At 41.7% G+C, this 144,179-nt stretch overlaps 1 long non-coding RNA gene across 1 annotated transcript; it reads right to left on the bottom strand.

Annotated features, from left to right (window-relative positions):
- Positions 1-74,409: 74,409 nt before the first annotated feature.
- Positions 74,410-138,777, bottom strand: LOC127033783 (uncharacterized). Its single transcript, XR_007769210.1, has 8 exons — positions 138,385-138,777; positions 110,963-111,093; positions 98,012-98,093; positions 91,332-91,486; positions 86,690-89,700; positions 76,768-76,841; positions 75,362-75,537; positions 74,410-74,834 (listed from the first exon to the last, which is right to left on the bottom strand). It is a non-coding gene; the product is annotated as an uncharacterized LOC127033783 (long non-coding RNA).
- Between the last annotated feature and the right edge of the window lie 5,402 nt (positions 138,778-144,179).

The following is a 144,179-nucleotide window of genomic DNA, read 5'->3' as shown; positions in this document are numbered from 1 at the left end:
AAGGAGTTTTCATTTTTCATGAGTCCAAAAGGGAATTCGGATAAGAACCAGTGGTTCAATAGAGAAAAAAGACGGGGGAAGAGATATTCAGCCAGAGGGGATGGCATGGTGGTCTAAGCACCAGGTTTAAAATACCAAGCCTTCTTGAAACTACAGGTCATTAAGCTCGCTCAGGGCTAACTGAGGCTCTTTGTCCTCCTGCGGCACATGAAATAAAATGGGTCCCATACTATTTAGTACATGTAGCTCCTTCATGTGAGACCTTAGAACATGTGTTCCTATCTGCTCTGTATGAACTGTTAATGTCCTCCGCAGGCAGGGATTCAGCCTTGGTGTCCTTGAGCAAAATTTTCTCTCCTTTCCACTGCTACAAATTGGTTAGTTACGACCTTCCAGCCCCAGACGTGGCTGCATTTCAATGCTGTTGTATGTATGTATGTAGCTAGTGAAGCACTTTGGAATCCTTCCCCAAGAAAGATGTTAAATCAACACAAAGTATGAATGTTACATTTAAACACATCTCAGCTGACACTGGTGATCAGGACTGCACTCTGAGAGTGCGCTACAGGGGAGAAAGAATATTAGGCCAGATTGAAGTCACTGTAGCTATACCAATTCGCACCAGCAGAGAATGTGGCCTATTATTTTGTATTCTTACTCCCTTTATTAAGTAATGGTGCAAAAAAGGAAATGGGAGAGAGAATTTTAATTGGAAGAAAGAAAAATGTGCAGTTTTCATTGACAGTGTCACAATCCAGCTGACAGCCCAATCCAGAGAGGTGCTGAACATCACCACCGATCTTAAGGGAAACTAAAGTGCTCCACAATCAGGGAGCATTTGGGATGATTTTGTTTTACTTGTAAGACAGGCTGTGTCAAGTTTATTTATGAATATGAACAAAGTATCTTGCAATCACCATGAAAAAGGGTGCAAATCATGGCACAGGACAACGACCATAAAAGGGCGATTTTTGGAAACTGTAGCTTTAAGAATTAACTAGTATTAACACACACCTTAGTGGTCAGCGAGAAGGATGATTTCATGCTTATAACTCAATGTTTCATTGTGCTGCGTGTGTCGCTGTGTGAAATTGGCCAAATCATGCCACTTCTTCCTATCTCAGTTTCCCCATGCATAGAATAGATACAGTAATGCTTATCCACATTCTTAGAGTGCCTAGAGATCCTTGGGTTAAAGGTGATATATGTGCACAGAGTTCTTATTGTTCTCATTTGATGCCCTTGTGGAGAACAGCACGGGTGGAGTCGGGTGAAAGTTTCTCTTCGTCACTGGCAGTTCAATCTCTTCTTAAAAAAACTTAGTTGTTTTTTTTCTTACTCACTTGCTGACTCTCCACTCCAAACACAACAAGGTATATTCACGGTTGCAAATCACTTTAACTGAGCTCCACCAGACAGCTCAAGAGCTTAGAGGGTGGCTGTTTTCCTTCTTGCTCAACAGACAGCTTTGCCCAAGGTCTCTTAGCTCTAACTATATCAATCATGGATCACGGTCGATACAATATGGCTACAGAGCAAGGAATCTATTCTATTCTGGGATGCGTAGGACAAGCAAGAAACAAGGTGCTGCAGTGTCATTGGCTTCACACTGCAGCAGTCTAGCCCACACCTGCAATTCTGCCCACAGTTCAGGTGCCCTCATTTAAAACGAGATTGAGAAGACTGGAAAAGTTCAAAGAAGGGCCACTGTTGCAAAAGAGGGATTGGAGAGGAAAGGTTGAGGTTTGAAGTCATCTCAAAGACAGCATGTTAGCAGGGATATGCTACCTAGAGCTATGTGAATTTCATTGGCTTCAGTTTGTAGGGGGTTCATCTGAGAAATCTGTCCTTATCGTTGTTTGACTATAAATACTAGCTTAACTGAACCCTGAAACCAGGGGTGCTGGAACAATTTTTCATAGTGAGGCTGTTGAGAGCCATTGAGCCAAACTGTATGTAATGGAAACCACTTCAAACCAGGGGTGCAGCAGCTCCCCCAGTGCCCCCAGTTCCATCACCTATGCCTCAAACTCAATGTGAAAGTAAACTGTGCCTCATTTCAGATGAACTCATCTGAAAATCTGTTCCAGCAAAGCTGTGCCCATTTATACTTCAGACAAGCACCAGAAAACTCTCACATTTCACATGGCTTTAGGCCCCCCAAAGCATAAATCATCCTTGGTTACTCAAAACTTGCCCCAAGCTCTGACAATCTCAGCCAAATTTTAGGTGAATCTGACCTGCTTGGAATCTATAATTAAACCCCAAGTTGGCTGACTCTCTTGTGATTTGAGTTTTCATAACAAAAAATTCAAACCTCTCTCAGATACCATGGTGATAGTACCATACATACAACCTGGGGTCTAAGAAAAAGCCTATTGAATTCAATGGAAGGACTCCCATCTAAAGCTGCTTGAAACGTTTTTGAAAATTTGAAATTTCAATGGAAATCTTTCATGAACATATTCCAGCATTTTTCAACGAGCTCTATTTCTACTGGAGGGGAGACGGGAGGAGCAGGAGAGAGAAACTCTGCAAAACTAGAGATGGGTCCGAGCTACAGATTCAAGTCCAAATTTCTCCAAACTTCAGATGTGTCTGGAGTGTGATGTGGCAGTAACATAAGTAAGCGAAGAGCTAAATAATACAGGATGCTAGTAATAAAACACAGAGAAAAGGTCTTAAAGTGAAATTATACTTAGCAAAGTGACTATGTAAAAGCCTTATCTCTTTATAGACAAACAAAAGAGTTTTATCACCGCTGCTGGCTTTTTTACACATCAGTTTTCAGCTCTGGACAGGTGAGATGGATTCTATTCTGCCTCGTGCAGCATTAAAATTCTCATCTTTCAAATGGAGGAAGGTTTATCAGCTGTATAGGTGGAAGAGGCACAAAGAATATTGCTGAATGTTCAAGACCCAGGTTGAATTTGTATCACTTAGACACAGAAAACATCACCTTTAGCCTTTTTCTAATTTGCTATGTTAACTAGAGAAGCCATCAAAATAATAGACAGAGTAGAACAAAAGGACAAATTCAAACAGATTATGAGCTCTCCAGGCTGAGACTCTTTTTTGTGACTTTTCTGCACAGTGCCTAGCAGAATGCGACCCTGATCTGTAACTGGGATTCTTGCATGCTACCACAATAATTAAATAATAAATAATAATGATAATAATAATAATAATAAGAAGAAGAAATTAATCAATCTTGGAACTTAAAAAGAAAACCTTTTTCTCCTTACAACTAAGGTAATCAGAAAATTGAAAAGTTTTGCTTAAAGAGGTGCAGTAGTTAGGGCAAAGCCTGTACAGGCATTGAAGTTCAAATTGTGTAAGTATACACCCAGATTCTCAGCTGGTGCAAATCAGTGTAGCTCTAGTGCTATCACTAGAATTACGCCAGTTTATACAGGGTGAGAATCTGTCCTTGATGTTTACTGCTTATTGTAGAGGATTGGACTACTGAAGCTGTCCCAATTAAACCTCATCATCTATGGATACTGCGATTGCTACAAGAAAGTATCCCTTTAGGGGTCTTTTATTACAAACAAACAAGTTAATTTCTGTGAACAGCATGATTAACTTTTTTCTGCCCTTGAAAAGTAAAACATTTAAGAGAAATGATTTTGCCATTACTATTTTATCAAAGCTGTAAAATGAGCACTCCTTGTGATTAATAGTAGTACTGGAGAGACCTGTATTTCAATAGGCAAGGAAGCACTAGGATCATATTGAAAAAATGGAATGGGATCTAATGATTTCAGTAAAGAGTGAGCTGTCTGGAATTCAGGGATCTATTCTTAACTCTTATTAATTTACTGTGGATCCTTGGGCAAGTCTCTTAGCCTATCTGTGCCTCAGTTTATCCATATGTAAAATGGATATAATATCTATCTCACATGGGGAGGAGGCTGTGCCTTCGAGGCTTAGTTAATGTTTGAGATCCTCAGATTACAGGGGCTAGAGAAGCACAAAGTATTATCATATTTATATATTTTTCAAAGCCCACCCCTAGCACTTCTCATAAGCCATGACAACTTTAAAAAGGAATATAAGATAAAACAGAAGTTATTTTTCAGGTTCTCAGCACTCCAATTACTCCCTTCAGCTTCAGTAATAAAGGGCACTGACTGTCTTTCATCATATGTATGTACAGCATCAAGCACTCTAGGCAATATCATAAGATAAATAATAGGGCCAAGGTCTAGAAATGGGCCTGAACTAGATTCCCCATCAACCTGGGGGAATTCAGATCAAGGTCTGAACTTTTGTGGTTAGGTCCAATTACATACACCCTAACCAATCATGCTACGTTCCAAGAAACCGGATGTGAAAGTAAACCTCAATATATGAAAGCTCAATGAGTTGTTTTCAGTCATTTCACTGATGCTGAGAGTTTATTTTAAAAAAATGAAAATCAACATGTCAAGAGGCACATGTTAAAGGGCATGAAGGTTAGAACATAAATAAGATGCTCCAATGTTTGAGGACTTAAATTTGGCCGGTTAGACACTTCTCTAGGAGTCTCTCCATGCCAGAAATAGCAGCAGGACATGAATAGTGCAGCCAATCTCCCTGTTCCTGGTGCCAGTCTATAGTTCTGCATGACTGTACTATTGTAGTGCCGACTGTATTACACCCAAAGCTTAAATTAAGTCATTTTAAAATACAATGTAACAACAGAACATTTTTATGGGATTGAATCAGGAATACAAATCAAGCAATCCACTTCAATTAACTTATATAAAAAGTAAATAAATGGTCATTTACTTTGGAAATTATTCTTTAAAAGTGTAATAATATCCATTGTAACTGGATTTTGCTTTGTGTAACAGTAACTTTTAATTATAGATATTGCCTCATTTGTGTTTGTTCATCTTTATCTCAGCATTTTCATACTATAAAATATCTCACAAATACACCTCCACCCCGATATAATGCAACCCGATATAACGTGATTTGGACATAACGCGGTAAAGCAGCACTCCAAGGGGGCAGGGCTGCGCGCTCCGGCGGATCAAAGCAAGTTCGATATAACACGGTTTCACCTATAACTTGGTAAGATTTTTTGGCTCCAGAGGACAGTGTTGTATCAGGGGAAAGGTGTACTAAAACATTTATCCTCAAAACATTCTTAGTTCAGATGTATAATCTCTGTTTTGTAGATGGAGAATGGAGGCAGAGAAAACTAAGTCCCTGTCCTCTGCTTCAACCACCAAACCTGCTTTCGTCATATTGACCAGACCCGCAGAAGAGCTCTGTGTAGCTCAAAAGCTTGTCTCTTTCTCCAACAGAAGTTAGTCCAATAAAAAATATTACCTCACCCACCTTGACTCAGAAATATCTAAGATAGACAGAAGTTGGGCCTAATCTTGCTCCAAACCAAATTAGCGGTAAAACTAGATTGGGCCCTGTGTTTTAGTTCTGTGACATGAACAAGGGTTTCTGCCGCTGAAGATTAGTTTGAAACCATTAAACACATTTCACCTGTGGCCTTGGAGAAATCTGAACTCAAATCTCCCAGTGCTGAAAAATAAGGGCAATAACCCACCGTACCAATTGCAGAAGCACCTTGTCCAAACACCTTATTGCTGAAAATAATAATCAAAGCTTCAATGTTGCAACTAGATCTGCTCTGATGGACTCTTGTGTCCACACTGAGCCTCAGTGACTTCAGTGGACTGACAGATCTACCCTTATGGAACCAACTGCAGGATCAGGGCCCAAAGCATCATCATTTGACTGCATTGCTGCTTAATTGCAATGTAAAATTATTTGCCCTTCATGCGTGGTAACAACTGCAACAGATAATCATTCTAGCAAGGAAATCTGTTCTCCAAGCAATTTCCACTTTCTTCACAGACTTGCTCTATTGCTGTGCAAGCCATCTTTGATTAACACTGTGCCCTCATGGGAAAGCCACTGCATAGCTATTGATTGTATTTCTCACCTTCTCTCCGCTCAAATACCAATTCAAGTCCCTTAAAGTATCATAGGGAATGGGTCCTTTTGTAAGAAGACTGTGTTTTTCTTTGCTATTTTATAATAGGAAGATACATTAACATTGCATTTGCTCCTCTAAGAGGTGGGATGTCTGAAATAAAGATGCATGCTATAATTGTATGCACTTGGAATTGGAGCTGTCTACCCCCATTAACTATCCACATTTGCTTCAGAACTTGGCCAGCCACCAAAAAACCTGCCGAGAGTGTCTTGGAAGCCTTTTCCCAACTGTTCCAGGAAAATATGGAATATTCAAAGAATGTTAGGGCCTCCAAGCTTAGTTCGTCACCATGCTTCCTGTCCACGCGAGTCCATGACAAATTGATCTAACACCTTGGTAGAGATTTAAAAATATAAAACATTTTGACTTCTTCACACTAGGGTTTTGGAGGCCAAATCTATGTTAAGAATGAGGTCTTTCACAATGAGTAGGTTGCAAAGGCGTGCTGTCACTGTTTTACAAACTCAGCTGAGTTGTGCAAGTAAACTGTCTCTCTTGAGCACATTTTTAAAGCTCTCCAACATACCCAACTGCGGGAGAGTTTAAAGCCCTCCTTTGTTCCTCAGAAATATTCTCCTTCCTGCTGCTTCCAATAGTAGTAAGGCAAGAAAGCTAACCGGTTTTAAGAGTTTTATCATCATAATGATAATAATTATGTCATAGTAAGTTTATCAAAGGGATTCTATGATGCGGTTGTTTGCAATAACAAGGAGGGGCCTTCTCCTCTTATGTTCTAAGTCTCTATCATCCATGCAAGAGAGAGGGCATATTTTGAAATGTCATATCTGAAAATGCTGTTCTTTCCCTCCCCAGTAATCCCTACAGGTCTCAGGCACTAACTAATTCATCAGAGCACCTAAACACTTGCTCAAGTTCCATTGACTTGCAGTTAAGCAAGTGTATAAAGTGCTTTGCTGAATCAATGCCTCTACCAGTAACATGATCCTACTCCTAAGAGGAAGAAATTGATTTATTTAAAATAAAATAATTTTTTTTAAAAATAGGTGGGGGGAGGTCCTTTGCAACCCAGGACAGAATGAATATTGTGGCATGCCATCCCTCTTGTAGGCTAGGTCTATGATTGAAACGCGACTGCATGTGCTATTGTAGCACTTCAGTATAGCCGCTCACTCGCTATAGTTAACCCAGCTCCCTGAGAAGTGGTAGCTAGGTCGTCGGAAGAATTAGTCTGTCAGCCTAGTGCTGTCTACACCTGGGGTTAGGTTGGCTTAATGACATTGATCAGGGTATGGATTTTTCACACCCCAGAGCAACATAGCAGGGTTTCCTTAACTTTAGAGAATAGGCCTGGCCTCGGTCTAAAATGCATTGTAATGAGCTGGCAAATATGTGCTTACACTTGCATTACAATGAGCTGGGAGGTGTGTGTTTCTGTGTGTGTGTAGACAACGGCCCTCTACAGGACAAAAATCAGAACTATATGGCATAGGCCTTGCAGTGTTAACAGCTCAAGGCCATTTTGCCTTTGCTCAAGAGGTAATGGGGTCTGTTACACTGACACTGCTCAATAAATAATGAATTAGCAGTCTTGCTATAACATTATTGATGTATTAAGTAACAGTAACGTACAGTACATCCTATGTTGTTGGATTTCTTATTAAACAGCCACATGATAAATGAGGAAAAATGCAGGATTCAAATAACGTTTGGCCCTTATTGGATAATACAATAGGCTTGTTTTTTGTATTGCAAGAGATATTGCTAACAGACACCAAGTTCCAAAATCAACTTCGGTGCTGGTTTCTGTATTACAGAGAGCAATCATTTCTTTCCTCCTTCCTTCCAACCTTCTCCTCTTCCTTCCACTTCTTCTTTTCATTTCTTTTTCAATTTTGCTCTTAAATGGTACCAGCTTCTCTTATGACAGGACAGGCAATGCCAAAGGGAAGCTGTGGCATTAGACAAACCGCAATAACCATTTATTGCAAACCGTCCTCTTATGCCACAAATGTTATTCTGTGTCACAGAAGATGAAAGAATAACCAAAACGAAAGGAAACCAAACTTAAAAAAAAAATCAAATAACTAGTTATAAAGAGAGAGCCAAATTCAGTCAAGTCCACTGAAGTCAGATGCCATGCGTGGGCCTGATTGAAAACCCTCTGAAGTCAACGGATACCAGACGCTGAATCCAGCCCAAAAGACTGCTGAGAGGGCAGAATCAGGCCCTAATGCCTTCACACCATTTCTCTGTGTTTCATAAGTTCCTCACAATATTGGGGTTTCAAGAAATGTTTTTAATGAGGTGATAAAAGGTCACAGCATGGGGTCAAGTTGCAGCCCTGCAAGCCAATTTATCTGGCTTCTAGTCCTGGTCCTTCCAATGAGACGCTGCAAGGCTATGGATAAGTAACTTCACCTCTCTGCTTTAGCACCTTATCTATAAGGTGACCATAATTAATTGCCCCACCTCACATTAACAGCTATAAAAAACTTTAAAATCTTTGGATGGAAAGTACTATATGGATATTTACGACCACTAATACATCATGTTGTTCCATTAGGAAAGCCCTTTTCAATGCAGTATTAAACTACAGAGGGCTTCTGATTAATCTCTCCTTATTCGTCATCATTTTTATTAAAGGGTTAACGATACGCTTGGTCTTTCAGAGGACAAAGAGATACAGGAAGCTTGCGAATGCCAGACTGGATCAGATCTTAGGCCCAGGCCCATCTATTCCAGCAGCTCACCTCCAACAGTGGCCAGTAATAGATACTTAAGAGGAAAGCATAAGAACTCTGCAGTAGGCAGATGTTGGATAATCTGCCTCTCTACATTAGGTCTCATTCTAGTCTCTATTAGCTAGAGACAGGCTAAAGCCCTGAAGCATGAGGTTTTACTTCTCTTCCAAAAGTTTTGCTGGCATTAACAATTATAATTCTGGATATTCTTCATATCCATATAAAGGTCCAACACTCTTTGAATCTGTATGTTCTTGGCCTAAACAACTTCCAGTGGCAGTGAGTGCCACAGCATTTTGAAAAAGTTTTTCCTTCATCAGTTTTAAATGTGCAGCCCCATTTAATTTTGCTGCATGTCCCTTCGTTCTTGTGTTATGAGACTGGGAGAACAGAAGTTCCCAATCCACGTCCTCATTATTTCACAGACCTTAGTATGGCCATTATTATTTGTGTCGTAAGAACATAAGAATGGCCAAACTGGGTCAGACCAGTAGTCCTTCTATCTCAGTATCCTGTCTTCCAGCCATGGCCGGTGCCAGATGCTTCACAAGGAATGAACAGAACCAGGCAATTTATCAAGTGATCCAGCCCATCATCCTTCCCCAGCTTCTGGCAGTCAGAGGTTTAAGGACACCTAGGGCACAGGGTTGCATCCCCGACCATCTTGGCTAATAGCCATTGATGGACCTATCCTCCATGAATTTACCTAGTTCTTTTTTGAACCCAGTTATACTTTTGGCCTTCACAACATACCCAGCAATGAGTTCCACAGGCTGACTGTGCACTGTGTGAAGAGGTACTTCCTTATGTTTGTTTTAAACTTGTTACTATTAACTTCATTGGGTGACCACTGGTTATTGAGTTATCTGAATGGATATAACACTTCCTTATGCACTTTCTCCTCACCATTCATGTTTTTATAGACTCTCTATATTTCCCTCAGTCATCTCATTTCTAAACTGAACAGTCCCAGTCTTTTAAATCTCTCTTCATACGGAAACTGTTTCGTATCCCTAATAATTTTTGTCGGCATTCTCTGTACTTTTCATATTCTAATATATCCTTTTTGAGATGGAGCAACCAAAATGCCACTCAATATTCAAGATGTGGGCATACCATGGATTTGTATAGTGGCATTTTGATGTTTTCCATCTTGTTATCCATCCCTTCCCTAAAGGTTCCTAACATTCTGTTAGCTTTTCTGACTGCCACTGCACATTGAGCAGATGTTTTCAGAAAACTATCCACAATGACTCCAAGATCTCAGTCTTGAGTGGTAACAGCTAATTAAATCCCATCATTTTCTAGGTATGATTGGGATTATGTTTTCCAATGTGCATTACTTTGCATTTTTCAACACTGAATTTCATTTGCCATTTTTGTTGCCCAGACACTCAGGTTTGTGAGATCCCTTTGCAACTTTTTGCAGTCAGCTTTGGACTTAACTACCGTATCTTCAGTCATTTTGTATCATCTGCAAACTTTGCCACCTCACTTGTTACCTCTTTTTCCAGATCATTTATGCGAATGTTGGACAACACAGCTCCCCGTACAGATCCTTGGGGTACCTCTCTCTCCACTGTAAACACTGACCACTTATTCTTACCCTTTGTTTCCTATCTTTAGCCAGTTACTGATCCATGAGAGGACGCTCCCATTTTTTCCTATGACTTCTTACTCTGCTTAAGAGCCTTTGGTGAGGGACTTTGTCAAAGACTTTCTGAAAGTCCAAGTACACTATATCCAATGGATCACCCTCATCGACTTGTTTGTTGATTCCCTCAAAGAATTCTAATAGATTGGTGAGGCATGATTTCCCTTTACAAAAGCTGTGTTGACTCTTCCCCAACAAATCATGTTTATATATGTGTCTGATAATTCTGCTCTTTACTATACTTTCAACCAATTTGCCTAGTACTGAAGTTAGGTTTACCAGTCTCTTTTTTAGTTTAAACAACCCCAATCTTTTCAATCTCAGAGTTTTCCTGTGCTTTTGGATCCTTCATGTTGCCCTTCCCCGAACATCCTCTAATTCTGCAGTACAGCTCCTACCGCAAATAGCTCACAGTCTACGGTCCCCATAGTGCAATGAGCTCTCTTCAGGCTTAGAGCCAGTGGTTTCCCTACTCAGAGGGCATTGCAGAATCAGGGCTTAAAAGCATTAAAGACATAGTGAGCCTCTGCCTTTTGCAAACAATTTAATCTTCTTGTTTGCTGAAGGGTGTGTGCATTTTGGATACATCAGCCACATGTGTAAAACTGGCCCATTCACAAAAATGCTCTGATACTACTATTGTTAGACATGACATTTATATGTCACTGTTAATTATAAATGAGTTGATCCTGACATTTCACTAATATGTTCTGAAAGCAATAATGAAACCCTGTAAGAGGTAGATGTCACACCTGTAACAAAGACAAACTTTAGAGAATCACTGTCTTGTCAACAGACCATGGGAAAGGGCAGAACCAAGAGAGGCAGGAGGGTGAGTCACTCTCTCAAATGGCAGGCTAGATTATTCCTCTGTTAGGAAAAGCTGCAAACGGAACAGGAAATTCTGTACCACATCATTTTGTCGGGAGCAAGCATTTGTGCCCATGTGGAATGGGCCCTTCATTTGGCCCCCTAACCCAAAAATCTGCCAGAAGCTAGAATCAGGATGGAGGCCCTTTGTTTCGACTCTGCTGCCCAGCCCTGTGCTGCTGCCTCTCCTAAATACTGAGGGAAGCTTTATCTCCTCTCACTGCCTATGCTAAGCAGCACTTCCCCACAGGTAGGTGGCATTCTCTACAGCTGGTGCAAGGAGAGCTCCCCCTCCTGTTTCAATCTAAGAGAGCGACTGCTCTGGATCTTTCCTGAGAGCAGGGTGTTAGCCTGTCTGCAGCACAGCTGGTACTGGCTTGGTCTGCTTTTTAACTTTACAGTGGATCCCCCCACCCTGTTCCCTAGGGGCAGGGGGAAAGCACACAGCTCATCAGAGAATCAAATTTCAAACTTGTGTCCATATTTGCACCAGAAACTTGATTCAAAATGTTATGCTCATTCAAGTAGGGGCCAGAGACATGATCACTGCGCAAAGAAAAAGGCAAAATTAATCATGTGTCATGAATCATTTTGCCCCTGGGCAATGCATACTCTACTTAAAATATATAAAATCTGTTTATAAGCAATCTGGGGGCAGTCCCGGGCTTCTGGCAAGTTGCCGGGCTGCCAGCACTGCTGTGTGAAATGCAATGGGTTTGGTTACTGGGGGTACGTGAGAGTTTCTTCTGCGGCTTCCACACACGTGGATGGGTTTGCCTCTGGCTCACGCCTGAATGAACCCAGAAACCTCACCACAAAACTCCTAGTGCTGAGTTTCACCTGGTTTCATGTCAAACCACCAGGCTTTGACTGGTTTAAAGATGAAACCCTAAAAGGCCATGCAGGAGGGAGTGTGAAGATGGTCTTATGGTTAAAGCAGCAGACCAAGAGTCAGGCCAACTGGGTTCAGTTCTGAGCCCTGCTGCTCAGTCACTTTATGACCTCAGAGCTGTCATTTAACCCCTCTCTTGGTTTGGATTCTGAGCTGATTTGCACCAGTGTCATTCCACTGCCTTCAGTTTCCACCAGTGCAAACAAGGTCAATACCTGTGTCTAACTGGTGAGGACAAATCTATCTTGTATGTGTTATACTTTTCCAACACACAAACACACACACACACACCCCACACCCCACAGTCTTATTCTCAACACAGCTTGAGTAGCTTTCAAGCAGGAACGTGTTAGAATTCGTATTATATTGTGCAGTATCCTACCATCATCATAATTTTGTTCACAAGGTTGCTGTTCTTGGAATTCCAGTTATGACATGAATTCTCTACATTTTATACAGATTTATAAATGGCATCAATAGAACACTTAGGGCCCTATTCATTAAACAATGAGTCATTCTGGCATTCCATGCTGACAAAACTTTTATGTACAAATTGTGCTCTACTTGATGTATCTGATTCAGCAATAGTTTAGACCGGCCGTGCAGATGGATGAAAATCATTTTTTTTTTAGGTTTCAGAGTAGCAGCCGTGTTAGTCTGTATCCGCAAAAAGAACAGGAGTACTTGTGGCATGTTAGAGACTAACAAATTTATTTGAGCATAAGCTTTCGTGGGCTACAGCCCACTTCATCGAATGCATAGAATGGAACATTCAGTAAGAAGATATTTATACATACAGAGAACGTGAAAAGGTGGAAGTACTCATACCAACTGTAAGAGGCTAATTAATTAAGAGAAGAAAATCTCCCCTGCTGATAATGGCTTCTCTTAATTAATTAGCCTCTTACAGTTGGTATGAGTACTTCCACCTTTTCATGTTCTCTGTATGTATAAATATCTTCTTACTGAATGTTCCATTCTGTGCATCCGATGAAGTGAGCTGTAGCCCACGAAAGCTTATGCTCAAATAAATTTGTTAGTCTCTAAGGTGCCACAAGTACTCCTATTTCTTTTTTTAAATCCCCATTTACGGACTGGAGTGAAGAAATGAGTTTCATGGGTGTCAGTCCACTTCTGAGGGAACAAGTGTCCACAGCATAAGAAACCACCCCTTTTGCTGGCATAGAGACCAAGGACTTAATGAACAATGGAGACTGGAGTTCCCTCTCACCCTTACAGGTGAGCCCTCTAACATCAGGGTTGAGGTACCTTGATGGAGCTGTCTGAAGGAAGCTTGCCCTGCTGCAACCTGAGGGGAAGGATGGGGGTGAGGGTGAGGGAAGTGCCTATTTTGAGGATAGACAGAGCTCTTCATTTTTCAGGGCTGTTAATCTGGCACCTTTCACCAGCACTACATTCACACGAAAAATGTAGAAGAAAAAGGAAATAATAAGCAATGCACGATCTCAAAAACCTTCTTGTTGACTGCCAACTGGAGACAACAAGGGTCACTAGTGGAGAACTCCAGACTTTGGCCCTGTCTCTTTCACCACCGCTTAAAGAATTAGCCAAGAGGAGCTGCTGAAGAAGCACGAGGCTAACGAATTAAAGAGGCTGAGCAATACCACAGTCTGAATCTCCAAAATACATTCTAGATAGTCTGGACCTTAACCTGGAGAGATTTGTTTTGAAAAGAGGAATGGGGCCAATTACGTAGAAAAGAGGGCTGAAAACAAAAGAAATGAACCATTACAGATGCATTCTGCAAATCTATGGGAAAAGCCCTTTTTACACATGGTGATTACAAAAAGTGATCCTGAAACTGCATCATCATTGGATATTTGCAGCTTTCCTCCTCTTATTATCGGTAGATGTATCAATGGCTATTCGTGACCTTTATCAACAGTAGTAAGTCATGGCAAGTTTGGAACTCACACTGATACATGTTCCTGTGCATAGAAACACTACTAAGAGCTACCTATTTCAATAAATGCACAGTGTTACTGTACTCATTGTCCGTAAGAGACACACAAGGACTCTGTTGTTCACCAAGAACCTACTGTCTCATTTTCACCTGCCACCAGTGCAAATTTCTGCAATTTGCTTGAGACTCCAGCTTTAAAGGGATAAAACTGGGCTTAAAATTTAGGTGGTATTATTTTGTAGCAGATTTTTTTTAATTCAAAAATAAAAGCGTTTGTTAAACAAATGCAGATATTCTCCTGCAATGCACTGAGTTACTGCAATCAAACACAACAGGAAAATGAATTAGAAATTGAGTATAAGCAGAATTGAAACTTTCTCATTTGATCACTGTTCAAGCTGAGAGAGAAATTAATCTTCCCATTAAAAGGGCCACTCAGAACTAGCCACCTTCCTTCTGTTTCTTCCTCATTTAACTTAGAGCTCATGGGGTTGAGAGGTACAGAATTGCTGTTCCAATACCCAGTGCAAGAGGTCCACAGTTGTAACACTGCCATATTCTTCTGGAAGTCTATCTAAATGACATATGATGGAAGCCATCTGATGGAAAACTAATCACATATAGGGCATATGGAAGACATGTGACATATGGAAGACATACGATAGAAGGGCATATGAGGACATATGATGAAAACCTAATTAATTGACAATACGGTACTTTAATCCAGGAGAGAGCTGGAATGCTATTTTCTTTAATAACAAAATGAGCATCTTGGATTATGATAGTTGTCAATTCCACAGCAGAAATGACCATTTAATTTGTTTTTGTTCTTTGCGGCAAGATAGGTTCACTGACTTAGATATCTGGTTGGTACATAATAGTAACACCTTATTGTCCAAAAATTCAGAAGTTTAAGCAGCAAATAAATGTATAGGCTTAATTTATCTACTGCTTTAGTGGGTGTAAATCACCACCACCACCACGTAAGTGAGTGAAGAATTCTGATTTGGTAGCATTTTACATCCATTTGCACAGGTATAAGCGATGACCTGAAATGCAAGACGGTGGAGAATTGAACACTGTGGAACAGATCTGCAACTGGCGAGTGCAGCATGTTAACTGATACCTGCTCAGGATCTGGACTTCAATCTCTAAAAAAGGAGCAGGAAAAACCTTTCACAAAATGTTGTGTAAAACATTTGAAGTTGCCAACTTGCTACATTTGTCTATTGCACATGCCCTTATAAAATACACATCCAGTATTGTTCTAGGGAATTGTGGAATAATACAACATAGTAATCATATCTATATCTCTTCTGAAAACACTAATCCACACCTTTAACTGCATGCTTTATAATACACTCAAGAAAGTGGCAGTCTTTCCCCACATTCTGCAAACATTCAACAGCAGAGTTGTGTGGAGGTCTCATATGACCCAAACTCCATTATTTTACAAAATATATTTCTGCACAGTTATTCATATCTTGAGAAATACCATCCTAAATAATTTAACTAACTTACAGTTGTCAAACCAGGTGCATTTTGCTCGATTTTCATGCATTTGTCAATTTACACAATCCTTTGCAAAATTCAGTCATTAACAATGGGAGTCCCAGTCATTAGTGTGAATTTGGAAGCTTCTGCCATAATTTGCCATTTTGGCAAATACTTCTTCTGGCCCTGGGTTAAGCATTAGTATAACCAACCCCACCAGGGTCATCACTGGGGTTTGAACTCTGGACCTTAAGAGCTAAGCACCTAAGCCTGTGCTGCTTGAACAAAGAGACTCAGGGTCAGATTGAGGCAATGGGGTCAGGTGCTAAGACATTCTGAAAATTCCACAACTTTAGACACCTACATACCTTAACAAATCTGGCCCTTGGTCTAATGCCTGAAGGAGCTGCAGATTCTGAAACCTCCTCCGAGGTCCCAGCCACTAGAGAGGGACAAAGACTGACACTTGCTTAGTACAGGTTACATTAGCACTGGCATTCTCCGCATGCACCCATTCTCTATATAGTCTCTCTTTTGGATTTCAGAATATGCAGACTGTGGCCACGTCCACACTACAGAGTAAAATCGAAATTAATAAAATCGATTTTATAAAACAGATTTTATAAAATCGATTTTACGCGTCCACACTAGGGCACATTACTTCGGTGGTTTGCGTCCATGGTCCCAGGCTACCATCGATTTCCGGAGCGGTGCACTCTGGGTAGCTCAGTAAAAGAATGGGACCAATAACTTCGATTTCTGTCCACACTAACCCTAAATCGATTTAGTAATATCGATTTTAGGGTTACTCCTTTCGTTTAGCTGGAGTACAGAAATCGATTTTAAGACCCCTTAAAATCGATTTTAAGTGCCTTGTAGTGTGGACGGGTACAGCTTTAAATCGATTTAACGCTGTTTAAATCGATTTAACGCTGTAGTGTGGACCTGGCCTCAGAGAAAAGGAGGAAGTGCATCATTTGCCTGGGAAGTGGCTGGAGGCGTTGTGCCCTTGAAAAATGTAACACGTCCCTACACACCTGGAAAAAGCTCAGGGATTGGCACCCCGAGCTATGAGGTTTGTAGCTGGGGCACCTCCCTTGTGCAGCTGTTCTAACATGTTGGGGGTGGCGGGCACAGTCCTACGCTGACATGCCCTATTGGGAGCCACAGGCACTCTTTGGCTACCCTTCTCCTCCTCCCTGGCAATGGATGCCAGTTATAACTAGTTCCTGTACAAGTATGCTGGCTGCACCTTTTCACTCCTCTAATGCACTGTCACAAAGTGAGGCAGAATTTAGTTCTTTGGGCATTGTACAGAATAACTAACTGACCTGTAATCACAGGCTAACTTAAAGAGCAGCTCCACCTCAAGGGCTGATAAAGTATGCGACGCTTTTCATGTTCTTTGGAGACTTCTGATTGCTGACCATAAAGGCAATACCACTGACATGTTGTTATGGTGCTTTTCACACGTTACACTTTCAGCAGATCAAATGCTAGCAAGGGGAAACAAGTGTTACCAGTCCGCTGAGTTTGATAAATACTCATTGATACGATGGGGAAAAAGAAAGGGTGAGAGAATGAACATTTGGAAGTTCCATATGAGTGAAACAGCTTCTCCAGCCGACTCTTACCTGCTCCTTCATGTTCCATGTGTCCAGAGAAAACAGTGTTGAGGAATTACGGTCTCTCACCACGCCGTTTTGTGCAAGACCCAAGGAAAGCTAGGAGGTTGTACAGTTATCTCCCTTGGTGTAATTCTAAACTATACAACCTACTACCTCAACCTGGATGCATGCAGTCAAAAATGCTGAAAAACCACCCACCAAGTCACAGCCAACACAATGCCAGGGTTTCTCCAGAAAAATCTAACAGCTCTCATCATCTCATCTGCTAATTTAGCAGTATTAAATGCTCTGCTGGTTAGAAGATACCCAAACAAATATTGCTTTCCACGCCACCATAGATTAAGAGATGAGATTTCATAGATCAAGATTATGACTGCTGTGTGTAGATAAGATCCCTTGTCACTTTTTCATAAGACAAGAGAGGGTTTGTTCTTGATCAAAATTTCCCTTCCCATCTACCCTACAGGTGTCTGCATTTCAGAGTAGAAATTCTGTGTGCACCGACTATAAAGCAATTTTTGGATCCCATGGGACGACAGGTATCATATAAATACTTTCACCATCAGACCAGCACGAGTAAGATACTTCCTTCTTATTGGGAACATATTAAACTTCTACTAGATCATAGTCAAAAGGGCAGGATGTTATCATTATGACTCACTCCTATCAACCACCAAGTTTTTGCTTAAGGCAGTTCTGCATCTATTTATTACAGCTTGCAAACAAGGATTAGCTCCATCCTAAGAAAAAAATATGCTAGTCAAGACTTGGGACTGATTCAGAGCCTGGATTCTGTCTGTCTCAGGTGAATGACTCCTCAGACATAACTGCACAGCATTGGTAGGGGTCTAAGAGTGAATCAGATGCTTTGAATCCTGAGTTGTGCATAATAACTAGCATCTTGGTTACACATATTTTGTCTTAGGACAACAGAAAGTGATGGTACTGACTTATGCAAAAAGTTAGTATCCTACCCTGACATCTGAGCATATTAGCAAAACAGACTCTAGAGAGAAGACATTTTCCCCCAGTATGCACCTGGTAATGTATGTTTGAAAACTGTTTGATCTATAAACATTTAAACCTACAGGATGTTGTCAACGTTACTCAAGTTTCCACTGAGTCCACATTTCAGAAGTCACTTCTAGTCAATATCCAATCTGGGCTAAAACCTAATGAATAGTATGGCCAAATGGAAACATGTCAATCACATTTCAACCTTATCACTTACAACAGCGAGTAAATGTTAGAGCTGGGGGTAGAACTCTGAAGCTCACGGTTTTCTACATTCAGACCACTGAACCTCATAACAGTGTACAAGGTACTATTGGGTCTGTTTTTGTGCCAAAAGCAACCCAACTCTTTATAGGTGACAGCAATACTCTCATTCTTGACCATTGGACTTCATATCTAGGGTCAGATCCTCAGTGGGTGCAACTGATAGAGCAACGCTGAAGTCAATGGAGCTGCGCTGATCCACAGCAGTGGAGGAGCTAGGATTTCATTGAATTTCCAGGGAGCACCTGCTTTGCTGGGCCGGGGGTTCTAAACAGCCAAGTACGTACCCAGGGTTATAGGCGGGCATGTACAGCCTGCTCTGAAGCCCATGCTGCCATGGCTTCGCTACTACTGGTACATAGGCTAACTGGAGTAAAGCTAGTTGGGTACCTCTACCTGTGCTGCAATCACACCTCCAACTGCAGTGTAGATATAAGAATTGAGCTCATCTGATCACTGAAAGTTTGTAAGGAAACAATACCCACGGGAGCTAAGTTTTCAGTCAAAACTAACCACAGCACAGCATAGGTACTTAATAATGAATACTTGCAACTAATTGCTCCTGGGCTTGCTACATACCAAGAATTATGAGTAGAAATTATTCCAGGTTGGATTCTGCCCACTATATCCAACCTGATTAGTGCTGGATTTACCACATGAGTATTCCCAGCGAAATCAACGGGAGTAGAGGTGGCAGAATCAGGTCCTCAGTGAATATTTTTGAAATGCATATGTTTGGGGAACTGATCCTAAACAGAAAGGATGGCTACATTTCAATTGCAGACTGATCCATTTATAAGCAGTCCTGCTAAATTGCTATATTTTTTATTGCCAAACCTGACTGCTTTTAAAAAAAAATGGAAATAAGGACGTCTCCATTTTTGAGGTTTTAAAGTTTCATTTTGAATATGTGGCACACCTCAACTTCTGTCACTCTCCCTTCCAGGGCTCTCTCCCCTACCTGCACCCCTGTCCTCCTCCAAACCATTGTGCAATCCCTTAAACCTGTGGCAGGTACCTCATGCTGATGCTGAGCACCCAGCTCCTTCTGCTGAAGCACTGTAGTTCTAAGAACACTCTTCCCCTTCCCTGCTGCTAGAGAAGAGTTCAGCTCTGCTTAAGAGAAATGCTTCCACCTCCAGCCTGACTCTCAGTCTTTATTCAGGAGATCAGTGGAAGTGTTGACTGAGCAAGGACTGCTGGATCCAGCCATCACCATCAGAGCATCAAGAAAATATTCTGGCCTGAATTCGCAGTGATGCTAAGGTGCCTTTATACCACTCGGACAGTGTAAAAAGGCCTTAAAGTGGGCATTTGTCATCTACACCCACTTTAAAGCTCCTTCACAGAGCAGTGTAAAGGGGTCTTAGTGTCAATAAGAATCAAGCCCTCTAACATCAAGGGAGCCTCCATCCCAGTGCTTGATACTTAGCTCACTCCCAGTGAATTTTTAGAAATTCCAGATCCCCGCAGGACAGGTTATTCTAATCTTCTTCCCCATCATAGAATCATAGTACTGGAAAGGACCTCAAGGGGTCATCTAGTCCAGTTCCCTGCACCCATGGCAGGACTAATTACCTAGACCATTCCTGACAGGTGTTTGTCTCTGTGGGCCTCGCACCTGAGAAACACAGATATTTGGTTTCCACCCAATTCTAGATTAACCTAGGACAAGTACAGGTGAATTTGTATCCCATAGGCAAATTCAATACCATGCAGAAAGATGGTCCCCATGCACAGAATTGCTGTGGTCATCCCAAAACAGTTAAAGTCCTCGGCTGTTGCTGACTTCACATTTCATTTTGGCCTTATCTTTCTGCACCCTGCCATGCCTGGGTATTTGACAATTAACCATTCCCCATGACATTCCTTGATTTTGGGGAGTAAGACTCACAGAACTTGTGTCTTTTAATGCACTTTTTTTCGCTTGTGTGAATGTCCTTGTTTGTTTTACAGTAATTTTAGTCAATTATGTATTTACCCAATTAGTGCAATTATAGCTAATTTGGTAATTAGGGTAAACATGTGCTGTCCTGTAATGACAAGGTTCACTTATGATATGTACTGATGTCATAAAAATCCTTATTAAATACAATGGTTGAGAGAAGAGCTCTGTGTGGGAAGCGAAGAGCTCCTATAAAAGTTTATGCACCTTTGGGGAGTTTAAAGTTTGCTTTAAAAAAAAATAAAAAAGGATCCTAGAATTAACTTTATATGATTGTTGACAAACAAGATCTCAGAAACAACTAGATCAGCTTTCATGAAAAATTATTTTAAAGCAATGTTATAGTCAGAAGCATCTGTTTAAAAAATGGCACCTTCAATAGATTACAGTACAGGAACTCTTCCTATCTCAGATTTTGAGAAAATCTAGGTCTAGATCTGACTTTGATGCCTGGCTCCCAGTTCTACAATGAGATGAATCAAAACTCTAGACAGAAATTCCTGAGAATTTTGGGAAGTTTAGCTCTGGTTTGGAACTCTGTGGCTTGGGTTCACTTGTTGAAACTATGAAAATGCTAGATCTTTCCCCTCCATTTACAAATGCATAAACTGTCCTATTTCCTCCAAAAATATAAAAAAAATTAAATTGTGATTTCGTTTCTCTGACACTACCTTACAAGCAGGAAGCGGACCCACTTCTGAGCCATCATGGACACATTTCCAACTTCATCTATATATGAAAATTCAATTTTGTAACATATCTTCAATGCAAAAATAGCTGCTTTGTCAAATTCACAGAAAAGCAGGGTTTCTGGAGAGTAAAAACACTTAAATGGTAAAACTAGTAATGGGAAATATTGCCGAAAGAATTGTACTAGTTCCCTGCGGCTTGAATCCATTTCCCATGCGTCTACAGATAATTTGTGCTGACTAAACTGACATAAGCAACATGTTATTCACATTAGTAATGCAGGGTCAATACAACTCCAGGAGAGGGAGCTGGATTCTATTCTGTCTCATGCATCATCAGCAAAATCATCAGCTTAGTTTTGATTGCAGAATATTTATTGCTGGGGATGAGATAAAGAAGAAGAAAGGGCCCAACTTGATTTTCAGATCCCAAGCAGACCTTGTGGCTTTGGCTGTTAAGGAGGGGAAAAAGTCTTTTGAACTGAGAAAATTTGCTTAAGTCACTGAAAAAAAAAAGGATCGAAGCCCACAAATGATATTGTTCCAGTCTGAGGTCTGCGACCTTGTTTCTCAAGTTTCAGAGTGGTTTTTTTTTTTTTTACAGCTGACTTTTGAAAACCTCAGACACAAGAGAATTTACAATGGAAATGCTGACAAGATTGTCAGCGGTCTGGTCAGCCAGCAGTAAGTAGTCTTCCAGTTTTGTTTGATGAAACATTGTCACTACGCTGATGTAATGAGCAAACCTCAAGAGCGTCAGCGGTTCACTCAGTTTGGATGAACCTGAAAGTTTGGATGATGCGACAAACTATACTAGAACATCATGAGCTGCCAATATTAGCCTGGAAATCTCATCTGAGTTCATCTGGGACTCACAAGAGCAGAGCTACCCAAAAATATTTTTTAAAAATGTTATTCAATTTTTTTCTTTTGTGGTTTGAAAAAGTGTTTTAGCTTCAGGTTGAATTTTTAGCAAAGGTTCCAGCTGATCATTTGACTGGAACCAGTTCTCTGATTTGCTCAATATTATGTTTTAGCATCTGGTAGCATTTTAAATTCTGTGGACTGTGTGGGTCCAACAGAGCAGAAATTAGTTCCTCAGAGAAGGAACGCTGAATCTCAATACTGGGATTCTGCATCAAAACCTGGTGCCAATGCTAGAATGGCACCATGAGACCACATCTTGCCATAACAAGATATCACCCAGTGGCAGCTGTTCCCCAAGCGTGCATCATCTTCTTCTTCTCTAGCTCACTGCAGTCCACATACAACTCTCTCTATACACATCATGGGGACTTCCCAGATCAAGAACAAGATATGGCCCTACATGTTCAACTATCACTGGTCCGACAGCTAGTCTCAAACTTGCCTTTTATTTACCAGCTGTAATTATTCGCCCATTTTACAGATGGGGAACAGAGGCAAGAGAGATTAAGTGACTTAAGGTCAAACAGGAAGACTACGATGGAGGTAGGAACCCAAACAGATTTCCTGAGTTCCAATCCAATGTCTTAACCCCACACCTATTTTTCTCTTCTTGGTAAAAATATTTCTTGCTATCAGACTTAAAATAACCAAGCCTCAGGCCAAATACTGCAATAGATAGGGATTTGTATTTTCAAAGTTTAAACACATTCAATTTTTTTGAAGTAGGTATCTGAATCTGTTTCAAATGCCAATTCAGGTAATTACATTCTGCCTCCCTAAATTCCCACTTGGAGTTGCAACTGGGTAAAGTATTCTGCATCTCTTGTCCTAAATGACTGTGCAGTTTTACTCCATGCTGATAAACACCTTCTGTGTCCTACCACAGAGACAACAGTGTTTCAGAGGGGGATGAAGTGATTCCTGGATCTCTGTGCATACTTGTGTTGATTTGAAAAGGACGTTAGGGTCTTTTTCAATGAAAGGTGCAATGTACAGTTACTAGAAATTGTTTTGCTATTATATTTGATGGGGGAAAAGGTGTGACTTGACCTAACCTGCAGCCAGAATGAGATGCCAGGTTCTGGACAGTTTTTGTTTTGTACCTTTAAACAAGAACAACTACTTCTAGACACAACAGTAACTATGCTGAAGTGAAATGCAATTCTATTAATCACCATAGCCAATGAAGACATACTTAGATACTGCTTAGACACCTTTCTATAAACCACAAGGTGCTGCAGGAAGAGGGTATTTTTTCATCTCTGAGTAGGAACTAAAACCAGTGATCCAATATGGTGTTAAGGGAAGAGGCACTGTGTTACTGACGTGATCATCTTTTGGATAAGATACCCTGGCCTTTTCCTGTCATTAAGGAGCCCATGGTACTCTGACAGTATTTCCAAGCAGGGTAACTACAATATATCTCCCCAGATTCCACCTCCAATTGCAATCTGTACTTTCTGCCTTAAACTGTTACGTAGTAGGTCTGTATGCTATGGCTCAGCAGCAGATGAAGTGAACTTTGTGTAGCTGGTAAGGCACCGGCATGAAAGCTAATGTAGACCTGTAAGATCCTTATCAACAAAGCTGGGAAATTTCATTAATACACTGTTGCTCCTTCCCCAGAAGGTGGGGGCTGGGCTTTCTGCAGACTGCCATTGCTCATTACATCCTACAGGAAAGATGCATTTCAAGGTTTCTCATGCAGTTAAATTAATCTCCAGAACTTAATAAAGTAGAGGGAAATACAACCAATGTGAAAGAAAGACAATGTTAATGTAGAAAACACAATACAGCTGCCCTTCTAAAGGCTGAGTTGAAAAACCAGGGGGCGGGCTGGGGTGGGGGGAGAGGTTCAGAGGCTACAGGTGAGAAGAGAGAGCAGGAGATGCAAAAACAAACAAATGGAGAACACTCAGTGGAGCTGCATGAAATACTTAGTAAAGGTGAGAGAGACGGACGGAGATGTGGTCTAGTGGCCAGAATGCAGGATTTGGGGCCAGGAACTTCTAGGTACTAATCTTGGTTCTGGCTTTCCAGCCTTATCAACACCAAGCAAGCAATTTCAGCAGAACCGGTGCTGAAACTGGTTTAAGTGCAAGGACAAAAGCTATGTTCAGAGTTGTTTCGGAAGTGGAGACCGAGCTTGCTCTGAGCAAGTCATCTTCACAACACTCAGAAAAGGAGTCAGCTGTGCCTACCCTTACACTTAAATCATTGTCAGCACCAGCGCAACTGCACCCATCGCTGTACAGACTGTGCTAGCATAGACACGGCTTCTCTGTAACCTTGAGCAATTGATACTTAGGGCTCAGTCTTGAGAGGTTCTGAGCACTCTCGACTCCTACTGAGAGCACTCGGCAACTCACAGGAGGCGTTTGATGCCTGGAGAAATCAGGACCAGCATCTCTCTGGGTATAATTAGACTTATCCACCTCACTGGCCTGCGGTGACAATGAGCATGCTTTCTTCCAATTATATTTTTATATTCAGTCTTTAAATAAAACTGCAACCCTGTAACTGCAATAAAGGAAAACAGCCAAGTGTGAGGAAAGTCTTGTAGTTACCTGAAGTGGTGATTCATCCCTATTTGGAAAGTGCTTTGCAGGGAAGCAGCACTAAGGATTATGGGGCCAGGTTTTCATAAGAATTCAGACCCAAACGTACAACGGCACAGCACCTTACAACGAGGGCCAGGTTTCCCAAAGAGGTCAGCTCAAATGTGCATACTGTTGAATACTGATGCCGCTTTATTTAGGTGCCCGAGTAATAGCAGAAGCTTTTTGAAAATCAAGCTCATAATTAACAGTGCAGGCCAATGTGTACTATATATGGCATGTGGAACTCACAAATGGGGAATGAAAAACTGAGTATAATACTACTTAGCTTTTATATTGGGCCTTTCATGTGCACATCCCAAAGCACTATGCAAAGGAGGGTCCTGTTATTGTTATTACTCAAACTGAAGAGCAGGGAGGGAAAGTGACTTGCCCAAGGTCACAAAGAAGGTCAGTGGCAGAGTCAGGAACAAAACTTAGGACTTCTGGATCCAGGTCCACAACCCCCTTAGTCAGATGCCTTGCTTAGCCCCAGAATATCATGTGATGTTGTTCCGCATACACACACAGCAGAACCGTGCCATGTTCTCAGCCCCCATTAGTGAAAATACATTTTACAAGGTTCCTTTCTAGACACCTGTTCAGTTTTAGATTATGCTGCCCACAAAATGGTGATGTTTATAAACAGATTTCAGTAAAGTAAATAAATTAAAAAGCACAAACATATTGGGAAAATCGGGGGGGGGAGGCGGGATTTCCCCTTGGTATGTGTATTTATTTTTTAAACCCAAAATATTTTTTAAAATAAAACCTGTAAATCCAACTGCAGCAACTCATATATCAGACAGAACCACATAGCTCCCATGCTACAGGGTTTCTGGCACCTTTAAAGTAATGGGCACCAAAAATGCCAGCTTTGAGCAACTGTAGAAATTCTTCAGTAGTAAACCCAGGGAGTATTTGGTAAATTCTACCAGAGGGTAATGTCCACAAATGGTATATGCCAGCAAATCTGGATAAGAAACGGAATTCCATAGACTGAAATATCTGGGAGAGCTAGGATGAGTTTTCATCCAAGTCCCTTCTCTTTCAAGGTCAGACTAGCTGATCTAAGGGTGCCTTAACAGCTAGGAATTCAAAGTCCTCTTTTGAATCTGAAACACTATCCATCTCTTCAGTCTCCATAGGAGGAACACAGCCCATTGTGACAACATCAGACACAGTCTAATCCTGCTCCCATTAAAGCCAATAGCAAACCTCCCACTAACTCCAGGATTTAGGTGAGATACTTGCTCATGACTTGGGAGGCCTCTTATAACTGTTCTTCAACACGGCCTTCAAGCTGCGGCCAACCTGAAAGGAATGTATCAAAAATCTCTCTGAAGAGCCAACGAAGTATAACTTGCCACTACATATCACAAAAGATCCTTAGTCAACATGATTCCTGAAAGCAACAGATCAGAACAATGGCTTTTAGCTATCAGGTTGCACTGTCCAGAGGGAGTGACTGTGCACCTGAAACATAACTACATCGTATGATCCGTACACTCCCTATGCAGAAGTCCGTGTAGTAACTACTCATATATGGCAGATACATGTTTTATACTCTAAGATTCCAAGCAGGGGTAGGTGGAAGGCTGATATCCAAATACACAGTCACATTATAAATAAACATTCTGCAAATTTGTATGTTTTAAATATAAAGCTGATTTCTAGTAACAGGGACGCAGAAAGGCATTTGGATCATAAAAATATATATATATATTTGCTATTATTTTGCACTCATACAATACAAAACAGGCAATCTAAAATGGGGGAAAAATCAGTCTTGCACTGGAGCAATGTGGTAAATACAGCCAAATTCATACAAAAGTGGAAGTTAAAAAGGAAATCCAGGCCAACTCATTAATTCAATTTTCACTGAAAGCTAACAGAAGAAGCCAGTAAGTTTTTATTCTGAGTCTACACAGTTTCTAAATATTAATGTGTAAAATATGTATACGACTCTGTTTTTAAATGTTCCCCATTAAAAAAAATAATTGTTTACTTTCATGACTTAAAACATTACAGCTTTTTATATTAAATTATATTGCTATTTCCATATTTTTTTCTTCTGTTAGCGATTTTGTGCAATTTGCTATATTCCCCCTAAGAACTAAAGAAATAGATAATACATCCAAACTGAAGTAAAACAAAGTGGAGAGGGAAAAGGATTTCAAAATAAGCTAATTTTATACTGAGAATAATACAGAGGTGTAACTCTAGACTACATCCAATGACTTCAGTGGAATCACTCCAGATTTACACTGGCTTTCGGATGAGCAGAATCTGCATTTCAGAGTAGCTTGCCAATCTATACAGCCAAAAACTACTGAACTTTATTGCTCCATACACAACTCTTATGTCTTTTTTCAAGGAGGATACAATTTCAACAATGTAAGAATGAATCCATCTTATTTTAAAAATGAAATAAGTTTTTGTTTTCTGCTTTCCCAGACCGGATTGGAAATACAAACAAACCAAAAAATATCCAGACCTCACACATAATGCACCTGAGATTTAATTTCTTCAGCCTGATGTCAAATAACTCTCTGTATCCCATTTTATTCAGGCACGAATGAGCCATTAGTTTTGTACAACCATGAGTACATGTTAATAATAACCAACGCTGAAAACTGATATGATAATTGCAGAACAAGATCTGCAACTCTAATTTTATATTTCCTAAAAGGAGGGAGCAGGGCTAGAGGGAGACGTTAGTAGCAACGTTAGACATTCTCAGTTTAAAAGCATAAACACAACCATATCCAGGTTTTGTGCATTTGCCATGCAGACACATACCTATAGATACAAGCTTGTGTGGAATATGACCACAAGTTCGGATCTACGGGTTTGTGGCAACGGGCATTGATCTCTTCCTTTTTTTTTTTTTAACTTTTAAAAAAACATTTCTGCAAATGAAATTGCAAAACTGTTAGTAAATAGCAGTGTTCATAATATTTAACACATTAAAGACACTAACTTACAGGAATAACTATTTCTTTATAGTACTGAAACACTACTTGTGTGACTACAGTTTCTTTCCCCACCCCTTTTAGAGCAACAAAATACATTATAAATATGGCTTGAGCCAAAAAAGTAACACTCCATATTTCCTTCAGAGAAGCACTTTGCTACACAAGATTATTGATGATGTGATGCTAAATGACCAATCATAAACATTACTGGTATGTTGATAACAGTATGGTAAACCAACCTACCACAAAGACTTTTTGCTTGTGTTAGAGAGATACAGGTGCGCTCCAAAATGGATCAGCGAGAGTTTACGTGTGTGAGTCTGTCTGCATGTGTGTGTATAAAAAAAAATTACATTTTAATAGGATCTTCCTAGTTTTCATTCTGGCAGCCTTCCTAAACACATGGAAAAAACAACTATGCAAAAGAAAAATATGGGTTGCATTAACTTTCAGAGAAGTAATTGTTGGTCTAGATTTTTTTATTAGAGAACAATTAAAATTTCAACTGTAGCAAATATATTTTCCTTCCACTAAGCAATGTAATAACTTTCCCCAACCCCCTAAAAAATCTGCCAAATACCAGCTAAATGTCTTAAAACAGATAGAGACAAAAAAACATGTGAATGTTTTCTTATTTTGGATAAGATTTGACTTCATCTAGGAGAAAATTTTTGTCATTGCAACAAAAAATTATCCATGCAGTTCCAAAGTTTTCGCTCCTATGTAATTAATTTTCACTTGAAGTCAATGACATTACACTGAATTTGTGCAATTGGTGGAAATGAGAGAAGAATTGGGCCCTCAGTTACTTGTAACTTATGAATATTAAATCTACTGAGATATATTTGCTTGCCTTCCTCCTCCCACTCCTCCCCCCAAAGTCATACAAACTTCCCTTTTCTATCTCCTCTTATACTTCAGACAACAGATAGGAATTTGCAAAATTGAGTATTATTCTTTCTGATATGATACCGTCAAGTCATGTATAGTAATAGTGCTATTGGCATAATTTTAAGTGCTTGCTTCTGTTCTCGTATAGGTTCTGAAAATAAAAAAAAAATTTAATCTCTCCAGTCTGGGAAACAGACACAATTAAATGAATGACAGCTTTCCTTCATGGGTATTGGTTCATCTTGAATCTCTACTCATCCTCCATCCAGAAGCCTAAATACTTACTAAGCCCAAAATCTGCAAACCAGGTTGCTTAAAGTTAGGCTCCTACATCAATACTTAGGCATCTACTTAAAAGTGGCCAGGTGTTCAAAGTTCTCAGTACCCACAAATCCCACTGAAAGCAGGTGTCTAGCATCTTTCAAAATCACGGCAACTATTATGGAGGAGCCCCCTGCATGAAAAGTTATGACCCACCAATGTGTGCAGTGACCCACCAAAGGGGACAGTACATACATTTTATTGAGCTTTGACCAGAGATTATAAATAATTATATTTTTATATAAGGGAATTGCAAATTCAGTATGGCAGTCCTTACCTTACTATGCAAACACCCCCAAAGTGATATATTTTAAGGGAATCTAGGTTAAAATACAGAGTGCCTTCTAAGAGTCTTTCCCTATAAGCATGTAATTAGAAGGCATTAATACAACTCTTGCTCCTGACCTGAGGACCTCATATGACTGCTAAGAATTTTGCTTTATATTTGCATGTCCCTCCAAGGATGCAATGCAGTAGCCCATAATGAACAGTACTCTCTCTGTACCAGAATTCATCTTGGTTCATCTATCCTGTGCATGGTAGGAATTTAAAAACCTTGCTGAAAGGGTATGTAATGTATGGCAGTACATAAATATTTACTAAGATCCTTGTTTCTAAAACTTCCCTCCTTGAAAGCTAATATTCTCATCTCCCAATCACTTCTATAATCACTAGCATCCTGACTGGGACTGGGTGGCCTAGATGTACCTCTTGTGATTGACGTGAGCCCTCAATTCTCACTGGTTTCAATGGCACACAGCAGACCATGGCCCTATGGGCAAGATTTCCATCAAAGTTCCGCTCTTATTTGGGCCCTGAAATAATTGGCCCAATTTCCCCAGAGCTCAGCACCCAGTCGTATTGGGAGCTGCGGGGTGCTAAGCCTTGTTGAAAAGCTGACCCTTTATTTAGATGGCTAAATGACCTCACATTTACAGCTATAATGCCTTTATAAAGCAAAAAAGCAAAAGGGATGGGAAGGCGAGCATTTTCAGGGTAAGAATTAATTTTCATAGTTATATGTGTTAAATGTTATAGCAGGTCTTTCTAGAAATTGATCTATATATGTCAAACTGGCACAGTTAACATTTGAGAGGATTCCCACTTTAAATCTTATGGACCTGCATCTGTACTCCTTTGAGACTAGAGGAAGGGAGCTTGGTAGATACACACATTTCATTTTGTGGCATCTATATGCTGTAAGTAACAAAGTGTCCAGGTCCAAGCTATCAATTCCTAGTGTTTGTAAAAAACAAACCAAAAAACCCCAACCCCATAACAACAACATACTTTAAAATGTCCAATGAAGTGAACTTGTGAAAGAAGAAGCAAATAAAAGCAAACAAGATACAAAGCAAAACAGTCTTCTGAACTGGACTACTGGTTGTTTTTTTAAATCTGATTGTACGTCCAACGAGTGCATTCGAGGTGCCAGAGAAAAGACTATAGGTTACACACAAAGGTGAGGTTTGAAAAATTTCCCCTTGTAGATTAATTATGCAGCTGTTAATACCTTGCGAAAACCTCATGAAGAGATAAACAGTGGCAGAAAATCCATGATAGACAAATGAATCAATTGTCTTTGTGATACATTTGCATGTAACTTTAGCTTATAAATAATGAACTTCACCTAGTCTATTAGGGATTTTGCTATTTATCCCAGGACATTTTTTTATTTTGATTAGCATGTAAGATCGAAATGATCATAATATCAACAAACATTAGGTTCCAGAAACTAGAGATGACTAAACTAAAAAAGAGATGCCCCTGTCTAGCATTAACCCTTTGGAAGGCTGGCATTTTCCAGTCTTTCAGCCAGAGCAATATATAGAGGAATATATACAAATGTATGTATGTATGTCTCCAAAAGCATAACATTGGTTTGAGTCTGCATGTGGTTTTCAAGCAAACCACACTGCACAAATGCATTTTCCAAGAAAATTGTTGATCAATGTGGAACGTATTGTGTGCCTGTGTAAAAGCTGTTTGCAGCCATTTCATATTTCAATCAAAAAAATGAGAGAAACCAGAAACAGAAGTCCTAAACAATTCTTCCCCCTCCCTTCCTATTTTAACTATTGAATTTTTAGACCTTTTAAAAAAATCATTGTTTTATTTTTATATAATTTCTATCAATCTATTAATAGTTTGATATACTTCAAATGAAAAAAATATACAGTTATATGGAAAACAGAGTAACTTACAAATCTGACAGAAACGACTTTACCTTAGCAGTGGCACTTCACGGGAATACTTATTGCACATGAGCTGCCATCTTGCTAGGCCCAACTCTTCAACAAACGTATCCTAGAAAACAAAAAAAAACATTTACAGGTATTTCGGTGGCCCTTTAAACAGTCTGATTCTGTCTTTGTACACTGAGCTCTGTAGTTCTAGTAGCACAGAACCTGAGAGAAAGAGATGAGATCTGAAAACGTAAGACGGGTTGTTCAAAATAAAAGGTGATGTCGATGTTATGCCTTTGCTCTATTCGACCTCAGCATAAAGAGTTAAATATATGGAAATAAAACACATTTCTTGCAGCACATAAAACAAAGACGTTGGATAATTCTAATACTCCAAAGCAATGAATAAAAAGAAGCAAACACAGAGATCGTGATTGCAAGTACATTCCTGGGTAGTTAGTTATATGCATCAACGTCTTAAACAGATTAGTTATCATGTACAGATCCACATACGATTCAAATTTGGTAAATCAAATTCAAATAAGAGGATCATTACCTGCATCTGAGTAGACTCATCAAGCAACCATTTTAACTTTTTTGACTCTCTAACACTGTTTCAAGAAATCATTATTTCTCTCTGCCGATGGGATTGGTAAAAGAAGAGAAACCCCTGATTGCGGTGGTATCGTGGATGCCAGTCTTTTTGCACCACAGCACGATTCTTGGCTGCCATTCCAAGCTGCTTTCCCTTGCCAAGTTTTAAGATGCTGCTTTTTGCCTTTCATTTTATTGTTCCTTTCCCAATGTTAAAGACTGACTTAAACCAATGCACAGCTGCTAACAGGGGGAAAAAAAGTATTTGAATTTTGCACAAGAACACAGCTGGGGAAGGAGCACGCTGTGATGTAACCAAAATGACACCCACAGAAATATTGCCGATACTTTGGGGGGGCTCCTTCCTCTTCACACCCTGGTGTTCTCCTACAAAACAGCTGGAAATACTAGTTAAAGAACAAGAGACAATAAAATGTCCAGGTTTGTGATCCACCCTTGTCATGTAATGGCTGGGGGGAGGGGAGAAGGGATGCCACTTGTATTTTTTGTCCATTTTTTCGCTTGGCCTCATTCTTTCTTCCTCTTTAAGATTCATTCAAGTTTGTATTTTTTTAAGCCTAACAAAAGAAGGTTCCCCGTCCCCACCCTTCCGTTGCTTTTCCCTGATAGGAGTTTGTCCCTGTCCAAGCATCATGGCCCCCCCCTTTTTTTTTTTGTAATGCCACCGTGAACAGACTCAGCATCACAGCGTGGAAGCCACCATCAAAATTCAATGCAGGGCTGCAAATTCGTTCACCGAACGCATTTGTTTACTCTGAGCAAAATTACCCTATTTTTATGGTAGGTTGTGTAAACCAAAGTTGGAAGCAAACAAAATAATCCTCCCGCAGTCTTTTTTTTTCTAATTTATTTTACTTAACATAGCAACAAAAATAAGAACTTATATTTATGATAAAATACACTACATTAACCAAAAATTTGCTATTCATTCTTTTGAAGCTTTAAATAGCCATGAAAGAAATGGCTCAATGGAATATGCTGAATATATAGTAATCTAGTTATTGAATGGTATAACCCTTCCTGTCTGTGTGGGTATATGCATACATACACACATATACAGTAAAAATATAAATAAATCTGGGTATAGACAGATATATTGGAGAAATATATCATAAGTATATATAAAATAGTTCTGTATATACAGATATTGCTCACCATCAAATAATCTTTCAGGTATCTCTTGAGTTACAGACGTATCTACACATAGATGCATGTATACAGTATGTCTATAGCAAGCGATAGATAGATACAGGCGGATATTTTACATAGTACTTGGGAGGCAGATAGTTTATATTGTTTGAAAGCTAGATCATGCAAAAATTGACTATTTCCAAATATAAAAGTAGAATGCAGAAAAAATACTCTGCCATAAGTAACAGTTGTTGGATGGTCTGAGGTGTAAGGGTGATTATTTACAGAAGTGCTAAGTGCAGCATGTACAAATGCCAAATGAAGAAATAAATATACACATTTTTTTAAAGAAAAAAAATGACTGACAACTTAAAATTCCTATCAAAAGCAACAGAGTTAAACAGAAGCAGGGAAGATTAATAGGGGGGAAAGAAAATGGAAGCTTTGTTCCAAAGTGGAAGCATAAGATGCGAAATTTCAAAATCAGATGGCTTGGTCGGTGATTTCTTTCATTTAAATGAATTGATCTCTTGCTAAACTGCTGCTCTGGTGCCAAGAAACCTTTAACTCTTTCGGCTCAAAGCCCCTCATGTTTTCTCTTGAGCTTGCCACTTTTCGATTAGAAAGCGGAAAATAAAAAGAAGGGGGAATAAAAAAAAAAGCATAAAAACCAGGGGGATTAAATCCACGAGCACATGCAGCACACAAAAGAGCGATAATATGGAGAGCATCCATGTTTCGTTAGAACTTCTACTGTATAAACAATGTGATTCTTGTTCTTACAATGTTGCTAAAACTTGGAAAGGCGACAAAAAGGCCTTCAACCTTCACAATTATACTTACAGAGAGAACTTAGTGGCAAACCCATCAGAAACGGGGTTTGCAGCAGGAGAAAAAAGAAAAAAAACCACGACAGAATCCTGACCTAGTCCGTTGTAAACATTCACTTACCGAGAATGCCTTAAGCATTTTCCAACAGAACCCCCTTTTCTATACATGTTCACCTACGTGGAGAAAAAAAAAAGAAGCTGTTTTGGTCAAATTTGGGTGAGAGTTTCTAGTGCTTTTCCATTTTGTTTTGGGTTTGTTTTTCCCACTAAAAAACAAATATAAAATAAAATACAAAATAAAATATACTTGTTATAATTGAAGCTAATTCCGGGGAGAAAATATATATGTGCAGAAAAAATATATACATATATTTCCCTCCCACTTTCCAAACTCCGCTGCAGTTCCTCCTAAACTGCTGCTTGCTCCAATCTGGTGCCTGCTTAACAACGGAATGACAGGCAACATCTGTTTGTATAGAAGCCAAGATCAAGGCTTCAAAAATTTTCTGGCTTGGTTTCCTTTTTTTTCCCCTCTATGGAAAGCTTCTCTTAAAAAAAAAGCGCACAGCAAGATTTTGAAAGCAGCTCAAGTGAGGCAGCAACTATTTTCCCTTGAGTTATTTCAAGGTATAGCATTTCTAGGGTAATTCATTCACCCCCACCTCCCCGAGTCTTGTCTCTTCCTCATGCTATTAACATAGTAACACACAACTTAAAAAAAATTCAACATACCTTGATCACTAAAAGGCCACTCCCTCCTATGGGGGGATTTATTCTTCAGTAGTCAACTAAAAAAATTTATTGGGGGCAGGGGAGGGGAAGAATTGGAGAGTTGAGAAGACAATTTTGTCACAATTTTCTTTTGTTTTACAAACCCTGGTCTGAAATACATAGATAAATAAATCAAATCAAACCCAAATAAGTTTTAGTGCCGGGCTACTGCCAATTCTGTGGCAAATCGGGAGAAAGCACAATAATTCCACATGCTGAGATGTGAACAACTGGAAAGAGACCAACTCTCCAGAAGTCACAATGAAAACTATCAAGGCACCCACTCCTCCCCTTCTCCCCCCTCCCAGCACCTTCTCCTCAAAAAAAAAAAAAAACAACCCCACCCTCACCCCCACCAACAACAAAACTCATGCCACCAATTTAAACGATTAATTTAACAAAAGGAAAAGGGAAAGGAAAAAATGAGGCTATTTAAAAACTGGAGGAACGTTTTATTCATCGGTGAATTGGGGCACACACACAACATTAAAAAAAATTCAGACAAGTTGCTAAGGAGACTTGTGTAAACTCAGAACACAGGCACATTTCTTGGCCTTTTCCCCCTGTATTCCATCTTGTATTCTGATCACGCACCACTGCGACACCACTGCACCAATCCACTGCATTAATCTTAGCCTTAAACAGGCTGACTGGCAGAGCAAACCATGTGTATATATCATCTTTCAAACTTAACAAGTTAAAGGGAGAGAAGGTGGCGGTGGGTGGGGAGGGGTGGGGGGGCGGGACATTTCATTCTGAATATAAAAATACAGGATTTGAGCATAGTAAGGGAATTTTAAAGAGGCAGTGTTATATGGGCGTATGTAGAAAGCTGCAAGCCTCCCTTAGCTTTCGTGTGTGTGTGTGTGTGTCTCTGTCTCTCTCTCTCCCATTCCTTATAACAAAATCCCACATCCCTTGGCAGATGTCTGAGGCATCTGAATCCCTGCCAGATCTAACAATGTCGGACCCAGTCTATGCCACCAGACGACCTGCACCACGAAGAAGTTCATTCTCCCAGCATTGTGGGGTCATACAGACATAATAAACAACCATTTTTCTTCTCTAATGTGCAGATTCATAAACTGCATTTTTAATAAAATGCATCTTTTATCCTTCTTTTTCAAAAAAAAAAGAAGAGCGAAAACAGTGTTCATAAATAAATGAATAAACGGGGACATTCAGGAATGGGGCACTGAAGGTGACTTTTCTCCTGCCACACAATCCCTTCTCCTACCACCCCTCCACCTCCTCCCTCCCCCCAGTCACAGACCTTAAACAGTAGCCGGCATGTGTTGACATTAGGTTTGGGTGAAATTAACATTTTCTTTCAGTTCCATGCATGCAGCCAATACTTTTATTATTATTATTTAAAAGATATTACCTTATCCACCTTGTCTCTCTAATATCCTGGGACCGACACAGCTACAACTACACTCCGTTTCAATTTAGACCTATTTATTTTATTTGACAACACATTAACTTCAATTTTGATATGAAAGGTTTCAAGAACTGTCCTATTTCATGTAGAAAATGGTGTTTCAACAATTTCAAACCTCCTCCCCCACAATTTTTTTCAAAATAGGAAATTGGTTGAAACCAGCCTTTTCCTGCAAATAGTTTTGGTTTTGACAAATGGACAACTTCCAACAAAAAGTATTTCGTCAAAAAAATCCCATCCAGCTCTACTTTGGACGCAGGACTTTGGATATGGGACTTTTCACAGATAGGCGCTCACTTGCTGAAATGATCACTATGGCACTCTTAAAACCACGAAAACCTAAGAGGTAAAACATGAGTACATTTTGGAATAAACTTCTTACAGACAAAGAATTACCATGATCCTATTGTAATACTTTTACCTGTGTTTGGATCACATGCTTGCAGTGTGCTGAGGATGGCTTAGAGGTCAATGGTTCAGCATTGAAAAAAAAAAGTCTTCCTGCAGGGTGGATTCAGCCCTTCATTATCCTAAGGCAGAAACACAGACTCCCAAGCAGATCACTCTGTGTCTGTGTGACAGAGATGGTGATAAAGCCAAGAACTCTAAGAACAAATGCATTTTCCTTTAGGGTTCCCAAGCTGTGACAAGGGATATGTGCTCCCAAGGAGGTACTCCAATGAGTGGATAGGTCAGAAGATGAGTATCAAGAGAGTTGGCTTCCTAGTTCTGCTATGAAATGGCCATTTGATCTTGGTTACCTGTTTCACCTCTTTGGATACGTCTATACTGAAATTAAAGACCTGTGGTACGGCCATGGCGGTCCAGGTCAGCTGGCTTGGGCTGCGGGAATAAAAATTGCTGTGTGGACATTTGGATTCATGCTGGTGCCTAGGCTCTGGGACCCTCCCCATCATGGGATCCCAGGGCCTGGGCTCCAGCTCAAGCCTGAACATCCACACAGCAACTTTACAGCCCCACAACTCAATCCCCATGAGCCTGAACCCTCTGACCTGAGCAGGCGTGGGTGTTTAAATTACTGGATAGATGTATCCTCTGTGCCTCCTTTTCCCCACCCATAAAACAGGGATAATATTACTTACTTACCTTGGTAAAGTGCAATGAGCTCTATGCATAAGAATTGCTACCTATTATTATGGAGGGTGAAACAGACTATCTACTCTCAGTCTGACTGCAGGGGCATACACAAAGGCTTCACTGCTTGTGAGCTCTGGCCGAGGATTGAGTTCCCCACTTCTCTCTCTCTCTTATACCTGGGCTTTATCTGCAGGCTCAGAAATTGCCCCCCTTGACACTAACAAATTGGATCTCTCCTTTTAATTTAAACTGGATCTGAGACAGCAATGGGTGAACATCAAAAGGTTTGGAGGTTTGGCTTCCTTTGCCTAAAACATCTAAACAGCTTCACTGACCTTGTGAGATCAGGAGAATCTGGTCCCAGCATTTGATATTTCTGTTTCCTATTTTAATTGAAACCAGGAAGTCTAGAAGTTGGATGATTTTTTTAAAAAAATTACTGAACTTCAAAAATATCTGAGTCCAATCTAATTCAAGTAACAAACACACGTTCAAGGCAGGAGTTATTTCCTTCAAACCAGATTTCTCCACCTTAACTGTTAGGGTTATATTAAATTATCATGTACATTTCCTACTTTTGAAATGTGATGAACTGACCACTAGGGAGAAGTAGGTCTTCAGTTTACCCAAAGAAAGAAACAACCTGGGCGGTAGTCTGTATCACTCTGCTAATGCATCTCAACCTGAATCACAAAGGACCTTAGGAAAAGACGGCAGTTAAGTATTGGCCTCAGTGCCAATAAGGGACCCAGTGGTGAAGGTGGTTTCTATAACGTGTTGGACACTTGTCTACGAGAACAGGTACACGGGGATCATCATTCTGCCACTCATGCACTGTAACACTAAAAGCCTGGAACTAGTAATGCCTTTCAGTCACTCTCTTGCAAGATGTCCAGTGCCAACCCCTTGTTCTGAAGACCCCAAAACCACCTCCTCCCTCCACAGGTTAGTGAATGCAGCAAAGGTGTAATTCAGAGTCTGTGGAGTTCAATGTGATTTGGATCAGGCCCAGAAGCAGGCACTGTCTGCATATTGACAGAATATTTTAACCCCTGAATCTCTTTAGTGACCTCAGTGTTTAGTTTCCTTGGTTAACGGCATGATCTTCACCCAATTCACAAGATGATTTACTAGCAACAGTATTTCAACAGTGCCTAGAGGCCTAAATGACATCAGAGACCCATCACAGTAGGCACTTAAACACAGACACATTGAATTCTGGGTCTATTTTGTTTTATTTTCCAAAGGTTCTAGTGACTTTTAATCCACGGTATGTTTGAACAAAGACAATGTTTTCATTTTGGTTGTGAGCTAAGCGAGACCTTTTAAAAGCGACTCTTTCATTCTCAGGGCCTCAAAACATCTGTTTCTACCCAGCTAGAGGAAAGCAGATGTTTAAGACTTCCTTTTATAGGACCTAGTGAGAGGTATATCATTATTTTAATGTTATTCTTTGCAGTCACACATACATTTTATCATCATTACATGTATTGTTAGCAACATGTTTGAACTGTGTAATTTGAAGACGAGGGGATAAAACCCTCGCAGGGGGTCTGAGGGTAACCTCCTCTTGGGCAAAGTTTTTGGATACTACCTGCCATTCAGTGCAAGCTGGTGCATTCCAACAGCAGAAACAGAGAGACATTTATTAGTCATGGATAAAAGCCATCCAGCAGCAAAGCTGGTTTGCAATGGGGGAGGATGAACCCCCATTAGAGGCAGGGAAATACCCCTCGCATTCCCAGAATAGTATTTAAGGGCTGATTGTCTAGAAAAGCTGTAAAATGTGGTCCCCCTGCCCCCACCAGAAATAACATATAATCAATTAACTGTGTTTTAAAATGGAGTAGGAAGCAAGGAAACTTTGAATGATTCCACACAAGCTGGCATCCAAGTACTGGTGTCTGTGACTATCAAGGTTTAGCACATGCTCTCTTAATGGGATGCAGTAATATTGTGTATGAAGTTACCTGGCATCACAATTAGAACAGTCTGACAACAGGGGAGGCTCTGACTGGCACAAGGATTTGTGTAAGTGACGTAGATGGAACCTAAGTCACTTTCTCCGAGTGCACCTCCTGTTTTGCTGTTTCTCTACAGTAACACATTCCTTTGCTGCTGCTAACCCATCAGAGTAGTTAAATTTTTTGTTCCTACTGTGTCCATCACCGAAGTACCTAAATGAGGACCCAGCAAATAAGAGCTGCATCAATCTAAGTGATCAGGCATGCTAGGCAAAATACACCTCCAATGTTGCTTGATGTAGTAAGTACATCCTAAGGTTCCACTATAAGGGGACACGCATGTCATGCTGCTACCACAGAACAGCAGGTGCACTGGGATACCAGGAGTGAAGCAGCTAATCTGGGTCTAGTTGAGACAGACATAATTATTGTATGATTTTAAGTCCAGTTTCAGGGCAGACGACTGGATGACTCGGAGGACTGGCCATGGGATAGGCAAGCTTTCATCTCCTGATGAGCAGTAGTCATACTCCAGACACCACAGACTAGATTGTAATGATATTCTGTCCTGAGTAAGGAGTGATTCATAGGTGTGCTGCCCCAGAAGCAGACCAAAGTATGAACTGGTAGGCTTCTCTAAATTATGCTGAGCCAAGGGCTGCATTGGGATTGGGGTTGGGATGGAGAAAAGTGGAAGAACTAGAACAATGGATGTGCACGGGGTGGGCTTGTGGTATCCTATCTGCCCTGGCTTTGTACATATAATTCCATCCAAGGAGTTGCAGTCTCTCCCCAACAGACTTGAGTAAAATCAATTACCTTTCCTGCCTAACGCGGAGCTGTAATTAGGAGTAATGAGATTAAAGGAGGGAGAGGAAATTTTAGGCTAAATATCAAGAAAAAGCTTCCAGAACAATCATGCACTGACCAGGACTGGATAGGAAATAACAGGTCTTTGCCATGTTTAATTGCTATGATCCCAACTCTATACACTAATCATAGCTGCTTATTTAATACACTAGCTCTTACATGAAAGATCAATGCAAGGACAGCTACACCAGTGCCATAAGCTGTATAGCGCACGATAGTCCAAATCAACGTCAATGGGACTTCAGGGAACAACCTGAAAGACACAGGGGAGCATGAAGGGGTTTGTTGGACAGTGCCCTTCATTACGGGACCTAATTCTACAAGGTGCCAGGTGCTTCTGAAAGATGCCGAGCACTTTGGGATCCCACTAAAGTCCACAGGAGTGGAGGGCGCTCAGCCCATTAATGAGCACACGTACAGTTACAGGCAAGTTCCAGGGCCCCACCCAATCTTTAGACCTAGAGTTGCCACTGCTGCAATGTGCCTTGCGGGGAGAATATATGTACACACCTCCACGCTGGGTAATGCAAAAAGAATGTGAAGTTCATTCTTCTGGCCATCCATTCATTGCAACCACACAAAAGAGTAATAAACCTCTATGAATGTGATTTTATATATCTGTATCTATAGATAGACAGACAGACAGACATCTGACTGGATTCAAAAATTAGATTTAAATACCGTAGAAAAGTCACATTTAATAAAATATCATTAGGTTCCTGTTACTGAATCTATAAAAATTACCTACAATTAGTACAACTGGCTCTGTATATTATTCTGTATAAAATGACCTAAAACTAGTACAAATGGTGCTACAGATGTACAAGTAGCCTGTAAAATTGGCCTCCAGTAGTTGATTTTTTCCCCCAGTGCCAGCAAATAATTTAAGACACATAATAAATATTGCATCCTTTTTATTTGTCTCGTGGTTTTCAGAGCCTTTAGGCATCATGTTTCCAAGCTGTTTTCCATGTCCATAAGGGCTAGAAACTTTATATTTTTTTTAATTTGAAAGCTGAGATTCTTGCATAACAACATGATTCCAGGAGATGAAGCTTTAAATACTGTCAGACTTACGATAAATTCATGAGAGGTGACAACTCTGTGTTTTACAAATGGAAGTACAGAAAGAACAAACAACTTTTAGATGGTCCCCCAAAAAGTGTGCAACACAGCAAGAAATTTATTCCAGGTTTCCTAACTCCATAATGCTTTAATCATAAGTTCATTCTTCAGATCTAGGATACAGATAAAAGCTTCTACTCTTATGAAAAGTGCCCTGGAACCTCGTTTTGTAACAAAGATGATCTGAAATCACAGAGTTTGGATCTGGATTCAGATCTGATCATCCAATAGTTAAGGAAGATTTAGGACCTGTGTTTTACCAGGGCTATCATATCTAGTTTTTAAGGTCTCATCTCAAAGTCCCACACACCATAAACTGCATGGCACCCAGTGTATCTGCCTCAGGTGTATGAAGGGCTAAGTCAGTCTGCTGAGATTTGAACCTGGAGGCATAGGTGTTCCAAGCATGATCTTTATTTAAAAAAACCAAATCAAAACAAAAAAACATTTCCGCCCCCACTTATAACTACCTATGCATAGGTGCAGACTTGACTATGAAGACCTTTGCCCTAATAGTTTAAGAAAACTCCTTTTAAAAAAAAAGTTTGCATGATTTCTACATTTCTTGGAAAGAAAGGCAAGATTCCATATCAGCTTTAAAATGAAGAAGAAAAAGTGCTCTACTGACTTGAAGGTTTCTTTTGGTAGGTATAATCATCATAACCACCCCATTCTTTTCCACCCTGAAAGTAAAGTTAAAAGGAATGCATTGATTTTGATAGTGAGAGCGATGGCTGGGGGATAGAGGCAGGCGCCTACATGTTCAATACCAAAGCAAGGAGCATAGAAGCCAAGCGGATGCGTTTCTAAAAGCTACAACTATGTTTAGGAGAGGAAAAATATCTCAGGGTCATTTCTAGGCCTGCTCTCGGGATTGGAATAGGAGAGAGACTGAAGGTACCAAGGGTGAAATAAATGGGGTAAACAGGGCTCAAGATAAAGAACTACTTAAAGAAAGAACGAAATCTCCTTTTCTTCAGTGCTGCAGCAAGAGAAATTGCTTCACTGCTTAGCTTTTGGCTTCATGTCCCCTTAGAACAGAGCACAGCGAGCGCCTCGTCTCATCTTTCAAAATCTAGGTCACTTCAATTTGTGTCTGTGCTTCCAAAGATACTTTTGCAACTAGTCTCATTTACAGAGATGCCTCAGCCAGAGATGTTGGCTTAGGACTTCAGACTCCTGCAATGACCCCAGCTAGCCCCTCTGTTCTTTTCAGCATATAGACTCACTGCCGACCAACAACTAAAGCCAATGAGGACATATAGGAGGATGGCATTTGCCTCACTGAGGTGGGTAATGAGCTATATGATTGTAAAGGGTTGCTCAGTCAGGACATGGATGCTCTGGCAGCTCACCTTCGTCAGTGGAGACTTAGTTAAGTGAGCGTAAGACGTGGCTACACCTTTCTGTCTGAAAAGTTACCTGGCCACTCAGCATCTTACAGTCTGTGTGGAGGATCATCCATTCCCTTTCCAGCCGTCACCTATTTAGGACTCAAACGGGACCATAGTCTAACATACTGGTCCCATTTAGAATACGTAAAGAAGATCACCTCCTGCACTGCCTTGATCCAGAATCTAGCATGGACCTCTTGGGGAGCATAGGCCAATGTCCTATGAATCTCAGACCTGGTGACTGCATTCGCTCCAGCGGAATACCGTGCAGCATGCCGGGGCAGAAGTTGACATACATGTCTCACTGATTCCGAGATGAACATGGCTACCCAAATCATTAGTGGTTGCCTTAATCACCATGATTAACATCTAATTTACATGTGTTGGCTTATTTAGTTCCCTCAAAACTTTGATGAGATGCCTGAAAACTGCACAGGGGGCTATGATGGAAGAAAACAGCCTGCTGCGCATAGGGATGACAATGGTGCCAACAGGCACAAATAAGCAACACACCCTTCCCACAGGAAGCCCTGCCTGTCTCCACAAGAAAAGACGTACACCTGCAGCCTCTGCTTACTTGCCACCACTGACTGTGACATCCTTTTAAAGCATCCATTCATGCATTCATGTCTAGTGCTGCCAATCCAGTGCTAATTTTGGATGAACAATGGCATATCAAGGCAGACAGCTATGACCTGGCCGAGTAGCAGTAATTTTGGAATAGAAGTACAGGCATGCTAAGGAACTTAAACCCTAATTTACACCTACCTGTCCGCAATCTGGGTTGCAGATCCTGGACTAGGCTTAACAGGCTGCTTACTGGAATGGCCAGAGCGAGTGCCAAAATGCAGAAATTTGGTTTAGCCTGAACTTCAGTGTCACAGCAGCAATGCAGACAACCAAACATGCCGTGGAGGAGTGCACAGTTAGAAGATTGAAGGGCAGACTGCAACACTTCGCTACCCTCAACGATGCAGCAGCTAGATGGCTCAACAATCTACATATCAACCTGAGATGCATATGAAAGAAGAACTGCTCTTGTGAACCAGTGTTGGTGGAAACGGACTCAGAAATAGCTTTGCCAATGTGCACACTTTGGGTAGGCAGAGCCTATTTAAGGGGGTGATTTTCTGAGCTTCTTGCAATGTGGCCCCTGCTGACTCACAGGAGGAAAGGGGTGGCTCTTCTTCTGGTGAATCATTCTAAGGAGAAGAGCCTTTGAGCCCCTATTCAGAAGCCAGGAACATTCATTTCTTCTTCTGATGGACAAAGCAGCAGGAGAACACTACACCAACTTTTACTAACCTACTACCTGCGCAGCTCCTGCCATGGCTACTGGAGAGGCCTCACTGCTAAACCTGCCTCATTCCACAGAAAACAGAGACGGAACTCACCGAGGAACTGGTTCTGATCTTACACAGATTTTACACTAGGGTATCTCCACTGACTTCAAAGGAATTACTCCTGATCAACACCCTGTAAGTGAGATTAGAACCAGAACCTCACAGCAGACGCATTAGGTTATATTGTTCATCTCTCTGCAAGTGAGGGATTGTCCCCTGTAAAACCTCAATAAATGCTCACTGTGGAGTGTGTCTTGCACCTTCCTCTGAAGCAGATGGTACAGGCCACCGTTGGAAACAAGTTACTGGGGTAGGTGGATCTCACTCATCTGATCTATTATGGCAGTTCTTATTACTGAAAACTGGAAGGAAGAGCAGGCGTTGGCCTGTAACGGGAAATAAAGAAGCATGTGATGCTTAAATAAGGAACAATTTGGTCACTGCAGTCTCCCTTATTTTAAATGAAGCAGATGTGAGTTACATTTGCTTTGCATTTGTAATTAGCAGGCAGAACAGATGGCAAAGGCGTCGTTTAAAGGGACACGTCCAATAAAATAACCAATGCCAATGCAGTGTTTCACTAGGAGCAAGGGATACTTTTCTCTCCTTTGCATTGAAATGCATCAGAAAGAAACAAGATTAGCAAATGTTCATGTCAAGAAAGGGATTCACCACAACAGCAATCCATGGTATTTTGGAGTGTTTATTACTAAATGGGTGGGGAGGTGGGAGGAAGAAGACAATGGCAAATTGATTGCTTGGAGGAACACAAATTGCAGATGATACTGGTAATATGTTGCCAACATTATAACCAGGGACTCTCAGAAATATATAACCATCTCCTCTTTAGCTTGTGATAAACAGTCTTGTGATGAGGCACCAGGCTGGGACTCAGGAGATCTGCGTAAAATTCATATATACCTGGGTGCATGAGAGATGTCATTGATCTAAGTACTCATAGCCCCTCAGCTCATGGTATCTGTGGCCTCACAAATGTTAATGAATATATCCTCACAACACCTTTGTATCAGCCCCACTTCACAAATGGGGAAACTGGGGCACAAAGTGATTAAGTGACTTGACCAAGGCCATACAGGGAGTTCACAGGAGAACCAGGAATTGAACCTTCATTGCCTGAGGCCCAGCCCAGGAATCTATTCATGGAATCTGTTCATGGCATTTTCCCATTCAAAGCACCAATGCTTTCTCATCAGCACAGCCAAGGAGGGAGGCAACACTGCTTGCCAAACAGTCACATTAAGTGCCACTTGCTGGAAGCAGTGATACTTTGTTCCTGAACAGTTTGTTAATAGTGCAATACAGCCTTCTGCTTGTGTGCTCTGCAATGCAAGGTGTCTGAAAACCTTATTGGAGGGTCAGGATGGGATTGTTAGGGAATTCTTTTTGACAGTACCTGACGTGCTTGGTAACGCAAAACTAATTTGGCTCCTAATCTTCAGATGCTCTCACATCCACAAAAGCTCCAATAGTCTAATCAAGGAACATATCCCTACCTGCTGGGAAGGGAAAGAGTAATACTGATATGGTTTTGTTATTTTTAGTTCTTGCGAGTTGCTCCGCTGTTATGGTGATGGGCAGCAGAGAATGATCTTAACTCACAGTACAATCTAGTACAACTGCCCTATGAGTCCCAGAAACAAAGAATCTCTGGTATAGATGACGGAGCAGTGACTAACATCATTTCAAAACTTCCTTCAGTTTATCGGGTGAGTTTAATGAGTTGGCTAATGACAGTCCTTCCCGTGACATCAGTGAGAGAACCAATATTTTAGGGGATGAGGATGAGTCTGACCATAAGGCTCCTGATTTTTTTCTGGCCACATACGTGCTCAATTATTATGCACTTGCATCTAGCACAGCAGTGACTGTTTATACGTGTCCTACTCTGGCATATCAGTCTTCAGAAGGATGTATCCAAAGTATGCCAGTATACCACACCAGCCATTTAACACTCCATAAAAAATAATCTTAGATACTTGGTGTTTTCATTGGGTCCAGCAATCAAATCACTAAACATATAAACTTTGAGATGAGCCCAAAGCCGAAGTCTGAACTCTAACTCCCTAGTCGTCAGGGAGAAGCGGTTTCAAATATTAGAACTAAATGGTCCAGAGTGTAATATTGAATGTGGACGCATGCAAATTTTGTGTATGCTTCACAACCTAGACCCTGATCCCGAAGTTATGATAAGGGCCTTTCTCTGCAGACCCTCCCAACTAGACATCCTCAGATATTGGGGAGTTTGAAATCCAGACCAGAATGTTGTACCTTAGACCCCTCTCTAATAAAAACATGTTAACCATTACAATCTTGAGCTGCTCACAAATAGCCTTAGTGGCATATGCTTTGTTGCTCTCCACAACAGTGTTTCTCAATGACCGGTCCGTGGACCAACGCCAGTCCATGGCAGCCTCCTTGCCAGTCCCTGAGATCTCCCTGACACAGTTTAGGAAGACAGCAAGCCAATCCCTGGTATGAAAAAGGTTGTGAAATGCTGCTTTAGAGAAGGAGTATAGGTTCTCACCTAGACTGATCTCAGTATGACCCAAAACTTTCTGCCCTCTTTGTGAGGTTTTTAAGAACAAGGTAGACAAACACCTGGCATGAATGATCTAGGTATATCTGGTCCTGTGCAGGGGGCTGGACTAGATGCTCTCTGAAGGTCCCTTCAAACTGTACATTTCTATGATTCTACACCATCCATGTGAATGAAGAGAGTTCACTTAGTGAACAAATACATTATGCCCAGACCCCACTCATCTCCCAGGTGATTGCTGGTTACTCACTAACCCTGTCCATATTTCTTCCCAGGCCTTTCCCCTCAATTTTTAACTCTTTGTTTGCCCCAAGACACCACAGGGGCATAGTTTAAGACACCATGACTATACAGGCTCAGATGACTGGTATTGCTGTGGATGCCTTTAAAAAAAAGGAGTGTGTGGAGTAAATCCAAAGCATCATAATAGAGATTTCTATTCCCCCTGCCACAGCAAATGTAGCACATCAACTCTCTTAGGCAGCCGTCGTGCGAAATGTCCCACAGGAATCCATATCACATGGATTTACACAGGAGAAGTTTCATTTGGTCTTGTGGCTCCTAACCCCTAGGAGATTCATGGCATCAGGACTCTGTATGGGTTATAGTGATAGCTCTGCATGTATTTATCTTTTGTCTATATGTCTCATAGACTCAGAAACTTTAAAGTCAGAAGGGACCATCATGGTCATCTAGTCTGACCTCCTGCCCATTGCAGACCACAGGGCCGCCCAGCCGGGGGGGGGGGGGGGGGGCAAATGAGGATCCTTCACTTGCTCCGGGGGCCCCAGAAAACTCTCGCAGGGCCCGGGCCCCCGGAGCTTCTTCTGCTCTGGGTCGTCATCGGCACTTCGGTGGCAGGGGGTCCTTCCCTCCGGGGCGGAAGGACCCCCTGCCACCAAATTACCTCCAAAGACCCGGCACTTCGGCGGCGGGTCCCGCTTTGGTGGTAATTTGGCGGCAGGGGGTCCCCGCCACCGGTCTCCAGGGCACTTCGGCGGCGGGTCCTGGAGCGGAAGGACTCCCCGTCGCCGAATTACCGCCGAAACGAGGGCCCCCCACTGCCGAAGACCTCAGGCCCCCTGAATTCTCTGGGCAGCCCTGGCAGGCCATAGACCCTCACCCACCCACTCTTGTACCAGACCCCTAACCTCTGGCTGAGTTACTGAACTCCTCAAATTATGATTTAAAGATTTCGAGTTACAGAGAATCCACCCTTTAAATTAGTTTAAACTGCAAGTGACCCATGCCCAATGCTGCAGAGGAAGGCGAAAAAACACCAGGGCCTCGGCCAATCTGTTTTTCATGGGCATTTTTGTTGTCTCAGGAAACCTATTTCAGAACAAAACTCTAAGAGATTTAATTCCTCACTTTTTACACTGGTGAATTCCAATGATTCAGTGGATTTATCCCTGATTATTACCATTTACAGCAGCTGAGGATCTGGCCCCTGACCTGTGTGAAAGTTATGATCAAGATGCCGGTCTGTGGCCTTCGCCAAACTTTACTATCCCTCACACTTAAAGTAAAACAGGTCTTCATCTTTAAAAAGTCCCATTGTATGTTTTCCTGTTTAAAACAAAACAAAACAATAATATTGGTGTAGAAAAGGGGTAAAAATTCCAGCAAATAAGGCCCTAGATTACAAATAATTCCACAATACTGTAATATATGATTCAAAACACATTAAACTCTGAGTGCCACAGAGATAGCGTAGTTACGGTATTTCATGGATGAGAGCACATAATACAAAGCAGCTATGTTTCTGCAAGATATGTCTAGTTCATCACCATAAGCGCAGCTGGTTCTAACTTTTCGGACACCTTGTTCATATTTCCTCTGTATAGTAGAGTTTTAATTTTGCATCCCCTCTTTCCTGCATAATCTGAGAATTTACAAGCAATGAATATTATCAGAGAAGAGCATGCACCCGGGAACCATCAGTTTGGCTGAGAGTCAGCTTTGTTACAGTTTCAGTCACGAATTGCTCATGCTCGGTCACGGATCTTCATGACCCTGCTGTCTGCTGAGTCTTACAGTCAGGGACTGAACGACAATAATCAAAGGCTGGGATTCTTCAGCGGGTGCAATCAGGGGACATGGGACAAAGGTGGCTTTACGCCCTCCCAGTTTTGGGCTGCCTGCAAGGGCTGGCGCAGCCACCAGCATCATTTAGAACAGCCAGCAGCTGCTCTAAATTATGGTGCAGCTCCACAATTGCCCATGGGCTGCTTTGCAGCTGCCAAGAATCTCCATAGCAGTGTAAGTTATAGGGATTCTGCAGCTGCTGCATACAGCCCCCTTTTCCATTTCGGGGCTTGCAAAGGAGCCTTTGTAGGACAGCCTCTGGGTAAGTCTACCCTGCAATCAGAGGTGTGACTGCAGCATGTGCAGACACACTCAAGCTACCTTTGATCTAGCTAGCTAAAGTAACAATAGCAGCGAAGCTGTGGTAGCACAGGCTGTTCAACTCCACCCAGGACCAAGCTGCTAGCCCAAGCTGCCATGGGTGTGGTCACGGCTTCATCGCTATTGGCATTCAAATTAGGGAGATCAAAGCTAGCTCAGGTATGTCTAGATGTGCTGCAGTCACACCTCTGATTGCAGCGTCCCACATCCAATGACTGTGCCATGGAATTTGTCACGCAGCACCTAAGGAGATTCTGTGGCCCCTGTACACTGTGGCTCTGTATAAAAGTCATGGCATAGAAGTGAGAATCTCTCCCTTAGTGCTTCTAGAAAGAAAGGAAGAAAGGAAACTTAATCACAAAAACACTGTGTGTGTCTGTCTGTCCGTCCATCCCACCCAGGTACATAAACACCGCCAAATGACCCAGCAGCTCTTTCTCCTTTCCAAATTCTATGCTACACTAACAGCAATGTGAGGCCCCCACATCTAGTCAGCAGCCTCAAACATATGTGGCCTGATGTTTTAAGCCCTTTCAACATCCCTAAAGACAACGATGGCTGCAAGTCCTGTAAAAATCAGGCCACTTTCAGTTGAGTGCAGACTGACCTAGGGTTCAAAATGCTCAACCACGGAGCCTTCCACCAGTGCCTATTGAAATCAGCAGGGGTATTGCCAGACTTCAACAGCACATGTTACACACACACCCACACACACACACCCCCATACGTTATAGACAGACTGTCTTATATTATTTACATATGTGGTATTCAGTAGGTATATATCTATTTAATATTTATATTGCAGTAGCACTCAGACACTTCAGTTAGAAATGGTCTATACCAGGGGTCGGCAACCTTTCAGAAGTGCTGTGCTGAGTCTTCATTTATTCACTTTAATTTAAGGTTTCACATTCCAGTAATACATTTTAACATTTTCAGAAGCTCTCTTTCTATATGTCTATAATATATAACTAAACTATTGTTGTATGTAAAGTAAATAAGGTTTTTAAAATGTTTAAGAAGCTTCATTTAAAATTAAATTAAAATGCAGAGCCTCTTGGACCGGTGGCCAGGACCCTGGCAGCGTGAGCGACACTGAAAATCAGAGTACCAGAGGTTGCCTACCCCTGGTCTACACATATCATATCATATATATATATATAACATATATAATATATAATATAGTAGAGCTGATTCTTAAAAACTTTAGATATGGATTTATTGTGACTGAAGGTAAAACCTTGATGTAGGAAGCTGATACAAGTTCTATGCATTACTTGTGCAGAGTAAAGTGGTGTACATGTGCTTCGGGGGCTTTAGGCACAGTGTGAATTTCAAAAGAAGGCCCATTTTCTGCCCTCACATCTTTGGAACCCGACTGGAATCTATGAATTTTAGCCCAAGAGTGAGATTTTCAAAGGTGCGAAAACTATGTTAGGTGCCCAATTCCCACTGAAAGTCTATTCACCAAGTAATATAGACTTCATCATCTGGAAATCTGCCATGCTATTCAACCTGAATTTCTCTCTCTCCATTTCACTCCAGTATTTCTAGTTGTATCTATGCCCTTACATCATACTCATCCTTGCAAGGTCTGAGTGCCAAGGCACTGGTACATCCTAAGTAATAATTCTTCTTCATTGGGAGTCAATCCTGAAATCCATACGCAGACACAAGACAAAGGCCGAGATCCTCAAAGGTATTTAAGTCCCATTGATTTTAGCAGAAGTCAGGAGCCTAAATACCTTTGAGGATCCTGGCTCAAACTCTCATTGAAGTGATACAAACAGGGTAATACATCCTTCAAACATCTAGGTAGTTATTAGATGTCCTAACCTACTAGATGACCTAACATTGCAGTCATCAGAAAGCATCCTATTGACTTAAATGGAAGTTGAACTGGGCCCTTAATTGAATGGGCCTTCAGAGCAAAAACGAACTTTGGCCTACATTTCCACAAGCAACTTGCGAGTGCCCAATCTAAGATACTTTTGAAGGGCTTGATTTTCAGAGAAGGAACCTACCAGAAAACATACAGCTAAAATGAGAAGTGGGAGGGGTCAAAAGGAAGTGAACAATAGTTCTGGAAACGGATGACAAAATCCAAATGTTCTGCCTCGCTGCTGCTAAATTAGGCCTGGTGTTATCCTAGCAAAGACAGAACAAGGGAGGGGTTCTTCTGACTATACAGACATGCTTCTTCATTGCGCAGTGTACAAGATAAGGTGTTCTACTCACCCTAAACACCTGAGTGGAAAAAAGAAATCCTCTCTATTTCTTGATCTCTTCAAATACAGTCCTGTAAAAGAAAGACAGCCATTAGTCTATGGAGTGTATGACAGCCCATAACAACACCGCTTTGCCTCATTCTAGCTCTGGGCTTCTCATCTTGGAGGTCACAAACAGGCATCATGGGGTCACGATCAATCTGTTCTTCTCATGTTTATAAACGTGGAGGGTAGAATTCTGGTGAGCTCCCAGCCATAGGGGAGGGTAACTCTGGAAGATCCTGGTACGGAAAAGGGGGTGGTGGTATGGAAAAGGTTGAGAACTCCCGGTCAAAATGAGCTGTGCTAATAATGGATCTTTTGGGTCAGTGGCAATTCTGAATTTTTTTCAAATTGTTTTGGGTTGAAATGAAAATGAAATTTTTCAGAATTTTTGGTCAATCAAAAGTTTAAAACAAGCCTTTTGAATTGAACAAAACGTTTTGTTCTGATTTCAAGCCTTTTATAACTTCTTAATTTTTTAAAACTAAAATGAAAGGAAAATAAATGAGATTAAACAAAAAGTCATATTGAACTCTCCAAAAATTTGATTCATTTCAAAAACATCATTTTCTTCTTTTTAGATTTTTGTTTTGAATCCCAAGATTCCTTGAAACTGACATGAATTTGCAAAGCTTTTGAAGCTTCATTTTTCATTGGAAGGTTCCAATGAAAAATTTGCCCAGATCTAATCTCAGACTGCCCCTACAAAAAAGGAATTAATGCAAGAATCTTAAATCGTATGGACTTTTCACCATTTATTTTGTCTGTTTTCTTTGGGTGACATTCATCCCTGTTCAGAGGGCCAGCACAAGGTCTATGGGCCACTTAAGTTCTACTTAAGCTCCATCTCGAGGACTTAAGCGGAGCGGAGGCATTATGCTGACCGCTCAATGCAGGGCAGGGCCTCCCAGAGGATTTAGGGGGCCTGGGGTCTTCGGTGGCAGGTGTCAGGGTGGAAGGACCCTCTGCCGCAGATCTTCGGGACACTTCAGCGGCAGGTCCTGGAGTGGAAGGACCCTCCTCCGCCGAAGTCCCGGAGCAGAAGAAGCTCCGGGGGCCCAGGCCCCGCGATAGTTTTCCGGGGCCCTCAGAGCAAGTGAAGGACCCCGCTCCAGGGGCCCCGAAAAACTCTCGTGGGGGCCCCTGTGGGGCCGGGGGCCTTGGGCAAATTGCCCCACTTGCCCCCCCCGGGCGACCCTGATGCAGGGCTGAACTGCACTCTTTTGTGGATTTCAGTGAGTATGAACAACAGAAAGCTACTCGCTTTCATATCTGTTACACAATCACTTACAGGTTTCCTTGCATGAGCACAAAGCAACTCGTCCATCTATAACACACTGCAATGTGGGGGGAGGGAGAGGGACACACACCACAGTGGAATATTAAAGCCTAACCCAAAAAACTGTTTTCACTGAAATTGCATTTATTTTATTCCCCCAAGCACAGATTTCTATTAGCATTAGAGAATGAAAACGCTTGGGCAGGATTCATTACTGTAATCCTCTTCTCCTTTTTACTGCTCTAGCTTTATTATTATTATTATTATTACAACTAAATGACCCTGGGAGCTAGAAACTCCAAGTTATACCGGCTGGTCCCAAGCTCATCAAAGTCAACAGGAGCTTTTCCAGCTTTGCCACAGGTTTCCTATCTGACCTTGGGCAAATCATTTAGGATGTAACTACACAGGGGAAAAAAAACCCACAGAAGTGAGTCTCAGAGCCTGGTTCAACTGATTTGGGCTCACAGGGCTCACTCTGCAGGGCTACACGTAGTCTTGTAGACATCTGGGTTCTGGCTGGAGGCCTGGCTCTAAGACCCTGCCCCTTGCCGTGTTTCAGAGCCTGCGCTCCAGCTTGAATGTCTACACTGCTATTTTGAGCTCTGCAGCTGAACCTCACAAGCCCAGGCAGTTGACCGGGATCTGAGACTCAGTGCCCTGGGTCTTATTTACTGCGTCAATGTATCCTAAGCCTCTCTATGCCTCATTTCCCCCTCTGTAAAATGGGACAACATCACTTCCCTACCTTTAGGATAACGATATTTCCTCTCCTCACCCACGGGGCTCGCCCCAGCCGCTCACCAGAGGCCTGCCCCCTCTGACTGTCACCGGTCACTCAAACCCTCCCAACCCCCAACCTGAGGCTGTCGCCGGAATCCTGCCTGCCCCCGCTCGCCCCTCCCCACGCACTGGAACATTTCCTCCCTCCCTCCCTCCAGGCCAATCTCCCCCTGCATAGGATTGGCATCTCCACTGCCTCCCCTTGCACATTCCTCCATACTGCACCCCACTTTTTTTACAAAAGTGGGCATTTGTCCCGTTTGCTCCTGCCAACTTGATCAGCTGGCAAGAGCAAAGGGGACAAAGGCCCTTTTTTGCCAAAAAAAAAAAAAAAGAAGTCAGGATGGCTGGGATAGGGCTTAAAAAAGGGACTGGGCAAAACAGGATGTATGGTCACCCTACCTACCTTCCCCAGGGTGTTGTAGCGATAAATACACCAAAGATTGCGAGGGTCCAGCTACTATGCTGCATATGATGTAAGTACCTAAGACACATAAATAGACTTTGATGGTCTTTGGCTCAGACACGTAATTTCAGCTCTTGTCTCACTGGGCAAGTCCTTTCACCTCCCGTGCCAAAGTGTACTTGTTTCTGAGATGGAGGTAATGATATGTCCCCCTGCATCACAAGGGATTGGTGAAAAGAGTTAATGCTTTGTAAAGTACTTGGGAGAAGAAAAGGGCTAAATATTATTTCTGGTCCTTTTGTCCCAAAGCCCAAAGAAAAGCAGCAAGAAAGCGGAAAGAAAATGGTTATCCACATTTTTTTTTCAAAACTACCAAAGAAGCAGCTCAGCTCGAATTCAGTTCAAGCTTTAGCAACCGCTTGTGACTGTTTATTGGGTTTAAGTTCCTGCACCCGTTCCTGCCTGGAACAGAAAGCACAAGCAGATTGTGATCATGTAACAGAGAGGAACATTCTCCTCTCAGCTCAGGAATCATTTGGGGATAAGGGGTGGGCCAAAGAGAGCTTTAAACCACTTTCATGACTCCCTACATTGGCACGTTCTAACTTATATTCAGCTGCAACAGCTCCCTAAGGGCCATTTTGGCATTCAAGAATATCCAAGCCACTGTGGAACACAGGATATGGCCCAGACCTTGCCAGCATGTTCCCAACCTCCCTTTCCAAGTAGCATGGAAACCAATTCATCTAGCAGCTCCATCCCATCTCAGTCCTAATATGCCACCTCCTCCCCCCGACATTATGAAATTCTGGAGTTTGGCATGTCGAGAACTAACACACAAATCCCACCACAACCTGATTTCAGTTGCATCAAATTTGCTTCAGAGGCTGTGATTTGTCTTCCAAGTTCTCCAGCCGCAGTGACTCACACGTCCACCATAAGGAAAGGGAAAACGTTTCTGGATCTTTAGAGAAACAAAAGCTGCGATTTAAAAAAAAAAAATTAAACATTCTTACATTTGTTAATTTCCATTTCAAGAATGAAGTCAGATTTTTACCTCGGTGGATATTTGATGAGTGATGCGTTATATTTTGAGTTGATCCACAAGCCAAAACATGTTCCCATTCATTCATAACACTGAGCTGTTCTGCGTTAAACAGACGATTATCATGAATGAAGTGGGTGTAACTTCCTTGAAATCCTCCAAAGACCTGTCAAAGCAGAGCTACTGCTGCTCAGTTTTCTCCTCAAAGTACAGAGATCACTGGTGTAATTGTTTCACATTGATCTTGAAATATGCTTTTTTGGTGCAAAGAATTAGGCAGGATCCTTTTTTTCAAGGCAGGAAGGGCGGGGACAACTGCGTAGGGATAAGAAAGAGAAGTGGCTCTACGTTTCAATCACCAAATTTAGAATTTTTTTTTTAATCTAAATTGAGCTTCATCCAGATTACTGTGGCAGACAAAAACCAAAGCCCCTGTCTGCATTGCAAGGACACTGAAGATCTCCCAGCACTTTTTGTATGATTAGAGGTTTAATCCCATAGACAGGAAAAAATGGTCTTATGGTTAAGATAATAGGTTGTGATAAAAATATATGGGTTTGAACCCAGCTCTAAAACAGACTCAGTGTGTGACCTTGGACAGGTCACTGGGGCTGAGATTTTCTGAAGAAATCTAGGCATCCAATCTCTCTCAATTTCAGCCAACTCTCTTAGGTTCCTTTGAAGAACCCACTCTCAATATCTCTGGGCCTCAGTTCCCCATACATAAAATTGGGATAATGGTATGTCCCCTTTTTCCCACCCTTTTGTCTGTCTTGTCTATCTAGGGGGAGTTCTCAAAGGCTCGGATGGGAGGCAGGCACCCAATTTTCATTTCTTTTCAATGGGAACCTGGCACCTATCTGCCCTTTGTGACTTAGAAATTCTTCCCTTTAGACTATGTTTTTTGGTGCAGGGACTGTCCCTAGCTATGTATATGTACATTGCCTGGTGCAATAGCGGCCCAGTCCCAGCTGTTCCAGATGCTTATGCCATACAAATAATTAACAATGGCACTGCCCTAAATCTTCCTTCCTCATGTCCTCTAAAGCTGCATTATTAATAATAATTATTATTTTAACAAAAAAATATGTTCCTGTGAGAAAGATCATGAACATTTTGGGAGCCCTCAGATTGACAGATGACAACTAGATGCAGGGTATTAATAAATAAAAATACAACCAAAACCTCTAAGAATTTGTTTAGAGGAAGAACCTTACGGGACTGGACACTCATCTTAGGAGCAACAGTCACTGCACCTCATCAGCTGTTGGTCTCTTTACAAACTTCTCTGAAAACCATGAAGCCAGTTCCTCAGCTGGGGTAAAACAACATTGCTCCATTGATCTGAAAGGATGTACATTAGTTTACACCAGCTGAGGATCTGGCCCATACATTTGATTCCTTACCTAAAACTTTTAACCCTTAGAACCTTAGGAACAAATATAGGGATCTCAATAAATTGCACTGAGGACTAATGGACCCCCACCTGTGAGCTCTGGGGAAAGTAAAGAGAGGCAACATTTTTCAAATTTTGATTTTTTGACTCAAGATTTTTCTGTTTAAAAGTCAGATCTTAATAAAAAGAATTGAAAAATGCCTGTGACAATTTTTGCACACAAGTTTTAAACAAATTCCCAACAGCTGTACAGCTGAAACATTTTGATTTGGAAAAAAAAATGTATACAAAATTTGGAAACATAGAAAAAACAGTAGAAAAAATGTTGGCTTTTTTGTTAGTCTGTTTAATTGTTTTTTTCAACCAACTCAAGGAAAATCACGATTCATTCCCCACCTACGCTCTTCCCTCCCCCCACAAAAATTTCATTTCTCACTCAAAATCTTTTACTTTGCATCTTTCTCACAGTCTCTCCTAAACAGAATACAAATCCACCAATATTCAAATCGGATTTAGGAATGGGTTTTAAGCAGAAACACAGAGTTCTCTTGTACTTAGGACTCAGGTGAAATAAATTAAACATACTACACAGGAAGTACATTAGGGGCCTGATCCCAAGAGGTGCTCAGGAATTCATAGGATTGGGTCCTACATGGAGGCAGGTAGCATTTCCATTCTTCTTTCTATTACAGGCATGAGCATTCATTCCTCTATTTATCTTTGGCTGGCATTCCCTATTAGCTTAAGAAATGTTTCTGTGGTTGCATTGCTGTGAAATGTATCAATGTTTATGAGTCATCCAGTAAAGGACACACTTGTAAACTGACCCACCATTGAAAAAAAACTCCTCTCTTTCTTCATTGGTTTGAGAGGAGATGAGGCAAAGGTTCCTCTTCTCTGATTCATTTCCTAAGGAAATATATACCATATAGAGTAATGGAGTGATTAATACAAAATCCATGCTTGACACATACCAGAAGAGGGATTTAAACTTTTAAATCCAGCACCTAATTACTTGCTTAGAGTAACCACTTGTGGCCAAAAAATGTGGGGATTTATTTATGTAGTGGGGAGTTTTTTTGGTGGAGGAAGAGTGATTGAAGGCAATGGCAGACACAATAATGTACAAGAGATAAATGTAAATAGGGTTTGGACCCAGTCTTCACTGAAATCAGTGGGAAGCTTTCCGCTGACACCAAAAGAATCGGACCTGCAAAACGCAAGACATCATTTCTGGGGTTTTCAAAGGTGCCTGAGAGCAAGAGAGTTGTCCAACTCCCTTAGAAATTCGGGGGGAGTTATCAGTCTACCTAGATTTCTTAGGTACTTATGTGATCCTATCATTGCCATATCTGAGCGCCTCACAATCTTTAATGTGTTTATCCTCAACACCCCTATGAGGCAGGGCAGTGCTATTAGCTCTATTTTAAAGATGATGATCTGAGACTCACAGATACTAAGTCACTTGCACAAGGTCATGCAGCAAGTCTGGCAGAATGGGGGCTGAACTGTGGCCTCCCAAGTCCAGCGTCCTAATCACTGGACCATTCTTCCTCTTAACAAAATAACTCACTCTAACACCACTGGCCCTTTTGAAAGCCCAGACATTGTTTTACCCAACTTCAATTTGCCAGGCAAAGTGCCATAAAGTGAGCTACAAAGACATTATAAAGTGTTTGTTCTGAATGTTTAACTATCTGATGACTTTAATATTGTGACAGGACTCACACATGCAGTATAGTTCAGCTCAAGATCTGAATTGGAACTTTCCCAATGTTTGGAAAGGTTTTTGCATCTGGGATTGTGAATTAAGGCCCATATCTGCTTTTGCAGTATATAGTGTTAACAACAGAAATGGGGAGAGAAACTAGCTGGCCCCTTCCCTGTATTTCTCCTCTCTCCACATTCACTCTTCTCTCCTGTTGTCCTATGAGCAGCTGATGGTTGAAGGGCAGGATTTTTTTCCCAACATCACTAGGAAATCATCTCTTCTCCCTATCCCTGACTTCCTCCTCTTCTTGCTCCTTAAACCCTTCTGTTCATTTGCATACTATAATCCTATTGGAGGAATTGAACCAGCTGAGCAGACCTCTGGCCCCATCTAACTAAGTATCCTGAATCCTACCCAAAGCACATCAGACTAGCTGGTTCATTTAACCTGACATCTTGTTACCAGTGAGACTTTCAAGTGCATTTTGTAACCGTTATGTGTCTAGCACCGATAATAGCAAAGCTGTTGTTTAGCCAAGGTAAAGTGACCTGCATTTACTCAGATGACTCAATTGCCTTGAGGGAATAATTGGATTTGAGATAAGTGCAAATTTGCTTGGAAGGTTTCCCTTTGGCTGTGCTGATGCTTACTTTTCTGAGCTAAATTCTTGATCAGTTTGTGTCCTTTCAGTGCAATCTGTTCAGCCGTTTGATTTATTACCTGAAATTGAACAGCACATGCTCCCATGCAACCTCAAGGATTCCAGACACACTGAACTGAAGCCATACATACGTTGTACTGAGTGGAGAGACATTTAATTAATATATTTCCTGAATTGCAATAAATCGCTGGTTGATTATCATGATATTGCTAAACACCTGCTTTGAGCTGTTTGTTAGGGTACTAAAAAGAGTATTAATTAAGTTGGATTTTAGACGCAGGCTCTCACTTTGTACCCGGCAAACAACTGTGGGAAGGCAAACAACTGCAGGAGAAATTTAGGGCCTAGTTTGTGACATCAGTCACAGCCGTGAAAAAGGGATGTGTGTAAATGGTACCACCCCAGGAGCAGCGTAGGCTGTGACTCAGACACATGTCTCTGAGTCATGATGCTTTCCTGCTTCCTCCTTGCTCCCGGGGGTGGAGGTAGGAATTTGCTGCTGACCTCTACCAGCAGTAAATTACAACATCTTTTGCATCAGCTCTGCTGTGCAGGCCAGTGTGTGTGTGTGTGTGTGTGTGTGTGTGTGTGTGTGTGTGTGTGTGTGTGTGTGTGTGTGTGTGTGTGTGTGTGTGTGTGTGTGTGTGTGTGTCCGAGGGAAGGAGTAAGTGAGTGCATAGCCCTGCTTACCTTTGCACACTCAGAACCAATGTCCGGGAAGGCTGCATAGAAATGTAAGGTCCGTACTCCCTCATACTCCATTCACAGGCATGTAGTCCAATCACAGTCTAGCCTTGTGTCCTTCAGGTCTCTAACCACTTGGCTGCACCTGTAAATCATGTAGTCAGGAAGCGGAGGGTCTGGTTCTCCTCTTTTACACTCGATATACACTGGTGTGACTCCATTGATTTCCGTGAGTCTTTTCTGATTTATACGGGCACAAGCAAGAGCAGAACAGGCCCTAAATGGCATCAACTGTGCCTGCCACTTTGCAGGTGAAAAAATCAGAGAGAGGCCCTTTTGGAAATCCAGCCCATAAAGTTTAACCAGGTATTTTCTTCTTTATATTATAGAAAAGTTGAGTGTAACCTAAGGACTTTGCTATCACAGGACATGAAAAAAAAAATCACCAACAACACTGAGTGGAAAGACTTTTCAAAGCTTAAAGATCAACCAAGACATGTTCATAAGGAAATGAGTCAAAGGTGGTTTAACAGGGTGGAAATGTACTATCCTAGTGGAGATCCCCTTCCCGAGCAGTTCTGAGCTATTAGCCAGTGAAAGACGAGGACAGTTCTTGGCGTAAGAAAGAGAATGAGGGAGAGGAAGGAAGGGATGATGATTCAGAGAGAAAGTGTGTGTGAGAAATAATCAGCCTAATAGGAGTATCATGGATCCTACTCCAGTGCCCACTCAATCAGGGTGCTTCCAATGGCTTCTACAGACACTGGGTTGGGCACACATACAATAGTGTCTTACACCCTGAAGCAGCACAAAGCACTTTGCCAAATGATCCTATCATACATCACAGAAAGTAGGCTAGTGTGTTTAGTGCACAGTGACTAGTGATGCTACACAATGTAAGGATTTGTGTACAAAAAAGTGCTGTATCGCTTTAGTGGTGTAGTCCCCCGAGGGTGGACAAATAATACCAGTGTAAATCTACTTACACCAGTATGGGAAGCAGAATAAGGCACCTTTATACCAGTATAACTGCCCCCACACACAGGCTTGTATCCCTAACTGACACCGTGACACTGGTACAAAAACCGTGTTTTGGCCACAATTTCAGATTGGAACTGAAGAATGTCATGCCTAACAGAAATTACCGGGGGCAATATATAGTTAACACAACTGGAATGTATCCAGGACACCGGGCTTAACTCCCACTGCAGTTTTTTCATGAGTGGAAAATTTTAAAAGAACACAAGTGGTCAGCAGCTCTGTTTGACATCTCATCTAAAGACGACAGCTCTGATAGCAGGATGGTTGCTTATATCACAGTGGGGCTTTAGCAACTTGATTACAATCTATAAGTATCTACCTGGGGTACAGAAATTTAATAGCAGAGGGCTCTTTAATTGAGCAGACAAAGGTATCCCAAGATACAATGGCTGGAAGTTGAAGCTAGACAAATTCAGACTAGAAATAAGGTGCAAAATTTTGACAGGCGGGTAATTAACCTTCGAAAAAACTCACCAAGGGCTGTGGTTGATTCTCCGTCAGTGGAAATCTTTAAATCAAGACTGGATGTTTTTCTAAACCATCTGCTCTACTTCAAACAGGAATTAACTCAGGGAAGTCCTATAGCCTGTTTTATGCAGGAGGTCAGACTAGATGCTCACAAAGGTCCCTTCTGGTTTATAATCTTTGAAAATCACCTACTGAATTCCCGGCAACACTTCCTACAGTACTGACCATGGCTGTTCCTAGTAAGTCTGCTTTCCAAAGGATGACCTAGCCTGACCCTTGTGAAGAGTGAAGGGATCAAATGAGAAGATCGCAGTACTTGTTTAGCAAAATGAGAAATCCAAACAATGGACGTCTCAGCAACTAACTCAGTCTGTTAGTCTATAAGGTGCCACAGGATTCTTTGCTGCTTTCAGCAACGTTTCCTATCGAAGATCCAGATTTCAGTTAGCCAACAGCTGTCTTTGTGACGTCAAAAGGACCCCACCCCCCATTTAGATGGAGGCTATATATGGTATCTACCATTTCCATACTCGTTACTGTTATTTGACATGAGTATTTATTCCTGTTGCGATGTTTTCTCCTCTCATTATGATCGTCCCAAATGAGCTAATCCACTAACCCTACCCACTTGAGTGCCCTCTTATTAAACAGGCAGTGAGGATACAATTCACCCCGTGCACAGAGCCAGCTCAAGGACTATGCACCATTTAAATGCCGCTTCACACCACAAAACAGGGCTTGAGTGGAGCACAGACTTTGCACAGAGGTGAATCATGCTTGCTAAACTCTGATGTTTACTTAAATATTTACTTATTTATTAAGTAAGTTTGGGGCTCCCTTAACAACTTGAAACAAGAATTAATTTGGAAATGATGTGCTGTACTTAGAGATGGGTCAGGGCAGAAACTTATTTTGGATAAAAGATCATTTATATATATATATATATATATATTTTTTTTACAATTTTTTTTTGCCACATTTCACCTGCTCTAATACTGAGGACACCCAAATTTCAAGTAAGTTTCACTTTGAGGTACATGCACCACAACTGTTCAGGCCATAGTCACAGTTAGGGACAACAGATGTAGCATTCAGTGCATAACTGAGGATCTGATCCTAGGTCTGTAAGGAATCAGTGCCTGAGGCTCCCGCAACGGCCAGAAATTGTTTTGGTGAGATACTCCCAGATGACACTAGTAAATACACTATGCCCATGCTGCAGAGGGAGGCAAAAAAAGACCCCAAGGTCCCTGACAATCTGAGCTGGGGGAATATTCTTTGCTGACTCTGAAAACAGCAACCAGTATGACCCCTGAGTACATGAACCAGACCCACCAACCAAGCATCTGAGAAACAGAATTCTCTGTACAGCCTCCAAGCACACCAGCATCCCCTGTCCAGTGTCCCATCTCCAGCCATGGCCATCTCTGATGCTTCAGAGGACAGAGAAAATAAAACACATCCAGCAACATGGAGGGGAAAAGTTTCCTTTCTAACCACCCCACCCCCACAGGCAACTGTCTGAAGCCCTGAAGCTTGAGATTTAGGAACATACGATGTAGGACTGGAAGGGACAAGTTGCCCACTGTTGTGCCTAAAATATCCATGGAGAAGCTAAATAATTTATATCATGTTATGGTACATAGAAAAAGGAGAGCTATGCAAAAGAAATTAGTTCATGGTTAGACACATTCATTATCTAGCTGTTATCCAAAGCAAGTGATACTCAATATATAGCCATTTGGCTATATGAATCTCAAGGCCAGATTCTCAGCCGGTGTAAACTGGCAAAATTACACTGATTGACACCAGCTAAGAATTTCTATATCAGTTTAGAGTTGAGCAAAGAATGCACAGAAGTTTCTCATAATTCTTTCAAACTTTTAAATAAATTCACTGTAGCCATGTTATTTCTAACTTTGTTGGATAAACTGTTCACTGGGAACCATTCATCAGCCAGCTCTGTCCACCCGCACAGGACTATATGGGCCAAATTAATCCTTCATGTAATTGACTTCAATGGAGTTACATCAAAGACGTGTTGATCACATAGGCACACGTGGCCAGGTCAACCAGTATTTGCCAAACAACATGTCACATTGCTTACATGATCAAGTACAAAAATCTTCCCTCTGATCCTAAGGCACATGCACATGGTGGCAGTGTTAAGGATCACACACAAACTTTATGTATTTATTTATTTGTATTACCATAGAGCTGAGGAACCCCACGGAGCAGAACTCCATTGTGCTAAGTGTCCTGCAAACAGAGAACAAAAAGATGATCCTTTCCTCAAGGAAGCTCACAATCTAACTATAAGACAACCGAGAAGACAAAATAGATATAGACAGATGGAAGAGTACAAGCGAACAATGAGACAGTATTGGTCTGCATGGTAAGTAGTGGCCTCTTACCAGCAGACATGATGACCCTTAATAGTTAAAATCATAGCCCTCCTGTTTTACTAACATCTGGGGTTTTTTGCACTGATTGGTACTCGTGCCACAGGGCATGAAAGTGAGAGCGCTTTAAGATTAAGAATTGCTCATACTCATAGTGGATGAATCATATAACACCACAGCAGCATCCTGTGTAATTGACTGGAGCCTCTGTTTCTGGCAGCGCATCCTTGTTTTGTCTCATGAGTAAATGTCATTTGTGTTTTACTATATATAACTGAAAACAAACAAAACTACACAACATTACACTCTTCTGCAGTAATGACCCAAAATCCTATGTGCCCAACTGTACCTTCAGTAGCATGGTGACAATGATGGGGTCTGTAGATAAAGACGGGACGGATGCCTTTGGTACTCACCCTGTAAACACACGAGCAACTCTACATAATCTCACTTATTACCGAACTCAGTGGGACTATTAACATACGTATGTGGATTGCAGGATTGGGGCCTTTATCTCTGCAAGACAGTGTGATGTGGGAAAAAGGGCACTGGATTGCAAGTCAGACGAATTGATTGCTAATCCCTGCTGGATAACCTTGGGCAAGTCACTTCACTTCTCTGTGCCTCTTTTCCCTCCTTTATCTGTTTAGACTGTAAATTCTTTGGGACAGGAGTGTCTTTTACTATGCGTTTTTACAGCACCCAGCACAATGGAGTGCCGGTTTTGGTTGGGACCACTAAACGATCCCACTGACTTCTTCAAAGGAGAGAATTCAAATTTGAGGTACAAATTGTCTTTCTGTTCATGTTTGTAGGAGTCTTGATCTATGACTAGGTCTTCTATGTGCAATCAAAATAAAATAATAAACAACAACAACATTAATACAGATGCAAAGTATTACTACACTTTACTGGATAACTATTGTAGTATTTTTCATTTGTATTGGAAAACCTTATTATCAGCAGTTTTAACCACTGTGTGAAAATGAAGGATTGTTTCAGATTTTCACATCAGCCTAGGGGATTTAGCCACACAGCTTCCATTAAACTTAAAATATACCCTAGACTGCTTTAAGATTTCAGCCCATGAATTTTAAGAAAGCCCATTTTAGATTAACATAGGGTTGGGCCAAAACTATGGAATATGAATCTCTTCCAGTTTCAGTGGTAATTGGAGGAAAGAAAAGGAAAAAAGAAAATAAATAAACGAACACAGGACCAGATTCTACTCTTAATTAAATCAGGAATAATTCCACTGATTTCATCCACACTGACTTAATTGACAACAGGGTCACACCTTAGTCTATATTCCGTACATAAAGCCTACTTATGCTGGATCGGATTTTAAGGAGTCTCTCTCTCCTTAATACAGAGACCTTCCATTAGAAAAACATTATTTTCTTCAACAACAACAAAAAAAGATGATTGATCCCTCACTAATTTTTGGAAACCCACAAAATGTTTGAGATGTTCACAACGTACTAAACCCTGCGGGTGGAAGCTTCACATTTCCAGCCCATCAACCGGGGCCTGATTCTGCTCTCACGCGAGTGTAAATCAAGAGGGATTCCTCTAGAGACAGAGGACTAGATTGTGGCTGAGGTCTGCTTGGCACCGCTGAATCCACTGTGGCCCTATATCAGGTCTATGAAGTTCAACTCTGTAACCAGGGAAAGATCTTCAGCTGGTGTCAATCAGCACAGCTCCGCTGACTTCAGTTCACAGCTGCTGAGGATTCGGCCCCTCAATATTATGGGTGCTTAGCTTAACCAGACCTCTAAGCTGGTGAACCCTCATAATTTTTACCCATGTATCTCATGAATGGCCTTTGCTTTAATAATATCAATCACATTTATGCACAAAGATTCCTCTCATTTTTCTAACTGCTCAGTCCTTTGAGAAAGATGAATTTTAATGGCTTGGATCATTAACCTAAAGGTTTATCTAGAGTGGGAGCAATGGAACAATTTGTTAATCATTATTATTTATAATTATTTAATGTCAGGAAGAAAAATATCACCTTAAATGTCATCATGATGCCTTTTAATTGCCACGAATGAGATTCAGAATAATCATTGCTCCATTAATGTATACAAGTCTAATTTTAAATACTGTAAGATGCTGGATAGTTATCTAGAAAATGGAAAGTATTTGTGTTCATTACTAGATATGGGGCTGAGAGGACAGAAAAATCGGTCAATGGTTTATTAAAAATGAGTTGTTTTCTAAATTCACTACCTTCACAACAGGACTAATACACAATGGAGGTAGCAAGTAGCAGTCACAGACCATACACTGACCCAGGTAAGCAAAGGGGCTGGTTTCCCATGACTCCTTGTAACTCCTTTTGGATCAATGTACGTTTATGTCTATGGATGTTGACAACAGGTATTGGCATAGCTATGGAAGGGGAATGAGTAGTTGGGGGAAAATCTGTAGATGTCTGTGTATGGAGTGGTTGTGCATAAATATGTGTATATATGGAGAGGACATGTGTTTTTGTATAGCGTGATTTGTGTGCAGGTGTGCTCATTCATGAGGACGATGTGTCTGGAAGGTATACGTAGGCATGTGTGTTGTATTAAGGGTATGTGCGTTTATGGGAGATTTGTGTGCCTGTGTAAGACAGTATGTGTGTGTGGTGGCATTTTAGGGGAATGAGCTGCGAATAAGTGTGTACATGATTTTGGTGTGGTTGGCATGTGTTCTTGGAAAGGGGAAGTATGAGTATGTCCAGGGAAGTTCTGTGTTCATGCATGTATGCCCAGGCCCCAGTTTAACTCTTATGTACCCAGAATGACTTACTGCCAAATCCAAGTAGAACTTGAAATTTTTTTCCACTTGATGCAGACACTCAAAATTTCCTCAAACAAAGAAACAAATAAAAAGCCCAACACGTCTCATATTTTCAAATATTGTCAAGAGGCAGGACAAATCCCATAGGAGGAAACCTATTATCTGAAGCCAACACAGGGTTTTATTGTACTTCTGATACAGCGCATCATCTGGTTTGTGCTGTATCCTATCGAGACAAAGCAGAATCATATCCAACAAACTGGACCAACTCAGACAGACAGCAGGAACCAAAAAACAAGAAGCAGATTGCATAAATAGGTGGAAGACAAGGCAAGAATGCAGGGATGCTGTGGGAGCTTTAGAAATGTCTACATACTGCTGACTATTGGATTACGCAGCCCCAACGGACAGATAAACCACCCACTGCTTGAGATCAATTACTTTGTAACCATAATCAAAACTCCCAAAGTTGGAATTTGAATATGGATTTGAACTTCCTCAACTTCCTCAAAGTTCAAGGATGTTTGGATCTGGAATTCTGGTTGGCCTATTATTGAGTAGGGGCAGCTGGGGAACTTGGCAATCAGACTAGACTAGTGATTAGAGCAGGGAACTGGGAATCAAGATCTAAGCTCTTGTCCCAGCCTATTGCATTGCTTTGGATTGGTCACTTTTTCTCTCTGAGCCTCAGCTGCTCATTCTATAAATATGGGTTAATCACACCTTTCTGTTGAGATCCTCCTGTGAGACGTGCAAGGTGTTATGAACAACAGACCAAGAAAACATCCCTATGGAAGAAGAAAAAAGAGCCTTGATCAATCATGTCTACAGAACTGAGTTTTCAAACACAAGCAATGACACAGGATGCCGAAATATCACACCAAGGTGCTCAAACTGGTCATGAGGCATGCAGGTATCCATGCAACGTAGGAATGGTGAGGACAGCAAAGTACAATTTGTCTATTTGAAAATTTGCCCTATGGACTATAAAGATCATATAAGACATACTTACATACTACAGTGATGGACACTACAGAAGTTCTTAGACAGAGAGAGAGAGAGAGAGAGACATATGGTTTTGTATCTTATATAGTTATAAGCATAACTGCTGTGTTATATTTAAGAACATTCTGTAGGTGTTTGTATGAGAAAGGGAGGGGAACAAATTCCATTTGCTTCATTCATATTTCAAAATCCATTCATACGAGTACAAATTATTATTTAAAAAAAAAATTTAAAATGAGTCTCTGAGATTCCTTTGATCTCTGGGCAAAGATTCAGGCCTGTTGCAAGTTTGTCCCAAACTGTTTGTCCAACCTTCTTAATTCTTCCCCTCTCAATCCTCCAGTTAATTCCTGCCCTGCGCTTCTATGGTCTATGTTGGATTCCAGTTTGAAGCTTTAAGTTAAAAGCTTATTCAGGGTCCAACCTATCAGCCTGTAGCTAAGCAAGCCTCTGAAAAACAGGTTCTGCCAGGGATCTTATTGCAACAGGATTTGGTTAGTGCAGTTTTCCCTCGATCAGCCCCCCTGCTCCGCTTCAGTAGGGAATAAATGTTGTGGTAAGGTTAAGCAGGGCTGTGCCTTAGGAATGGATCAGGCAAATAAGGACTTACCCAAGAAATGGAGCTCAGGAAGGAATGCCACTTGAACGGTATTCATCTGTACTAGTGCTCTGCTGCTTCCTGAAGGAAAACATGGACTGCGAGCCTCAAGGAAGCCTCTACATAATAACTCGAGATGAGTCAAACCTATAACAGCAGCTCCAAATCCTCCCTACCAGACTTTGGGTTAGGAGTCAAACTTCTTGACTCGGCCTCATTTTTACTATGGCCTTGACCAGGGAACTCTAAGTCTGAATGTCCCTGATCTTTGGGCAACTTAAGGACTGAACTTCACCTACCTGGCTCATGTCTAAGAACAACCTTCTTAGCATTTATAGCTTCAAGGGGCTCTATAGGAATGGAGTCATCAATTAACCCAACAACATCTCTAAATGGGAGGTATTCTTACCCCACTTCACAGATGGGAAATATGAAGCTTCCGATCAGTTGCCTGAAGTGTCACAGTGAATCAGGGGCAGAGCTGGGATTAGAACTCTAGGGGCCCATTCTCGGCCCACATTGATTCTTCAGCAGAATATGCAGTAGTCCCCACTGTTCCTGCCCTCCAGTCCTCCATGGGCCCTGGCTGGTATATCTATATATTCGCTGATACCCCGGCCCCAATCCTGCCCCCTTGATTCCACCTCCAAAGAGACTCCCTGTGGAGCTAGGCTCTTCCAGAGGCAAAGGGTGCAGCCCTTTCTGCACTAACTCCCAAAATACTACTTGCACCGTGCAGCAGAACCACACTAACTAAGAAGCAGCACTGGCCCTTTGCAGCTGTAGAAAAGGGAACAAAATTTGGCTCTTAATGATCGAAGTAGGAGGGGAGAAGTTGGGGGAGTGGCCCAAATCAATATGCACAGTATCATTCATGTAACAAAACAAAAAGGAAACAACAGCTCAAAACACTAGGCACTGTAAATCAATTTATGCCCCAATTACAGCCGGGCCACCCGCTGACTTCAAGGGCAGCCGGAAAGTACCAGAATCATATCTTGTGTATTTCTCCTTCTCTCACATCCCACTTCCCATCACTGTCATGCTTCCTGGGCCTTTAAATCTAACTCAGATTGTAGCCTCGTTTATTCCAGTGCATTTTCATGGTCTTCAATCAGTGCAACCGAGGCCAGACTTTAGTGCCTAACATGTCCACATCAGTAGGCTGTAGGGTTGCTCTGAACTTTAGTGTCTCTTGTGTCTGAAAACACCAGCTTCCTTTCTGGTGAGAAAGTTCCCACAATAGTGGTTTCATATAGAGACAGAGCTCCCCCTTAAGTTTTAAAAAAAGAACCTTTAAAAGGCCTGTGTTGCATCTGTCCTTCACTAAAGAGAAGCTCCTATTTTCAAGGGAATTCCAAAAGGTACCACCGCATTTTGCCCTTCTCTCCATTATTATTTCTTTGCTTTCCACAGCCCTTTGTGTTTTTTTAAGCTGCACTAGATCATAGCCTCCCTGTTTCCCGTCAGATACATGTCGCCATGTCCTGCTGCTGCTATCAGAGCAGGGACTTGACCAATATGAGTGCCTCAGTCTAGGGGAAACATTTGCATTTTCATTGGCACAGGTACAGCATTCAGAATGCTTTCAGGCCAGGCCAATTAAAACAAGCTGAAAACTGCTGAGCGAAGCAGTTTCAGCTGGGATCTGCTTACATTCCCTCTCTGAAAAAAGCAGGGGGCCCACTTTCTGCAGCTCTCTCCTTCTTGCACAGTGTGGGCTTTTTTCCCTCCTCTTCTTTTTTCTTTTTAAGGTGGAATATATAATGCCGTTTACACAAAGGCCAAAAGAGAGGGAGGGCAGGACATCTGAATCTATCTTTATTTTAAGCGAGTGCTTGGTCTGTAATATCAGGCAGGAGGAGGAGAAAGGAGCTGGTAACTCTCTCTAGATTGAAATTTTCACCTCTACTGAATTCCTTGTATGATTTTTAAGGGACTGAGTCACATAACTGGCAATCAGTTTGAGACTAAGGGCATGCCACTACCACACTGAATACCCAGTGCCCCTGGGGGCAGCAATACAACCATACTACCCAAGTTTTCCTTTCTATATCCACTTTCAAAGGCATATTGAAAGGATAAAAGACACCAATTTTTACACAAAAAACACATTTTCCCTTGCCTGTGCTGCCAGTACCACATTAGATTATGCTAATAATCTTTAAAGGCCACAAGGATACAGGCCAAAAAAAGGGGCAGTGGATTGCTGAGCTAGCATCCCAGGAAAGGAAATGTAGCTCCGGCAGTATTCTGTCGAGGTTCTTACATTGTGCTCATCACTATAGTACAGGGGTAGGCAACCTGTGGCATGGGTGCCGAAGGCGGCACGAAAGCTGAATTTCAGTGGCACTCGCACTGCCTGGGTCCTGGCCACTGGCGAGGGGGGCTCTGCATTTTATTTAATTTTAAATGAAGCTTCTTAAACATTTTAAAAACCTTATTTACTTTACATACAACAATAGTTTAGTTATATATTATAGACTTCTAGAAAGAGACCTTCTAAAAATGTTAAAATGTATTACTGGCTCACGAAACCTTAAATTAGAGTGAGTGAATGAAGACTCAGCACATCGCTTCTGAAAGGTTGCCGACGCCTGCTACAGTATCTGAGCACCTCCTTACTGCAGGGGGTAGAAACGTGCTGCTGCACTATGAGCGTTGCATATTATGACATCCCTGCATTGGCTCATCTATTCTTGTCAGTGCATAATGGGGAAATAACCAACCCTCCACCAATCCTCCATCCACCTGCTTGGTATGCATGGGGCGGGGGAATAGCTGGTGTGCTATGTCCACTTACTCCTGAATGCCTGGACACAAGGTCAAAACAGACTGTTTGCTCGAACACAGTTACTTGGGCACACAGCCCAAGAAACAATCAAACTCTAAGTACAAATACAGTGCAACAAGCCACAGCATATGGATTCTGATCTGCCTTCCGAACATCTCAAAGCGTGAGTGTGTTTTGGATGCTGGTTCCACTGATCATAAATGTATAGGCCATATGCAAAATATGAATATGGAGCTAGTTTAGGATTTCAAACATGCACAAAATCTAGGAGAGTTTGGCTTGGGCTGGCTCTATTAAAAATGATTACTACTATTATTATATTACTTAGATTGTAAGCACCTTGGGGCGAGGACTGTGTTGTTCCTCTGCATTTGTACAGCGCCGAGCACAGTGGCATCCTGATATATGACTGGAGCTGCTAGATGATACCACAGTATAAATAAATAATAATGATGATGAAGCATTGACAAGTCACTTGCCCAATCATCACAAAAATTTTAATGAAAGGAAAAACGCAGTAGAAAGAAAATAGGTGACCACTGGAATATAAAACAAAGGGTTTGAGGCAGCATAAATATCCAGTTTCTGAGAGCATCCCTGAGACAAGATGATTCTGTTGTGTTTTGCTTGTTGGGTTAGCTCCTTTTTTATTTGCCTTTAGAGTTTCACCCTAGGAAGGAGCTGGCCCGAGGCAGAAGCAAACTAGGATATCAAAACTGTTTTCTATCAAAATCTACTTTTTCAAAGGCTGATGAGATGCCTTACTGGCTGACTCCCTGTGACTCAACGTGACCTGCTGCTCACGAGTGGGACAGCCAGTCAGAAGGGCCAGGCATTGATCTGAATGGGAAAAAACAAAAAGATCAAATCGAAATCTAAAAGAGCTGAAACATGCAACCAGGGTCTTGGATTCAAAGTCCTACCTGGTCTGAGAATATAGGACTACTGATTTTAAAATACTGAAGCAGACCCCCAACACTAATAATAATAAATAATAAATCTTACATTTATGTGGTGCCTTTTATCTGGAAGGATCCCAAAATGCTTGAAAAAGACATCTATCTATCTATCCATCCATCCATCACTCCTAATTCTCTTGCATTACTATTCCCTTTCTCTTCCACCCTCTGTCAGCTTTGCACATCTTCTCATGTAATGTCCATCCTAGAACAATCTCCCCTTATATATCCACCGAGAACAACCTCACAGCTTCCGGAAACCATTCCTATCCTCTTCTCCTCACCTATATGCTTTTCACACACTCTCTCTCCTGAACTAGACTTTCAAGGAAAAGCCAGGTATTGCAGCAAAGGATGTTGATGACTCAGTGGGGCTCTGAATCAGCACAGAACAGAGTCCCAGAAACAACATAAATGCAGGTTGTTTCAGTTTAGAGAATTGTTAAGCCATTTTCAAGGGATGGCGAAGAGGGAGAGTTACAAAAAAGTCACAACAAAAGATCAGAAACTTAAGAAGTGCCTGGCTGTTGTAAAACTGCTGTGACTACTCAATTTTGATACAAGATTGCCACTCCTTTTGGATATTTGTTTTGAGGGAACACTTGGTCATTTGCTAAGGGCATCAGCAAGCTGATGATGACCAGTGCTTGTGATTTACCATCACATCATGGGACCTTCTGTCTTCTGACCCTGAAAGATATATGGACCAGAGCAGACGAGGAGAGGGGATCTGGCAATATTACCATGGCTGTGTCCTCAGCAACTTCTGAGTTGTGAATGAACCATTCACACCTTTTTCCTCCCTCTTTGCCTTCTATCTGAGCCTGGCTTAGTCAACCAGGACAGATTAGAAGTATAAAGACTTGACTCCCACAGATGGGCAAGAAGATAAAAACAACGCAGCCCAACATTTTCCAGAGTCAGGGAAGGAAAAGCCAGCCTTCTAAAAGTGTCTAACGGCACCAAGTGCTGTGCTTGTGGCACTCCAGGAATGGAACTGCATGTATCAGAGGTAGAAGTCACACTTTTCCATATGATACTATTTGTGTGTGTGTGTGTGTGTGTCTCTCTCTCTCTCTCTCTCTCTCTCACGCACACACACAAACACACAATCAGTCAAAGTGGCTGTTGAGTTTGGGTGCCTTGGTCTTTAGAAGCCCAACTTGTGACACACTGGGCTTGATTTTTCAGAGCAACTGCATGTCCCTTTCACACTCACTGACATCCACAGCTCTCATTCAAAACCAGGGGCTACATTTGAAAGTGCTTGGCAGGTGGAATGCTATATATAACCTATTCAGAGATATATAGTGCCTGTCTCTCTGTGTATAGTTGTGTATATATAAAATCCCCTCACCCACCATTGAAATGCAAGCATTTCAAGGATGGAAAATGAGAGTTGTTAAACAATCCATGTCAAGACTACACAAAGCAGTTCAATACAAGAAATGAAGACTATTGTAACCACTTGAAACTACAGGAGAATTTGTATGAATTTAGAAACTAATGACCCGATGTGAAAAATGCCCAGGCACCACTTATGCAAGTCTTAAAATACCAGCACATACTTGTGGAAGGAAGATTTGTCCAGCTGTGAGTATGCCAACCAGCCCTCAAGCGTCCTGTGGTTCTGTCATTTCAAGACGTATCATTTTTTTCTTCAATGATATACAGAACATTATGGCATTCACCAAGGGTAACTAGTGCAGTAGCAAAGTGCCCGTCCCTTCTGTGGACCTCCAAATGACACTGTATGTAGAGGTTCCAAATGACCCTGTATGTAGAGGTATGGAAAAGCATTCCACATTCTTTTGGCCCATCTTTAGTTACCTGATAAGAAATAAAGTTGACATAACAATATAAACAGTCAAGTCAAGATAGCCAGCGGGACATGGTAGCAAGGGAGAGGTGTCATATATTTATCTCAGGTTCTTCTGAGCCAGTTCCAGCAGCTGGACGCAGAGCACACAAACTATTCAAGGCAGTACATGACCTGAAACAAAGCAGATGCATTTTGGAGTTTGCAAGATCCTCAGCACATAAAGATGCAAATCCCTGCTCTGTAGCTAGCACCCCTCTTCTTGGTAGCATCAGGAAACCCTCTGTGGCCTTAGTGCCAGTGTTATTAATTTTTGTATGGAGGCTGGTATAGAGGATGTTGTACTCAGTTCTTGCAAATTCAATAGAGATGAAGAACTGACATGAGAATCAGAGGCAGCCCCAATCTTTAAGTCCTTCTGCTAATCTTTTTCAGGGTAAATTACTGAGCAGAGTAGAAAAGAATGAGGCAATGAAGGTTGGCACTAGACCTGCCATTAGCTTTAATCCAACCTGAAAAGATTGAGGTTCAAAGACTGGATCCAGCAATCACATTTCAGAGACAGCAACCCAGGATGGAACTTTAGATGCCCTAGTGAGAGATTATCTAGTGAACCAGGAAAAAGATCTAGGGTTGATTTGGACAAAATGGCTTTGTCTCTGGAAACCAAAAAGGAAACTTAAGATGCTTCAATCACCGCAAAATCCATCACAGATTTGAAATGAAATTGAGATCTGTCCCAAGAGCATAGAAAGATGGTATTTTAGGTAGGAATACAATCATGGCACCTGGTTTTATGGACTGGAGAGTCTTTGGATAGGGAACAGATATGATTCAACAAGAACAATGGAGGTCCAGACACATGGGTTGGCGTTAGAGAGTCTACCAGCTGTCTGCTCAGTTTCAAATCTATACTCTTGGATGGAAAGCAAGGGAAGTGTTAGAGGTTTGTGAGCTCCATGTTGTGAGCCAGTTCCAGCAGGTGGAGCTACACAGCAGGAACAATCCTCCAGAGTGGTGCATTCTGACATAAGCCAGACGAGTCTCCCTTGCCTCTGACTTTGTCTGATTTCTGGCACAAGGACGACAGCAAATGAGACCAAATTTCAGAACAAACAACAAAAACTGTAAGTGTGGCAGAAGTAGATTAAGAACAGTGACACAAGCAAAGCTGAAACAATGAAACTCAGGAGCACAGCAGAAAACAGCACATTGGTTCCTGGGAAGACACTTGCCGGCCTTTGACAGAGGCAGGCAGAAAAGGCTACATCTGAAAGACAATAGGGCTGATCTGCAGTGGGTGTAAACCAGCACTGTTCTGTTGTCTTCACTGCAGCTCCACTGAGTCACAGCAGCTGGGGACGGGGTGACCAGATGTCCTGATATTATAGGGACAATCCTGATTTTGGGGTCTTTTTCTTATATAGGCTCCTATTACCCCCCACCCCCATCCCGGTTTTTCACATTTGCTGTCTGGTCACCCTAGCTGAGGATCTGGCCCTTTAATTTATAAACTCCATTCCAGCACTTAGGGCTCAATCCTGCAGATGGATATAGAGCAGTGGTTCTTAACCTGGGGTGCACTCACCCCCTGGGGGTGCGAGATGCCCTTTCGGGGGGGCGGGGGAGACATGCCAGGTTTATTTAGAAGGTAAATCATCGAAAACACACATTAAGCACAGGCATGTAAGTACAACTACTTTGTTTCATCAAACCTATGTATTTATTAACATTATACATTTTTTAATAATTATGGTAATATATAAACAAACAATATATCTAGGTTTAAAGAACTGACCTACTTCAATGATTTTTGATAAGGGGCGCAAGAATGTATTTTGAGAACCAAAGGGGTGCAGGCTGCAGTAAAGGTTAAGAACGACTGGTATAGAGCATTGCACATATACCATGTGATAAGCAGAGCTGAGGGCAGGGGAATCCAGCCTAGCATTAATGCAAGTGCTGCCTAGGAGCAGAAGTAAATCCTAAGAGAAGAACATACAAGGTTACTACTCCACCCTCCTTCAAATTTCTCCTTAGATCCTCCCCATCTGTTGTGATGCCTACAACACTCTTGACAGGTTAGGCAGCTGGTATGCTGTGACTGCTGCTTGCTGTGGTGATCTTAACTGTTTCATTGTCTCCTTGTCCTCCCTTCCACCTGCTGTGGCTTGGATTGTAAACTCCTTGGGGCAAGGACCATCATATTGTTAGGTGTATGTACCATACCCTGCACAATACAGCCCAGGCTGACCAACCTTATCTCACTGTTTCCTTGCACTCTCCTGTCTGTCTCCATCAGTCATCTCTTGTCTTATACTTACATTGTAAGGTCTTTGGGTTAGGGGCCAGCTATTTGTTCTTTGTTTGTGCAGTGCCTAGCATAATGGGATCCTAGTCTATGGTCGGGGAACAGATCGGCTACTGAAATACAAACACTAAATAACAACAACAAATAATAATTTGGGCCTCTAGTTGCTACCCCTATACAACTAATAATACTAACACCATCACCAAACATAGTGAATATCACAGTTAAGCCTATGTCTTCACCCATTCCACATCCCCCTTTTAACCATTCTCTGCACAGTAGCAAGGTAGGGGGTGGGCACACAGGGGTCCTGAGACACACCATTGTTCCATATAGAAGGCTATTTCTAGTACTTAAAGGGACCTGCATCCATGCCTACTCTCCACACATATTCTTCCTCACCTTGATGCCCAAATTGCGAGGCCAGAATGTAGGACTAAAAGAACAAGGTCTCTCATCAGATTTTTGGCATCTCCTCTCCTAGAACAGCTACTTCTGTGGTACTCTGGAGCTTCCCGTTGGTCACTGGAAATTGAATTCATTTATATGGCAGGGTTCTTGTCTCAGAAGCAGTATGCCTGCAAATGGCAATGAACAAATTATTTTGGTAATGCCGTTTGCAATTTTCTAGATGTTGAAATGAAGCACAAAGAGCAAACAATCTATGATAAGTGTTGGGGGGGGATGTGCACTCCAACTCACAGACCAGTCCTAACTATATTGCAAGATCTTTGACCGCTGATCAGAGCCTTAGGTTCTTAAATGGTAGGGAGAAATGGTGTTTCTAATTCACAAGCTTATGCCAAATTCTGTGGCCCTTACACAGTTTTTATTCAATCCTTACACAGACTTCAAATGGATTAAGGTCTGCAGCATTTGGGCCAGTCCGAAACACTATACGTAGAGATCATGTTTATTTCTATGCAACAGGGTTCATGGCATATCGTGATTGTACATTTATGTACAGTTAGGATACTTAAAGTGTATACACATAGGAATGAGAAAGAAAATGGGAAATTCCATACAACATTCACATTATAAAGCTGTATGTTTATTAAGAATTTCTGGTTACAAAATAAGCCACAAACGTAAAGTGCATGAGGTTTATACTGGCACCTTATCACCTCAGCAGCTGTACGTACATAACCCACATTGAAGTCAATTAAAGGAATGATCAAAGCCACAGAATCCTCAGATTAAAGCTCTGCCTGATTACTAGAACTGTATGGAACTTGTTAACTGTGAAGATGTTTGTGTGAATATTTTCTTCAGCTCTGCTCTGCCTGGGGCTTGTGAGCCCTGAGTTGGGGGCTGTGCTTTGAGTCAACCCTCATATTCAAAGGGGCAGATCCTTAGCGTCTGTAAATGGACATAGTCAAAAGAGACACAGATTTACACCAGTTAAAGATCTGACCTCACTTGAAACTCTGGCAAAAACAAAAAAAAGTTTCATCTCCTTTCACATCAACATCGTGCAAAACTAAACTGCCCATGGCTCACACATGAAACCAAAATATACCATGAAGTTTCCACACTCAGAGGAAGACATTTTACATTTTTGGTTTCACATCAGCTTCAATTTAAATGCACATTTTCAAACATTGAACCAAGTACCAGTACAGTACAATTCATTTTAAATTCAAATGACATTTGGTAAATTATCTAGGAAAAATGTTCATTACCTATTAAATATATATTTAGGGCCAGATTCAGTTCCTGCTGAAGTTAACAGCAAAATTCTCTGTGGCTTCAGCAGGAGCAGAACTGAACCCTCAAATGTGGCAACATGATGCATGGTAAATACTCACCTCTGAATCTAACTTTGTCTCTATGATTCTTCTCACCTGGTGGAAGTCCAGTCAACCCAGTTGCCAAGGGAGATCTAAGAGAAATAAAAAATACTCAGTGGTTATTGCTTTCCTCTTCTAAGCAGGCAAAAATACAAGAAAATTACTTGGATAGAAAAGAACCTGAACCAAACCTTGGATGCCTTCCTGGATCTACGATTAGTGACTGGGACCTACTGTATTAAATCTAAAACTAAATCTATTTTGGATACACTCATAACCATCGTGTCTGGGTCCCTATCTATACAATGGGCTGAACAAAATCCTTGAACGTGGTTTTGGATGCAAACTTAGGGGGTCAGGCCCATCTCTTCTTTTAAACTTCTGCATCCATTTCTCAGGAGCTGCAATTTCACTTACATCCATATACATAACATCTTAGATTTGTTGCTTCATAACATGAGCTTTCCAAAGCAGCACCATTTCCAAAGCAGTCAGGACGGGCATGACATTTCAGTACAGACATGGTACCTCCTTCCTCCCGCTGACTTGCCATCAGCATTACAATGTCTAGACAAAGCATAGGGACTGGCACCACAGATCTGGCCCTGAAGTGAATGATGATGGGAGGCTGCAGAACAGCAACTGGGCTGCCTTGTCTTCATAGCTTCTATTTCCTTTGAGTGCAAATTTTGGCTGAGCGGGACTGATTAAAATGAGACAATCCTCTGAGATTTCTCATCAGCTCTGGAGAAGAGAAGCCCATTAATATGGTGATACCCTGTAAAAGGGCAAGACTCCAAATGTTATTCTGGCATAGAGATATCCAGCAGGCTAGAATCTGAAATCCAGAGCGACTCCATTAATTCCAAGGGAGTTACTCTGGATTTACACTGGTATAACAGTGATCAGAATCAGACCTGCAGCCTTTAAGGAGAGCTGTGGCGTGGGGTTCAGATGGTTTGCGTTCTAATTCAGAGGGTACGCTGGAGGGGTCAAATGACTTTTCAAACCTTTGATTACTCACCTATGTGTTCACTTCAGGAGACACAAAAGTACAAAACCTCAGCATGGAATAACTCTTCTGATTTTCTTTTTTTTCCTCTCTCTGGACAATTTTATCATTTTGGTATTTGGCCAACAAGTCTGTCCTTGTTAACTTGGGCCGGCTGTGAAACACCTGCATCCCACTGTCACTGGGTGGATAAAATCTACCATTTGTATATGGAGTACTTACCTCTTACTCTTTTGTTTTAGCCTATTAAAAGGAGAGTCTTGTTTAAAAAAAAAAAGATCATCACCTAAACAACAGAGACACAATTTAACATCACCAGAACTATTCGACTGGAATCAGTTCGAGATAATAGGCCAGATCCTCAGCTAGTGGAAATCAGCATCATCCATTGGAGTTAATGGGGCCATATCCTCAGCTATTATAAATTGATGCAACTCCAAGTGATATATATACCAATTTTTGCCTACTGAGGATCTGGCTCATTCGATGTGACCAGCCCTAGCTGCATCCCTATGGGGTCCTTCCGTTTGTTTTTTCATTTTCTTTTACTATGAATATAACTAACAGAAATTATGAAGAAACTTTCCCTCTGGGCACATTACAATTATAACTGCCTGTTCCAGGGTTCTTACATTTTGCTCTGAAGGATCAGGTACTGATCACTGGTGGAGACAGGATACTTAAGTACAGAAACCCCTCTGCTGATCCAGTATGGAAATCCCTAGGCTCCTAGGTTCGTGACGTCAATGAAATATCTTGAATTTTCAGCCCTGGAGAGGAAAGCCTTCTCTGTGGTCCAGATATGGCACTGGCAGCAGCAGTGAAAGTATCTTTCACACCACCTGGCCAATAAGGCTCAATCCTGACCTAATGGGACCTCTCCTAAGGCCCACCCAATTGTACTGCCATTGTGTTTAATGCACTTCTGTATACAGGGCCTATGCTCCTCTTCAATCCCACTTACGCCCTCTGCACAGGGGTAGTTTCCACCCACTGAGAGTTTTGCTACTGACTTCTGTGGGAGCAAGATCAGCCTATAGAGTCAACAGAGTAATTCAATGCTCATGTCTCATTTGGTTTCTTGGCCTCTCTGCTGAGACTGTCACAGCTAGGGCACCAATAGGCAAGATGGTGGTGAGGGGTTGTGTTTTAATCAAACCTTCTTCTTTAGCTGTGAGACAGATGAGATGTTTACCCCAGCAGCCAATGTTACTTCTGCATGAAGTGGAATGTAGCTAAATAGTTTTAAAAAAGCCTGTTTCCACTAGAGACTCCGCCACATAGTCACTCTGCTGTCCCGAAGCTTGAAAATGGAAACCTGCTGCTGAACACAGGTTTGACTATTTGCATTTTTAATCATCTAAGAGTTTAATTAGTATCATGGCCTTAATCAGGAGCTGCAAATACAGCTGAAGTCATCAGAGCTTAATTAGTCTGAAAAAAGTTTGGTGCAGTCTGAAAACGTCTCCACTGACATGAAGATAAGAAGCCTCTAGGGTTTCTAGAGAGGAGACGAAGACTTCGATACAGTGGAGAAAGATTACAGGAGTGTTATTTTCTAGTTTTAAGAATGACCAGCAGTGGAGAAATATTAACTGACAGATTTTCTTTAAGGTCGACATTGGATCAAACAGAAAGTGTGATCTAGGGGTTAAAGCAGGCGACTTGGAATCAGGAGACATGCGTACTAGTCCTAACGTTGCCACAGATTCTCCGTGACACCATGGACACGTCACTTCAGCTTCTTTACCGTCCACTGGATGTCCAGCATGAGACATCTAGGAAATGATTATCAGAAGTGTGGAGACCTCTAGCTCCAACTGAAGTCAATGGGAAAAGCAGGGGTAAGAACCACTGAAAAATTAATTTCTCAAATTGGATACCCAAAATTAGTAGAAACTAAAAAATGTTGGATTTAACCTCTCTGTGCTTCAATTACCACATCAGTAAAATGGGATTAACCTACCTCACAAGGACGTCATGAGGCTTAACCTTTATAAAGCGCTTTGAGACCCTCAGATGAAGTTTGGAATCACTCTAGAACCAAACTGGAACTAAACTTTTTTGAGGTTCTGAAATGTTTTCATAGTTCTCTATCCCTCTCAACAGTTTAACGTAAATTTGTTCTGGATCTGCCCCAAACTGGATGACTTTGCTTCCTAGGGGTCCATGTGAACCTTGACTTGAAATTTGAATCTCTCTGGATTAGCACACCTTGAAGATCTCTTTGAAAGAACCTAAAATCTCAAAACAAAACTCAGTCAAAACCAGTTAGCTTCCCCTGGTTCCTCTATTACAGTGGTTCTCAATAAGGGGCCCCAGGCCCCTGGGAGGGCTGCGCGCAGGTTTCTGGGGATTCGCCAAGCAAGGTGGGCATTAGACTTGCTGGGGCCCGGGACAGAAAGCTGAAGCCCCACCACACAGGATTGAAGCTTAGGGCCCCAAGCCCTAGGCTGAAGACGAAGCCTGAGCAACTTAGTTTTGCAGGGGCTCCTGTAGCATGGGGCTCCAGGCAATTTCCCAGCTTGCTGCTCCCTAATGCCAGCCCTGGCTTTTCTATGTAGAAAACCACCTGTTGTGGCACAGATGGACCATGGAGTTTTTATGGCATGTTGGGGGGGCTCAGAAAGAAAAAGGTTGAGAATTCCTGTTCTATTAATTCTTCCGTTTTTCTTTGAATAGGGGACCAGATCAGTGCTTAATTTGTAATGAAAAAGCTGCCGGGGCTCAAGCAATTTGTTTACATTCATAACTGACATGGCAAGCCCTGGCACAAATGAAGCACTGGGCCAGATTCACGCCAAAGATTTATACAATTTAGAGAAGCTTTCGATGAATTGGGGGCTCCATTTCCAGGCTGTGAATGCATTTCCACTGTAAAGGAATCATACCACTGCCAGGAAGGGCACCAAGTATCCTAATTTTGTCACTGGTCTGCACATGAACCTCCCAGTGAAGTCAATGGTAGTTCCACACAAAGAGGGCTTTGTAACATGCTAGCTTTGTGTGCATGAGCAAGCAATGTCCCACTCTAACAGCTAGGCCACAGAGAGATTATGAAACCTGCCCCTGCTATTGGCTAAAGCTGGCCTTCTCCAGCTCAAGTATAAGAATCCTACTTTTACGAAGCCAAAGGATGATGGTTCTTCTAATCCTACTATCCTTGCAGAATGGGGAATACAGAGATAGTTGTGCCTGCTGTTTGCACCACATGGATTTATTGCAGCTTGCAGATTTGGGCTGATGGACTGACAGTCCTGGAAAACAGCCCTTGGTTTACTCATAGAACAGATGGATAGTGGGCTGTGGTTGTGGATGAATGATATGAGCCTGGACAGAGTGGTTTCACTTTCACAATATCAGGCCTCCACTCTGAGGGTCAAAGGAAAGCTTCCTGGGAAAACTCTGGAGGAGTTAGAATAATTTTAGCTCTTGTCATACGCACTGTGTTTCAGTCTATTTCTTTACAGAAAGTATTTTAGAAGAGGTCCTCCATGTAGCAGCTGAGTGCTGTCCTTACAATGGCAGGAAAGGCTGAGAATAGATTCCAGACAACTGGTGAGCTGTGTGCATCATGCCTGCTCTGTTTTAGCAGCCACAAGTGGCAACCCTTCTTGGAATACATGAGCTGACAAGTGGTTTCAACTGAAAGTGATCTCTACATGTCTGACTGGTCAAAGGTTTCAGTGAGCAGTAACACAAATAGCTATAAATCCATGTCACAATACCTGCTTGGACTACAAAGTAGTTGAGGCTGTGATTTTCAAAAGAACCCATAGCAAGCAGTAAGACGCCCAGATCCTATTAAAATTCAATGGGAGTTGAGCACCTAATTCTTTTAAAATACCCAGAGTGGAAACCAGTCAAGTTTAGCTACTGACCCACTGGGTGACGTTAAGTTACTAAACTGTTACATGACTTCTTGTTCATGTGTTTTTGGGGAAAGGCCTCTCTACTTCTCTGTATTTGTACAGTGCTTTGCACAACAGGGCCCTGTTCTTGGATGGTCCCCAGGCACAACCATATTAAATGTTCTAAATAATAGTAATTGAACACAAATGGCCAAATTCACCCCAATGTTATGATTGACTTTAGTGAAATTAAACCAGGGATTGAATTTGGCCCCACATCAATCAAATGGACCTGCACATACATTTCTGTGGACGTAGGTAACAGGTCAGATACATATTGGGCACGATTCTCTTTTCACTTATGCTGATGCATACCAGGAGTAATTTCATTGAAATTAATAGACTTTGGTGTAAGTATGATTAGAATCATGTAATTCCACCATGATTTATTTGTAGTAGCAGCAACCAGAAACATTCTCCCCACTGCCAGACCTGTTCCTTGCCTCCAAGTGTTAAATGACATCTCCATCAGGCAATGTATCCCCTCAACACACCTTTTTTTTTTTGGTGGGGAAGAGGGAAGATAGCTGCATTTTCATTCAATAAATATATTACAACACACTATTTATCTCTCCCTGCAGCTTCCGGGCCTTTGTGTAACCTTCCATCTCACTGACCCCTCAGGAATTTCACAGTGAAATTAGTGAAACCTACTGCAAGGTGATAGCAAGCAGAGAGATTGTAGGATTCCATTTAGTGGGAAGTGAGGAATTCAATCAGTTATGTATATAGGAACACAGGAACAGCCTGACTGGACCAAACTGACAGTCCAGTCTGTCTCTGACAGCACAGGATCTGTTGCTTCAGAGGAAGGAGCAAGAAACTCCATAGTGGAAAATTATGGGTTAATTTTCCCATTAGAAAAGTTTCTTCCTAACCCCAGGCTGTTATTGTTTGGCTTATGCCCTGAAGCATTAAAGTGGACATCCCACATAATTATAGAGTTCCAATCCTCCTTTGATTCCTGCTATCCTCTTGGTCTCAATAGCATCTCACAGCAATGAGTTCCACAGGTTAATTATGTATTGAATGAAAAAGTATTTTCTTTCTTAAATGTGCTCTCTTTTAAAACCTGCCACATGGTCTTTGTACGTGTTAAGCTTGTGCACATCATCTCTTTTTTCACGGTGAGGTGGTGGTCAGTTGGTGAGAAGAGGACAGATGACACATGAGTTAACACATAACAATGGAATGCAAGTGAGTCTCTGCTATTTTTAATTAAGGAGCGATGACAGCTGACTAAATTCCCTGACTCTGCAGTTAAAGGCTCCCTGACCTAGACATTATTGGACACGCTCCTAAGACAAGGCCAATATATATTGGTCCGGGCGGTGCTTCTATTATCGTACCCGCCGTCTCAACAGATGCAGGACTAACAAAATCTATGCCTATTATCAGCATGAAAATAGTGAGATAAAAGTGTGAATGCTTATGAGCTGAACATGGCAGCAGGTGAGAAGAGGACAATGAAGGTCATCTCCAGAGAGGACTCAAAATGCCTAAGTTTGGTTTCCAATAAACGTTCAGCTAATCTCCAGTGTCAATTTTTTTTTAAATTGCCCTTTGCATTTTCACTTGATTTAGTCAAAAAAAAAGCCCACTGCTAACACCTCATTATTATCTCAGGGTAGTGCCCAGCAGCCATGCGTCCGATCAGGACCCCATTGTGCTAGGGGCTGTATGTACATGTCACAATAACAACAGCCCCTGCCTTAAGTATAAGGCAGGCAAAAGACTGAAGAGAAAATAGGTGTGAGGAGTTGAAGTGAGTTGTCTAAGATCACACAGGTTAGTGGTCGTGTTGAGATTAGAACTCTTTTCTCCTTATTCCCAGGCCAGTGACCTAGCAACCAGACCCGGCTGGCTCCCCAAATTGTGTACGTGTAGTACAGGAAACTGAAGATTTCACCTATCCAGCAATAAAGGAATGTCCTTACTGTGGGATCTCAATGTTATTCAGTGGCATTCACCTGGCAGAGAAGATATCTTTCATTTTAGGATCTCAACACATTTTGCGAACATTAAACTCTAAGACTAGGACATAAGCACCAGCCATGGTGCAGGCTGGTGTGGATTGTGTTAGTGGCAGGATAGATCCAGATGGAGTCTGGAGAAAATGAGACCTGGAAAGGTGAAGTGATTTGCCCACCTTTCCACAGCAAGTCCTTGGCAGAGCTGCACATACTAACCCGGGTTTCCAGCTCTAACCACAAGAACTGGCTGTCTCCCTTAGAATGTAATATTGTACCATAAAAATCAAATCAAACTGGAGGTGACAGTTTTGCACTGTTTCATCTGCTTTGGAAATGCATCCACAGTAAGATACTGGAAACCCCAAAAGACAAAAAAAAAACACCTTCATTTTTAGCCGGAGATGCCCACACAGAGGGATTTCAAAACGAAGGAAATTTCGATAATGGTGTATTATTTTACCTGGAGATCAATACTGGGTTTTAATAAGATTGGTCAGGAAAACAGAAACCCTTTCATTCTTTCTAAAGGACCATGGAGTGATCAGGTAAACAGGCAAACACTGAACCAAACTAGTTATGTTCAAATAGGGCTGTAGTGAAAAAAAAGCATCAAGGAATATAATCAGGAACTTTCCATTGTGGCTGTACAGTGGGCACAGAAGGGAGGAGTAGTTTTCTGCTGTTGCTAAGACAGTTCCCCCAACCCCAGCTTTATTCTAACCCAATCAGATGGCTTTGTCTCTCCACTGGCTCGCCAGCTGCATCGAATGATCATGACAGGTTTTCTTCCTCCTCCTTCTATTGGCTTATTCCTATGGTCTATTATCAAGGGAAAGTAAATCAGACATCTAATCAATAGTTTGCAAGAAGGCACCAAGGCTGCTAGATGCTACATTTGCATTAAATCTCTTGCTGTCTATGTCTCTGCATGCAGATAAGCTCTGTATTATCCTACAAGTTGGAGCACTGGCTGCTGCCATACAGCCATATTGGCCGTGCTTGTAGAGGTTTTCAGATGGCAGAGTTAGATATCAGAGCAACGCAGTGGGCGGCTGTAAATGAAAAGTCGTCCTTCTCCCCAGTCACCACAGCACCTAAAACCTGGAATCAGGGCTCTGATCCTGCAGGATGCTAAGAGCCTCAACTTCCATACAAGTTAATAGGAGTTAAGGACACACCAAGCCTTGTGGGATTGGCATTATGTCTGGACACACCCAACACTGTTGCTTGCTAGCAGCCTATTTAATCTATTGAGCTAAATTTGGTCAGATTTTCCCTGGGGTAGAAGATTCAGGTAATAAGATGGAGGAGGTGCATGGGGGCAGAGGGAAAGTAGTTTTCCATTGCTTCAGTAGCATGTCATATGTCCTCCTCAGAAGGCTCTTTCGGAGATTATTTGATATGGTCCTCTGCCTCGTCCAGTCCTCGCGAGGCTCTTTTAGGGTGGGCAGGTAGCTCACATGTGTCCCACAATGCAGTGGGAAAATGCTCCTGGCTCTAAACAAGGCCACCAACGCTCTTCTGAGCTACAACAAAGATGGTGCTTTATCCCTAGCATGCTTCAGGGATGGAGCTCACTCGGAGCGTTCCCAGCTCTTGCTGCATTATTGGTGGGGTGGTCCCTTTCTGCCTCAACAGAAGACCTTCCCCGGGCAGAAGTGCATGCCAGAGAGGGAGTGGCTATCTGATGCCCTTGAAGACCAGGGTGAAATGTGAAATAGGACTCCAGTGGACGTAAGCAGGAGACCACCAGCTTGCAAAGGTTGTCCATAAAAAAGCCCATTTTGAGCAAAGGTGGCTCCGCATTGAGAGCATGCATTGTGCACATTTCATGTGATATGAAGAAGCAAAACAAAGAGTCAGATATTTTACACAGCTTTAAAACTGATCATGAAGATCACCACTGGCAGCCAATTGCCCAACAGAGGAGCCTGTGACTGGAGGAACGTAGAGACTGAACTCCTCCCTAATCGCTAGAAGTAAGCCCTCCTCCTAGTCAAGGACTAAGAGTACAGCGACACTTCAATAAAAACACCTGTGGCAGGCCCGGGTCAGCTGATTTGGGCTCATAGGGCTTGGGTACTGCAACCCTACCTCCTCATGGGTTCCCAAAGCTCGGGCTCCAGACTGAGCCCAAATGTTTACAAAGCAATTTTACAGCCCCGCAGCCCACACCCTGCAAACCTGAGTTAGCTGACCCAGGCCAGCCGTGGGTGTTTTATTGCAGTGTAGTCATATCCTAATGCACATTCATGTAGCTATTTAAAGGACAGGTAGCAAGCTTCCCTCACGTTGTCCAGAAGCTTGATTGGGAGGAATTATAGCTAAGATTGGTTGCAGAAATACACAAAGAAAGAAGCTTAAGAGAGAGAGAAATTTTCCTATTTTCTCTTTGATCCTCAGTGCCACTTCAAATGCTTGGGTTCCGTTTCCTCCCACCTAAACACTAGGAGTGGTACAGACGATGTCAAAGAAAGAAAATTAATGGACAAGGAAAATCTCTCTCTTTTTAAACATGTAAAACAGGTGCCCATTATGCTCTCTGTGTGCAGTTATAGAGAAGTAAAACCTCAAATTAGAATGGCCGAGATGACAATAGTCCATACAAATAAGAGGTCCGAATCAAAAGCCTGGCTTACTCCAGGCATTTATTTAAGAATATACAGGATTTCTAGGCATGCCTTGCAGATCAACCAACTCAAGCTCTGTCAGACCAATGTGGCAAGCAAATTCAGGAGTGGAGGCCCTCTTATTGAGAACATCCTGACGCTGAAACTCTACAGAGTCTACATCTGGGGTCTCTGAGACGTTGTTTGTGCTGAGATCTAACCATGATGGGTCCATTAGATATGCCATCAACAGAGATACTGTAGACAAGCATAGTCTTTATGAAAAGTATCCCAACAAATCTCAACTGTTGGGGTGGTGAATAAGGAGACTATGGGGTTTATTGCCTGTGCTGCTATGGCCAGCATTATGACAGGTTAAACCTTGTTCTGCTGCAGCTCATTTTGCTGCACAAGTTGGAAATGTTGTTTCCTTACCCTGAAAATTGTTTTCTGCTGTGTTCCCCAGGCCAGTCCTGTGCTAGTGCGGTAGCTGCGTTCCTCAAGCAAAGGAAGTGGTCTTGAGCCTGCCCCTTTTCTCAGCCAACTCTGAACAGCAGTGATCTACATCAACAAAAATAGATCAGCATGAAAAACTGTTTTCTCCTCACTCTTCTGCAGGTCAGGATTCAGAGGGAAGATGGCTCAGAATGCATGCAGAGGAAAACCTGGATCGGGGCATGACATGGCAGAAAATATAGAGAAGGAAACAAAATATCCCCTCCTTTCAGACTGGAAACACCAGGAGAAGCAGCTCTTTTCAACTTCAGCTTCTTCTTCTATCTGTTTACTTGCAGGGTATTATTCAGCCAGTAGATGTCTCTATGGGCTGTACAGAGTCTCATGCAGGGTGTGGTCTGTGATAAACAAAGGAGGCAAAGTTAGAATTCAAGCTGTGCGATAATCTGTATCCATCTTTGTTTTCCATGATTCCGTATATCACAATACAACCTGCTTCCTGTGACACCTGAAGTACCATGTGCAAAGGCTTTTCTGTTGGTATTCTTGGTCAATGAAAAAAAATTCAGACACCCCATTATGAAAACAAATGCCTCACAAACAAGTTTGGTTTAAATTTTAGAAGGAGGTTTGGTCTGGTTCCTATTTTGTTCCAACCACTTCACCCGTCCTGATACAAAACAACCAACTCCCGCCTTAATCAATAATTTGGAAACTCAGAGGCTCTATGGAGCATATTCGTGTGGGTAAAAACCTTCAAAATCTTCTTAAAATGGTAGCTCCTCTTAAAAGTTAAGGAGTTACACAATGAAAGGTCCCATAAACAGAAGAGAAAACAGCACCTTAGAACTTAGAAAAACTCCCCAATACAATTATGTACCTGTCCAGCAAACATGTCAATCTGCTGTATATTTATCTATCTTAGACTGTACATTCTCTGGAGCAAAAATATGTCATTTTATGTGTGTCATAAATAGATAGTTAAGGGTTAATGTCTCTTTTACCTGTAAAGGGTTAAGAAGCTCAGTAAACCTGGCTGATACCTGACCAGAGGACCAATGGGGGAACAAGATACTTTCAAATCTTGGTGGAGGGAAGTCTTTGTTTGTGCTCTTTGTTTTGGGGGTTGTTCACTCTTGGGACTGAGAGGGACCAGACGTCAATCCAGGCTCTCCAAATCTTTCTGAATCAGTCTCTCATGTTTCAAACTTGTAAGTAATAGCCAGGCAAGGCGTGTTAGTCTTATTTTTGTTTTCTCAACTTGTAAATGTTCCTTTTTGCTGAGAGGATTTTACCTCTGTTTGCTCTAACTTTGAACCTAAGGCTAGAGGGGGTTCCTCTGGGCTATATGAATCTGAGTACCCTGTAAAGTATTTTTCCAACCTGATTTTACAGAGATGATTTTTTACCTTTCTTTCTTTAATTAAAAGCTTTCTTTTTAAGAACCTGATTGATTTTCCTTGTTTTAAGATCCAAGGGGATTGGATCCGGACTCACCAGGAATTGGTGGGGGAAAGGAGGCGGGGAATGGTTAAATTCTCCTTATGTTAAAATCCAAGGGGTTGGATCGAGGTTCACCAGGAACTTGGTGAAAAAGCCTCTCAAGGCTGCCCAGGGAGGGGAAGGTTTTGTGGGGGGACAAGAAGTGATCCAGACACTGAAATTTCTGGATGGTGGCAGAGTTACCAGATCTAAGCTAGTAATTAAGCTTAGAAGTGTCCATGCAGGTCCCCACATTTGTACCCTAAAGTTCAGAGCGGGAAAGGAACCTTGACAATGTGTGTGGACACAACTGCGATGCGTGCCTTGGATAATTTCCCCCACAGATAACAATGAACTCTATCTACATTCGGTTCCTCCATTTGGTCCCAGCCTTCTTTGCGTGAGCACCACTTACAGAGAAGGCGTCCCATTAATAAAGCCAAGATCCACACCACTTGTAATAATACTGTTACACTTGTTGCTCTAGGTCATAAAAGGCTTTACAAACATTCATTTAGCCCCTAACCTGCCCCATTCACAGTAAACGAGTATTACTAACTCCATTTTATGGATAAAACTGAGGCATAGAAAGGTGAGAAGAATTCCTCCGAGTCATGCAATGAGACACTGGGAAAATTAAGAACTAAATCTGAGTCCTAACTCAGAGATCCTTCCTCTAACTCCTAGATAACACTTTTCTCCTTTGTGATCATTAAAGATGCTATGACCATCTTTGTAAGAGTATGTGGTGTTAATTTGGATGTCTTGGCCAAGTTCCAACTGAGTAATTACATAACTGAATTATTGACAGCAATATTCTTCCAATCCTGTTCTAAAATACTGCAAAGTTTTGCTACGCACCATTAAACAGCAGCTATTTCCCACCCCCCGAGGTAGCTGCATTTCAGAAATGGGCAAAGCAATTGTTATAAATACACATGGTAGTTTGTACAACCAGTTATTAAAATTAGAAAGAACTTTGCTATCTGAAGCAGCATGGTCTGGAGAAATGAGCATAAGGATAGAAGCCAGAAGCAACTTTGTTCTAATCCAAGCTAACTCACCCATGTGGCCTGGGGAATCCACTTACCTCTTTCTGCCTCAATTTCTCCATTTGAAAAACAGGACTAATACATTTGCCTACCTTACAAAGCAGTTGTGAGAATTAGTTGCCTAACAGCCATGCTGCGCTTTGAGCATTTAAAGTGTTAAGTGCCATTTGGAAAGCAGTGAAAAGTGAAGCAGGTAAGATTCTTAGCTTAACTTCCTCCTCAAAGGTCACACCTATTACCTGCCCATGATATTCAGTCTCTTACATTTGTGGTTCTTAAGTTTTAACCCCCTCTTCCAAACACGTGTCTCCCATCAACATAGGTCAATAGTCCCACAGCACCTGGCTACCTACCAGTTACATTTTTATAATTAAAGTGCAGAGATGTCTAAATACACTAGGCTGCGATGACTAGATGGCTTTGGTACTGATGCCAGCACTTTGATGAATGCAGACTCTTAAGGCAAAACAAACAACAACAAAGTCAACTAACAAGTTTCTAGACCCATTTGTTCAAAATGACAGATCGGCAAACAGAGTAATTTTTTTACAAACAGCTTTTTATAACACAGAACCCAAAATAAACCCTGACCTAGCTGTGGTGCCATGTTAAACAATAATTACTCTATATAAGGCTTACCAAATGGGAATATTTGTGGGCCAGTGGGATGAAATTATTTTAGGACTTGCACAAACTTTCTTGGGGAGTGGTAAGACTAGCTGTGGGTAATGTGGTGTACCTAGGAAACAGGCAGACACTTTTATTTTATTTTTTTTAGGGCTCTGTTAAAATTCACTGGCTTTACCAACTTACTGCTAAGGGGAGGGGAAAAAAGAGATTTGTTTACCCCTCTATAAAATAATCCTCACTATGTCACTGTATGTGTTTTGAGATTCTGTCTAGATCTGGCCACAAGCCATACCCACTAAATCACACCCAAACATACAGGAGAACAGAGGAAAGCAGAGATGCATAGCAAGGTCCTTGTAATACTTTACAGTACTGGAAAAAAAACCCACAACTGGCTTCATCTCCATTTCTCACATACCATTTGGGCTGCTTCACCAGGAACTGCTGTGCGGCATCAGAGGAGACTGAAATTTCTATGGCCATGCATGGTGCTTGCAGAAAGCACTGCAGTACAAGCAACTCCATTTAAGCAATGTTATACCTTGCACACACCGGTGTCACCACTGGTGCGGTCAGGGCTGCCTCCAAGTTTTTTGCTGCCCCAAGCAAAAAAATTTTCCCGTGCCCCCCAGAACCTGCCCCAACTCCGCCCCTTCCCCACCCCATTCCAACCCCTTCCCCAAATCCCTGGCCCCGCCTCCTCCCCTGGGCACACCACATTTCCCCTCCTACCCCTCCCTCCCAGGCTTGCCTGGGTGGGAGGGGGGAGAAGCGGAGCGGCAGTGGGCTCGGGGGAGGAGGCAGAGGTGAGCTGGGGGGGCAGTTCCTCTGCCACACCAGGGTTACTTCCTGTGGCCCTCCCCGCGCCCCCCACTGCTATAGCTCACCTCCACTCCACTGCCGCCTGCTCCCCTGAGTGTGCCACCGCTGCTCCGCTTCTCCCTCATCCCTCCCAGGCTTGCCACAAAACAACTGATTTGCACAGCAAGCCTGGGAGGGAGGGGGGAGAAGCGGAGCAGCAGTGTGCTCAGGGGAGCAGGTGGCAGTGGAGCGGAGGTGAGCTGAGGGGGAACAGTTCCTCTGCCCACCCCCAGGGTTACTTCCTGCAGCCCTCCCCGCGCCCCCCATCGCTGCAGCTCACCTCCGCTCAGGGCCGGCTCCTGGCTTTTTGCACCCTAAGCAAAAAACAAAAAAAAGGAGCCGGAGTGCCTCCCCTTGGAAAGTGCCACCCCAAGCACATGCTTGGAGCGCTGGTGCCTAGAGTCAGCCCTGGGTGTGGTTCACCCTTGCTTGAAACCAGGATAAATTGCAACAGTGCAAATTGCAGTTTAACAGTCCTGTCTACTCTAGGGGTTTGCACTGGGCCACATCATCAGTGGCTGGGCTGCTGATGACTGAAACTGGGACAAATCCCTAGTGCAGACATAGCCTTGAGGTTGGGCTCTCTCAGGAAATACCTTTGTCATTTGAAAAGCTGCATCCTCCCTGTACATGCATCTGACGAAGTGGGTATTCATCCACGAAAGCTCATGCTCCAATACGTCTGTTAGTCTATAAGGTGCCACAGGACTCTTTGCTGCTTTTACATCCTCCTTGTGTGAGCTATAGGGGTCTGCAAGAGGGAAAGGCAATAATTGTGTACCCCACCCTACCTCTCCAGCAACAGGAGTGATACTCCAGGCTGAAAAGCTTTAAATACATCAAATTAAATATCTGTTATCGTGAACCTCAGCTGTCTCAAGCAATGTGCTCCCCAACAGCCTATTAACACTGTTTGGCCACAAAATGCAGCACTAACATACCATCAGAAGGCATTGTCCTCACCTGTCATTGTTATTGAACTTTTGTGTATAATGGTGCCATGGGTGTGCAAGGAGTTGCAATGTCACATATTGATATCTATATGTAAATACAGACAAACGGTAACATTGTCAAAAATACCTAAGTGGATTACGAGGAAAGCTGTGCGAATAACTAATTTTTTTGGTTCAGTGGCTGACTCAAAACTTGAAAACAAAAATTGTTTTGGAAAAATTCAAGATATTTTTGTAAAAGTTTCAGTGAACTGAAAAAGTCAAAGAAGTTTAATTTCATGTAAAAACAAAAACAAAACAAAAAACGTTTTGTTTGACCAAAAAGAAAACATTTCATTTCAGTTATGTGTTTTTTTAACCTTTGGAAAAAATGAACTAATTTGTTTTAAGAATTGTTTCAAATTGAAAAATTTCATAGAGTCATAGACTTTAAGGTCAGAAGGGACCATTATGATTGTCTAATCTGACCTTCTGCACAATGCAGGCCACAAAATCTCATCCACCCACTCCTGTAATAAATCCCTAACCTATATCTGAGCTACTGAAGTCCTCAAATCATGGTTTAAAGACAAATCAAGGTGCAGAGAATCCTCCAGCAAGTGACCAGTGCCCCATGCTGCAGAGGAAGGCGAAACCCCCCCCCCCCCAGGGCCTCTGCCAATCTGCCCTGGAGGAAAACTCCTTCCCGACCCCAAATATGGTGATCAGCTAAACCCTGGGCATGTGGGCAAGAATCACCAGCCAATCACCCAGGAAAGAATTCTCTGTAGTAACTCAGATCTCACTCTGTCTAGTGTCCCATCACAGGCCATTGGGCATATTTACCGCTAGTAGTCAAAGATCAATTAATTGTCAAAATTAGGCTATCCCATCACACCATCCCCTCCATAAACTTACCATGCTTAGTCTTAAAGCCAGATATGTCTTTTGCCCCCACTGCTCCCCTTGGAAGGCTGTTCCAGGACTTCACTCCTCTGATGGTTAGAAACATTTGTCTAATTTCGAGTCTAAGCTTCCTGATGGCCAATTTATATCCATTTGTTCTGGTGTCCACATTGGTACTGATCTTAAATAATTCCTCTCCCTCCCTGGTATTTATCCCTCTGATATATTTATAGAGAGCAATCATATCTCCCCTCAGCCTTCTTTTGGTTAGGCTAAACAAGCCAAGCTCTTTGAGTCTCCTTTCATAACACAGATTTTCAGTTCCTTGGATCATCCTAGCAGCTCTTCTCTGTACATGTTCCAGTTTGAATTCATCCTTCTTAAACATGGGAGATCAGAACTGCACACAGTATTTCAGATGAGGTCTCACCAGTGCCTTGTATAATGGTACTAACACCTCCTTATCTCTACTGGAAATACCTCCCCTAATGCATCCCAAGATCACATTAGCTTTTTTCACAGCCACATCACATTGGCGGCTCATAGTCATCCTGTGATCAACCAATACTCCGAGGTCCTTCTCCTCTTCTGTTACTTCCAACTGGTAAATCCCCAATTTAAAACAAAAATTCTTGTTATTAATCCCTAAGTGCATGACCTTGCACTTTTCACTATTCAATTTCATCCTATTACTATTACTCCTGTTTACAAGGTCGCCCAGATCTTCCTGTATGATATCCCGGTCCTTCTCTGTATTGGCAATACCTCTCAGTTTTGTGTCATCCGCAAACTTCATTAGCACATTCCCACTTTTTGTGCCAAGGTCAGTAATAAAAAGATTAAATAAGATTGGTCCCAAAACTGATACCTGAGGAACTCCACTAGTAACCTCTTTCCAGCCTGACAGTTCACCTTTCAGTATGACCCGTTGTAGTCTCCCCTTTAACCAGTTCCTTATCCACCTTTCAATTCTCATATTGATCCCCATCTTTTCCAATTTGACTAATAATTCCCCATGTAGAACTGTATCAAATGCTTTACTAAAATCAAGATAAATTAGATCCACTGTGTTTCCTTTGTCTAAAAAAATCGGTTACCTTCTCAAAGAAGGAGATCAGGTTGGTTTGGCATAATCTACCTTTTGTAAAACATGTTGTATTTTGTCCCAATTACCATTGACCTCAATGTCCTTTACTACTTTTTCCTTCAATTTTTTTCCAAGACTTTGCATACTATAGATATCAAACTAAGAGGCCTGTAGTTACCTCGATCACGTTTTTTCCCTTTCTTAAATATAGGAACTATGTTAGCAATTCTCCAGTCGTACGGTACAACCACTGAGTTTACAGATTCATTAAAAATTCTTGCTAATGGGCTTGCAATTTCATGTGCCAGTTCCTTTAATATTCCTGGATAAAGATTATCTGTGCCCCCCCACCCCAATTTAGTCCCATTAAACTGTTCAAGTTTGCCTTCTACCTCGGATGTGGTAATATCCATCTCCATATCCTCATTCCTGTTTGTCATCCTTCCATTATCCCTAAGCTCCCCATTCGCCTCATTAAAGACTGAGGCAAAGTATTTGTTTAGATATGGGGCCATGCCTAGATTATCCTTAACCTCCACTCCATCCTCAGTGTTCAAGGATTCAAATGAAATGTTTTGACTTCTTCTGAATTTGTATTTTTTTTTCCTGATGAAAACAATTTGGTGCATTTGTGAACTATTTCAGTTGACCCAAATCTGCCTTTTTCGGTGGAAAAAAAGTTGCATCTGAAAATTTTCTCCAAGCTCTATTTAGGAATCCCATTTTCAAAAGTGATTTAGGCACTTAGCATCCGATTTTAAAGGTATTTAGGCACCTAGAGATTCAGATAAGCACTAGTGAGATTTTCAAAAGCATCTAGGACCTAACTCCCATTTATTTCAGTGGGATTTAGGCTCATCACTTTTGAAAATTGCACTAGGCACCTAACTTCATCTTTAGTTGCCTAAATACATTTAAAAATCTGACCTTAGAAACCTATACCCTATTGATTTTTAATGAAGCTTGGATGCCCAAGCGCTTTTCGAAAATGTGACTTCAGTATCTCCTAAGCGATTCAGAAGATACTGAAAATTGTACCAACAATCCCTACCCTGAGGATCTTGTGTTGTACAATGTTAATCACAGTGGAGCAGGAGGAGGGGCAAAAGGTAGATTTCCTCCAGTCCTTCCATCCTCCTCTCTGAGAGCACACAACCCACATGAGGTTTATCATAGGTTAAAGGGGATGGGAAGTTTTGTGGGAGCCCTATGTTAAGAAATAGACAGTTCATCACTGGAATGAGGGTCAGTTCAGGAAACGGAAAGAAATTAGCATCAGGCCATATTGGTGCAAACGGTCTCATTCTGGTTTCTAAAATATCTCGTATACTTACGTCATGGTAAAAAGGAGCACAAATGGAAAGTGGTTAACAGAGTAATACCATTTAAATTTAAAATAGATGCACAGGGGATTAAAGCAAATAGCCAGGCTGTTCTAACCTGTTTTTATAGCTCAAATACAGAACCAATTTCTGTTATTTTCAGGGATTTGTTCCTGTGCCGTAGCTGTTTTTTTTCCCTTCTGGGATGAAACTTGGCCCATGCTACATATGACTCATCTAACTGCAGTCACTGGACATGTGTTGCAGGGTTCTGCAGATGCTGGGCCAATGGCAATACATCCTGCAACTTTGGCACCCAACACAGTTTTAACTAGAGGGGCATGAAAACATACTTGACATTTTGCATGTCTTCTATGTCATTAAGAGCTTCAAATGTGTCCACTTTTGCAAAAAAACAGAAAAAAGTTACTTTTGTGACTGCATTGAGATGTGAACTCCATTTCCTATTAGAAAGGACCCACTCACAGAAAGGTCACTTTAAAAATTTGAACTATGGAATTGAAAAAGCTTTGAGATCTGCAGAAGTGCATTATGGATTGTCCAAACTAATCTTTGGCAGAACTCGATGGCCTTCAGGGAAATAGATTAATTGTTTGCAGGGTTTATTTGTTTTTAATTGTAGATGCTTTTCTGCATTCCAGTGATGTAAAATCATTAGTTAAATGATGGATGAGTCCCACTGGGCAGCAGTTTCATGTAGGAGAGTAACTCTTCCAAAAAATCCTTAGTGTCCTGTGTATGGAGATAGGATTGAGATGATGAAACACCACCGGTAATATACAGAGAGACAATATACAGAGAGACAACTGATAGACTGTTCCACAATGACATATGGGTAGCATTTACCTGTATGGGTAGCATTTACCTCAGTACTGAATACATAGGTAAAGGTGGTCAAAAATCTGTCAATTTTCTGTCATAAAAATGTCACTGCCACACAACTGAAACTTTTTGTGAAACTGTATTGATTTCAACAACAAACTAGAAAACAAAATGGGGGAAATGAACATTTTAAAAATGTTGAAAGTCCCATTTCAACATTTTCAGATGGGAGAGTTTTGATTTTTCATTCTGAAATTACTTTTTATCTTGAAATTTTATTTTTATATTTAAAACTTAAAAAAAAATAAAAAGAGAGAGTCGCAATATAAACAAAATATTTTGAATGTATTTAAGGCAAACTTTGCCAATGACCTGAAACAAAAAAAAAAGTTAGAACTTTTTTTCAGTGAAAAAAATGTAAATTTTGGTTTTTCATCCTGATTTGTGATGAATTTTTTTTCAAAATCTCAATGTTTTTCATGGGATGGAAATTTGTTTTCTAACCAGCTCTGCATATGGACAGTGGACAGTGTGCTATCCATGATACTTGGCTTTACGATATTTTTCAATATGCTATTGCCCATATATTGTATGGCTGATGCGGCTCATTTTCTTTAAATGACGTACATTCTAGCATTCAACTCACATGCCTTCAACAGACCCAGCAGTGCCTTAAAATGTCCGGTGTGAAATTCACAGATGAGAGAAATTCTAGCCACATCAAGTCACACAATGCAGCAGGAGGTAATTAATTGTCAGATTGAAAAGAATTAAAAAAAGAGGATAACTGTAGAGAAATAAGACACTTGTGAGATTGGTAGCAGGCTATGGAGCTTTTGATTTGTCAGTCACAGGTATTAATCCAAGTCAGGTTTATAGGGAATGGACTCACTTGACGTCCAATGGCTGTTCAGTGGCCTGTGTGAAAAGAGCTGGTACCATTGGTTCAGTTCCTAGTAGATGTGGATCTATATCATAGACAGAAAAAAACCTGCCCCCCTCCACATTTCTGTTGAGGGAGCTCCAGAATATGATTAAATGGGGAGAGCTGGAGATGAACTGGCAATGTCAAACCCTGACAAGCTGTGCTCACTCACTCTAGTTTCTGAATGATGAGACAATCCAGCCTAAACCACTAATATATTATATACCATGTACAATTTATAATTTACCTCTTTTCCATTAATTTCTTCACCAACAGCAATGCTTGGAGACTTGCCGTACTATGCAACTGTTTTAGGTTGATGGTTGTAGCCCATGGAAGCTTACCCACTAGGGGCTTCAAATCAATGAAAGGTATAGGTCCACAGCACCTTACAGCATTAGGCCCATCAATTCTCATAGCCCCCAGTTCATCAGTGTATTTAAGCTAACTTTAAGCATGTACATGGTCCAGTTGACTTCAGTAGAACTACATGTGGACTTATAGATAGAACTGGTTGAAAAAACGTCAACAAAACTATTTTTCCCATCAGAAAATGCCATTCTGTCAAAACGAAAAATGTTTCACAGATGTGTATCAGTTTCAATGAAAATGTTGGGAAGGTTTCTCCAGACCAGGATGTAATTTGAGAGAGAGAGAGAGACCCACCCTAGAACAGCCAAACGGTTCAGTCACTCACCTGCAATGTGTAAGAGCCAGGTACACATCCCTTCCCCAATCAGGCAGATCATGGTCTTAGGGTACCTTCTACATCACAGGTGAGTGCCCAAACCACTTGGAAATTTTGGGTTGGGTTGGGCTCTCTCTCCCCTTCTCAAACAAATTCATCAAGTCTCAGGGTTCCACTTTGGAACTAAAGAAAATGCCAAAATCTTGAAATTTCCTAATGAAACAGAATAGCTGTTTTCAAGCCAGTCCTATTTAAAATCCATCATCTACTTAAGTAGATCAGTGAATCAGGGGCCTTACTTCAGAACTTGCTGGGCCTGATTCTCCTCTGTTTATGTTAGTGTAAGTCAAGACTAACTCTGCTGAAGATAGTAAAGATACACCAGCATAAAGCTGATTGAGGTGAGTGGAGAATCAGACCCTATATTTTAGATGCAAGCAGCTGTGTGTCTTCTTTAAACTTTAATGGTATTTCCATATGCATATTCCACCATTTCCTCCATTACATAAAAATAATATGCCATGAAATTATTATTATTACAGGATATATTTACTGGAAAACTAATTTACTTACATTTCATTCTATTGGCCTGCTTAAAAACACACCTCTCTTTTCCCCACTCCTTTGCTCTATGCTGTTGAAATCTGACATCCAGCTAAATGGAGGAAAATGAATCAAAGTTCAACTCAAGCATTGTGAATGGTTTATAACTGGAGCTGACAGAGTCTTATGACACTATCTTAGGGCCAGATCCTCAGATAGTGTAAAACTGTGCAGCTCCAGTGAGGTCAATGACACTGCAACAATTTGCACAAGCTACAGACTAGATCATTTTCCTATCTTCCATACCAAAAACAATCATCATCTTTTCAGGGGAAATAGCATGCGTGTACACATGTGTGTTGCAGATGCCGAATCTCCAGTAACAATACACAGCTTTCTTATAGCCCAGGTATATGTTCAAAGCGAACGGTGAAGTGAGAGAGAGAGATTACAGACAGGTGAAGTGAGACAGAAAGCAGAAGTGACCTGTGTGAGGCCAATGTGTCAGCAGCAGAAGCCAAAATTAGACCTCAGAAGCTCCCATCCCTTAGCTCATGTTGGTTTAGTCTTAAATCACAGGATCTTTATCATCTCTTCTAGGGTATGATCCAATACTCGTTGAAGTCAAAAGAAAGGCACCCACCAACTTAAATGGGCTTTGGATCAGGCCCCAAGACCCTAATTAATACTGTGTATACCAGGGGTCGGCAACCTTTCAGAAGTGGTGTGCCGAGTCTTCATTTATTCACTCTGATTTAAGGTTTCACGTGCCAGTAATATATTTTAATGTTTTTAGAAGGTATCTTAATATATAACTAAACTATTGTTGTATGTAAAGTAAATAAGGTTTTTAAAATGTTTAAGAAGCTTCATTTAAAATTAAATTAAAATACAGAGCCCCCAGACCGGTGGCCAAGACCTGGGCAGTATGAGTGCCACTGAAAATCAGCTTGCGTGCCACCTTTGGCATATGTGCCATAGGTTGCCTACCTCTGGTGTATACACTGCTTTGAATAACGTGATTGGTTTCAATTACACACTTACATGAAAACAGCAATTAGATCAAATCAATATTCCCTTAATTTGACTCTAGAAAATTATCCTCCTCCTCTTTTTAAAAAAACTTTAATTCTTACTAAATGTAACACATTTACAATATAACATCAGCATACTTCTGTTCTACAAATGTCACTATTTGTTATGCCCAAGGGTAGATGATGGTACAGCACATATTGTAATGTGTATTCTACTGTGAATAAAAACCCCTGTTTGAAAGAAAATTATCACATGCTTATAGAATGGCAGGGGCCAAATTGTCAGCAGAACTTCCATACAGCTTCCAAATTTGTACCTGCCCCTTTTGCACACAGAAAGTACCCCATTTTGCCATGCAAGCACCATTTGCACTTATAAATTCAGAAGCTTGCAAGTGCAATTTGTTACATGCAATGTAATGCAAATTGGGCAATCTTTCGTGAAACTCTGGCCAGAAAAATATGAACTGCGAAGGAAAAATCAAACTAAATGACAGTGTAAAGGAAAGTAGAGGGAGAAAGAAAAAGGAAATGGTATCAAACGAGGATATTCGATTTAATGCAGGAGATCAAACAGTGTATTTTCTGCACTATCAGGAGAAGAATAGCTGGAACAAAGTCTCATATTAAATACAAATTTGTAAACTCTCTTTCCTGATTTTTTTCTTAACTGCATCATTGGATAATAGGCAACACTTAGAAGTGACACACAACACCACTGTAGTACCTGATGAGACAGTTACAGGAGAGGGCCTATTCTGCAATGGGTGTCTCTGTGTATGCATCCTCTCTATCCCCTACCTGCCCCTACTCCCAACCCATCTTTGAAATAGGTTAAAAAGCAGCTGCTGCTTACTACACAGATCATTGTAGTTTACCGTGAATCAATTAAAATGAAACAAGAGATTGGTCAAAATACTCTCCAACCTTTAGGGCTGTTCAGAACTCTGAGCCTGAATTTGGATTCAAATTTCACACGTAACTTTTTTATTTGCATTTGTTTCTGGTTAAGGCACTGGATTGGGACTATGCAATGAATGACAGAGCTATGAATTCACGGCAGATTTCCTAGGTGACTATGGGCAAGTACCTTAGGGCCAGATTTGTAAAGGTATTTAGGAGCCCAGAAATGCAGATAGCAGGGGCGGCCCTAGGGATTTTGCCGCCCCAAGCACGGCAGGCAGGCTGCCTCCGGCGGTTTGCCTGCTGAGGGTCTGCTGGTCCTGCGGCTTCATGCCTGCGGGAGGTCCTCCGAAGCCGCAGGACCAGTGGACTCTCCGCAGGAAAACCACCGGAGGCAGCCTGCCTGCCGCCCTCGCGGCGCTGGCAGAGCACCCCCCGCGGCTTGCCGCCTCAAGCACACGCTTGGCGTGCTGTGGCCTGGAGCCGCCCCTGGCAGATAGTTGCCTAGTGGGATTCCCAAAAGCTTTTTAGAATTCAGAGTACCTAATTATCTTTACAAATCTGGGCCCTTAGGCCCTCTGTGCTTCCATTTCCCGTCTGTAAAGTAGAGATCATACTACTTTCCTACAACAGCGGTTTTTGTGAGGATAAATTCAGTAACATATGTGCAGTGCTCCAATACTGCATTGATGGGCATCATACCGAGAAAGAGATTTATAATGGTCTAAATCAAACCCCAGGATCCACATAGTGTCTGGATCCAAATTCCATGGCTGGTGAACTTTAAAGGCTTCTTAAATAATTAGATACACCTGGAATTTTATTTTTATAATGAATCTAAGGATAAACAATGAACTTCAGTAAGCAACATAGCAATAATGTGCCTGATGCTGATGCCTTTTATACAGACGTAAATCAGTGTCAAGTCAACTGAAGCCAGTAAAATTACACTGCTGAAACTGAGATCAGAATCAGGTCCACTAGGATTGACTCTCTTTGTACTTACACCAGTTTTATATCAGGATAACCTCTTTCAATGGAGCTACTGTTGATTTACAGTAAGAACAGAATCAGGTCCAAGGGCTAACCGGAAGATTTGTGCTCTATGTTATTTCTTTAGATATGAGGCCATTGGCTGGACATAAACCACCTGCTGATTAGTACAGATTATACTCAGAAGGGTCACAAATGTTTCTAAAGAAATAATATTTGCACCCAGACAGTTTCTTTTATACAATGATCTCAAAGCTTTTATCCAATGAGCTCAATGATTACAAACTTGGGCCAACAGCAAATTGCCCCATGAGGTAGGTAAGTATTATTATTCCCATTTAACAACTAGATAAAGCAAGACACAGAAGTTAAAAAGTGACTTTCCCAAGGTCAGTTGGTAAGTCAGTGACAGAACTGTGACTAGAATGCAGGAGTCCTGATTCCTAGTCTCATGTGCTAAGTTCTAGATCGCAATTTCCTTGTGAAGGAATAAAAGGAAATCAGCAGATGTAAACCAGTGCAGTTCCATAGACTTCAATGGAGCTACTCCAATTTACACCAGCTGAGGATCTGACCTGTAGAATGAAGACCACCTGCTGTGACTGCAGAATAGATATTGGTTTTATTTAAAATGTAAGATACTTAGCGCTGGCGTGTCTCTGTTAAACCACAGAAATGCACGCTCAGGATGCAAATGCATTTGGATGCCCTCCGCTGGAAATCATGTTTGCTCAACACTCACAGCTGATGCACAAATTGTCTCTACTCATGCTTAGCCTTTCAGATGGCCTGGTGCCTACACACAAGCTGATTAGAACCTGCCCTGGGCTATGAGGGCATGGCAATGGTATGTTCAGATCAGTAAACTGTATAATAATATAAATGTCATCTATTTCGCAAGAAACCTTGGCAGTATAAGTATCTTGTGCCTGATTGCATCTATGTGCCAAAAAGAAACTTGAAGACTCTCAGGAGAAAGGAAGGCATGGGATTCACCACCAGCTCTTCTGGCTTCCAACACAAGTTGTATAGCAGTGGGTGCCTTGTTACACCCAAGACTATCTAGTGAGTGTCAGATTGCATGTAACATGAATACGACTGGTGTATATATAGCCTTGTTGAGCAGCCAAGCTCAGAGCAGAAAATGAACCACAAACAGTATGTCTGGCACAGTTCAAGACATGAGCTGTACACTTGCCAGAAAAAATGGCAACCAGCCAAAGTAGAATAGTCCTGGGTGGTCACTAACTGGTTGTGCATTATCTTTTCTGAGGGGCAAACTGGAGTAACACACAACAAGCATTATGGGCAGTGGGATAAGGAAACTCATTTTAAGACACTAATTCAAATTCAAGCCACACCTATGAACAGTCCTCTTCATCTGATTATCCCTGGAGACCTATATGAAATGAAATGATGGTCTCACTCCAGTTCCTACTGGGTACAGGTCAACACTATGATCACAATGTGTATCCTTCTTGGCAGCCTTGCCAGAGAAGCCAAAGGCCAAATGGGAAGAAAGGCTGGACTATGTCCCATTGTCGATGAAAGGGTCCCTCCAGGACAGAAGTTGAGGCAAACTGGTAGGGTGCAGAGTTACCAACTTCACAAGCCTATTTAATTTTTCATCAAAGAAAACAGGGAGAACAATGCGAGATACAACAGGTAGAACATGGGATAAAACTACAAGAATAATCTAGTGGGTGAGCTTACAGACCAACTGAAAACATAACAGGTCGATGCAGCAAACTGCTTCATGAAACACGCAGGAATATCTCAAGAACATCAAGGCAAGAGTGTGTTGATCTGCAAATACATAACCAAAGAGTACTTTGTATCACAATAAAGGAATATTCGCTAGGTCTCAGCCTTCTCTCTCTAGAGTCATTTTGTCTGCATCTGAACCACACACCAAACCATTCAAAGTGGCTTCCCCCTTTTCTTTCATCGTTCATCATTTTGTCCATAACCAGGAGACTGCTCATCCTACAAAATACAGGCTTCCACTCACACTGCATAAACTACAAATAACTCACCTTGATTTCAGTGAGAGCCCCTTGTGACTTGCTGTGTGAGAATAAGGCCGCCTCATTCAGTAGCTGAGAGTTCTACCCTTTCTCCATAATTGAGCCAAAGACCAACTGTTTGAGACTAGAAGATGTGAAATTCATTTGATGCTTTTCAAAAGACAATAATTCTTTCCTGGGAGTCCCAACAGAACCACTAAGAGATAGAAGGTCAATGTTAAGGGTAAATGAAGGTCAGTTATTTATTTATCAATTAATTCAGTAATCTGTGGCGCAACTCTCTGTAATTTAGGGAATCCCTCTCAAATGAGCAGAAATAGACTTTCTCCATTGAATTCCCTCCAGCAACCATAAGATCCTGTATAAATTCAGGACCAAATTCTATATCTCTACTATGTACTTTTTAGTGGTCCTCCTCCTCCAACACACAAACAGAAGAGTTGGCCATTGACTGCTATTCAAGAGACTAGGGTTTAAGTGTAACTTCCTGTTCCAATAATTTCCCCCATTTTAAAATTGGATTTACATATCCATTTGCAATTTCTGGGACACATCTCAGTGTTGATTCTATTCCTACTACAGGTTTCATGAAACTTTCAGTTGCCATGAAGACAGAATCTGGTGCAAATCAGTAGCGTTACTCTGGATTTACAAGTTTATAATCTAGCCCTCCCCTCCCCTTTTTTTGAGGTTCCTCAATCACTAATGTAGATCCATCATAATTTTGTATTTACAATACTTTATGTTAACTGCCTCTTTCATCTTTGAAAATAGAAATCTGCTTGAAATGCTTTTGACTGATTAGCATAATCCCAAACCACTACATTTTTACTGCCAAACTGGATTTGGAGTTTGTATTAAAGTTTATGACACAGATATATTTAAAAGATTAGTAAATGTGCTCAGAACAAAAACCAATCCAACAACACTGAAATATTACCATCAATATTTTAGTCTGAACTGTTGAAGCATCAGAATTACTAGGTGCAATTATCTTTTGGATGTGTGGCTCCTAGGGGTGATCTTTATGTTAAAGGAAAAGATGGTTTAATGCTTAGTAAATGAGTGCTAATTAAAAAGCTGGGAGAAAAGTCTGTCATAGCTGAATCATGAGACAAACGCATGCTGTGCATTTGTTTGAACAGTCTATGGTATGCTGACAATACTAAACAAGTGTGGCCCTCTATAAAGTGTATTTGCCAAAACAAATCCTTATGCAAAGTCTGATTCTCTGTGACTCTATCCACCAACAGCCCGATTCTAATGCTCACAGTAAGCAATGCCTTTACTCTATATGAAGTCCTATTAAAGTCAATGGGTACTTAATGTGAGTGAAGCTATCAATGTCTTTCCCCACAGAAGCATTACATAAAAGGATTTCGACACCTCTCTGATTTTTTTTTTACCAATTGGAAACAATTCTGCTAATATATTATATGTCTGGCCTCTTCTATTGCTTATGTTCTTATTCTGGATATTTGCATGGAAATAGCGTTTTTGTCGCTTTCTTTTTCAGCTCCTCTGGCTACCTATTCTGAACTTGAAGTCATTGATCTGGCTATCTAGGCTTCTTTCGGTGTACCTTGTGCAGCAATTTTGGGCTGTGATCATTTAAACTGTCAATATTACAGAAGCTTCCTCAAGTTTTTTTTTAAATATATATATAACAAATCTTTCATAGTCATATATCGTAATGTGGATCACAGGAAGAGCCAAAACAAAGACTCCCATTGACTTCAGTAGATTTTGGATCAGGCCCCAAGCAGCTCTGGAGGAGGAGTGTTAAGGAGGAAAGTGACTCTTCCTTTCCTATGAATATGCAAAGTTCATCATTCACTTACAATGGGAACAGTTTCATCCCGATTTAGATCATGGTCCATGGATAATCAGACCACTATTCACTTCTCCCAGCTTTGGGGAAGTGTAATCAAGAAAGCATTATAAAGCAAACCTGCCCTGAAGGGATATAGTTGCTTTTAATAATGTTTAGGCCTTGTCCACTTAGCGTTTATGGCTGGAGGCTGGGTTTTTGTTGAGTTCCCTCCACTTCAATATTATTCCCAAGCCTGATCCTCAACTGATGTAAATCAACAAAGCTTCACTGAATTCTATGGAACCACACTCTGATTTACACCAGCTCAGGATTTGACCTGGAACCAGGTCTGATTTTATTTAGAAATGCAAACCTAAGCTCACTTTATGCCAAAATGTCCAATCCAAAAGCAAAATGCACGTTTTTTTTTCAGCTCAAACCTGCTAAATTGCAAAAAGCCTTCTCTGGTCTGCTGCTGGCCTCTTGTCACACATTTCTTGAATACAGTCCAAGCCTGGGCCAAGGAAATGCATATTAATAGAAAAAGAAAACGACTGATGACTTCCCAACTATCTGTTATACTCACAATTTTTAATGAGCCTTATATAATGTGTCATTAATACTATTTCTTTTACAGTCATCAATCTTAGTCATCTAAATCTATCACAGGGAACATGACACAGAGAGGGAACAACCTTTGGAGCAACATGATAAAGCAATGATGCTTTTGTAACCAATCACAGAACTACTCAGGCTCCCTCCACAGTTGTGTGTCTAGTTTTGCTCCCTATTATTCAGCTTCCAATTTTGCTTGATTCTACAAATCCTACCTTAAACACCCACATTTTCCAGCCTTTCAAAAGTTGGCCCAAGGCTTGATTCTGCTTGGGCAAGGTCAAACTCTGACTGAGTTCAGGAGAGTGGTGGAAGATGGAACTCAAAGGGAAGGTGAAATTCACAGATGAACAGACTACATCTGGTTGGAAAACAGACGTTTTACACCAAAATTCGACACACGTGGCAAATCCCTTGTGAATCAATACCAAGGAGGCTACATCTAACATTTGATCTGGGAGGTCTGATTTCCAGCACATGAAGAGGTACCTGCACTAACTCTGCTTGAGCTAGCATGCTAAAAACAGCCGTGGAGCCAGGATAGCAGGGGCAGCTAGCTGCCTGAGTACATACCCTGGGGTCTGGGCAGGTTTGTGCTTGGGTTTCTAGCCTGAGATGCTGCCTTTACTACTGCAGCTACACTGCTATTTTTAGTGCGCTAGCTTGGGTACATCCACACAACCTGGGGATCACACCTCCCAGCTCAAATGTAGACATAGCCAGAGTTTAGCATAGCTCCTAACTATAAACTATAAAAGGCGATTTACCAGCAGGCAATGGAGTGAGAATAGAATAGAATAATCCATACAGAGCACTAGGCAGAGTCAGGACTTCTCGATTCTATTGTTCTCTCTCCTGTTGTTTCACTATATGGTCTTCAGCAAGTTAGTTAGGCCAATATTTTCACAAGTGGCCACTGATTTGGGGCACCACCATTTTTCTGCACCCAACTTGAGACTATTAGAGAAGCTGAGCATTGATTTCAACTGGATCTGTGGGTGATTTGCACTTTGGAAAATCAGGCCCCAGGTGTCTTAAGATGGAAACCCAAAAACTGAAGTATCCAAAGCTGCTGGCCACATCTGAAATGCTTGGAATCAGTCTCAAACAACTATGTAAGAGACAGTCTCCCCATCTTTAAACTCAAGATATTTACCCACCTTTATAAAGCCCTTTGAGATCTTTGTATGAAAAAACTAAAAGACTATAGAAGGGCTAAGTATTAGTTAGAGATGGCTGAAAAACAGGAGAAAAATTTCATGAAAATTCTTTCCTTTACCCCCAAAATTTAAATTTTGATAGGAAATGTCATTAAAGTTTAAAATGTGTTGTTATTATTGCACAGGTTTTTGCCACTCGAGCTAAAGGGGAATCTATTGGCACTACAGAGCCCATGATGTGCAGTTGAGTAATTTTCATTCTGCCCAGCAGAGGGCAGTAGCACATCTGCACACTAATTAGTTAGTACAATATACACACTGTGCCATGTATGTCCTCATTTTAATTCTTGCCAGCTTAGCACACCAATGACTGAACCCTCAGAGGTCGAAAGCAAGAAGTTACCAGTGGTTATTGTTCACTGCCTAGGGCCAAGGCCCACTGAAAGAAATGTGAGGCCCTGGTACTCCATTTTCACTGGTGCCCTACCCTCTCCCATTTCACTCCAGTTACAGACATTTGGGAGCTTCCCCAAGCTAAGGGACCCAGTACAACTGTCCCTGCTATCTCTCACCTTTTTCATTCCCTGACTCTCTCTGATAGTCACAGCAGCAAAAGCCATCCAGCACTGGCTGTGTATATCTACTTGGCAGAAGGTGTGTGCAAATAATCAAGCATGGGCCAAAATGAGCATCCATTTCTGATGGCTGATAGCTTCACTGTGCTTAAACCTCCACTCAGCTTTATCCACTAAGGTTTCTCCACCAGGCAGCAAATACACATATTAGTCATGTTCTCACCCTCCCACACTCCCCTCAGTGCACACATTTGTGGGAAGAAGAAAAGCCACTGAAAGAAACAGAGGTTTCTATTTTATCCCTTTTATTTTCTACAGGCTAAAGTAACTCAACCCTGGTATTGTTCAATTTAAAAACAAACACAAAACCCTCTCAACGAATTTCTGTTTATTACAAATTGATCTTCAATGTGTTAAATAAATCAGTGCAAATGGAAATCCAAAAATAAATAGCCGTTCTGCTGTTGCTATGACTACTAGACTTTTTTTTTTAACCTGGACAGAGATTTTATGTTTCACAGTTGCTAACAGTTTAAAAGGAGAATTACATTCAGTTTTTAGTCCTGGTGCATTTTCCTCACACAACACAATATGAGAGATTATTTGTGGTTGCTTCTTAGAAAATAACAGAAAATCAGAGAGGGGAGCTCTTTTTCACTCCAGACTGGACAGACAACATACAAATGCAGTAAATGTATTAGAGCTTATGAAGTCTATTCTACACATACAGGAAAAAGAGAGGGTACAATATTATTATTAGCATTAGAAGAGCAACCAATGGCCCTAACCAAGTTTGGGACCCCGTTGTGCTAAATGCTGGGCATATGTATAATAAGAGATAGTCCTTGGCCAAAAGGGCTTACCTTCCAAATAGACAAGACAGACAAAAGGTGTTAGAGAAAGATTCAACGTACAATCAGATGTCTGGAAACTGAGACAGAGAGATCACATGGCTTGCCAAAGGTGTCACAGGGAGACTGTGGCAGTGCTGAGAACTGAGCTAAGATCTTGAGTCCCAGGAGCTAAGATCTCGAGTTCCAGTCCAGCCACCATCCTTCTATCATGGGGCAGAGTGGTTTCTTACAGGACAGCTAATCATCATGATGGACATGATTTAAAACATTTCAAGCAAAAGAACCTAATTTCAGTCCTGGAATAAGCAATTGGAACTCCTCTGAAGTCGATGTTGGAGTCACACTGGTTTATTCAGGGCTGAATTTGGCCCAGTGTGTAAAACTGATATCAGGCTACACATATCCCTCAAATTATTATTATGGCTAGGAGGGAGAAAGAGAGAGCACAAACACTGTCACCCTAATCCTGGCCTTTCTTAGAACTGACACATTGCAAACCCTGTGCACCCTGAACTTCAGAATCTAAACCAGGGTGGGTGTAGTCAGGGGGTGTTGTCTCTGTGCTTAAGCACAGCACTCCTGATACACTAGCACATGCTCTCCATTCTCCCGTATTCCTCTTGTTCCTCCTCCCAGTAGAAGCAGCCTGCTTCAGTAGGGAGTTATGTATGGGTACAATGCCAACGTGAACACGGGTGCCAAATAAACGCCCCTGCCTGTTTGACTCCGCCGTGCCCCTTATGCTGTCATGTACACCAGCGAAATTTGGGCCTAAATCACTAACAAAGTACCATTCACACCACTTTTCACTCGCTGGGCCGTTCCACAGCTGGTGTACATCAGCGTAGCTCCATGACTGTTAGTGAAGTTCAGCTGATTTAGACCAGCTGAGGGCCTGGCCCATTTTACACAAGTTTTAATAACTTCCAAAGCAATGGAAAGTCAAGCCCACTGACTTCACGGAGTTATCTCCTGATTTATAGCAGCTCTGTAGCATAGAAGGGAACAATCTTACCCTTGGAAAGGAGGAGTCAGATGGCCTTTCCAGTTCTAATTTGAGAAACAGCAAGGGACTGAGCACAGAGGGTGTTTGGGGGCCTAAGGGCTCCCACATCCTAATACTAGCTGGCTTGGAGACTCACTGTACGACTTCAGCAAGTCCCTTAACTTCCCTGTACCCTGTCTCACTATCTGTCAATGGCCCTATTAACACCGTCTTACCTCCCAAATATGGTTAGGAGGATTAACTAGCTAATGGAACAGATTAGAGCTGGGCAAGAAGCAGTTTTCCCATCATACAAAAATTTTTCCCATCCCAAATCAGGACAGCAAGTAAAAGTAGCAAAACTTTTCGCAAACTGAAAATTTGGTTAAAAAAAAAAGTCAATGACATCAAAATTCCCATAGCTTCAGTGTCCAAAGTACAAGTCATTTCAAACTGGATTTGTCATTTTGGAAGAGTCAAAATGAAAACATTTTGTAATCATGAAACTTTTTTGCAAAAATTTTTCAAGTTGAAAACAGGGTAGCTGGAACAATGTGTATATTTGGGGTGCTGGGAGCCATGGAACCAAACTGTAAACCAGGGGTAGGCAACCTATGGCACACGTGCCGAAGGCAGCACACAAGCTGATTTTCAGTGGCACTCACACTGCTCGGGTCCTGGCCACCGGTCTGGGGGGCTCTGCATTTTAATTTAATTTTAAATGAAGCTTCTTAAACATTTAAAACACCTTATTTACTTTACATACAACAATAGTTTAGTTGTATATTATAGACTAATAGAAAGAGACCTTCTAAAAAGATTAAAATGTATTACTGGCACATAAAACCTTAAATCAGAGTGAATATGTGAAGACTTGGTACACCACTTCTGAAATGTTGCTGACTCCTGCTGTAAATCCTTTATATGATGGAAACTGCTTCAAGCCAGGGGGTGCTGCTGCATCCCCAACACTCCTTGTTCCAGCACTTATGCTTGAAAACTTGCTTGAAACCAGATCCTTTCCCACAAAAAGTTTCAACGAACTGGCATTTTCCAACCAAAAATGTTGTGTCGAAAAATTCGCAATCAGCTTTAGACCAGACCCTCGAGCTGGTGTAAACTGTAGCTGCTTCAGCGAAGTCAATGGATCTGTACTAACTGATACCCCAATGATGGTAAAGTGCTAAGCACTCACTTATGTGATTCTACACAATATCCAGCAACATGAAATATTTTTGAACCCCCAAAATAATCCTCAAGTAACTTGTTAATGTTGTTCACTTCCACCGATCTCAATCGATATAGAATTGCACGTGCATTCTCTCTCTCTCTTGCACACACACACACACACACACACTTACACACACATACATTGATTGTGAAAGTGCTCCAAACAAACACGGGCATTGGTATGCCTCTTTTCCTTAAAAGCAAAGCAGACAGCTCAAGCAGCAGTCTGTGAAAGCAGGCATTCAATTCTACTCAGAAAATCTCGTTTTCCTCTAAATGGGCCTCTCATCAGGCTCAGTGACAACTCTTAGCTGCCTGAGAAAAAGCACTGGAATAAAAAAAAAAAAGGAACCTATTTTCCAGAGCAAAGTAATCCCTATTCCATTGCCATGGCACCAGACATCCGTCTCTTCCTTTCATTGACCAGACAAGGTCCCCCTCAGCTACTAGCTTCTTTTTTTTCTTTTCTCTCTCCTTTTTTTTTTTTTTTTTAGGTGGATGTGTGTGTGAGTATGCCTGAATTTGTTTCCTTGGTAGAAAAAGTAATCACTGAAGTATTAGTTTAGGTTGATTGATTCTTTGGGGACAGAAAAGGGTTCTGGGGGCTTTTTAATCATTGACATGATCTCAAAACAGAGGCCTTCAGCATGATACAATATTGAAATAATAACAGGAAGGTGCAGTCTCTCCCACTTTGAAATCCAAACAGTACAGTTTATAGCCTGGAAGTCAAAGGTCCTCAGCAAACCAAGGTACGGAGAATGTGACTGGGAAAACAGAATGATAACCCACCTTTTCGTGACTGAAGAGGGTAAAACTATCAGCGAGATCCTCGACTGGTGTAAACTGGAAGTTTCCTTGCCTTCAGTGTAGTTATGCTAGTTTATCGCAGTTGACAATCTGGCTCTATAGTACAATGCGACCTGAAAAGAAAAGTAGCGTAAAAATGAATGATAAAGAGGAGTTGGTTTAAAACCAAAGAAAGCCAAACGGCTAAACAAAGGGAACCCAAGTGAAGTGAAATGAAGAAAAGATGTAAATACCCGGAAACCCGGGCTATAGCACAAAACATACAAGTGCTGAAAAGCATGAACAGTTAAGGTGATCCAAAACACCTTAACTCTGTCCTCGTACCATGGGCAACCTCTCATTTTTTGCCAAGAGTATCCTTCATATTCTGCTTGATACTGTGGGGGATTTTTAAGGGCTAAATTCTCAATTGCACCAAGCTTCTCTTGGGCCTAGTTAGTTCTGGCTCCCTGAGTCTGGGTCCAGCTCCCACCCAGCCCCATCACAGTGTTGTTCTGATAGATGCTGGCGACTAGGGGCGGTGGTGGCAGCACAGGAGCTGGCTATGCCAGGGGAGTCTCCATGTAAGGAGATCCAGCTGATTTCCAGCCCCTTTGGGAAACAAGAGCTCACCAAAGGGGATCTGTTTCTCAATTTTTTTAATCCATTTCTGGTCTGATTTTCATTGGTACTGAGCACCCATAATTCTTGCCCAAGTCAATGGAAGCTGCAGGTACTCAGTCCCCCAGCACCTTTGCAGTGTCAGGCCTTTCATAAATATGTGCTTGGATGAATCGTTTGCCCAGATTTCAATCTGTGTGAGTGAAAGCCCAGACTCACTGCCTAATTCTTGTAGATAAATAAGGTTGTGTTTTTTTTCCCCCCACACACAGAAGGATGGCTATTTGGCTGGAGTTAGGCTGTCTCTTTATTAATGAATAATTCTAAGTAACCACCTTCTGCGGCTTCCCTGCAACTATGGTCCTGACAAGACAGATGGCTCCGAACTGCGTAGCCCATGGTTCACCTTTTTAGTTTCATAAAAATCAATTTTCCATGGCATCCGCAGGCAGGTGCAGGATAAAGCAGGCGAGAGAGGGAACAAATATGCACTGCACACACAGACTCTTCAGCCATGCTGCGGATGGCGCGCACGCACACGCAACCGACTGATTTCTGGAGGTTCCTGCAGTCTGCCAATTTTGCATTCAGTTCAGACCTGGAGTGAATTCATTATTCTTTGGAAACTTTGTACCTGAAAGGAAGATGGGTCAGTTATGACATACCCTGGGGTTTCAATTAGACATCTCCACGCTTATATTCAGATTGTTTTCTCTTTTCACAGCACTCCCCTAGTGGCTCAGATGCCTTCTTTTGGCAAAGGGAGTAGGTGATTCAATGCCAACACATTCAGTAGTTGACAGGTTGCCTTATTATCATCTACATTATAGTAGTGCCCAGATGCCCCAACTGCGATCAGGGCCTCCTTGCGCTAGGCACTGTACATACACAGAATACATAGGAAGACAAAGTGCCTGCTCCAAAGAGCTTGCAATCCAAATAGTCAAGACAGGCACAAAGGGTGAGCAGGAAAAGAGAGATACAGAGGGGTGAAGTGACTTAAGCAAAGCCTTGCAGCATGTCAGAGCCAATAAAAGAACCCATCTCCTGAATTCCAAGCGAGTGTCTTGTCCATTGGCCCATGTGGCCACTTCATTCTCTCCAAAGACAGGTTTAGTATGTATATGGATTCATAAGACAAAGCAACTTCCCATGTTCTGGATTCCTTGGCATCATTTAAATTTCACAATACACCTCTACCTCGATATAACACCACCTGATATAACAAGAATTCAGATATAACACAGTAAAGCAGCGCTCCAGGGGGGCTGCGCACTCCAGTGGATCAAAGCAAGTTGGGTATAACGCGGTTTCACCTATAATGTGGTAAGATTTTCTGGCTCCCAAGGACAGTGTTATATCGAGGTAGAGGTGTACATAGCTTAATAGATGGTCCTCCCACTCCGACATTATATAGACATCTCCCCCCTACTGACATAATATTAGAGGCTCAGATTTTGCCTGGCCCTTCTACAGGTGCCAAGTGGGAAGGATAGGAAGGGAAACTTCTCCCCGCTTCCATGGCCTGTGTAAGGGTCAACAACCTCCGTGCTCTGGGAAGTACAAGGTGTGTTTCCTCCCTGCTAGCCCAGCAGATCCCAGCCTCGATTGCCTGTAGATAATGTTGGGTTTGACTCCGTATTTTTTAATTTTGGTCTCAATTTGCACCCAGGGCTGAAGTAGATTGAAACAGCAGAAGGTGCTCTCATTGCCCCAGCCAAGGAGGATGGAGCACAGTAGGGATGCAAGGCTGACTCAAGCCTAGGCAGGGAGGGGAGCTCTCCCTGTGCTTTTAGCAGAGAAGGGGGAGCTGCACTCCCCAGTCTCACTCCAAGACGATTGCATCCCAGTTTGTAATTAATCATGTTCTCAAAATACCTCCCTACTACCTGTAACAGGCTGGGTGGAGGTAACCAGCTCCAGAGTGATTACCGTTGCAGAAGGAAGAGGAAAGCTCTGGGGCAATAAGGCAGATGTTAGCAGGACCGGTGCAACCATTTAGGCAAACTAGGTGGTCGCCTAAGGTGCTCGGATTTGAAGGGCGCCATTTTCTTTGGCAGCAACCGTGGTGGCTGGATCTTCGGCTGCCCCTGTCACCATCAGCATTTAGGCAGAGGGAACTGGGGCAGGGGAGCATGGGGAGGGCCGCCTGCAGCAAGTAAGGGTGGGGAGGCAGCACCAGGGGAACTTCCTGCCCCAGCTCACCCCTGCCCTGCCTCCTCCCCAGCACGCTGTGGCTGCTTCACTTCTCCCGCCTCCCAGGCATGCATTGCCTAAGCTGGTTGGCACCATAAGCCTGGGAGGTAGGAGAAGTGAAGCAGCGAGGGCATGCTCAAGGTGCTCGTGCATGGAGCAGGGATGAGCTGGGCAGGGTGGGTGCCTCAGGGTAGAGGGTGGGGGGTGGGGAGCTGCCACGGGGGAGGGGGCACCTCAGCGCAGATGGGGGAGCTACTGGGGGGGGTGCCTCAGGGTGGGGGCACAAGGTAGAAGTTTTGCCTAGGGCACGAAACATCCTTGCACCGGCCCTGGACATTAGGCAACTAGACAGCAACAGGTCTCCAGCTCAATTGCCTTTATGATTCGACCCAAATCCTGGAAAATGAAATCCGGAGTGGGACATGAACTTGGCTGTTGACCGTTTTGAGCCAAGCTAACCCTGCCATACCTGAACCCACAAAACCTTGGAGAAAGTTAGGATCTGGAATGGAACTGGCATCTTGGGTCTGCTTGCTGCTTACAGGGTCTGCGTCTGATCTCACCTGCCAGTTTTACTAATCGCATGGGCTTCAGCGGAGTTACTCCTGATTCACACCAGTGTAAATGACAGGTGACTCAGGCCCCAGACGAGCATTCCTTGCCTTTCCCTTCTTCCATTTACACTCCACATAACAGGTCCTGATGGCACACTGGGGCTGATTCTAAACGATCTTCCACCTCATCATCCTTTTCACCTGAACAAAGTGAAGCTGAAACTCTACTTAGACCCGTGCAAAGAAAGAGTAACTGTGCTCAAGACAATGGAATTATGCTGGTGTAATTTTGGTGCAAAGCAAGCTTAAAATCAGACCTTTCATCAGGAAAATAAAAGTGAAAACATTGCAACCAGACTTGCTATAGTCCTATTGTCTGAAACACTTTTATCGACAGTCAATTCCATATATAACCAGCAGAGGGAGCGCCTCTATAGTAATGACAGGTATGTTAGTTTACCACCAGAATCAGTTTTCCTTTTAGTAGATTTTTTTTTTTTTTAATTTTTACCACCCCGCCTCACAGCGGCTAAAACATATATATATATATATATTCCAAAACTCCCGGTTTCATAGGAACAAAGATGCAGTCAGTAGCGGAAGGTGATAACATAGTAATTTATGGTGGTTTAAGTAGGAATAGTAAGATTTTAATGAAACACAATATTCCGTTACAGAGGCACAGTGATAGTAAGTCAGAAAAGGAATAATACAATTGGAAGATAATGAAACTGACTAGACTTGGTCGGCTTCCGATTTCACCTGCACAGCTGCAAATCAGGAGTAACTGCAGAAGAATCAGACCCTATTGCATTTTTACCTTGGCAATTTAAAACAAAACAAAAAAATCAAGCATACGGAAGGTGTTGAGCAGAAACGTTTGCAGTATAATGAATACATTCCCCTGCAATGATCTAGGACCCTGGATTCAAATACTCCTGACCTTTGGGGAAATTCAGATTGTGACACAGACAGACTCCATCTGTACCAGGGGAGAAACAAAGTCCCAGATATAGACCCTCCCTTATTGCTCCCTCTTCAAACTATGTGAAAGTTTTATGCACACTAGGAAATTTGCAGCTGGGGCCTATAATAAAGAAATCTTAGAATCCAAGGCAAAACCCTAGTTCTTACCTCCATATAGGCATTAGAAGAAGACATTGAATTCTGCAGCTTTTTTAAGCTAAACAGGCTGAAATTAAGCTCTGGTGAGAGGGTCTTCAGACAGTCAGGGTACCACTTCAGCCCCACATAAACCCCCTGCATTGAGGGCTGGGTCCTTAGCTGGAGTAAATCAGCACAGAACCACTGAAATCAGCGATGGGGTCATACTGATTTACACTAAACAGGCCCTTTCTGTCATTTTTTAACCCATCCCCTTGCTTCATTTCAGAAAAGAAAGACGTTGATTTCAGGAATGTACCAGCCAACTCGTAGCTGTAGCAGTAATATTGATTAAGTGTGTGTGTCGGGGCGCGGGGGAAGATGGAGGCAGTCTGACCTACAGGGGAGTATGGGATCAAAAATATAAGTCTGACGGGGTCACACCCAGTAAAACCTCTGAGCAATTGGATGAACAATTCTTTTCTGAGAAGAACAAAAGACATCTGCCGAGTCAAACAGGAATTGACTCAGAGCAAGGACAAAGCCAGACAGCATCACGTAAGGCACCAGGCTGTTCCAACAGGATGCCAGGGTCAATGGCAACTAATGCACCCAATAAGTCAAGAGGAATCAATAATGCTAAGTAGCCAGCATCTCTTACAAGAAGCAAATCAGTGTAAATGCAGTTAAAATGGTCTCTGGGCTCAGCACACTGCAGCCTAAAATCTGATTGAAGCTTGTCATGTGACACATTGACATTGACACTCAGATTCCCACATTGCAGTAAAACGCTTTTTCAAGCTCTGAGCACGCACAAGGCAGGTTTGAACGTGGCCATTTGTTATCCATCTTCTGGATGAGATCTAAAACTGAGGTCCCCTGTGGATTAAATATCCCGTGGCGTTTTCTCCACAAAAATTGGGCTGCTAGTAGTCCCTACTTCCAACTCTGGCTGGAATCACACTTCACCTGCTGAAACGCCTCTTACCCATGCGCATATCAAGTGGGGTTCTGCAGGAATCTGTCCTGGGTCTGATTCTAGTCAATAACTTCATAAATGATTTGCCTAATGGCACAGTGAGTACACTTATAACCTTTGCAGACAATACCAAGCTGGGATGAGTTGCAAGTGCTTCAGTGGACAGGATTAGAATTCAAAATGATCTGGACAAACTGGAGAAATGGTCTGTAATAAATAGGATAAAATTCAATAAGGACAAATGCAAAGTACTCCACTAAGGAAGGACTAATCAGTTGCCCATATTCAAAATTGGAAATGACTGCCTAGGAGGGAGGACTGCAGAAAAGAATCTGGGGGTTACTGTGGATCACAAACGTTTGTTACAAAAAAAAGCAAGCATCATTCTGGGATGTATTAGCAGGAGTGTTGCATGCAAGACATGGGAAGTAATTCTTCCACTCTACTTAGCACTGAAGTACTGTGTTCAGTGCTGGGCACCACGCTTTATGAAAGATGTGGACAACTGGAAAAAGTCCAGAGGAGAGCAACAAAAACGATGAAAGGTCTAGAAAACATGACCTACAAGGAAAGATTGAAAAAAAAATGGGTTTGTTTAGTCTGGAGACTGATGTGGGACATGGTAAGAGTCTTCAAGTACATAAAAGGTTCTTATAAAGAGGAGAGGGATAAATTCCTCTCCTTATCCACTGAGGACAGGACAAGAAGTAATGTGCTTAAATTGCAGCAAGGGAGATTTAGGTTAGCTATTAGGAATAACTTTCTAACTATAAGAGTAGTTAAGCACTGGAACAAATTATCTATGGAGTTCTATAGTCTCTGTCATTGGAAGTTTTTAAGAACAAACACCTGCCAGGGACGGTCTAGATAACACTGAGTCTTGCTTCAGTGCAGGGGGCTGGACTAGATGACCTATCAAGGTCCCTTCCAGTCCTACATTTCTATTATTCTATGTAGCAAAGCCTAGTGGAGAGGAAGGATGGTGCTGTGGTTAGGACACAAGCCCAGAATATACAACACCTAGGTTCAAGTCCTTGCTCTGCCATGAACATCATATATGACCTTGGGTAACCTTCTTAGGTTCAGATTTCTAATGGTACTTGCATTTAAATACCTTTAAAAATCTGGCCCTTAGACTTTGTGCCTCAGTTTCCCATCCATAAAAGGGGGCTGCCCTGCCTCACAGAGGTGTTATGATAATAAACACACTAAAGATTCTAAGATGCTCAGGCATTACAGTGATGGGGGCCATATAAACACCAAAGATGTTGTTATATTAGTAGCAGTGTTACATTGTGTAACCCAGGTCATTAACAAATCATTTGACCAAGATTAACTAAAACTCGGGTAAATATGAATTTCTGTAAAATATCATCGCCTTGATCCTTGGGAGACAAAGACATGGCACCCAACCAGTGAGTTGCATCAACATAATTTGAAATGGCATACTTATTTCCACCTTTAATAATTCTGAAGTTGGCAGGGGAACAATATGATTAGCTCTGCCGTCACATCTAATAAATTCTGATTTTAAATCCTTAAATTTACATCTATGGAGATATGCTGTCCTTAATAAAGGATAGAGTTCTCCTTAATTTGGATTCAAATTCTATGTATGTTCCTCAGGGAAGAAAGAGCAAATGTACAACTTTTAGACCATTTTTAAGCGAGCAAGATGATTTCATTTGTGTAGGTTGAAATAAGATTAAAATTGATTTTTCCTAAGAAATCTGACAAATTTATAAAAGGATTGTGTGTCCTTCGTAAGCTTCCTTTACTTCTAAAATTTCTAAGTTTCTTACCATGGGATTTTTTTTTAAATCACTTTTCCTGTATAACAATATACTTTCTCCAAATAAAGAACTATACCAATTTTTAGAAGTTTCAGTCTCTCTCTCTCTCTCTCTTTTTTTTTAAAAACATCCCCTGTTCTAGTATTGAAAACTGCACCGCGCATCTTTCTGAGTATGCTCAACAGATTTGTCCATCTTGGCAATTCTTTGAACTATGGTGTGAATTTTATTATCCATTTCCTTCGGACATTTATTTAACACAACACAAGTAATATCATTTGAGTCTATATATCAACCCTAGACAAATTCTGGACCCTGATATACTAACACGGTTTGAAGAGACTGGATTAACAAATAAAGGGCAAATTGGAGTTTAATGGCCCCAATACAGTTCCACCCAACTCAGACTTAGAAATACAGATAATGTTCTGGATGGTGGCACTTCTCTTTAGAGATTTTGTTAAGGAATCATTTAGAATTTCAAGGGCAAAATCAGATTGCCATTTGCACTGGTTTAAACTAGGAGGAACTCCATTTACTATAATGGATTAACATTCTGGTGCAACTGAGATCAAAGTATGGTCCTCAATCCTTTTTAGTCTAAAGGTCTCCTCTCCTGTCCCTCCTCAATCCCCAAAAACACAGGAAAAATACATTCTTGTTTTAAACGGGCTGGTTAGTCCCAAATCCCTTTTAAAACAAATGAGGGTCTTACACACACAGACACACACACTAAATTTCCCCATTCCTAGTAATGTCCGTTTAACAAGTATAAGGTCAAATGCTCAGATAGAGTAAACAGGCATAGCTCCATTGACTCAAATGACATTACATCAATTTACCTCAGTTGAGAATCTGGCCCATAATAAACAATTTCACCCCAAAATCTTATAACAAAAGAAAAGGATTTTGGCTTTCTGAGTGTAAATCTGTGTGACTAAGGCCATGTGTCTACATTGCAAAATTACATTGCCCTAACTTATGTCAGCATGCAGCCAGCACAGTTATTATATAGCTTGTGTACACACTTGCTTGACTTCTTGTGTCAGCGGTGCGCGTCCACAACAGGAGCACTTGTATCGATTGCATTGCCAGTGTGGGGCATTGCGGGACGGCTCCTGAAAGCCGGTAACAGTCGACGTAAGCACCACAGTAGTTATACTGACACTGCGTCAGTCTAATTACATCGAGCATGACTCTACACCACTCGAGGAGGTGGCATTACTAAATCGGCACAGAGAGGCACTTACATTGGCAGGAGCCAAATTTAAGTGAAGACACTTCCCCAGCTAGTGTCGACACAATGTGCTGTAGACCAGGACACAGTCACATGCTGGAGTGGGGTCAGAAGAGAAGAATATAGCATGAAAAGCAATCAGCGAAGGTGTAAGTTAAAGAAGGGTGATGGCATTTTAACTTGCACTTCTTACTATTTCTTTGAGCTCCTCACTGTAACTCAAGCCAGCTCGGCCCCCTTTGATATCAGTAAGTGGGTGTAGGTGGGTGTTAAGAGAGTCTCACTCAGTGTAAGGCAGCCTGAATCAAAGAGAAATGATGTAATGGCATATTACACATCACCTCTGTATCTGGGCCTTTATCACCAACACATCTAAATGGTTCATTTAACTTAACCTGATCCTAAGCACCACTGAGGAAGAGAATATCTGAGTCATTGTGTTAGCAAAAAAAGAATACATGACTCTTACTTCAGTGGGAGAATATATGAGCCATCACCTTTCTCAATCCACAACAACAAATAAGAGAAGCGTCCATTTCCACTGACAGTTAAGCTAAACTGGTCAACCTGACAAACAATAAAAGGGTTAGTGCCCAAGAGCAGCCCTGTCAGAGCTAAGCAATCCAGACTCGGAGCAGCAAAAAGACCATGAAAATAAGATCAGCATTCTTCAAAGAAAACCAATGTTCAACATGCTAAAGACGGGCAAGAAAACGATCTGAACTTGCCTGAGGAAGTTCGCAGTTCAATGCATAGCCTCTTGCCAGAGCTATACTGCTCAGCATGAAACTAAATATGGGAAGTCATACTGCCTCCGTCTGCTACTGGGGGGGCGGGATGCCAATGGGGCAGGAAGGGGGGAGAGCTCTGACATGGTTTCCCTCTTGGAGTTTCTTCCTAGTCACTCCATTTGGTGGGAAGGGGGACATCCCACAATGGACTAGATAGGGGACGTACCAACCATGAAATGAAGGGCAGTCCAAGGCCACCAGCTCTCAACCTCCGGCTCTGTGGAAATACCTTAAAGAGGGTCACCTTAGTGCTGGAGTGGGGTGGGGGGGCTCAATTCAACAACTAATGTTGCCTTTCCTCATTACCAGACATCTGGTCCTGACAGAGGCCTCTGCATGGCATACAGGAACAGTGCCATAGAGATGACCGACCCCATCACAGAGGCATATCCAAGTGAGGAGGGCCCCCTCTGAGCATACGGGGACCCAATATATCCTAAACATTTCTCAAAGGAGAAGACATTTGGGGAGGTTTCCTTCAGAGGCCAGATAAGGCCTGGCTGATCAACACCTGCATATGCTTCCCTGCATGCAGCATCCTCAGATCCCTGCTCAATATCATCAATTCTGCTTTTTCTCCTGCTGGTTCCATTCCCAAATGTCACAGATCATTGCTGGTCCTTGGTAAATCATGCACATGCCTCTACCCCTGCTAGGCTGCATTTCAGTGTTGGTAGGTGGAGAGGTGACATTTAAACTAGACTGGAGACGATGCTAATCTTCCCTTCATTCCAGGTTTAACAAAGCACTGTTCAGAGATGATGTTTACATGGCACAATGGGAAAACATATTAGGAAAGATGATAGCTAGGGGAAAGCACTATGCTATGAGGTGTATAAAGTACCTGGGGATCCAGTACTGCAGGATGAACAGGGCTAAACCCAGGGTATTATTATTTTTTCTATAGTGTCCCACATTGCTGCATTCTCAATTCACTCACACCTATCTCCTGGAGCATTACAGTTTCCCTGCGCCCTAGTTTTCCTGCTTTCTGTTATCTAGGTAAATATATGGGCCCCATCACTGAAGTATCTAAGGCATCTATTACATCCTGCTGTTTCCCTCTCTCACTTATCCTATTATGTTATTATACTTAGTGTTGGGTGTTGTGTTTTCTACTTTGCCCCATAATAGTGTGGGCCCAATTTCACCATCCTTAATATACCATATAATAAGGGTGAGAGACACAGGAGTGCTGGTAAGTGCACTTCATATGACAGGAGTCAGGGTTACAAATGGTTATATGGCTATCACTAGGCAGGGAGCAGGATTCACGGAGTCCAGCAGCTACATACTGTGATGTGTTCCTATTGTATAAAAAGGGCGTGTGTTTGTTTTATGTAAATTAAACTTAATAGCAACCTAAAAAACAACCATCGCAAATACAGCTAGTGAATAACAGATTCAAATAGTGACCTCTCAGATGCAATTCAAAATATACAATCTCTACGCAGAGGCAGACGAAAAGACTTTTTCCTTTCTTTTCTTCCATTCTGTTCCAGTTCTTATACTGCCTCCATCATTGTGGTATACGAGTGCCTTCCAGCTTTGTATTAAGTGATGTGATTAGCATGTAGCACATCTGGGTCTCTCTTCTCTCCCATGTTCCCCACATGAGGAAAATCATGGGTGGATTTTTGTTTTTAAAAGTCTGTGGCCCCATGTTTTTTCTTAGTGTAAGGAAGTTGAAGAAGTGGGCTTGGAATGGAGATTTGTGATGGTTCTTAGATCTTGTGGGAGTAACATTCCAGTGTCTTGGGCCAGTCCCCAAGAAGACACTGTCTCCTGCACAGAGAAGCTTTACCGTTGTGGCAGAGAGTTCCAGTGTGCTTGAAGTACAGGGTTGTGGTTCTCCTCTCAGAGCTCTGGGTTTAGATAGCCTGAGACGACATCACTGAGCACCTTGAAGATCAAGACAAAGACCTCAACCATGACATGATGTTTTGGGAGAATCAGCATAGTGACTGGAAGACAGGTCTGATGCATTCATGTAGTCTGCGTTGCTGCAGCACTCTGTGTTCATAACTCTGCCTCCCATTGGGCATCTGTCTATAGTTCCTAACGACAGAATCTCAGTGGCTTTCTGATCATACTGACACTTCTGTTCTCAAAACAGTTCCTTCTGCAGTGGCCTATGTTTGGCTACTGAGGTGGATCCACCGTCTGGAGCCTGTCTTTGTTGCTCCTCATGTTCATCCATGAGAACTTGATTTGTGCTTCATTTATTCTCAAGATGGTCAGCAACAGCCATGAAACAGACAAGAATGCCCCCGGTATTGGTCATTGGCATACAGTATATGAAAAGAGACAAGTGGCAAGGGTGACTCACAGGACACTAGGTCAACAAGAGTGAAAGAACGTCTCACTGCTCTACTCTGAACAGCTGACAGCTTTGAAACTAGCTCATGGGTCCCAAGAGAAAGCACAAGGAAGGTCCAGAGAGCATTCCAATGAGGGTTTTGTTCCCAGGAGCAACAAGTGTATTTTTATTTGTTTGGGGTTTTTTTAATAGCTTTTAGATCTTGGTGGGAGTTGTACAATGCTGGTGAAAGCTGCTGGGTTGGAAAGAGGAGGCAGACTGAAGCTTGCAGTTTATCCACAGAACACATTCATTTCCACTGCTGTGCTGTCTGGTTGTCATTATCTCACCCTGCCAATGCCTTTCAATTCTGACCCAGACGTAGGTGTAAAAGAGTCACACCCATCCCCATGGCCCATTCAGTAATTAATGAATGATTACTTGTACCTAGAGGCCTAAGTCAAGATCAAAGCACCATTGTCTTAGGCACAGTACAGACACATAGTAAGTGACAGTCCTTACTCTGAAGAGTTTCCAAATTAACTAGAAATGACCAACAATAGGTAGAAGAAAGGAAGTATCATTATTCCCCATTTTACAGATGGGAAACAAGCACAGAGATATTAAGGGTAATATTTTAAAAACATTCCTAAGTGACTTAGGTGCTTAAGTTCATTTTCAAAAGTGACTTAGGCACTTGGGGCAAATTTCTAAAAGTATTTAAACTCTAACTCAGTGAAACGAATGGAAATTAGGTGTCTAAATACCTTTAAAAATTTAGTCCACCTGGAGCCTAAGATGCTTCTGCCTCCTAGGACTTAGGAACTACTGAAAATCCTACCGTAAGTGACATGACAAAGTTCACATAAACAATCTGTAGCAGAGCCAGCTGACTACCACACTCCTGAGGCCCAGTACTGTGCCTTAGGCACAAGAGCAGAGATCCTCTGTTGAGGTCACCAGCAAGAGGAACGAATAATGAGCAGATTTTTTAATCTTTCTTGAACAAAATTGTTAAAAGATTGCAAAATAGCATAATTAGCTATTAGTTCAGGCCCTTTGTCAAAGTCTTCATTCTTTAATATAGAATATAATGAGAATTAAAATTAGATAATAAATATTATGGTGTGTCCCTATCTATGCTATGGTTATAGTTAAAGTCTTGCTTATCTAAAGAAACGAAGAGCAGATATGTAAGTGTGGGTGGTGAAACACATTTCTGTAGTGTTTCTTCTCTCTCTCCTAACAGTGACTGCTCTGTTCTGTCCCTTGTGCCATGAGGGGTCGGGGGGCGGGGGAGGACAAGGATAGTGAAGAGGCAGTGAAGATCTCTGGCTAAGGGGTAGTTACTGGACCACAGAGCAGGAAGCAGACATGTAAGAAATGGTGAAGATCGAGGAAGGACATTTGTGACCCTGAAAGGTTTCTGCTCAGATCAGCACCCTCCCAATATTCAGATGATCACCTGGGGCTTATCCAAAATGATCTGCACATCTGTGGAACATTACATTTTTCTAATGTCCATCATCCAGGTTTGCAAATTCTTCATATGGCATCAATGAAATGAAGCCATGTCTGGGGTATGGGTGGCAAACAACTGATACAAATCAATGGGGCGGTCTGCAGTGCTGGCAGACAATTGGTCCACAGCAGACTCCTAGCCTTATGAAAAGTGTCACTAGATTTTTAATACCCATGTAGCGTAGAAAGGACTGTAGCAAGGTTTTGTTTTAAAGAGTAAATGGAATTGAACTGAGTTTATCTTTCGCAAAAGAATAAAGGACAGAGTCGCACCTGCTGGGATTTGAATCTGCAGCCTGAGGCAGTCTACATATTTCAAAGGTAATGCTTGGGCAAGAAAACTACCCTTTCTGGGTGGACTAGAAATCTGGCAAGATCAGGAGGCCACCAAATGCTTCTGCTATTGAAAAATTTGCAATGCTTTAGCACTGGGTATTCTACTGGAAAATAAACCTTTCCATACTCAAGTTGAAAAAGATTTCTGAATTGTTATTTTTTTGGTCATTTTATATGTTCATAGGCCCTGAAGTTTGAATGTACCTAGTTTCCCACTGACTGACTTTCATTGCAAACCCATCAGCAGGGTTCAGGTTGAATGAGTTTGTGCCCTTTCCCACAGGTTTGCTGGTAGCTAGATTGGGATTAAGCTTCCGCTCTGACAATAACCAGAAAGGGAAACATGTTCCCCTTGTACAAACTGGGTATAATTATTCTGTAAAATAAAATGCAATGCAATAATGAGACAGACCACAATTACTGGGGGAAGATGCCATTGTACTAGGCCACTGCCCATCTGAATCAGAGAGGCACAGGGACAATGCTTTGGTCCTTCTCCTTTCTTCCCTATCTTCTGGAGAGTACAACTAACATAGGGAGTCTGTCAATAACTCTCTCTGAGAAGTCAGTAATGAATTATTTCTGCTGAGTTGATGGTGACTTTCCTGACCATAAAGGGGTAGGCTCAGCAAATCAGTCATGTAAATCAAGTGACTCCTCTGGGCACTATTCCAGTGAACTTGGTTTGATTTTGGAATATAGGAATTGCCATACTGGGTCAAACCAACTGTCCATCTAGCCTAGAATCTTGTCTTTCATAGTATCCCGTAGCAGGTACTTTGGAAGGATGCCCTTCCTCCCCCGGCCCCTCTCATACGTAGGTATGGGATAGCCTGCACCTAGAGAAAGTTTCTTCCTATCCCCAATTAGTAAGAAATTGGATTATGTCTTGAAGGGATATAAGCCCTCAGGTTCTACTTTAAGCCACCAGACATGCTGCTCTCCCTCCTTCAAAGGTCTTTCTTCCTTCTATCCTTCACATCCAATGGCTCTTTTTGTAGCATTTCCTGGGATCGTTCTGAGTAAACACTGGAACTTTCAGTTCTCAGTCCCATTAGCACAGAACTTCTGTGTAGGGTATGAACAGTGAAATAACTCTCTGCTTGCTGGAAACCAAATAATGCCTCTGCACCCTGCCACATTGTGGAAAAATGTTAGCATAAACTAAATCCCCACAACATAATGTCCTTACTCTCGCAGTGCCAGAATGAGAGATCAGAAAACAAAGAGGCTGGCAAAACATTAAAATAAATAGAAAGGCACAAAAAGTTTGCCAGAGCTTCTTGAACCTTAAACTAAGGTCTGATCCAGTATCCGCTGGGGGCAGGTCTTCACTACCCGCCAGATTGGCGAGTAGTGATCGATCCCCAAACACACTCCCCGTCAACTCCAGAATTCTAGCTCATGAGAGGCGGAAGTGGAGTTGATGGGGGAGTGGCAGCAGTCAACTCGCCGCCATCCTCATGGCCAGATAAGTCGACCTAAGATACTCTGACTTCAGCTATGCTATTCACGTAGCTGAAGTTGCATATACGTAGTAGTGTAGACCAGGACTGGAATAAGACTCTCATTGACTTTATTGGTCATTGCATCAGGCTTTATGAGGCTAAATCAGGGGTGGGAAAACTTTTTGCCCCAAGGGCCATATCTGGGTATGGAAATTGTATGGTGGGCCATGAATGCCCAGGAAATTGGGGTCGGGGTGCAGGAGGAGGTGAGGGCTCTGTCTGGGGGTGTGGGCTCCAAGGTGAGGCTGAGAAATGAGGAGTTCAGGGTAAAGGAGGGAGCTGTGGGCAGGGGAAGAGGGTTAGGGCCCCGTAAGGGGGTCGGGGTGCAGGCTCTGGGCGGTGATTACCTCAGGTAGCTCCTGGAAGCGGCGGCATGTCCTCCCTTCAGCTCCTACATGGAGGCACGGCCAGGCAGCTCTGCATGCTGCCCATCCGCAGGTGCTGCCCCATCCACGGGTGCCATCCCTGCAGCTCCCATTGCGGTGCTTAGGTTGGGGGCACGGTGCAGAGCCCCCAGGCTGCCCCTATGCATAGGAGCCGGAAAGGGGACATGCCACTCTTCTGGGAGCCACGCGTAGCACCTCTCGATCCCGCTCCTCAGCTGAAGTGCAGCAAGCCCCAAATCCTGCTCCCCAGGAGGAACTCGAGGGCTGGATAAAATCGGCTAGTGGGCCAGATGTGGCCCGTGGGCTGTAGTTTGCCCACCCTGTGCTAAATCCTGAAAACCTGAGTCCCTTCTTCACAGTCCTTTCTCAGTTTAATGCTTTCAATGGTAGTTTTGCTTAAGTAAAGTTTGATTCTTTCAGAAAGTGCATCAGGATTTGGGTCAAGATTTGGATTGTTGCAGGATGGTGAAAGCTCAAATCAGTGGTTATTTTATCCAAGCCAACCTACAAGCAGTGATTTATACTACCTCATACTAAGGATTATTCCTCCCGAAGCATACAGTGGGCCAGGTCCTCAACTGGTGTACATCAGTCTTCAATGAAACCACACCAAAGGAGGATCTAACCCAATGTTTTTAAAGCTTAATGATAATGAACTGTTGCCAGAGGCATGAAATCCTATGGAAATATCCTGACTCAAGGCAATGCACCCTGCAGAGTTCTTGGCTGAAGCACCCTACCCTCTTACACATGGTTCACTTTTCTTACTGCTATAAATCCCTCTCTTCTAAAAGATGGGCTTCCACAAACTCCCTAAGCTCTGGACTTCATTGATTTCCATCTAGGAAATGACCAAAAATACAGAGAGAACATATTCAGTACTTACAGTAACTTTAAAACCAAGCACTTTGTGATTGTTAAACTGTGCATGCTGTGAACTTAGCTAAACAAATTGTAAGTCCATTTTGATGGCTTGTGAATGCAGATAGTGTCTTTGGTATGGGATTCAAAAATAATCCTAGCAACACTATGAAAAATTTTATTTCTAAAAATTCCATTGTATTTTTTGCAAGCACAGGAATGTTAGTCCTGGACAAAGTCCAACTTGGGTAATGACATTCTGCCTTCCAAAACTCCCTCTTTATTTTCAGCTAGTTATAGTATTCTTAAGCCTTTTTCAGTGTCTAACCCACAAAACAGCTGAAAAAATAATCATCCCATGATACTTTATATTTCACAATCTTTTGTGACCTGATTTTGATCTCCCTTACACGTACACACTTGAAATCATGGGTACTCCAATGAAGCCAAAGGTGTTGCAAATGAGGAGAAAACAGTGAGAGATCAGAACCAGGCCCAGTATCTTTAGCGAATCATCAGCCACCGTCACAATGTCCATCCTTTGTGGTGGTACATAAACAAAGATCTAAAATCGCAACTTTCCTTGATGGTTTGTACAATAAGTTTGATATTTCATAATACCAAATCATTTTATTCATTTATAGACATAGCCTAAGGCGTCAAATCCTGCAAATGTGTCAGCTATCATCTCAGCTGATTATACCTGGGACCTCCCAAACTGCAAGATGGAGTCTTTACAGCTTGAGATAAAGAACCAGGCTTGAGTTAAGAGCTGTAAGAGACGCATATCCTCTGTGAATCTGGCACAGAAGGGAGGCATAACACATACTGTCAAGTGGGTTACGTACTTCCTCTGGAGAGAGGAAGCGACATCCACACATCTGAGGTCCCCAGCAGTTCAAACCCCAAATGACCTTCCACTTATGTGATGGTTGCCATGTTGGCCAGCACTAGGGACGGAAATGATAACGTAAAATGTCCACAAGCCTGAGCTGGAGACTGGGGGGCATAGCTGGGGCTGCAACAGATTCAGAGCCCATGTGGACTGGACACAGAGTGAGACCAATGGGTTACACAACCACATATGTGCACAGTTTTACTCAAGTGAGTAGCCCCCTTATGTCAGTCAGACTAATTATGTGAGCAAAGTAATACACTTGTATGCACAAATGTTTGCAGGAGCAGGGACTATGTTTCTGTATATTCTGCACGGATATGACCTGGATATCATGGGAAGAAATATTTGCATTTTACCTCTCTTTCAAATTGTAAACCACTGTGCTGCAATGAATCCCAGTTTGACTGACCAAGTACAGTGCACTGGACGGACAGCATGCCTTCTAATGAGCTAACACTTTACGTTTTAGCCACAACAAGTTTATTTTAAAACTCAGAAGAATGAAGGTTTGTCGCTGACTTTCTTGTCTGATCCACCCTGCTGAATGTAGCTTTTCAAACATGCAAGAACCAGATGGCCCACAAGATCATTTTACAAATGTTTAGTTTTTGAATCATTTCCTAGAAGGAGGCATCCAAAATAGTAAGCTACGGACTTAGTGCTCCCTTAGAAACAGACATGCTTTCTCAAAGACTGAGACTACAAGGCCAACAGTGTATATAGCTTTATTACTACAGCATCTAGATTCATCTGTATTGCACTACAGGCAGTAAATATATAGCATGAGAACTATTGAGAGGTTTTACCTTTTTGCATAGATTTAATTAATACTCACAATGTCATGATTAGATTAGCTAATTTTAAAGCTAAAGTATATAGCTAAATTAGATAATAATAAAAGCTGATTAATAACTTGTTCAAATGAATCCTGGCATTTCTGAAATGCTCTCTCTCCCCTTCCAATTTTCCTTCTAATAGAGTTATCCACTTTACCAGCGTTAACTGCACTCAGCTGGGAGTATATGCAAACTTCTGTAAGTATCATGAGTCAGCTACCAGGGGACTTTGCAGGAGTGATGCTACTACCCCTGTAGAGGGAGGTTTCCCATAAAGACAGTAAGGACTCCTATTTGTACTGCCATAGGTCCTAGGAGTCTCAGACATGGACCAGGACCCCATTGTGCTGGCAACTATACAAACACAGAACAAATGGATGGTCCCTGAAATGTGGTGTGACGTGTTTGTCTAGTGGTTCAGGCAGAGCTGGGTGGGAAAGATTTGTCTCATCCTAGGGAAGTTTTCCAGATTTTGAATTTTTTCCCAGAAGTGCAAGCTGCCTGCCAGCCCACTGCCAAGTGGCTAGGAGATGGCTGCCAAAGCCCCAGGAATAGCAGGACCAGATGAGAAGACCTATAGGAGATTCAATAGGTCTCCTAAGCAACCTATTCACCTGTGGAGCCCTAGCGAGGCATAAAGCTGCCCTCCATTCGAGAAGTATGATGATAACGTCAGTGCCTTCTCTCCACCATGGAACTGTGCCCCGCTCTGATGTAGCCCCATGTGCACCCACAAGAAGTGAGTCAAGCTCATGGGTAGTAAAGCGCTTTAAACATGAAAGCGCTATATAACTACACACATAAATAACAAATGAGCTCAAAGTCTTGTCTCTATCACCAGCAAAAGTGGGTCCAATAAAAGCTATTACCTCATCAATTTTGTAAAAGCAGCAAAGAATCCTGTGGCACCTTATAGACTAACAGACATTTTGGAGCATGAGCTTTCGTGGGTGAATTCACCCATGAAAGCTCATGCTCCAAAACGTCTGTTAGTCTATAAGGTGCCACAGGATTCTTTGCTGCTTTTACAGATCCAGACTAACACGGCTACCCCTCTGATACTCACCCATTTTGTTTCCCTCAAATCCTGGGACCAACATGGCTACAACAATACTGCAAAATACTTCCTTTGTCTCTCCTGCCTACACTCTTTGGAGCGGAGACTGCCCCTCACTCTATGCTTGTACTATGTCTAGCATAATGCAGTCCTGATCTCATGTGGAGCTCTAGGTTTCACCATAATACAAATAATAACCTTAGGTTAATTTTGACCCCATGAAAGTTTTCCCAAGCCATTAAAAGATCTGTGAACAAAACAAAAACAAATATTACATCTCTGCATGCTGGGAGCTGACTGGCTGAATAGTAACCTTGGTACGAACCACGTTCGTCCGTTTGTGTCAGTGGCTTTTTTGGTATGAACATTCAAGAAAGTCAAATTTTGTTTTGTGTAATTTTATGCACACACAAAAATGCCTACAATTCCTGCTCTCCGTGACATACATAGTACAAGTAACTGAAGCACTTTTAACCAGAAAAGCAAGACATGCTTTTTCAGAGGTTCCACATCCCATCAAAACTTGGTCATTTGTGGGTAATTATATCTTCTCCTCTAACAATACAAATACAGAAGAAGGAAGTAACCCTACCAGTCCATATCATCCAGTCTCCAGCAGCTGGTCCAGAGAAACCATCAACTCTACCAGTCTCCATCAGCTGGGACCCAACAAATGATAGGACTGGTTCTGCATTTTGTGATTTAATCTAACTTCAGTCAGTGTCTATGAAGAGTGCTTTGTCCCCTAATATCAGTAACATTAGATGGAGGAGTAATGTGCATTGATAATAGTGATTAGTGGGCATTTGTCCTGAATATGGCATTACACCACAGACTAGACTGGCTCTGAAGGGTTTTGCTGCCCTCCTACATCACAGTAACAAGTGGTTAGTACAACGACTGATGGTACATAAAAGTGTTCATCACTGAGAAGTAAGCCAGTGACTGTCTACGTCTTCTGAAAGAAGATGTTGTGAGCACCCACAACGCCCACTGACTTGAACAACAACTTCAGATGCTCAGTACCTCTCAGGATCAGGCCCATAATTTCTTTTCAGTAGAACAAACAGGACCCGATCCACAGCTAGTGTCCATCAGCATAGTTCCACTGACTGACATTTACCACCCAAGCTCCGCCTGCTGTCTGTGCATGGGTCTTAGTGCCAGCTATGCTGATCTCACATTTTTCTGCTAAGACTTGTACTTGAACTAACCCTTAATTGTTACCACTTAAACCTATCCACGCAGTCCCCAAAATGTGCTATGAACAATGTGGAGCAAACAAAAGGACTTGCCCTGGTTCCCTGCCCCCAAAGAGTTTACCAGTCTAATTCTAGATCTCACACAAGTGAGGTTAATAAACAAGTGAGGGAAGGAAGTACAAAGCTTACAGTAGGAAGACTATATGGTTACTTTGTTTAGGTATATGCACACCTTCTAGCTAATCTATTTAGATCCATAACAAACACACATCCATATATTAACAGGGTAATTCTTTTCCTCTGAGTGCTGTTGAAGACGTCAGAATTTAGGAGGGATTTGATGTGGAGAAGACGGTGACTTGACAAACTGGGATTGGGAGGATGATCCATGCACAGGGAAAGCCACAAAATAGGTAGGAGAGGGAATAGCAAACAAGTAGAGGGGTCAAGGTGAGTATCATAGGCGGAAAAGAGGGACAACATACAGGAAACACGATCTGCAATAAATTCTAGTGCAAATAACATGAAACACAATAGGTTTCTTATTCTAGCATTTTTGCGCCATTACATTTAAGTTTATGTCAGCACTTTCATTAGGCTCTCCGATACTATGGTGATATTCACCAGTACAACTACCTGAGAGACACAGAGCGAGATATCTTTATCCTCAGTGTTTTAGCATTTGACCACATCAATTAATGTGGGATGACACTGGGTAGCTATCAGTAATGGGTGAACTTCCATAATCTTGGAGGCTGATTTTGATTGGAATAAGCACTTGAATAGGAAGTTGCTTTTCTGAACCTTATGGATACTCCTCCAGAAACTCCAGCAACTGGGAATCAAGTCTGGGAACTGCAAGGTGTTGCATCCCCTACTTCCACGGAAATCCATGTGAGTGGAGGGCACTCGGCTCCTTGTATGATCTGGCCCCAATGTTTGAAATCTAATGAGAATTGACTCTCTGGTTTGATATCCAATACTATTTGCTTTCAGGAAAGTCAGAAGCACTCTCTAAAATAGCCTGTCTCAAAAGATTTTGGAACTTCTCTTTTTAGCCCAGTTTGGGATCTGGAATTTCAGACCTGAATGAAAATTAAAACAAACGAGGAAAAGAGTTTAATGAATATTTTCATACCTCCAAAGAGGTTTGGTCTGAGATTCCAATGAAAGAATGTGTGCGTGTGGGGGATTTGTCTGATTTTAACAAAACAAATTCACTCATTTTAGCAGAATGAATTTTAAATGATGATTATTATATGTACTTCTGTAGTCCCTTTTAACAAAGCATATTACTTGCATTAATTAAGTCTCACAGCAGCCCAGAGGTATAGGGCAGTATTATTCTCATACAGGCGGCAAAACTAAGGCACAAAGAGATTAAGTGTCTTGCCTAAGTCCTCACCCAGTCAGTCAGTCTCTAGCACAGAAAACAGAACCTGGGAGTCTTTACTTCAAATCCCATGTTCTAAAGACCATTTCTTGCCTCTGAAAGTAAGGTACCAAGATTTACCACATGGCCCATGAGACAAATCCTCCCATAGCAAGTTTAGTATTTATTACACAAGGGGTCAAATTGTGCTCGCAGATTCTGTATCTACACAACTCCAATAAACTAATTTTTGAGATGCTTAGAGACTATAGGATGGAAGACTATGAAAAGGGTATGTACTGTTATTAACCTAAGTATGTTTACTCATTCCTTGCTCAGATTAAACAATGATTGATTTCAAGAACCAAAGGGGGAGATTTTCAAAGGTACAAAGCACAATTAGTTGCCCAATTCCCATTGAAAAAAATCAATAGGAGTTGGTTGCCTGTCTCTCGTTTTGTGCCATTCAGGGGAAGTTTTCATAGTTAAGCACTTCAGGATCTGATCCACTATTACTGAAGTCAATTGGAATGTGGACACGTCTCTGAGGGCAGAGTATTGCCCAAGCTTTTTTACTTAGGTACTATCATTGCATCACGGACTGTGCTGGGTCCAGAAATGGAACATGCGCTGATAGAAGTGGGAATTTCATAAGCAGTTCTTAGACAGCTAAAATAAACAAACAATCAAACAAACTGAAGACAAGGCAATTGCTAATTTTCCTTTTGAAGGCACCTTCTGGCAGTCTCAGCTGCAAAGCAGAAACTGTGTTTAGTTGTAAAATACAAATTAACCCTGATATTTGATCATCTAAAATATTTCACATACACTATTAAACCTAGTTAATGAAACCAGTTAGAAATCCTATAAGAAGCCACCTTATCTTGGCTGCCATTAATATCACATGAATGTTCTCTGTTGCGCTAACTGGCAATAGCTTTCAAAGTTCTGATCTGGTTAATCCATTTGACACCTCCAATGTAGAAAGGAACCAAAGCAGCAGATACAAACATCTCCAACTTTAGGAAAGTTCAGATCAGGATACGAGTCCGAGGACAGATCCTCAGCTGGTATAAACTGTTATGACAAGTTAGACCATCTGAAAACCTGCCCCCTCCTCCATCTCTACCATTCTGAACCATCTCTAATAGACACAGTACCCACAAATTTACATTTATGTACTGAAAACCAAGGCAATCTTGCCCACTAGAAAGGTAATTGCTGGGCAAGTCTTTCACTCCATACTCTCTTCCAAGTTTCCCATTGTTGAGAATGTTTTTCCTACCAGTTTTTTTTTCTCATTGGAAGGCAGAGAATTCCTCTACATATCTTCAACTTTCTGTCTCAGCTGCTCCCCAGAACTTAAGCTGTTTTATTTTCCACCTACGGGGGCAGATTCTGATCCTTGCACGTATCTGAAGAGCACTTTAACTACACAAATGGTTTCACTGAAGCAAATGCACGTAGTTGTAGAGTGAAGTGCTGCCCAAACTGAATCAGTAGCTGGGCCACAATGATATTGTATCTTTTGCTCTTTATATAACAAACATGAAATGAAGAAACCACATGGGCACACCACATTCACTGAATACACACAACATGCAAGGCCTAGATACATGTACACATTGCACTTCTGGTTGGGTTCCAGCGGCTTCTAAAACACAGAACAGTGAGCACTATTAGATGGGTCATGTACTATTTAAAGAGATACTGTCCTATTCCTATATACCACAAATGACAATGAAATATGGATGCAGATTCAATAAAAATTTAATATTGGCCTCCACTGGCCATTCACGTTGTCCTGACCTTGTTATCAAAAAAAGTCTGCTCTGCTTGTGCTCAGTTGTTACTCTCTAAGCCTGCAGCCTTTATATGTATGTAAATCCCAGTTAAGTCAATGGGAGTTGTATGTTGTAAGCAAGGTGTACAGCGACTGGCTTTTAAATTCATTATCATAGTTAATTGAACATGCTGAGGAAACCTCAAAAGGTTCAGAGTTCAGGTTCTAGTCAGAAAAAGGAACCCCAAAGGTCAGGAAACTCACCTGAACCACACTGCAAAACAAGACTACAAATCTCAAGAGAACGGATTATGTTGTGAGATTTCCATTGCTGTGCCAGTAGCCTTTACATTTACATTGGAATTGGAAAAGGCTGAGGAAAGGGCAACAAAAATGATTAGGGGTATGGAACGGCTGCCATATGAGGAGAGATTAATAAGATTGGGACTTTTCAGCTTGGAAAAGGAGGGATATGACTGAGGTCTATAAAATCATGACACATGTCGAGAAAGTAAATAAGGAAGTGTTATTTACTCCTCCTCATAACACAAGAACTAGGGGTCAACAAATGAAATTAATAGGCAGTGGGTTTAAAACAAATAAAAGGAAGTATTTCTTCATACAGTGCACAGCCAGCCTGTGGAACTCTCTGCCAGAGGATGTTGTGAAGGCCAAGATTATAAGAGGGTTCAAAAAAGAACTGGATAAATTTATGGAGGGTAGGTCCATCAATGGCTATTAGCCAGGATGGGCAGGGATGGTGTCCCTAGCCTCTGTCTGCCAGAGGCTGAGAGTAGGCGGCAGGGGATAGATCACTTGGTGATTGCCTGTTCTGTTCATTCCCTCTGGGGCACCTGGCATTGGCCACTGTCAGAAGACAGGAAACTGGGCTGGATGAACCTTGGTCTGACCCAATATGGCCATTCTTATGGTCTTTTTAATGGGATTTTAGCTCAGATTCTGGTCTCACATAGGACCCCGATGATCCATTCTCCCTTCTGGATACAAAGTTACTCCCACTGAAGTAACTGAGAGTTACTCAATAACACCAGTAAGATTACATTCATTGCTATTTAGGGGACCAATACAAGGCCTGCATACCACTTTAATCCCTCTTAAGCTTGGTTTTGGGGAGTTAAGAGGTGCCTAGGTCTTTCCTCAGTACGAGGGTAAATTCTGCTCAGTAAGAATAGTGCTTGAGGAATAGAGAGACCGATACAATCATTTATTATATAAGAAGTTTATTGAACATTGCAAAAAAACACAAAAAATATGGAGATAATATTCTATCTCAAATTAAATACAGCTTAAAGCACTTAGAGGTAGGTTTTTTATTATTACATCCAAACCAGTTCTCCCATTCCCAGAGTCATGACAGCTCTGCATTCACTCCCCATTAACTGCTCTGTGCTGAAGTAAACCACATTTATGCAGCCAAATCCTGCTGTCCTTATGCTGGCTAATCTCCCATTTACTCTCTTAGGATTGGATTTTCAAAACTGCTCAGCACTGGCCTAACTCTGCTTCCATGAAAACTCAGTGGTCAAGTTTCCATTGACATCTATGAGAACAAAGTTAGACCAATGCAGAGCGCTTGTAAAAATCCCAACCTTCTTATTTCAGATTGGAAATACATTTTACTATCTAAAGAAAACATTCAGCAGTTTATTCCTGGACCCCAGAAGGTCAAATTCTGATCTCATTTTAATGGGTGTGAAATTGGAGTATCCACCCAAGTCAAAGATTTACACCATGTAAATGAGAGCAGAATTGGGACCCTTGTACCTGGCCCACAAGCATCTGTCATTACAATTGGTAAATAGGAGTTGGGCATGGGTAAAGATCTGAAAGATATGGTCCATAGTCTTGAACTGAAAATAAATTAACTGAGCCTGATACTGATACCACTCTTACTTGTTTTACACAGGTCCAATAGACTGACTCCTTATTCACACTAGAGTGAGTCGGAATCAGAATGAAGCCTATCGTATCTGAAAGAGCCAGTGTGCAGAATTTTTAACATATTTGAATCCTGTTCTACAGTTGTATTTTTCCCCATAGTAAGGATCATCAGAGCTTATTAGTTCAGATCCCATTTAAGAAGATTTTCCAAAAATAATAGTCCAGATTTACAGGGCAGACATGACAATCTCCTGGCAAAGAAGGTACTAAACTTTATCACTGATCAGTACTCCTTGCCCATGACCACTGGCCTACAATTGCAAATATAAGGCAGATGTGGAATAGAATTTAAACATTGTGCTCTCAGGGTGGCCTCAACTGCATTCAGACTTTGGCGGAAAACAAGGCCAGAGTTCTTTCAATGTTGCTTCAAAAGTTTCATTTATAGAGAAATTTCAAAACAGACACATGCTTGACCTAAACCTCGGTAATACAAGACAATGCATGAGTCTAAAAAAACTTATTGCACAAAGCAAGTCAAGGTGTTTGCAGGATATATTAAGATAATTTGCTCATCGGACCATTAACACACACTTGAATCGGTAACTTCTAAAATTCTCTATTAAAAAGGGAAGGAGTTGGTTTGAAATATTTGTCCCCATTTATTTCAAAATAATTCACAAGAAACATTTATCATTTGGGAGAGCCAAACAACGGGGTCTTCTCAAATATAACCAAAACAGGGTATGAACATTCAGTTAAAGGATATTTCTCTCCAAAACCCCACTCAGACTTAAACTACATTTACAACTGAGAAAGCACTCTGCCCACTATAATTAGACATGATAAAATAGTGCTAGACATTCACAACCACTTAGATATTCAGAGTTCAAGGAATAAACATCTGAATGATTTGAAATGTTTTCTCTCGATAATTATAGATATCAAAATGGTTTTGTCTATGTAATGTAATGAGAGATGCTTTTAAAAATTAAATTCCACACTCTGCAAATTTCATTTATATTGAGGTTGCTAACTATAAAAGGGGATTGGTAAAATATTGATATTTAGTAGAGCAATTTAGAGCTCTAGCCCAAATTTAACTTGCTTCTCTTCTTCTTGGTCAGATTTGCCTAGCTTTAACAAAAATATATAGCTTGGATACTTAAATGCATTTGTATTCTTACTGGAAGACACATTTTATAAATATAATTTGTTTTTAATATCGGGACATAGTTAAACAAAAAACTTTTGAGGCCATCACTTTGTAACCTCCCTGAAGTTGGGGTACCGGAAAAGCTGGCCTATTTGTGGAAAACAATCAGACAGATATATAAATGCCAACTATATATTTGAGCACAATTTTTGTTGTGGGAGGAAAAAATTACGACACAATATTACTTTTAGATGAACTGACAACCCCGCGTCTTTCTTGTGACTAGAACAAGAAAGTTGTTCCCCTCTTCGTTTTCTAGCGCAAGATTCAATGTTCTAAAACAAAAACCTTATTCTCTGGTTGAACCATTTTCAAAAGAAGCCAAGTTGCAATCATAATATATTGCTTTTATACGTAAAATATAGATAGATGGATGGACCACAGCTAAGAAATGCTTTCAGTCATGCTTTTTTTCCCCCTTAAGATTGAAAAGCTTCAGTATCCAAATAGCAACAGGAAATTTTTACCTTGTGGCTAAATAACTCACTGTTCACTTTGCAGCTGCTTCTACTTTTTGGCTGGCCAAAACACCAATACAAAAGTCTTTCCTAAGAAACCAACCTTCTGACAGATGGACAGCGACAAACACAAACCTACAAAGAATTCTCCCCACCCTACCCCGTCCCATCGTTATAATTCCTAATTTTGTGGAATCTATTGCTGGGCTGTTTATCATAACAGTGTGCAATAAAAAAGGACGACTAACTCTTGCAATTTTCTCCCTACTCCTCCCCTTGACAGGGGCCACCGATAGGGAAAGAGGCTTGGAAAAGCAGAGCAGTGAAAGGCTAAGAAACAATAAGCAACCATGGCTTTGACAATGCAGCCCTGAACCCTTTTTGCTCCTGCTGTGACACTTGCATTCAAGAGCAAGGGCGGCTGCCATCATAAGAATGGACAATGGCATGAGGAATACAAGGGAGGGGGGGAAGGAAATCAGATGAATTCAGAGCTAAGATGGCAGAGCTCTCACCTTTTCCGCTTTTTTCGAGTAATCTGGAGGAGACGTCCCGCAGAGAAGAGAGAAAAAGGGTGTTCTGAACTGTTGGAAGGTTCTGAAGACTTCTGCATTTGCAAACGCATTTTAGAACTATTTGTAGGGGTATATATGCTGCATGCCATCTCTCTGTCTCTGTCTCTCTCTCTCCCTCTCTCTCTCTTCTGTTTTATGTCCTGCTATCTCCATCCCACACCTCTATTAGTATGAAGACTTTCTGCCCATGTAAGTAAGTGAGAGTGTGTGTTCCTTAATGTTTGAATCAAGACACACGTCTGCATGCATTTCTAATCTAAGGAGCCTATAGCAGTTACTACAACTATCAATTAGTCAGCAATAGCTTGAGATCCCCATGTGTCTGAGTGAACAAAGGTGGGAAGCACATGCAAATAATAATACAGCACCTGGGTCACGTACAGTAACTTAGCTAGCAACAAATAATTGCATCTGTTTCTGCCTTTTCAATGTTTAGTGCTCATTGTTATGTAAAGTTACAGGTTATTAATGTGAATACTAACATAATTAGACATGGCATTGCATATTTTCCTTTGGACAACACAATAAAAAGAAATTGAACAAATAAATAAATGGCGATTTAAAGGTTTTAACAAAAGAGATTCTCTGATCTGTAGCTGTGCACCCTTATTATTTTTATCAACTGTTCTGGAGTTAAGGATGCATTTGACGAATATGTATTTGATAATGTAATATATAAATATGTATGAAATTTAATGTCTTCAGAAGAGACTAAAAGAGGGTTGATTGTATTCAAGTTAAGCCACAAAATGAGCAAATTAAACCCTTTTAAAAACCGAAACAGTTAATTTTTTTAAAACAGCTGCTATTTTTAAGGACATTTTAAGGGTGTTTTCTGCACATTTTTAGACATTAGCCAAACAATTAAAAAAAATATAGAACCTTTTATTCTCATTTGTTTTTTAAGCTCAACAAATGAATTTCATCTTAGGAAAACCAGTAAAATGCTACTTAATCAAGAAGGACAAAAATAAAAAACAACACCTTCCCAAATCAAAAAATCCACCACTACCCTGACTCCCCAATAAGAAGTAAGAATGAGAAAGATCCGGTTTACTGTCTGCTAAGCACAGAATATTTCAAAGGTGCGACTATAACCTGTGGGCAATTTTATGTCCAGAGATTTCATAAGAACAATTCTAATGCCAACTGAAATTTAATTTGAAGGAATGTTTTGAAATATGTCACAGATAAAAAATTAAATCATTTGATGGAATTAGTTTGTTACTTATAAGAAGCATTTTTTTCTCTTGGGTAATGTGTCTACAAAGTCCCACATGGAGACATATGCTGCCTAACTATCTCGTTAGCTCTCTTGCTACTTATATCACAATCCTTGGAAGGCTTGTTAGGGACACCAGACCATTTTTTTCCTCCCAGTGACCCTCAAAAGTCATCAGCTTTATTTAGCCTGAGAAGGCTTAAAAACAAAACTCTCTTTAAAATAAACAAAGCAGCAAAAGTACATCCCCAAAGAGGAATTCCCCAACAAGATAATGGTAATAGATAGAAGAGTAGTGAATAACTAGTCACTGGTAACCACACAGCAGGTGTTCTCAATGAAACAAGATTAAAGGTAAGCTGCAGTAAAACAATTTCCTGACCAAACGGAGCCCTGAGTGCAAGAATCCCAGAGCAGATTGTACAGCACGAAGAAAAGGAATAACAGACTTTTTTTATTTTAAATGGTGCTGACCCGCCATGTACTTCATTTCAGAACTTAGCTGTTGGGAATTGCAGGTGCTATGGTGACAGCAGATTTCCAATATGCCAGGAGCAGGGTTTATCCTAGTCTCTTTGCTCTCTGAAAGAGACACACCACAGGATTTGTATAATAAGAAGAACGCTAGCAAGGATCTACAGTCCCACTAAAACAACCCTGCTCTCGGCCCCTCTGCCAAAGGTCCTATCAGAGAGAGAGACAAAAGCATAACAGATTCTACAAAATAATCTCACCCTTCACTGAAGAATGAGACCTTAATATACATACGTGAGAGTGTTATATTCAGAATAGGGATGGGGACAGGACAACCATCCCTAGCAACTCATTTGATTTCATAGTATGTGAATAGGCTATTTCCTACTTTAATATGAATTACTAATCTTCCTTATTGGACCAATTTGTTGCCTGCAATATATATTTCAAATTAAAGGAATGTTTATTTAAGAGTTTGTAACACAAAATAATCACACCCAACGTGTTGTCTCATGGTGGGGGGGAGGGGGGGCAAAGAGAACAGTAGAAAATCTGAATCCCGGTAGTGGATGTGTTATAACTGCTTAGGCAAGTAGGTAGGCTGAGAGAGAGAGAGAGATCATTTTCATTATTATGTTTTATGTCCAATTCTTCTGTTTCTGAGCCCATTTTGTATTGAGCTTACAGCCTGGTTTCTAATACCTTCGGTCCTTAAAACATACCACATGCTGATAAAATGAGTTGTTTTCTTAAAAAAATAATTAGAGGAATAGACACCACTAATCTAAACCAATGTTTTTTCTTCATCTAATCTGTCTAATTTAGCTCCCTCCCTCCCTAGGCATTTGTATATTTACAATTTATAATGTTATTGCACTATTTTATTTTCAAATAAGACTACAAGCTGGGTGGCTATTTTGCATTTAAAAACTCTTCACCAGTAACATCAATTACAAGTAAGGGATGGACTGTACCTTCACGTTGGATTTTTATTGTTCCATTTGGTGATATTGTGGGCATTTCCCAGCAGCATGGCACAAATATTTAACAGACAAAAGAGCAACAGGAATTTAGGCAATAGAACTCTCTAGGATCATCAGCTAAGAACAGAATTACAAGAGAGTTGACAAGTTTTGCCTTCAGAAACAGATTGGGAGTAATCTGAAATTTTGAGAGCACAAGGGATATTGTATATTTTCCTGCTCTCCCAAATTCTAAACATTTTCTTTAAAACTAATAATTTAAATATTGCCTGCTGCTTTTTTTGCCCTAATAAAAATAACTCTCAACTGTAATTTTATAGGACAACTGGGGTCCACAGATTAATGGGCAAATTGGTATGGAGGTAAATGACAGTAGTCAGATCAACCAACCAACCAACTCTTCCAAACTACCAAACATCTTTGGCTGTAATAAAAATGCTGACAATAGTTACACGATTAAAGCAACTGTTTCTCATCTGTGGCCTTAACATTGAACTAATTCAAAACTGAGTGAGCAAAGTTAACCCCTTGGGATTCGCAGAAGAGATTTAATTGATAGAAATAGGGTTTTTTAACAAATATAGCTATTTTCAACATCGTACGATAAAGCCTTTCCCCCCAATTTTATTTTAAGACTAGATCCCGTTTAGGATTTCACATTGTAAATCTCCCTATGTCTGAATGCTGTTACAAGGTTTGACAATGAAAGAATAATTCAAGTCAGACAAAAAGAGCCCTTCAATCAACTTCATGCAGCTTTTCTCCTGCAGGGCTATGCCAAAATGAATGTGGAATCCTAAGCCGAACCATCCATCACATTTCCCGAGTCTTTCAATTAATGACACTGCAATCAGATCGATGGCGTGTAATAAGAAAAGAGCTTTGCATTTCTATACCTATTAATTTGCTGAGTAACTCCAGAGGTAAAACGTGACCAGAAAGGGAAAGAGGAAGAAAAATGTCATCCTCCGAGAAAGATTTTTAGGGAGGTTTGGGCCAGTTTACACAAGTATCCCCCCTTTCCTTCCTCACCCCCCCAAAAAACCTGAAAAATCAACTATGCTTTTCCTAAACTGGGATTATCTCCCTTTTCAGACGGCTATTGTCCTTCTTATGTTGCTAAGCATGGGAAGCACTCAGAGTTTATTAGGTATACACTCTAGATTACAAGGGGAGTCCATTTTTCTTCCAGACGCAGACTGGTCAACCCCCGTTAGACTCATAGTTAGCCAGAAACATCCTGCAATTCAAATCATGGACCAATGCAGTCACTCACAAGGCAGGACTCTGCAGATTCCTTCCCTGGTGCTAAGGCAGTAATTAGCAACCAAATTTCCAGATCACAGAATGCGCCAGGGACAATCACCTCATGCAGTGATTAACCTCCAGGGAAAAGGGGTGGGAGGAACCCACCAACAACTGTGGGATGGAATTAAAATGACCTTACATCATTGAACTGGCATAAGACTTTGGTTTGATGACAAAAATTATCAAGGCTTTGCAGTACAGAACTTGACAAACACATTGCAGTCCCCCTGTATCACAGAGCTGACACCATATACACAGCCAATCACTCACATCACAAGATTGTTTTGATCACTTTCTGGCTAACAGGAGACTTTGTATCAACAGCAACTCCAGCTCCTTTCTTTGTGTGTACTGGGGGAGGGCGGTTTTCTTTAAATCTAGGGCGGCTCACAAGGGAGTATTTCTGACAATATCCAAGATTCCCGCGACGAAAGGTACGATTGGAGATTTACAACTCTGTTGAGTACCCTAGACTGTCCAGTTGCAAGGCACAGTGTGTACTTCAGTGTTCAGTAATGTACAAATGTCTTGTCTGTTAGCAGGTCAGGGAGAGGAGAGAAAGCGGTACCGCCTTGAGCCCTGTTTGAACATTGGCTGCCATCCAGGAACTAACAGACCCTTGGAAGAAGGAATGGATAGGCTTGCTTACATCTGTTTCCTTCTGCCGTAGCTGCAAACAGACTTCGAGAAATACAATAACCGTGCTTTTTTAAAAAGAAGTTTAGCAAGCTTTAAGCAGGAATTTTCAGGGGCTTTCCTCAACACTCTCGAAAGACCTTATGATGCTATGCCTGCAGATGAATTGCATAAAGAGGATGCTTCTATAATTGTCTGTCTCACACAATAGCGTAGGTGAAGGGAGCATCTGGCCTTGTGAAACTGATCACTCTGCAAAAGCTCTTGAGCCTCTGGTAGCCACTGTCAACAGAAAAACCCAAGTACCTGTCTGGTTGTGATATAGAGAGGCATACAGTAAAACCACGCAAGCTGTTAATACATGTGACCAACCCTACGCTTTGGAAAGGAATACTTACAAATCATGGTCATAACAACACTTTTCCCCTATGTATGTTCCCCTCTGTGCCTGATCAGCAGAGGACTGGAGTCTGCTAGAGGATCTAGCTCATGTTCTTGGCTAGGAAGGGCCTGGGTTAAATTTTCCCAACAATCACAATGTGTAAATAATGTGATTATTTCATTTATTTATAAACAATAACTAAAAAGATGCCTATGCAAAGCTCTAGACACCCAAGCACACAATACAACATAATTAAATCTCTGCAGCATTCAAATGGTCAATTCAAGTGGGATGCAGCCAGCCAGACACCTACATAATCTCCTTTCTGCCCCTTCATTGTCTAGGAAGCACATCCAGAGCCGTCTCCAAGAACCCTATTGAACTGTAGCATTACAACGGCACTTTTCAGCTGAGGTAAATGTAAGTAAAGCTTTAGCCCCATTTTACAAATAATTAACCTGCAGAACTTTCTGCAGCAAAATATTATTGAGAAAAGCTCTTAGTAGGGTTCAAAGTTTAGATATTTATTTCACTAATAAGAATATCATAGGCAGTTATAGTAACAAGGAGAAATGTTTATAAAGGACCTCAGTCTTCATGCTTCGGGATATAAGCCCACTACCAACAGCTAGGAAGAAATGCCCTCCTACCAATATGATTTACATAACTGTCCATTTGAAGGATTTAAAATCTTCTTCTGAAACATAAGTTCTTTGCTACTGTGAGGGCA

This window comes from Gopherus flavomarginatus, chromosome 13 (assembly GCF_025201925.1).
Source record: "Gopherus flavomarginatus isolate rGopFla2 chromosome 13, rGopFla2.mat.asm, whole genome shotgun sequence".
Lineage (NCBI taxonomy): Eukaryota > Metazoa > Chordata > Testudines > Testudinidae > Gopherus > Gopherus flavomarginatus.
Note: the sequence above shows the minus strand (reverse complement) of the source record. Positions and strands in the feature narration are given on the sequence as shown.